General features: G+C 40.6%; 9 protein-coding genes and 1 long non-coding RNA gene across 16 annotated transcripts in view; 3 read left to right on the forward strand and 7 right to left on the reverse strand.

Moving 5' to 3' along the window:
* Nucleotides 1–24,474: 24,474 nt before the first annotated feature.
* Nucleotides 24,475–33,370, reverse strand: csrnp2 (cysteine-serine-rich nuclear protein 2). Of its 2 annotated transcripts, none has more exons than XM_077612261.1 (6): nucleotides 33,094–33,370; nucleotides 32,765–33,011; nucleotides 29,443–29,613; nucleotides 29,104–29,366; nucleotides 27,254–27,550; nucleotides 24,475–25,995 (listed from the first exon to the last, which is right to left on the reverse strand). In XM_077612261.1, the coding sequence occupies exons 3-6, from the start codon at nucleotides 29,600–29,602 to the stop codon at nucleotides 25,405–25,407; spliced, it is 1,311 nt and encodes a 436-aa protein (XP_077468387.1). In that variant the 5' UTR covers nucleotides 29,603–29,613; nucleotides 32,765–33,011; nucleotides 33,094–33,370; the 3' UTR covers nucleotides 24,475–25,404. The 2 variants fall into 2 exon arrangements, with proteins under 2 accessions (XP_077468387.1, XP_077468379.1); XM_077612253.1 differs by having other exon boundaries at nucleotides 32,765–33,025.
* Nucleotides 33,371–33,889: 519 nt separating this feature from the next.
* tfcp2 (transcription factor CP2) lies at nucleotides 33,890–43,316 on the reverse strand. The gene is made up of 16 exons (XM_077610891.1): nucleotides 42,967–43,316; nucleotides 42,543–42,726; nucleotides 42,024–42,175; nucleotides 41,234–41,310; nucleotides 40,315–40,420; nucleotides 39,521–39,627; nucleotides 38,861–39,013; nucleotides 38,655–38,765; nucleotides 38,382–38,470; nucleotides 38,245–38,293; nucleotides 37,505–37,598; nucleotides 36,666–36,756; nucleotides 36,478–36,584; nucleotides 35,484–35,626; nucleotides 34,797–34,848; nucleotides 33,890–34,720 (listed from the first exon to the last, which is right to left on the reverse strand). The coding sequence occupies exons 2-16, from the start codon at nucleotides 42,662–42,664 to the stop codon at nucleotides 34,683–34,685; spliced, it is 1,491 nt and encodes a 496-aa protein (XP_077467017.1). The 5' UTR covers nucleotides 42,665–42,726; nucleotides 42,967–43,316; the 3' UTR covers nucleotides 33,890–34,682.
* Nucleotides 43,317–45,137: 1,821 nt separating this feature from the next.
* On the reverse strand, nucleotides 45,138–57,103 carry pou6f1 (POU class 6 homeobox 1). Of its 6 annotated transcripts, none has more exons than XM_077610748.1 (12): nucleotides 56,889–57,101; nucleotides 56,187–56,266; nucleotides 53,982–54,061; nucleotides 52,587–52,758; nucleotides 52,357–52,493; nucleotides 50,864–51,092; nucleotides 49,538–49,782; nucleotides 49,322–49,444; nucleotides 48,023–48,253; nucleotides 47,805–47,943; nucleotides 47,540–47,708; nucleotides 45,138–45,633 (listed from the first exon to the last, which is right to left on the reverse strand). In XM_077610748.1, the coding sequence occupies exons 4-12, from the start codon at nucleotides 52,747–52,749 to the stop codon at nucleotides 45,288–45,290; spliced, it is 1,782 nt and encodes a 593-aa protein (XP_077466874.1). In that variant the 5' UTR covers nucleotides 52,750–52,758; nucleotides 53,982–54,061; nucleotides 56,187–56,266; nucleotides 56,889–57,101; the 3' UTR covers nucleotides 45,138–45,287. The 6 variants fall into 6 exon arrangements, with proteins under 6 accessions (XP_077466874.1, XP_077466865.1, XP_077466883.1 ...); XM_077610739.1 differs by having other exon boundaries at nucleotides 52,587–53,513; XM_077610757.1 differs by lacking the exon at nucleotides 53,982–54,061 and having other exon boundaries at nucleotides 47,805–47,940; nucleotides 56,889–57,103.
* Nucleotides 57,104–59,818: 2,715 nt separating this feature from the next.
* On the forward strand, nucleotides 59,819–67,147 carry dazap2 (DAZ associated protein 2). Its single transcript, XM_077610800.1, has 4 exons — nucleotides 59,819–60,014; nucleotides 62,462–62,580; nucleotides 62,651–62,899; nucleotides 63,702–67,147. Exons 1-4 carry the CDS (start codon nucleotides 60,002–60,004, stop codon nucleotides 63,828–63,830), a joined length of 510 nt encoding a protein of 169 aa, XP_077466926.1. The 5' UTR covers nucleotides 59,819–60,001; the 3' UTR covers nucleotides 63,831–67,147.
* A 276-nt stretch (nucleotides 67,148–67,423) lies between these two features.
* Nucleotides 67,424–69,997, reverse strand: LOC144083210 (uncharacterized). Its single transcript, XR_013303491.1, has 4 exons — nucleotides 69,870–69,997; nucleotides 68,995–69,042; nucleotides 68,214–68,261; nucleotides 67,424–68,133 (listed from the first exon to the last, which is right to left on the reverse strand). It is a non-coding gene; the product is annotated as an uncharacterized LOC144083210 (long non-coding RNA).
* A 1,447-nt stretch (nucleotides 69,998–71,444) lies between these two features.
* bin2a (bridging integrator 2a) lies at nucleotides 71,445–77,511 on the reverse strand. The gene is made up of 13 exons (XM_077597623.1): nucleotides 77,355–77,511; nucleotides 75,399–75,494; nucleotides 75,251–75,331; nucleotides 75,127–75,181; nucleotides 74,949–75,043; nucleotides 74,786–74,881; nucleotides 74,502–74,609; nucleotides 74,351–74,436; nucleotides 74,196–74,271; nucleotides 74,052–74,134; nucleotides 72,899–73,463; nucleotides 71,759–71,818; nucleotides 71,445–71,666 (listed from the first exon to the last, which is right to left on the reverse strand). Exons 2-12 carry the CDS (start codon nucleotides 75,480–75,482, stop codon nucleotides 71,783–71,785), a joined length of 1,365 nt encoding a protein of 454 aa, XP_077453749.1. The 5' UTR covers nucleotides 75,483–75,494; nucleotides 77,355–77,511; the 3' UTR covers nucleotides 71,445–71,666; nucleotides 71,759–71,782.
* A 1,174-nt stretch (nucleotides 77,512–78,685) lies between these two features.
* racgap1 (Rac GTPase activating protein 1) lies at nucleotides 78,686–87,686 on the reverse strand. Its single transcript, XM_077615546.1, has 17 exons — nucleotides 87,539–87,686; nucleotides 86,886–86,992; nucleotides 85,908–86,110; nucleotides 85,684–85,826; nucleotides 84,342–84,411; nucleotides 84,224–84,277; nucleotides 84,020–84,088; nucleotides 83,798–83,915; nucleotides 83,258–83,400; nucleotides 83,012–83,176; nucleotides 81,864–81,959; nucleotides 81,274–81,472; nucleotides 81,069–81,174; nucleotides 80,850–80,982; nucleotides 79,628–79,751; nucleotides 79,458–79,557; nucleotides 78,686–79,387 (listed from the first exon to the last, which is right to left on the reverse strand). The coding sequence occupies exons 2-17, from the start codon at nucleotides 86,968–86,970 to the stop codon at nucleotides 79,315–79,317; spliced, it is 1,881 nt and encodes a 626-aa protein (XP_077471672.1). The 5' UTR covers nucleotides 86,971–86,992; nucleotides 87,539–87,686; the 3' UTR covers nucleotides 78,686–79,314.
* An 11,453-nt stretch (nucleotides 87,687–99,139) lies between these two features.
* On the forward strand, nucleotides 99,140–127,977 carry LOC144079271 (inactive dipeptidyl peptidase 10). The gene is made up of 25 exons (XM_077607940.1): nucleotides 99,140–99,208; nucleotides 99,468–99,582; nucleotides 99,775–99,870; nucleotides 101,985–102,079; nucleotides 103,633–103,704; nucleotides 111,772–111,824; nucleotides 112,314–112,377; nucleotides 114,179–114,299; nucleotides 114,414–114,568; nucleotides 115,482–115,579; nucleotides 115,704–115,827; nucleotides 116,845–116,886; nucleotides 117,190–117,294; nucleotides 117,700–117,791; nucleotides 118,924–118,971; nucleotides 120,728–120,846; nucleotides 121,073–121,120; nucleotides 122,371–122,469; nucleotides 122,629–122,695; nucleotides 122,790–122,969; nucleotides 123,058–123,112; nucleotides 123,204–123,303; nucleotides 124,754–124,812; nucleotides 126,345–126,417; nucleotides 126,509–127,977. The coding sequence occupies exons 1-25, from the start codon at nucleotides 99,140–99,142 to the stop codon at nucleotides 126,724–126,726; spliced, it is 2,367 nt and encodes a 788-aa protein (XP_077464066.1). The 3' UTR covers nucleotides 126,727–127,977.
* A 1,524-nt stretch (nucleotides 127,978–129,501) lies between these two features.
* Nucleotides 129,502–140,435, forward strand: cs (citrate synthase). The gene is made up of 11 exons (XM_077610848.1): nucleotides 129,502–129,684; nucleotides 133,132–133,182; nucleotides 133,593–133,700; nucleotides 135,023–135,088; nucleotides 135,316–135,447; nucleotides 136,177–136,365; nucleotides 136,700–136,899; nucleotides 137,118–137,247; nucleotides 137,331–137,432; nucleotides 137,897–138,106; nucleotides 139,002–140,435. Exons 1-11 carry the CDS (start codon nucleotides 129,634–129,636, stop codon nucleotides 139,170–139,172), a joined length of 1,410 nt encoding a protein of 469 aa, XP_077466974.1. The 5' UTR covers nucleotides 129,502–129,633; the 3' UTR covers nucleotides 139,173–140,435.
* Nucleotides 140,436–140,860: 425 nt separating this feature from the next.
* Nucleotides 140,861–142,536, reverse strand: part of coq10a (coenzyme Q10A) — a 5,797-nt gene continuing 4,121 nt past the window's right edge. The window contains exon 5 of the mRNA XM_077610860.1: nucleotides 140,861–142,536. This exon is cut by the window's right edge and continues 688 nt beyond it. The gene's annotated coding sequence lies outside the window, so the exon portion shown is untranslated.

Raw genomic sequence — 142,536 nt, forward strand, 5'->3', positions numbered from 1 at the left:
CTGTTTCACGCTTTCTTTGGACGGCTTATTTTGCTTTTCATGTAATGGTGTAGTACCCTCACATCCTTCGATGAGTGGTTTTGTACACGGGGGTCTGTTTTATGGAATGTGGCTGCAAAATGCGTGCATATGTGGGTATGTTGGGAGAGGCTGGAGTCCCCCCGGGTGTTGTTTTAAACATACGCAAACACACACACACACACACTTAGAATTGTTCGCACATTCCCTCCAATTTACTGCGTCTGTGTTCCCACACCCTCTCACACCCACTACCCAAATATGTTTGAAACTGAATGGAAAATAGCGGCCCCACTTTCCCTTAAAGTTAAACCACTCGTGTCCAGACACAAACACAAACATGTTTAAGCATTGAGAAGCGTTGTCCGTCGTAAACATTGTTCTTTCTTTGTCATTTTTGAGTGCCCGGTATTCTTGCGTATATACCCACAGGAAGTCGTAAAAAAGGAAATAAAGGAAACTATGATGCATGGTCAAATTGTCTTGCTGTTGTTGTGTTGTTCTTTTGTTCCTTCTTATGAGTTGGTATTAGTCATGTGGTTTTATGTCTTCATATTAAGTCGTGGGAGGCCCGGTGGGGCGAGTGGTTAGCGCGTCGTGCTCACAGCTCTGGGTTCCTGGGTTTAAATCCAGATCGGTCCACCTGTGTCGCTGGACTTTTGGTCGCGGTCTTTTGGTCGCCCGGACCCAAACAACGGGCGACCAAAAGACCGGCGACAAAACAAGGTAAAACAACACGGTCTATGAATCAATAAAAGCCAACAATGGCCATGAGCAGTTTCACTAAGCCGACGTGTGAGTGTATAAGAGTTTGTATGTACATGCGTTGTCCCTTTAAGAAGCTACGTCAGTCAGGGTCTTAACAAGTTCTCCAACAAAACACAATAAAAGTACGGGAAATTTGGAGCTTTTCTTTAGCCTAATAATTACTAGGGCATTAAGTATGACTAAATAATAATTTGCAGTTTGTATTTAGGGAATTTGAGCAACCATTTAAATGGTAATTATCAATAACCTTCCGGGCGACCAAAGACCGGCGACCAAACGACCGAGTACCGTGGATTTTCTCTGGGTACTCCGGTTTCCTCCCACATTCCAAAACATGCATGGTAGGCTGATTGGACACTCTACATTGCCCCTAGGTATGAGTGTGAGCGTTAATGGTTGATTGTCTCCTCGTGCCCTGCGATTGGCTGGCCACCAATTCAGGGTGTCCCCCGCCTCTGGCCCGGAGTCTGCTAGGATAGGCTCCAGCAACCCCTGCGACCCTAATGAGGATAAAGCAGTTCCGAAAATGAGAGAGAGAGAGAGAGATATTAAGTCGTGTGGTATTCCATTTGAACGCTCTGTCCCAGGTTACCAAATATGGTTCCCAATCCAGTAGAAGGCCATTAAGCTTATGTCACGGTGACCATTTTGCAGCGCCAACTTAAACAGCAGCGCTAATCTCAGGACTCCAGCGCAATTATTCGGCGACATATTTTTCTTCCGCCTCTGGCGCGCTGCTTGTTTACACAAAAAATCAACAATGTCGGGGAAATGCCACCCGTGCCTGGGATGTTAGATAGCGTGGGACAACAAACGCCCCCGCTTCTTGCTAACTACACATTTGTCAGCAACGAATACGCGTGGGTTTCACCAAGGCTAGCTACATTACCGGTGCTACGTCCAGTTCTTTTTTATAGTCTGTGTGTGACACTAGCAGGCCAGTTGTTGACGTTCAAGTGCTATTCAAGGAACACTTGCCTTATATAGAGGTCATCAGTGGGTGTACAATCAGGCATCTATCACCTGAAGTGTGCAAGGATAAATTCAGTGCAAGTGGGAGGTCTCGCACAACATGAGGCGAGGACATCAGAGAACCCGAGGTGATTGACAGGGTAACGTCAGCAGATTCATTAAGGAACCTCCGCCAATGTCGTGTCCTCAGTCGGGATTACGTTTCTAGACAAACAAAGTGACGCCTGAGAACAAGCGAGTGGAAGCAGACGGGAAATGAGGTGTCTTCTCATGAAAGGCTGCGAGGTCAGCGGCGTTATTAGGCTTCAGATGTAAATTTGCTGAAATGCGCCACATCCTCACGTGGAATCCACACCTGTTCTCTGGTCGCGTTTACCGCTCTCAACCACGTAGTTATTTGTTTAACAGTCTGGTTAATATAAGAGCCCCTCGTCCCATTTTATAGCTGACCAGAGTGTATGTTTTCAATACGCAGGGGTTGTGTATGCTTATTATGTCTGGTTATTCTCTGGGAGCATCAGCAATGGGTGGTCTATTCCATTATTAGCCCAGCTGGTTGAGAAAGATGTCAGCCAAAAAGAAATCCAATGGCTTTTCTTGAATTAACATCACAACCTTTTGTCAAAATACCCCAAGAATCAAGAATTTCAGTACATTTGGCTTGGGTTTTGAACACCCGAATTCAAATGACAAGAGTTGGCAATTCGCTAGCTTTTGTCACAATGACAACAGGCCAAATTAGGAAGAATTTACTAAAAAAGCAAAATAGTGACGATGCCTGATATTGTCTCTTGTGCGTGGCCGGATGATTCGCCTAAAGACGTTTCGCCGACGGACGTTTCGCCGACGGACGTTTCGCCGACGGACGTTTGACAGATGGACAGGTCGCCGAATGGACGTTCCACCGAACGGTCATTCGGCCGAACGGCCGTTCGGCCGAATGACCGTTCGGTGGAACGTCCATTCGGCGACCTGTCCATCTGTCAAACGTCCGTCGGCGAAACGTCTTTAGGCGAATCATCCGAGTACCCTCTTGTGTGTGTATGTTTTGAAATGTGAATGCAGATGTTGCTCAAGCTGTTGAATACTCACTAAACATGGTTTGGTGTCATTACATGAGGTAGAATCAGTAGTCTACGGGGGAAGAAAATAAAATGATCCGTCCAGGAATTTTTATTGCAGCTGAAAGGAGCTCAGGGATCTTTTTGGAAAATCTTTCCAGAGAAGCGCTTTGCTTTCAGAACTGTCCTTAATAGTCAATCCGCTGGAGTTTACGACTTTTCTCCTGGCCGCAAAGATTCTATTCTTCCAAGCGCCAGTTGTGGGCTATAAATAGCTTCTCCGTGATACATTTTGTCTTCACTTGTAAGGTAGGCTGACCAGGTTTGTATTCGGCATGTTCTATAAACAATCCCAAATTTCCTGTGTTTGTGTTTAGGAATGTTGTGTTACAACGTTATGTGCGGGTGAAAAGCTCTCAGGACAAAAACAAAGTCTTTTAACTACCGCTCACTGTACTATGTTTAATAATCATGCCCAATTATGGTCATGGCACGAATTGCATTCAACCTGTTGTCTTATAAATCTTATCATGGAGGTCTTGGCGAGGGATCTTCTTCACTCTGCAGAAACGCCAAGTCCTCTTGAAGGATCCAGAGAGTGGTAGATTATGAATATTCACTGGCGGTACACCCAGAAGGAAGAAATGATCTCACCGGTGGTTACATTTGTGTAAAAGCCAACCCGGACAGTGGAGGCTTGTGCCGCATTATCTCGTTTCTGGTGGTGCAAATGTTGTGTTTTGAACCAAAGCGTGACCTAATCTGACCCATCGAAAATTAAGAAGAGGAAGCTGCAGTTAGCTTTCACTTCCTTCTACAATCATGGCAACTGGAAATCTACCAAAATATAGTACATAAACACACACACCCTCACATATTCACATATTTAAGGGTTGAAGACACTTGTGTTGTTAGGGCTGGGGTTAGGGTGTTGTTTTTTTCCAAGTACTATGATTCTTTCTCATCTCATCTCATTTTCTGAACCGCTTTACCCTCATTAGGCTCGTGGGTGGTGCTGGAGCCAATCCCAGCTGTCTCCAGGCCATAGGAGGGGGACACCCTGAATTGGTAGCCAGCCAATCACCGTGTGCGGTCGATTGGTCGCCGGTCTTTTGGTCGGCGTCTTTTGGTCGCCGGTCTTTTGGTCGCGGTCTTTGGTCGCCCCAACCGTGACAACGGGCGACCAAAAGACCGATGACCAAAAGACCGACGACCAAAAGACCGACGACCAAAAGACTGACGACCAAAAGACCGACGACCAAAAGACCGACGACCAAAAGACCGGCGACAAAACAAGGTAAAACAACACGGTCTACGCATCAATAAAAGCCAACAATGGCCATGAGCAGTTTCACTGAGCCGACGTGTGAGTGTATAAGAGTTTGTATGTACATGCGTTGTCCCTTTAAGAAGCTACGTCAGTCAGGGTCTTAACAAGTTCTCCAACAAAAAATAATAAAAGTCCGGGAAATTTGGAGCTTTTCTTTAGCCTAATAATTACTAGGGCATTAAGTATGACTAAATAGTAATTCACAGTTTGTATTTAGGGAATTTGAGCAACGATTCAAATGGTAATTATCACTTACCTTCCGGGCGACCAAAAGACCGGCGACCAAAAGATCGGCGACCAAAAGACCAGCGACCAATCGACCGTGTACCGCCAATCACATGGCACAAGGATATAAACAACCATTCATGCTCACACTCATACCTAGGGGCAATTTAGAGTGACCAATCAGCCTACCATGCATGTTTTTGGAATGTGAGACGAAACCGGAGTACCTGGCGGAAACCCATGCAGGGACATGGACGTGACCTGGATTTGAACCCAGACCCCCAGAGCTGTCAATATTCCAAAACATACGCATTCATTTAGCGATGACTAGAAATGTTGTATTTGTGTAGACGGGAGTCTTAATGGTTATTTAGATCTTAAATTTTGATTTAGATTAGAACTTTATTCCATCCCATATTCGGGACATTTCCTCGGTTGTAGTAGCAAGACAGACACAAGACACACAAGACATTGTAGACCTAGGTAAAAAACTGGAACCACATAGACCATAGAGCAACCCTCTAACCAGCCCAGATGAACTGGGATAGACCGTACCTCGTTATTTGGTGACCAATCTCTAATGTTGCATATTTAGATAGCTGTCTCTCCTTTGGTGTGTGTTTATAGTTAGTTTTACTTCTTCTATAGTTAACCCCAAACTGACTCTCACCCATCACGGACAATGTCCACTCCGAAATAAAAATCTATATGGGAAATGTATTTTAAACTGCACATAAATTACTACCTTGTCAAAATTGGAGCAAATCCAATGTGATAGGTGATATGAAAAGCTTTTCCCACAAGTGATTTGCTTTACAACACAGCAATTTTAAAAGTTTATTGTGTTGAAACTGGAATCTGGTAGAAGAACTGGACTGATTGGGCAATCTTGGGAATTGGGACATGAAATCAGATGATTCATAGTGGACATTTTTTTGCGAAAAAGAACAAACTGGTCATCTGCAGGATGCTTGATGAGTGAGAGAAGAATTCCCTTGCGTCTCCTCAAAAAGTGCAGACGCTGCGCAAAGGGGACGATCCGAGCAAAGAAGCGCTGCCTTATTTAGAGGAACGTTGAGAGGCAGTTTTGAGTCACAAGGCACCGGGGGGACGTTCATTAGAGGAAATGAATCAGCGTGGGAGAGAAAACATCGAGTGTTGGTGTCCATGGTCGACAGGTATTACCGTGAATGGTCAAATCGGCACACCAGTGAGACATTTTTTCTCCAGGTGTCTGGGATGAATCACAATATAAGCTCCTGCTCTCATCCTGAATGAGTGTGCTCGATAAAAAGACCACTTGTAGAAATTTGCTTTTAAAGGAACAGTGGGGAAAATACACAAAGACTGTAGAATGTTATTTGAAATGTTTGTTAAAGATAAACAGTTTTACCGTTTTTAAACATTCATCGTAGATCAAGGGTGTCAAACTCGGGTTGGTTCGCGGGCCGCATTAACGTCAACACCATTTCATGTGGGCCGGACCATTTTAGATGTAATATTTAGATTTTTTTAATTTGATTAAAAGCCCTAAATAGTCAGTTTTTATGGATCTAAAGCAATGTTTATTTGAGCTTTTTTTTCTTTGTAATGGAAAATTTATTTTAATCATCTTTGATGTCAAATGGATTTTTTTTAAGTTCAATGTTAAAGTGGAAAACGGAACATATCTTTATATATATTTTTTTAGATTTTACAAAATGCTTTTTGAACTTAAAAACACAAAAAAATTGGATTAATAAAATTGCAATGATTAATTTTAAAAAGGGGAAAATCAGGAAATGCAATGTACATCTACCATCATTTGAATTTGATCCTAAAATAGAAACTCCAGATTTACTTTCTCGGGCCGCACAAAATGATGCGGCGGGCCAGATTTGGCCCCCGGGCCGGCACTTTGACACCCGTTCTGTAGATAAAAGATGTTCGATTGTTTCAACGGCAAAAATTGCGATTACCACACGCTACATTACAAAATCTTTCATAATAACGGAAATAACTTTTGAGTTCATTTGAATTTACTCAATATCTTGGTATGCTTATAAAATTGCAATAAACAACCAATAGGGGGGCACGTTAGTCGAAGGGTTAGTTCGTCCGCCTCACAGTTCTGAGATCCAAGGTTAAATCTCTGATGGGTTTGCATGTTCTCTCTGTGCCTGTGTGGGTTTTCTCCAGGCAATCACATATGGGTAACTCTTAAATTCCAAAAGGGAAGCTAACCCTCATCTGTTCACCCCTCACACACGTCTGCTTTCCATCAAAAATGTAACTGTTTCCTGTCGAGAATGATATTATTTTCCGGGTATTTTTTAAAGACAAATAAGTTATTTTGCAAAGATGAGTCAAGAGGCAAAGCCTGTAATCACCACTTGTTGTAATTTGCCTCTTTCGTCACAATTGCTGGTCTCTGGCCTGCTCATTTCTCAACTTGTGATGTTCCACAGAAAACCGTAAACAGTCCGAGGAGGCCAAGTCGAGATAAGTCAATCGGGAATGTTTCGTGCCAAACCCTTGAACGCTTCCAGAGAAACTCTGGAAGTTATCACTTTGGAAGTTAGGGTCCTCCCAGTGATGAAAATGTGACGAGCCAAACAACCTTCTTTTACTGAGGAAGAGAGCCAAATGTGTCATAAAGTTACTTTTCCTAATGTTCCAGCACCATGGCGCGGTATGTTGTCATGTCTCTAATTGCTTCCATGACTCTCAGTTGTGGTGCGAGCCATACTGATGATGTTAGCCACAGGTGGAGGACAGGCTGGGCTCAGCTGGGTGGCGCTTAAGACTAGCTCAGAGGCCGAGATGACGATGACATGGCAATGGAGAGCTGACGGCTTCTCGACTGAGGCTTCTCTTTGTTCATCGGCAACTTTATCCTCAGTCGCATAGTCGTACAGTCGCAAAGGCCGCAGAACAACAAAGTAAAAGCACAACGTCCAAAGCAAATCAAAGTAAATGGGATCATTAAGAATCACCAAATCAAATCATTAAGACAGAAAAGCAGCAAAAACACAAAACAAGCAATGGTGGACGGAGCTACCGCCACCGGCTTCCACTTGAACGGCGCCATTTTGGTTGCGGTAGCAAAGACGGATACAGACTCAAGAAAAAGACGTTGTAAAGTTGGATAAAACTGGAACCACACACAGGAAGTCTTCCACAAGATGGGGAACTTCTGCAGAGTGGGACCAAGGTAGAGAATATGCAGAGTCACTCTTCCAAGCTTATACGCACAGTTCCTCAGTAGTCTGGTCATTCTTCAACTCCAATACATCTCGGAGCTCAGAAAGAGTGGGACGAAATCAATTGCCTGAGGATGAAAGGCAATTTGATCGATTCCTCGAATCAGTGGGACCGCAGTCGAATATTATCAGCGTCGACGTTTCCCTCCGGGACTTGGCTGAATGCCTTGCCAAGTGTGACTTTGGGCAATAAGCTCTCCCCCGATGAGCTTCGCATCTCGATTGCTCATCGTCTTGGTGTCAAAGTTTGCGACCCGATTCCGTGTAAGTGTGGTCATTCAATAGATAGCCGAGCTCTCCACCCCTTGTCCTGCCGTGTCCAAGCTGGTCGCTTCCCTCGTCACTCCAACATCAACGACATCGTTAAACGCGCACTATGTCAAGCTGGTGTTCCTTCAATCCTCGAGCTAAGTGGCCTGGTGCGTGCAGACGAGCGAAGGCCTGACGGCTTGTCGATCTTTCCATGGAAGATGGGAAAGTGTTTGACGTGGGATGTGACAGTTGTTGATACCTTTTCTCAATCATCAATTGCTTCATCTGCAATAAAAGCGTGCTCAGCTGCGAACAAGGCAGAGTCAATGAAGGCTGTCAAGTATGCACCGCTTGTCGATAGATACTTGTTCCAGCCCATAGCCTTCGAAACCTCAGGTGTATGTGGGGACTCCACTTTGAAGTTTCTGTTAGAAGTAGGTTCCCGGCTCGTGGCTGTTACAAACGAGCCACGCGAGTGTCAATGGCTGTTACAGCGCATTTCTCTTGCAGTGTGCCGCGGCAACGCATACAGTGTCCTCGACTGTGTGAGGAAGGTGTGAAGTTATGTGTTATGTGTCATGTTCCACTTAAATTTTTATTATTATTATTTTATTTTATTTATTTTACTTATTTTATTTATTTTATTTATTTTATTTTATTTATTATTCTTACTTTTTATCCTTGTGAATCTTTGTTTACTACATGGAACAATAAAATGTAGCTGTTGCAAGTCTGGAGCTGAAGACAACAGTAGCAGAGTAGAGCCCCTCGACTCCGTTGCTGGTAAGCGCCGACAGCTCTTCCATCTTATCCCATGATGGAATGGTTGGTCAGAAGCGTTGCCTCTTCTCCCGGCACTTTTGTCCAGTTCCAAATCTCATACCTGTCAACCTCTGCCGATAACTGCCCTTATAAATGATTATGATTCCCCTTACAAACCCCCAAAAAACCTTACAAACACCATACGAGTCGTACGGTGTTTGTAAGGTTTTTGGGGGGGTTTGTAAGGGGAATCATAATCATTTATAAGGGCAGTTATCGGCAGAGGTTGACAGGTATGAAATCTCTGGCGGCACCAAGGTTTTGTTCTTTCTGCTGCGTATTGTAACAGCTAGTCCCATGTGTGTGACAGCGTAGGCATGGTTGAATGGTTCCAAAAAAGAAGTAGCCGAAAGAAGCCAGGCTAACAGAACAAGGAAAGTTGTAAAAACATTAAAGTAAAAAGTATAAATGTACGAAAAACATAAGAGGGTACAGAGCTACTCCCACTGGCTGCTGCGTAAACGGCGCCATCTTGGAAAAAAAAGCTAGCTTTGTACTTGTATTTTGTCAGAGGGCATGGACATTCCCCAGCAACGTGGTAAAGTGTAAACTAATGCGAACATGCTCAAGAGGAAATTCCATGTACGTTCCCCAGATGTCAAGCCTCACTGTTGACACCATTTTGCACAAATCAGAATACCTTTTAAATGCACACATGGCCCAAATCGTACATACCATGAGCCTGTTAGTGTTTCAACAAGAATAAAGTATAGCGCTGGAAGGCACAATGGGAGCCAAACATTTGTCTGTCTGCTTTAAAAGCACTTTTACGAAAATGTGTCTGTCATGAATTTTATGTTTAAGCAACCCTGGATAGCATTTGTGTCAGTAGGGACATTTCATAGGAGCCTGTAACGTTAATATTTCATTTTTTTTGACAAACCGTCTGATGATGAAGATGATAATGGTGGTTGTTGATGTAGGCCAGGGGTCGGGAACTTTTTGAAAAAGATAGCCGCAAACAATTCCTATTGTCAAATGTTGAGAGCCATACTCAGCATTTGAAAATCAAAATACGTACATGAAATTGTTACTTTTTTAGTCGTTTCACCACTTCTAAAGTAGTAAAAGTCTCTGAATTCTTTTGAGAACGTGGTTACGCCTCTCTCTCTCTCATTTTCTGAAGTGCTTTGTCCTCACTAGGGTCGCGGGAGGTCCTCGAGCCTATCCCAGCTGACTTTGGGCCTGAGACGGAGGACACTGTATCGGCCGCCAGCCAATCGCAGGGCACAAGCAGGCGGACAACCATTCGCACTCACACCCATACCTAGGGGCAATTTAGAGTGTCCAATCAGCCTACCATGCATGTCTTTGGAATGTAGGAGGAAACCAGAGTACCCGGAGAAACCCCACGCAGGCCCGGAGAGAACATGCAAACTCCACACAGGTGGACCGACCTGGATTTGAACCCAGGTCCCTCACTGTGAGGCCGACACGCTAACCACTCGCTCCACTGGGCCGCCCGTGGTTTTACACCGTTTTTAATCAATGAGTATCAATGAAAGTATGCATCAAGAAGAGTCTAATGAAAAAATAATAATTTAAGCGACGCTAGAGGTAGCGTCAAAGACACAGTGCCCACATGACGCTCCTATTGGTGCATTCGGGGCTCAGCTCTCTCATTAGTGGTTTCCATATTTTAGCGGAGACCCATATGCACTCATCAAAAGAACCAGAAGTGGCTTCTGAGCCATTGGTTCCCTACCCCTTATGTAGACCTTACATCAAGGGTGTGAGACTCGTTGGTTCGCCGGCCGCATTAACGTCAACTCGATTTCATGTTGGCCGGACCATTTTGGATATAATATTTAGATTTTTGTAATAAATGGATTAAAAGAACTGGATTAACAGCCCTGAATATTCAGTTTTTTTATAGATCTAAAACAATGTTTATTTTAGCTTTTTTTATATATTTTTAGATTTTACAAAATGATTTCTGAACTAAAAACGAAGAAAAAATCGATTAAAAAATACAATTATTGATTTAAAGGGGGGAAAATCATAAAATGTAATATACATCTATACTCTTCATTTTAATTTGATCCTAAAACAGAAAGTCGGCACTCATGATTTACTTTCTCGGGCCGCACAAAATGATGCGGCGGGCCAGATTTGGCCCCCGGGCCGCCACTTTGACACCCATGCCTTACATCAACACATTGTCCGGTTTCTGGCTTAACTAACCGAATTTAACAGCATTGGTATTTCCCAAAATATTTGTATCAATATTTGGTATTTATTTCTAGTTTTAAAATATCATTATCATTGCAACCAAATATTTTTCTAATTTAATGTTTGACAAAATACTTATCATTATACACCAAGGGTCACAAAGTCCAGTCCTCAAGGGCACCATTCCAGTCCAACACACCTGAATCAAATAATCAGGCCCGTTATGAGGCTTCTGACAGCTTGCTGATGAGTTAGTTGATTATTTGATTCAGGTGTGCTGGAGGAGGGAGATATGGAAAACACAAATGACCATTCCAACATTTTTTTTTTAAATGGCATTCAATTGGAACATGGAATGGCAAAACTCAAAACAAGTTAGGAAGGACTTTGATTAAAAAAATAATGCACAATAGTCTTACAGCACATTGTCAAATGATGACCTCACAGTCGGCTGGAATGTTTCGGACAAAAATTCTAAGATAATTTTGTACTCTGCCGGCAACTTGTGCTGTTTGTCTCCACGGTTTGTCAGCGAGGGAGTTCAAACGTTCTCGCAGTTAACTCTTTAAATTCCTTTTACGGCGCATGAGGTATTAGTTATCACTCCTCCCCAATCTTTAATCCCAAGAAGGAGTTTTTCTTTGACTGGAGGTGGAAGCTTTATGGCTGGCAGAGCCCTGAAAACAGCCTCGGATGGAGAATAAGTCCGCATCACGCATTGGGCGGATCCGACGCCCCAAGAAATCCATTGCGATTTAGATGAAAATATGCGGCCAGACAGACAAGAATGTCTGAATTTGCCAGAAAGTTTGACCTTTGTCAGTTACAATACACGCTCTTATCTTGTTCACATTTCTTAACAGTTCTACAAAGAGGGCTTTTTAAAGTTTGTTGATATAAGTAGCTGTATTGAAACATTTAAACTACTATGCCCACTGCATTTTTTTTTCATAGAAACACTCCCTCACCTAAAATATATATATCAGTGGTGTGCCGTCAGGGCCTTCAAGGCCTTCTCTGCTGGCCTAAGAAATATCTGAATCACAGACTGATGTTAATTATATTTTGTCCACAAATACTTATTAAATAATTCCAAATTGTCTGTTAGCTTCCCCCATTTTAGTGCAATTTTTGCCGTTTCGCTATTGACGTCCATCGCTGTCTTTTCCCGGGGAAATCACCCCCCTGGCCCGGTTGTAATGTCTGAAAAGCTCCAGTATTTGTACTTAATCAATAAATGCTGCTAGGAAGTGGATTTTACCTAATTTTTGTGCAATTTTAGCGGACGTATCGACGTTCATCGCTGTTTTTTTCCCGGGGAAATGATACTCCGGGCCCGGTTATGATGTCTAAAAAGTTCCAGTATTTGTATTTAATCAATAAATCCTGTTTTCGTCTGGATTTTACCCCATTTTCGGGCAATGTTTGCCGGTACGCCATTGACATTCAACGCTGTCTTTTCCCGTGGAAATCATCCCCCTGGCCTGGTTGTAATGTCTGAAAAGCTCCAGTATTTGAATTTAATCATTAAATGCTGCTAGGAAGTGGATTTTACACCATTTTCGTGCGTTGATTTATTGATTATTTTTTTATGTGTCGCAGCTGTAGCTGCAGTAGAGGTTTTATAGCCATAAAATAGTTTTTACTGAAGGCGTCACTAGGAAATGCACGGACCGCCACTATTTTTTCCACTTGGGACCATAAAACTGAACTCAGCTAATGGCTGAAAAAAAGTTAGATTAACAAAACAAGATATTTGAGGAATGCTTTTGATTTTTACCTCCGTCGCTGTGCGAGACGAATAAAAACAGACAGATTAGTTTTTTAGGAAATATATTTAGCAGTTGAAAGAAGCCAGCGATTGAGTTATTCCTCATATTATCGTCCTTTATCCTTCTTCCAAACCATTTCCTTTTCCGTTTGATCCCTCCCGGAATTTTTCAAGACGCCTGCAAACGCTTAAACTTAAGTCAACACGCCAGTAGGAATCAAACACAAATCTGCTACACTATCCGACAAGACTAATCTTACGACCTGGTGACGAAGTGCTGCCTCCATAAATGAAAATTGACATTCCAGACTGTCTTCAAGTGCTCTTCGCAGCTGTCATTTGTTGTCGTAGTTGTTTTTGCCGTGGTAATGATAGCACAGTCACCCAAAGAAAACACGACTTGGGGTCTTCTCATTTACGTCGGGTACTAAACACAGCGTCAAAGCGGCGATGTCACGTACGCCCAATGGAGTCGCAACGTTCTCAAAAGCGATACAAGCAGCTGCGGCGCCAAACGCAACATGAAAGGATCACGCGTGCCTTTAAACGCATCATCAGCAAACAAACAAAGGAGACCCTCAGGTGATTCCATTAAGAGCACGTTGATCCACCTGCCAGCAAGGAGGCGGAGCTTAGCGCTTTAGTCTGTGATTAGTAGCGTTTTAGGGGCCGGAGGCGTGACCTCGCTTCCTCGGGTGAGTGCTCGCACTCTGCAGGGGCCCGACGGAGGGGCCCGAGACCGCCGTCACAGGCTGACACACTACGATGGTCTGTAATTTACTGAGGTTAGACACGGGCCAGAGGGAGGTGGGATTTTTTTTTTGTGGGGGAGGGGGCACGAGTCTTTCAATTACTTGAAGTATCTCAGCTCGTGCTTTTAAGAGCACCTTAACATCACCCATTGTGCATTTTTTTATTTCATAAATCGCTGTTGGGCAATGCATTGGTGAATGGTCATAAAACACCGAAGAAAAATGAAGGAATGACATTTTTAGGGTACGAAATCAAAATGTTTGGAAACACTTTTCAAAGAAAGAGAAAGGAATGCATCTTCAGAATTGAATTAAATTGAATTGTCATTATATAATTGTAATGAGATTTAAAGCTTCACCACGAAGTACACAAAGAACAACAACAAACAAAGAAATAATCAATAAATAATAATAAGTAAATAAGTAGTCAACATAAACAGTAGTCAACAACATAAATCAGTTGGAAAGTGCACATATAAGAACAACAAACAAACAAACAAATAAATAATATAAAAATAATAATAATTATAATAAATAAATAAATAAGTAGTCAACAAGATAAATCAGTAGGGAAGTGCATAAATAACAACAAACAAACAAATAAATAACAAAACAAAAAAGTAGGGACATGTACAAATAACAACAACAAACAATAAAAGCAATAAATAATAATAATAAGAACAGCAAACAATAAAAGCAATAAATAATAATAATAATAAATAAATAAATAGTCAACAACATAAATCAGTAGGGAAGTTCACAAATAACAACAACAAACAAATAAATAACAAAACAAAAAAGTAGGAAAGTGAACAAATAACAACAAACAAACAAAATCAATAAATAATAATAATAATAAATGAATAAATAAGTAGTCAACAACATAAATCAGTAGGGAAGTTCACAAATAACAACAAACAAACAAATAAATAACAAAACAAAAAAGTAGGAAAGTGAACAAATAACAACAAACAAACAAAATCAATAAATAATAATAATAATAAATGAATAAATAAGTAGTCAACAACATAAATCAGTAGGGAAGTTCACAAATAACAACAACAAACAAATAAATAACAAAAAAGTAGGAAAGTGAACAAATAACAACAAACAAACAAAATCAATAAATAATAATAATAATAAATGAATAAATAAGTAGTCAACAACATAAATCAGTAGGGAAGTTCACAAATAACAACAACAAACAAATAAATAACAAAACAAAAAGTAGGGAAGTGAACAAATAACAACAAACAAACAAAATCAATAAATAATAATAATAATAAATGAATAAATAAGTAGTCAACAACATAAATCAGTAGGGAAGTTCACAAATAACAACAAACAAACAAATAAATAAATAAAATAAAAAAGTAGGCAAGTGAACAAATAACAACAAACAAACAAAATCAATAAATAATAACAAGAAATAAAAAAGGAGTCAACATAATAAGTAGTCAATAAGTAGTCAACAACATAAATGAGTAGGGAAGTGCACAAATAACAACAAGAAACAAACAAATAAATAATCAACACTGTACTGTTAATACTTTACACTGTAAAGTTTACAGGGCCCAACGAGGAAGGCAGTTAGCTAGCCACAAACTAACTATTTGTCGTGACGGTCCCTTTTTTCACAGCCAAGCATTTTTCGTTCTTGGTTTGCAAAATCGGATCCAGAAACGAGATGCAGACTGGCATTGTTCAAACCAAAACCGTAGACCCCTTCTGTGTGATCCCAGTGGAAGTCTGGTGGGAAAAGAAACACATGTCACGGAAGTGCTGAACCATAATGTTTTCCTTGGGAACAGCTGGGGCGTGGGATGGATCCAATGTTGACCTTCTGGCTCCCAATACATCATCTGCATGGCTACCAGTTTGTGCTGCTCAGGTAAGAAATAAAGTATCACATGACTTGGTTAAAAATGAACCAAATTTACTGAAAATTTCTCAGGAAACACCAAAATGACAGAAATTTAACTATACGTCTCCCATGGGCAACATAATGCAGCATTTTCTTTTAAATTAAAGGGCAAACAACAGCATGCCAATGTTTCATAATAAGTACTAATACTACGGTGGAGTGGATTAAAGTATATATATTTTCATTTTGGGGGACAGGGAGGTCAAATATGACTATAATTTGATTTTAGTAACCACGCAAACTAAATATTGAAAAAAATATGGTGGGAATCCCTATTTTTTTTACAAGAATTACCTTTAAAATCAACGTAAATAGGTCCAAGGGAACACACTGATATCAATATATAATGCCGACTGATATATATTTTACAAAAACGTTAGTAAATGATTTATCATCATAATTCCTTCTATCGCCATTGTAAAAAAATAGGGCCACTATTGAATTATTATTATTTTTAAACATATTTTTGAGGTGGTGACTACACATTGCCAATAGTTTTAATGGGAAAAAATGGGTCACAAACAAAGACAAAAATGCAATTAGGAACTAGTTTTTTTCCCCATCAAATGTTTAGATCAGGGGTCTCAAACTTGCGGCCCGCGGGCCAACTGCGGCCCTCGGGACGATAATTTGCGGCCCCCGTCTTAATATGAAAGATTAATGTTCGTGCGGCCCGCAAAATTGATATGAATGACACTTGTGTTCGGAGCAATGTTCCCTCTAAGCTGCGCGCGTGCGCAATTGCGCACTACTCTCGTCTTCTCTGCACAGTAGAAATCATATGGCGCGCAGTAAAAAAAAAATCGATTTTTTTTATTTTTTTTTTTTTATTTTTTATTTATTTTTTTACCCCTTTCCCCATGATGGCGCCGTTTAAGTGGCAGCCAGTGGCAGTAGCTCTGTCCACTCATGTTTTTCGTGTTTTACAGCATGTTTTACATGAAAAATTAGAGGGAACATTGACATGCACCTGCTTGTGGCAGGTGTGATACTGGTGTGCCCATAGCGAGCAATGATGATGTCGTGACCGGATGATTCGCCTAAAGACGTTTCGCCGACGGACGTTTGACAGACGGACAGGTCGTACTAGTATTTGTTAGTTTAATGATTAAATACAAATACTAGTATTTGTATTTAATCATTAAACGCTGTTTTCAGCTGGATTTGACCGAATTTGAGAGCATTTTGAGCCGTTTGGCGAATAGACGTCTATAGACGTTTTTTTGCCTCCATCGCGATATCATCCTGTATATGTATTTAATCATTAAATGCTGTTTTAGGATGGATTTGACCCGATTGCTGTCATTTTACGGCTCGGTTCTGCTACATCTGCCTGCCCAAGTGCTTATTCCCGGACTGCCATGCCCGCCCAAGAGTGCTTATTCCCGGGCTGCCATTGATGGTAGACGAACATTGATTTTTACTATAATTTGGACAACACCGGCGGCGGGCCGGATTAAAAATCCTAACGGGCCGTATATGGCCCGCGGGCCGAGGTTGAAAAACTTGTACACACGATCCGGCGGGGCGAGCGCGCGAATCCCGTTTCGGCGAAACCTCCGTTCGGCCGAATGAACGTTCGGTGGAACGTCCATTCGGCGACCTGCCCGTCTGTCAAACGTCTGTCGGGGAAACGTCTTTAGGCGAATCATCCGAGTACCGATGATGTCGCTCACACTGGTACTCAGTGCGCTCAGGGAGGTTGTCTTTCTGCTCAGACCAACAAAAAATTAGAGGGAACTTTGGTTCGGAGCTGAATGAACCAATCACGGTGAGGTATACGGCTCTGGAGGGCGGGACATTGGCCGGGCTGTCCAGTGCCTCGCTCACTCACTCATTCATTCCTCCAATCAGCTGGGCGGAGGAGAAGCCGTGAGGCCGATCACTCCGCTCGGCGCGCACACTCCTCCGCTGCTCTCAGCATAGAACTGAATGAGGCGCTATGATCCGTGATCCAGCCTGTGTCAGTGTCTGTAGCCATCTCCGCGATTGAAACGGAGAGCGAAAGTGCACATGCGCCACAAACCCGCGCGACTGAATGTGAAAGATCAACTCGAGACTCATTCCAAGTGGAAAAACATATTACAGAGCCCCAGAGATGTCTCTTTCAAAGCCTGCCATGAAGAGAAAGGTCGGTGATGAGCACAGACAGTTTCAAGAAAAGTGGGGAGTGCAATATTTCTTTGTTGAACACAGGGGCACCCCGACGTGTCTCATTTACACTGAAAAAGTTGCGGTGCACAAGGAATACAATTTGAAACGTAATTGTACTACGAGACATGCTGAGGAGTACGAAAAATACCAGGGAGATGAGAGCCAACCAGGTTGCCAGTCTTAAAACACGTCTTCTGAGGCAACAGGATTTCTTCAAGGCTACCAAAGACGGTAATGCAGCAGTCAAAGCTAGCTACGCCGTTTGTGAGTTGATTGATCCTGTGCTAAGTGATCCCAAATGGCTCATGGACTTGGCTTTTCTTGTTGATATCACACATGAGCTTAATGTACTGAACAAGAAGCTACAAGGCCAGGGGCAACTTGTCAGTGCTGCCTATGACAACGTGAGAGCAGTCTGCACTAAACTTGTGTTATGGAAAGCCCAGCTCTCTCAGACAAACCTTTGCCATTTCCCAGCATGCAAGGCTCTCGTGGATGCAGGCACACCATTCAGTGGTGAGAAGTATGTTGAGGCCATTTCGAAGCTACAGGAGGAATTTGATCACAGATTTGCAGACTTCAAGACGCACAAAGCCACATTTCAAATTTTTGCGGACCCCTTCTCCTTTGATGTGCAAGATGCCCCTCCTGAGCTTCAAATGGAGCTCATTGACCTGCAGTGCAACTCTGCACTCAAAGCCAAGTTCAGGGAGGTGAGTGGAGAAGCAGACAAGCTTGGGCAATTTTTGAGAGAGTTAACCCCCAGCTTCCCTGAACTTTCCCGAAGGTTCAAGCGGACCATGTGCCTTTTTGGGAGCACATACTTGTGTGAGAAGCTCTTCTCCACCTTGAACTTCAATAAGTCCAAGTACAGGTCCAGACTTAATGATGAGCATCTTCAAGCTCTACTGAGGGTCTCCACTGCTTCCTCCCTCAAGCCAAATGTGACTATGTGAGAAGAAGCGCTGCCAGGTCTCTAGCAGCAAGGAGTAGGCAAGAGAAGCCGTGTTCAGAATATTTCATGTTCAATGTTCCATTCAAGTTCAGAAAGTTAAAGGTTAAAGAGCTGTTAATACAGACATTTGAAACGGAATAAAAATAATTCATTTTCTCTACTTAGCCAGCCAGTGTATATCTACTGTATGCTCATTAGTATTATTTGGTTTTGTATTACTGATTGATTTATTTTTTATTCATCTTTAAGTTAATTTATTTAATTCATTATTTTTTGTTAAAAAATAAAGATATTTGATAACGTTGGAATGTTTTATCAGTGCTTTTCTTGTGGAAATCCTGATGCGGCCCAGTCTCACCCAGACTCGGCCTCTAGCGGCCCCCAGGTAAATTGAGTTCGAGACCCCTGGTTTAGATGTATAAAAAAAAATAGAGCATATTGTTAAAATGATTTAAAATGGCATATTGTGACATATTTTTGTAGAAAAATATAAAATGACCTCTTCACAAATAAAATAATACAATGATTCTACTAAGAAAACTGGTTTTCTTTCCATTTCTTTGAAAAGACAATATGTGAAGACCCCATTTGTGAAGAAGAAACATGAACTGTACTATGTTTTGCCATTTTTATCCCGCAAGTAAAAGTTCAATGATGCAGTTGGGCGGTGGGAAACGTGTTCACAAAAACAGTTTAACATTCCACAGCCTTAAAGAACTCTTCGCTAGCAATGAACTGTTATCTGTTAGCGCTCCCAAATGCTTACAAACATGGACATGGGCTGACAGATGCAAAGCTTCCATGAGCCAAAACACCATCTGATGTCTTCTACGTAAATCCATCCCATCTCTTAAAGGGGATGTTAGGAATCCTCTTTTTTTCAACTCCCCTAGAGATAGACCATAAATAAGCCTTTCCACTCATCTGGGATGTGTAATTAATTTCCAGGAATGCTTTTGCGACCGTGGCGGTGTCTTTCTACGCCGTCAGCTGCTGCGCCTGCCTGTTACCCAAAGCGCAACCCGAGATTTTCAGCGCAAACTGAGGTAGAAATAAATATCCTTGTGAAAGCTCTCATTTTTCATTTGCAATAAAAAGCTATGCAACACAGAACAGAAACGATAATATTTGACTGTCGTGCTCAATCCTTTTTCATGACCGCAGTTAAATTGAAAAAGGAAAAAAAACACCCGGACAACAATGTAAGGAAATGAAAAAGAATATGGTCCTCTAGAAGAAAAAAATGTAGAGTAATGATCATAAATTTGAATGTGAAACAGTGTAACAAAATAAACAAAGCGATAATTCAATTGACGTGTCCAATTGTCAGTTAACATCTTTTTGAGCACCTGGTGGCAGTATAATACAGACTTCTAGATATACAGTTGCTTGTGTGTATCATTAAGTTCTCGGTCTACATATGTTGCGCCACCTTTTGTGTTCAAATGTTTATTGTTTCGAATTGTGTAATAAGTTATGAGGGCAAAGATAAAGGTTTATTTCGAAAGACTGCATGCATTTCTCTTGATTTTAATGCCACAATATATTTTTGCGGCCACCTCGTGGTGTAGTGGTTCACTCGCCTGACTTTGGTGTGGGCAGGCGCGGGCTCAATTCCCGCTGGTGGCGGTATGATTGGGGGTGCGGGTGGTCGTTTGTCTCTCTGTATGCCCTACGACTGACTGGCGACCAGTCTAGAGTGTATGTTGTCGGCCTTTCACCCAAAGACAGCTGGGTTAGGCTCCAGCAATTTCGAGGATGGGTGGTATGGAAGATGATGAAGATGATGGTGATGATGATGAAGATGACGACGATGATGAAGATGAAGATGAAGATGAGGATGATGAAGATGATGAAGATGACGACGATGATGAAGATGAGGATGATGAAGATGAGGAGGAGGAGGATGAGAATGATGAAGATGATAATGATGATTATGAAGATAGTGGCGATGATGAAGATGATGGTGATGATGAAGATGTTGAAGATGATGATGAAGATGATGGAGATGATGAAGATGATGACGATGAGGATGAAGATGAAGACGAGGATGATGAGGAGGAGGAGGAGAATGATGAAGATGATGATGACAATGATGAAGATGAGGATAATGGAGATGATGAAGATGGTGAAGATGATGAAGATGATGGTGATGATGATGATGAAGATGGTGAAGATGATTTAGATAATTAAGATGATGAAGATGATGATGATGGTGAAGATGAAGATGAGGAGGAGGAGAATGATGAAGATGATGATGAAGATGATGGTGAAGATGAAGATGAGGAGGAGGAGAATGATGAAGATGATGATGATGGAGATGATGACGATGATGACGATGATGATGACGATGATGACGATGATGACGATGATGACGATGAATATATTTTTGCTTCCAAATAAAAAAATAGAACAAATGCCCAGAAAAGTCATAAATGGGGGTTATGAGTCTCACAAAATCTCATGGCATGATAGTATATAATTCTAATATACTCCAATTATTGACATGATAAGATTTATAAATCCATGGGCTACATTCGTTGTAGGAATCTTACACTAACATCTCAAATGAAGTCAAACATTGGAAATAAAATTAAAAAGTGTCCTTTCTTCTCAGTGATTTTGTCTGTATTTGTATCTGTTGATGTTCCATGTGTGTACTTCCAGCATGTGATGGGTCGCAAACGGGCTAATTTGAGCAAAAATATTCTCAAGTAGAAAATAATCGGTGATCTTTGTGTTGTTTCGGAAAAAAAGACGGGTTTCAAACAACCAACACTGTTTTCACAGGTACAACAGTGGAACAGGAAATGAGGCAACGCGTTTGGAACATTTTTTGTTTGCACAGCATGCTGGGAACACGACCTGTTTTGCCTGCAAAGCGCAAACAACTGAGATGTCAGCAATAAGGTATTTGCTAAATGTACCGTGATGGCAATTTAAGACTTTTTACATGATTCCGACTGACCATCCATCAGGGAATAAGACACACGGACAGGATGTCGTCCCACTTCCTTTCCCAGATTCGTGAAATGTTGTTTTGCACTACTTCATTCTCGTTTTGTTGGACATCATAGATCATAAAAGTGGGCTCAAATACTCTCTATCTATCCTCAACAGCACACCTCTCATCTCATTTTACGAACCGCTTAATCCTCACTAGGGTCGGGGTGATGGAGCCTATCCCATCTGACTTCGGGCCAGAGGCGGGGCATACCCTGAATTGGTGGCCAGCCAATCGCAGGGCACAAGCAGACATACAACCATTCATGCTCACACTCATACCTAGGGGCAACTTAGAATGTCCGATCAGCCTACCTGTTACGTCCACGGGAGACGTCGTGGCGAGGTAGGAGGGATTAGGACCCAGTCGCGGGGAAGTAGGTGAGGACGAGGCAATTTGTGCTCATAACAACAACTTTAATAACTTAAGAGGGACCTTACAAAACAACAAGGACTTGTGAAACGAAACACGAAACCAAACCGGGCTAGGGAGAACAAGTGGAATCGAGGAGCAAGGTAGCGTGGCTGCATGGTAGGGAATCTACGCAGACGATCCGACAATGACACTAAACTCAGTGGCGTTTAAATACACAAATCAGGGACTAATTATGAATCACGCGCAGCTGCGCGAACACAACGGCAGGGCAGGAGGTACAAACGAGAGTGGGCAAAACAGCAGCAAGCTGCTCCTAACACTACCTTGCATGTCTTTGGAATGTGGGAGGAAACCGGAGTACCCGGAGAAAACCCACACAGGCCCGGGGAAAACACGCAAACTCCACACAGGTGGACCGACCTGGATTTGAACCCAGGTCCCCCACTGTGAGGCCAACGCTCTCACCATTCGTCTTTTGCATTCTTGTTCTTCTCGATACCTTCTGTGGCTTTTCTTTGGGTAGTCCCTGTCATATATTGAAGACATTCACATGTTCCTAGGTGTTATTCGTCAATATATATGTAGTAATTTTCTGCTCCAAGGTGTACCTAGCCCACCTTTTGCCAAAAGTCTGCTAGGATAAGCTCCAGTTCACCCGTGACCCCAACGAAAACCGGATTTTATTGACGCCGCACGTAGGAATACAATATCGCAATTCAACCATTGACCTTTGGAGCCATGCTGAAAGCCATCTGGGAAACTAAAAGTCAGTGTGGGGGGGTAAAGTGCCAAAAAATATACATCAAAGTATTTCATCTTAAAGCCTCCTCAGAGGTTCATCAGGAGGAATGTACAGTTTCCGCCTTTGGATCGCAAGGAAGTGAAGTCATTCCCTTTAAAATGGAGTACGTTCACATAGTGTACAGTTGCCCACCGCTGTTAAATGTGCGGGGGGCCGATGTGAACACATTCGCATCCTACGACCCTAACGTCAGGCAAAGGGCCAGACACTGAGCTAATGGGATGGTTTTTATTAGTGAGCTTCAAGCTATATTCTTTGTGTCGTTCGAGGTGGGGACATCATAAAAAAATAATAATGGTATCATTGTAGCAGGACTACTTTTGGGCCTTAGCTCAAGTGTGACGACACTTGTAGAAAACACAGTCTGCAGCAAGTCTTTACTGCCCTTGACTGGCAGAAAAGAGTACTGCACCCCGACGAAGCCAAAAATGAGGTCATTTGGTCCATTACAATGTGTCAAAATAAAATACAGATGATCGGAAAAAAGAATGTATATTTCCTCCATTCGTCTCTTAATCAAATAACTCGAACGTAAATTAGTCATGGACTGATATTGATTGCCATATTGCAGAAAAGTCAACATTGAAACATTGTGAAGTGAACGGACGTCTAATGGCGTCCATCGCAGCCAATTAGTTCATATTCAGATATATTTTCATTAAATTAAGAGTGAGGTAATATTGAATTCATTTGAATGCCACTTGACTTTTTTTCTAACTGAAAATTAAAATAAATGTAACAATAGCTAAAGCAAAATGCAGGAGCAGATTTAAAACTCAGGTGTGTTTTGCTCGTCTCTCTCCTCCAACACACCTGAATTGAATAATTAGGCTCATTACCAGGCTTCTGGAAAGGTTGCTGACTTGATTATTTGATTCAGGTGTGCTGGAGGACCGGAGTTGGTGAGCCCTAATTTAACACACCAGGGCAAGTGACTATGTTTGAAATTTAAACAAAAATAAAATACAGTTTTATATCGTTTTAATTTTTACAGAAATACACAATAGCTACTTTCCCTAACAATAATATTGTTTTGAATTATTATAATGTCATTGCCTTTAACTCTGAGATAGAATGGTCATTTAATTAAATTGATAAATTAAGATGTGGGTACCTTGTGGTTGAGGGGTTAGCGGGTTGGCCTCACAGTTTTGAGATCGAGGGTTCGATTTCAGGTGGGTCCTCACTGTGTGGAGTTTGCATGTTCTCTCTGGGCTTGTGTGGGTTTTCTCTGGGTGCTCCAGTTTCCTGCCACATCCCAAAAACATGCATGCTAAGCTAACAGATAGCTCTAAATTGCCCCTAGGTATGAATGAGTATGATTGATTGTTTGTCTCATTGAGCCCTTCGATTGGCTGATCAATTCAGGATAGTCTCCAGCACCCCGCACGACCCTTGTGAGGATAAGCAGTGGGGAAAGTGAACAAACGCATTTCATTCATTCCCTGCCTTTGAGCGACGCCAGACGTCCAATCAATTATGGCTTTGTTGTCAGCGGCAGGCATTGAGAAAAACGTGATCTGACCTACACAGTGTTGAAATGATCATCCGTTTTTTTCTTAAATGTGCACTTTATTGTTTTTTTAATACAAAAAAAGATGATTTTGTCCACTTATAAGGAACAGTTTGACGAGAGAGGCTCTTCTAGGGGTGTTGCCAGCCAGCATTCCAACAAGCACACTTATCTTTCGCACAGTCGTACGTATACTTGTGCTGTGGTCCCAGATAATCGCCATGGCAAACATGAACAGTCTCATGCGCCGAAAGGGAGACCACAAAGACGAGTCGTCCTCTCAAGAGGCTGAAGACCACCGCTTTGGTGGAAATCGCTTGGAGTGAGACTAAAAAATTCAAAGCAAATGTTCACACAAAACGCATACGTATCAGCACATCCAAAATAAAAGATGATTTTAGTGTTGGCTTGGATTTTTTTCTAAAAGATATTTAAATAGCGAAAAAGTTAAAAAGTCACAGACAAAATGTTCATAAGTAGCACAAAAAAATCATCGCAATCTCATTTTTTTGACCTCCTGGGTGAAGAGAAATCTTTCACGCGAGCATCTTCCCAAAAACATATTTCCTTAATAATATGCTTCCCACGAACCCTTAAATACAGAACATCAATGGACACATATGTAGGTACAGACACTTATCAAGCTGCATCACACAATGTCACATTTTCCTTTAAATGCTCTTTTCTTCATCGTTATAAATCTCTTCTTTCGGAGATGGTGCAAAAATTTCGGTTGTTACACAAAACTAGTATAGATAGATATAGAAGTCGATTATTTGTGTGCAGGGTTGAGCTGACTGAAACGCAAAAAAACTGAACCCATGTGATTACAAGTCGACATTCTCCAGCGCGCACACACACACACACACACACACACAGATGTAATAATATCACAGGCATTGCATGACTACACAAAGACGAGCAAAGGCGTTGTGGCTCTGGCCGCCAAACAAACGCTCGTACAGTACATGAGAAAACAAGTATTTTCCAGGATTATTAGGTCAGTTTACGCCGTCATTTGGCTTGACTGCTGCGTTACACAGTTTAGCGATGCCGCTCATTTTTTTTTCTCTTGGATTCCTCCAGAGTGAGCAAGTAGGATCTCCTCCTACATTTTTTTTGTTTGCATAAGGCCGTGTTCGCCACCCCAACGCAATTCACGAGGACAGTCAGGTGACTGCATACCGTGACATATCATTGGGTGATCTCCGCCATTGAAACAGAGATGGACGCGGAATGTCTTATTACTTCTCAGACGTGATTTGTGCAAAATATCTGCGGGGAAGCTCCGACTAAACGTCAGACGGGGGCGGGTCCGCCGCCGCCGCGTTTTCCTCTCCGGCCTCTTGGGGGAGCTCTGATTGGTCGCTTCGCTCGTGCCCTCCGACGGCTTCTTGAACTTCCTCCCCCGCCGGCTCCAGGGCGGAGCACAGTTGGTAGTAGTGAAGAGGGGCGGAGCCACCGAGGTCAGCCGGACTCTCCTCTTCTTGGTTAATGCAGACCACGGCGGTCCCGGTGGGGAACGGCCCCTGCAGGAGAACTTCCTCCACCCGCGGCTCCTCGGCTCTCCTCTCCTGCTCCTCGGCGCTCTGCAGGTGCAATACGGCCGTTTCGTTTTCCCGCTCGAGGACGTCCTCCTCGCGCGCCTCGCTCTCTTCCGGGCGCGGGGACGAGGGGCACGTGGAGAACGGGGAAGGCACGTGCTCCGACTCGGCGTAAGTCTCCCCGGGGACTTGTAGCAGCAACCTTCTCTTCTCCAGGTCCAACTTCATGATGGTGTGAAGGTAGTGCGTTCGGACCCGCAAGGGGTTAAACTCGACGCGGCCCGCTAAATTGCCACAACCATCTCTGGAGCACCCGCATGGGAAGGACATTCGATCCACCTGAAGGGGGGAGGGGGACACATGCTTCAATCTGGGTTGACAAACTAGATAGGTCCAGGTTCACATGTCAATAAAAAAAAGAGGATTTTTTTTACTTTAATTTTTTGATTTACAACTAGGCGGCCTGGTGTGCGAGTGGTTAGCGTGTCGGCCTCACAGCTCTGGGGTCCTGGGTTCAAGTCCAGGTCGGTCCACCTGTGTGGAGTTTGTGTGGGTTTCCTCCATGTTTTTAATTGTTCGAATTCACCACCTATGCTCAAAAAGTACCTACCGATCCGTGACCGGACGTTTGGTCGCCCGGGTGAATATAATTTTGAGAGCTGGTTTCAACAGTAGATATTTAGATATTAAACTCTCTCTCTCATGAATATAATTTTAAGAGCTGGTTTCAACAGTAAACTCTGTCATGTTGTCAAACGTCCGGGCGACCAAATGTCCGGGCGACCAAACGTCCGGGCGACCAAACGTCCGGGCGACCAAACGTCCGGGCGATCAAACGTCCGGGCGACCAAACGTCCGGGCGACCAAACGTCCGGGCGACCAAACGTCCGGGCGACCAAACGTCCGGGCGACCAAACGTCCGGGCGACCAAACGTCCGGCGACCAAACGTCCGGGCGATCAAACGTCCGGGCGACCAAACGTCCAGGCGACCAAACGTCCAGGCGACCAAACATCCGGGCGACCAAACGTCCGAGTACACTACCGATCAGCAATAAAATGTGACATTATTGTGTACAGTATTGTATGGAGTTGTTAGCTTTGAGACAGACGGTAGCGGCTAACGGCGGAGTAGAGAGATTTGACACGTTCGGTTCGCTACACTTTTGTGACACTACGTAACATAAGATAAACTTTAAATTTAACTTAAATGAACTTTGCTTACTATACACACTTAAAAATGTAACAGTTTTTCCTTTATCCATATTAAAAGAAGCCCATCCCTCGTCATGAATATCACTGCCACTGACCAAATCACTATCAGTGGCACCGACAGCAATAGACATCTAATCCACATGAATTGTGATCGAAAGGTCACGACCGGGTCCCCAATACCGTATTTTCCGGACTATAAGTCACGCTTTCTTTTCATCGTTTGGCTGGGCCCGTGACTAATACTCAAGTGTATTTTTAGAAATACAGCTTTCATTTTGCGAAAAACTGTCATGCAATCCCAACTATAAAAGCACCACAAGCATAACATGAGTCCAAGTAGGGGACTTTCGGGAATGAAATTTGTAAGGCGACCGAGCACGTTACCTGGCATTTGATGCCAGCCTGGCTGCAGCCACAGTGGCGAGGGTCGCAGAAAAGACGGCAGTCGCAGCCGCATTCCTCCCGAGACAGGCGGATGGCTCGGAGCTCCGCTTTCTCCCGGGCGTCGATGCGAGCGATGCCGGACGCTCGCAGGAGGGCTCGGCGCCGCTTGGTGGGCAGCGGCTGGAGGAAAAAGCAGTCATCCACCTCCACGGCGTCCACGTCCAGGTCCTCGTCCGACACGTCATCCAGAGTCAGCAGTTCGGCTTGGGCGCACTCGACCGTGCCATTCCGGGTCAGCTGAACGGGAAAACCGGTTGGAATTAAGAGCGTATATAAAAAAGGGAGCAGGTAAAATAAATATAGTTATAGAAAAAGCCTTGCGACTGGCACCACAAATTCTTTGACACTCTCTTTTGAAATAGATGACCGTATCGGCCGCATTGTCTTGCATTATGGCGTTTCGTCTTTGTCACCTTGCAGTTTCGTGCATGTCGTCTTTTTATGCATATAAGCCGTACCCTCGATTCAGTCATCATTTTTTTGTCCGACAAATGCTGCTTATATGCCAGTAAATACGGTAACATGTTCCGATCATCGCTGTCTATCGTTCCTATCTAATCATCTTTTTTGGGGGGAAGTGAACTTTCCCCACAATGCTTAGCACGGTAGAGAGCGGTGTGATTTTTCTCGGAAATAGCGTTCTCTACGGTGGGTGCTGTGAAAAATAGGCACGTCTTTCTAACATAACAACACCAAAGCTTGCAAACACATGTATTAAAATAAGTGTGAAGACTTCCGGCATGCGCGGGCAAAAAGAGGGCTTTCTGGGTAATGAAGTATACTCGTAACCTCCCCACCCCTCTCTCTGTCCGTCTCTCTCTCTTTCCCCTTCGAAATGTGTCTAATTTTACTTCTATTAAACACATTTTATTACTATTAAACCACTAGTTATGTGTTACTTTGTTAATAGATGGCGAATTAGAAATAAAACATTTTTTTCCAATCCAATATCCAGTTTTTTGTGTTTTTTCAGAGGGTTGGAACGAATTAATTTGTTTTCAATTCATTTCAATGGGAAACGTTCGCTCGAGTTACGAAAAGCTCGACATACGATCTCAGTCCCGGAACGGATTAAGATCGTATGTCGAGGTACCACTGTATATGGAAATTGCATCTCTAAGCGAGTGTGACGAGTGATCAATCCATACAATTGTATGAAATCAGAGAGAGTTTCAAGCCATTATTCCATCTTGTCTTTTTTCCACAATAATTTATATAATTACATTTGTTAGCATCATATTTTAAGACTACTACCATCATCAGTAGAGGAGTAATGTGGTACAACTCCAAATTTCAAAAACATTGAGAAATGAGATTTTAAAAACAGCACCAATCTAACATGTATGTTTATTAGGTGAAGCTAAGATCGAGGGTTCAATCCCAGGTGGGTCCTCACTGTGTGGAGTTTGCATGTTCTCCCTTGGCTTGCGTGGGTTTTCTCCGGGTACTCTGCTTTCCTCCCACATCCCAAAAACATGCATGCTAGGCTAGCTGGTTGAACACTCTAAATTGCATGTAGCTAGGATTAGTTGTCCTTTGTCTCCTTGTGCCCTGCGATTGGCTGACCACCAATTCAGGGTGTCCCCAGCCTGGTGCCCATAGTCAGCTGGGATAGGCTCCAGCACCCCCCACGACCCTAGTGGGGACAAAGCGAATGATAAAATGAATGAATGAATGAATAAAAACACCCCACCACCGCCAAGTCCGAGTTATATCTGTTTTTTTTTTTCCTTTCATTGGGCTTTTTTTTTTGGCTAGTGCGACTTATAAAGAAAAATAGGGCATTTTACCTTCAGTTTTCTTGCGTTGAGCTTCTCCTGGCGCAGGTGCTGGCGTAAGGTATGTCGGTGACTGCTCTCCTGCTCCCGAGCAAACTCGCCTAGCGTGTAGTGGCGGATAGACGAGTGGTTGTGGGCCATGCCCAGCGAGCTGCCCCCTTGGCTGGGCACGCTGGTGAAGCCCTGCCTCCGTGGGAAGTAATACACCGTCACCGCATCGAAACGCACCCGCTTGCCTCGCGGCGACAGCTTGTGCTGTCGGAGGATCGATGTGGCTAAAGAGAAGAAACGTTTGGGGATGAAAGCGGACGGTGCTTCTTTTCCCGCACTCTTTTTTGTTTTCATTCTTACGGGTGAATTCGGTCCTGGAAGGCGGGTTGAGGCTGTCGCAACTGTCAGCGCTGTCGCTACTGGAGATGTCATCGTCGGAGTGTTTAGGTGTAGAAAAGAGAGAGCCGTTGTCCACCTCTTCATATCGTCGTTTCAGGCTGAGGGATGAAACTGCCTCCATGGAAACTGCGTCTGAGGGGACAGAGAACTGCGGGTGAGCACCAAGGCAAAAAAAATAATAATAATAATAATAATTTTGCTGCGCATATTTCCTCCCAAACCCTAAAAACATTCATATTGGCCGGTTAAACACTCTAGTTAGCTGGGATAGGCTCCAGCACCCCCACGTGAGGATAAGCGGTTCATAAAATGAATGGACATTTATGCAGTTTGAGGACAATAAGTGCAGCGTGCAAAAAATAGAACCTGGGTGTCTGCAAAAAGGATGGGACAGTTTTCTAAATTCTCATCATTGACTGTGGGAAAACTCCGCCCATCTCCACTCCATTATTATGACTAGTGACCCATCCTGCGTACACCTTGGACATGTCGCCACACACCAGTCAAAAAATTGTTCACGCGAATGGACAGAGAGTTTGACTTTTGGCTTATGCAGCGATACAGTCGATCCGCATGACAGACTTGGCACAAGTGTTACGCCGGCTGCTCTTCCTGACAGAACACACACATGCGGGAATCAAACCCGAGCCACCAAAACTGGTGTAATTCTTCCATTCTTTGCTAAAAACCCAAATAAATAAATAAAATCTAAATAACGCCTTTCATTTACAAAAGCATTATGTACTGTATTTTCCGGAGTATAAGCCGCATTTTTTAAAAATAGTTTGGTAGGCCTGTGACTAATGTATGTATTTTTTTTTCTTCTCCGACCACCGACAGGCTGTTATGATTTTTTTTAGGCTATAGTTCTTTGAAAAACTTTTATGTGACCAAATGGCCACTTAGGCAATTGGATTGGATAATTCTTATATTTTATTTATTATATAATATTTAATTTAATAATAATTATTCTTAATTTTACTATTGTGACTTTAACGTGTCTTTGTTCTTGATTTTTCATAAAATAAAATAAAATGCTCTCCAAAAAAATGCGACCTATATTGTTTTTTCTTGTTCATTTTGTATTCTTTGGCTGGAGCGACTTATAGCCTGAAAAATACGGAAATATGAATGATTAGGATACATTCAACAAAAAAACAAAATGCACCACACAAAGACACACCGTGCAGAGGATGCTCTACATTACTAAACCACTGATGATAAAAATACCAGCATGAACAGCAAGAACAGGTCCATTTGTCTACATTTTCCTTTCCACGACTTTGGTTACTAAACTACTTCTGCCTACAAAACACCTTTGCAAACTGCAAGTGGAATTACATTTTAACGTTGACGAACTGGATGTACACTAACGAAACCTAGTCTGCATGCTTTTTCATAAATCATTTCGGAGGTGAATTAGAGTGTTTCACATTACATGACAAAAAAAAGTCATCCTTTTGTACCTTTTGAACTTAAAATCTGCTTGTAAATAATGATTAACAGTGTTTTAGAACCACAGCACGTTTTCCTTATACTGGCATTCCTTTACAAAAGCCTTGAGACGGGGTCGGACAGAAACCACAGAGATACAATAGGATATGCTTTTGTGTTGTCTCGGTTCTTCGTTCAAAAACATACAAATGGCTGTAACAATAGTGCCAAGGAGGATACCAGAAGAATCGTTCCATGACGGATTGGTGGAGACGACTGGGAAGGGCGGTTTGACCCTAAGGGGATTACTTCAAAGGGGGAAACGTGTCATTTGTGCGGAACAATTCCTCTAACTTTTCCGAGATTTTTTAATTATAGGTGTTATGATGGTGTCAATGTCAATTTGGAGTCGATTATTTCGGTTTTTTTATTATTTTCTACCAGTATTTTAGATTGGGCGGTGTCCCACCATCATGTTAAGTAGAGTATTGCAACAAAAGACATAGCAGGACTGGTATTTATAGTAATTAATACGTTTGGCCATAGTTTTTTTAACTTATGAAGGAATCAGATTTGAAAAATCCGAAGTTTTCTTTACTTAAAAAAAAGTGCATTATGTAAAATTGACCGTACAAAAAATACTAAACTATCAATTGATTATTCATTTATTTATTTTCTGAACAAAAAGGAAGCCTTAGCACCCAGCGAAAACCCACGCAAGCTCAAGAATAACATGCCAACTCCACATAGAAAGGTCCAGACTTGGGATCGAACCCTCGATCTCATAACTGTTAGGCCGACACGCTAACCAAAAGATTTTCTGATAAAAAGTGTACAACTTTAGTTAAAACATATTCCTAAATACTTTCTCAATCATCCCAAAAATGTCGGTTGACCCTTGTTGACGTGCTAATTGATAAAGACATGATAAATGACAGCAAAAACGCTTCAAACAGACCTTTTACAAAGAAACTACTGGCGGCCTGGCAGTGGGGGGACTTGGGTTCAAATCCAGCTCAGTCCACCTGTGCGGAGTTGGCATGTGCTCCCCGGGCCTACGTGGGTTTCCTCCGGGTACTCCAGTTTCCTCCGACATTCCAAAAACATGAATGGTAGGCTGATTGGACACTCTAAATTGCCCCTAGGTATGATTGTGAGTGTGAATGGTTGTCTCCTTGTGCCCTGTGATTGGCTGGCTACCAATTCAGGGTGTCTCCCGCCTCTGGCCCGAAGTCAGCTGGGATAGGCTCCAGCACCCCCCGCGACTTTAGTGAAGATAAAGCGGTTGAGAAAATGAGATGAGATGAAAGAAATGACTTGAAGATATTACACAGAATTTTTAAGATTTTGACGGGTCACGATTTTGGCAATAGTTGATCCACAGCCATGCTAAATACTGTTGACATTAAAAAAAAAAATGCAAACCAAGTAGATTACTGTAAAGCGACCTAGTATTGCAGCATTGTTACCGCATTTAAACCCCCTGGGGAAGCTGTCAGGAAGTGTGCAGTAATCATTCACTGGATTTCCGAGTGGAATGTCCTGTGTCGCCCTTTCCCACCCACTCCGAAGCTCTTCAAGTTAAAACACTTAGTTAGCATTATGAAATACGGAAAGACCAAATTATGTTATTACGCGTCGGTTTGTGCGCCTTATCACAGATTGACACCATCCCATAACCTATTCATAAAGGATGAATGGTCCGCATGGATGCTGATAATGACGGTGCAGTTCAAAGAATATTAAACGGGATTAGCATTGTACAACTGCGAGGTTTTCTGTCGATATTAAATGACTGTACCGATGCTAATTTATGCTACACGTAAAGAAACAAGCCTTTTTTTCTTACCTGGGTGATAAACAGGGAGCTTGAATACAAGCAACTCGTGCGTCCTTTCAGATCATGGATTATTTTAAACACCCACTTCGACTCCTTTTGGGTGTTTTGACCAGCAACTCTGGCTTTTAAAGTGGTTGTCTATGCGCAGCACTTCTTCTGGGTGACTGGATGAGGCTACTTGGGCTCCATAGTCATTGTTCAAAAGAGGGGGGGTGCTGCTGCTGGTGGTGGTGGGGGGCGAGGGCGAGCCGCAGCCCTTTTCAGGATAGACTTTAAAGGACATTTAAATGGACAGGCGGTCACGTTTCATTTCGGCGTCGAGTGACAATTTTTCTTACCGGGTTAAAAGTGTTTTCTAGTTGTTTACAGAGGGCGTTTAAATGGAGAAAAGCCGCTGACATCTAGTCTTGGGTGGTTTTTCGTCCTCTACTCAACCCCCCCTCGCCGCTCGCACACTCACGGGGCAGGGAACGGTCCACACGGCCGAGTTTTGTCGGTTCGTTTGCTCGCGCAGTACCCTCGTGGGCGACTTTTGGGGCGAGAAGATGTTGTTCTTCGAGCCGGTCTCGCCGCCCCGGCCGGCACCGGTCACGATGATTTAACAATGGCAGAGCAAAATTCTTCACTGCTGCCGTATATATAGTTGGCGTGACGTCACATGCAGCCTTTGCGCCCAAGGAATTCTGGGATATTGTGTGTTGGATCTCTTTGTTTAACAGTTTTTTTTGTTTTTGTTTTAAAAAAAAAACCTTACTGGCTTAGCAATATAAAAAGAAAAAACAATGTCGTTTCGGTTCAAAAACTCCTTTCTGGGAGATTGGTACGAGTTAAATGATTGCAATATTACCGTTATTATTAATGCCTGTATTGTTGACTTTTTTACAATTAAAATTAGCAGTCACAAATGTATATATATTTTTCAATTTATAGTTGTTTACTTTTTGGGGGAGTTAAGATAGGAAATCCAAAATGGAAAACTTGGCAGGGACATTCAAGTTTATACAGATTTTTTTGTTTAAAGTAGCTTTCTAAAAGTAGCTTTTATCACATACTGGAATGGTTTTCCAGGAACTTTGTTTTCTCAATTGCAAATATTACAAGGCAAGGCACTCAATAACTGACAGGACATTGTTTTTGTATAAAAAAAAGTTTATTTTTGCTGGTATTTCAAAGTGACAACACTGTAACAAGGTTGTATATGTACCAAGGTTGATGAGACGGAACAGATATCTAAACTGTAAGTGATCATGACAAGGGAGGACTAGCATAACTCAAGCGCGATTCAGGTGTGCTCCAAGTTTACACACTTTTTACCAGTTGGGTAGATAAATATAAAACATTTAAACTCTGAATTTAATGTTTCTTGTTAGGAAAATACTTTTGAAATAATCTAAACAAGAAAAGTTAATTGACAGCAATTTGCAAGTGCTGTTTTTAGTCACCCAATTAAGTACCATAATTAATGCAACTACGAGCTAGTAGATGCTAATCGTGTTAATAGCAGAATTGTACTTGCCATTCAAGTCCTTGATGTCACTGGCTGTTAGCTTTTCTTTTAGTCCTGTCCTAGCCAAGCACTGATTTTTTTCCGTGGTGTTCCTGTTTGGATTTTGTTGTTGTTGTTGTTAAAAGAAACTTTAGCAGCACAAAGGACACAGTGGTGGCACCAGCCAAACTCACTTTGGAGACATATAAAAGGATGAGGACAATGTAGCCATGTTGGAAGGGGAAACAGCAAGGTGAAAAGGCGTGATGGGTTTCATCACCATGGTAACAGAGTCAACCCCTCCAATGTAAAAAATGAAGAGACCAGGTGCGCAACGTTCCTCAGAGTAGTCTCAAGAGGTTTCCTGCGGCATCTCCACGTGATCGAAACGGAGAAAAGGAGGGTGAAGCTAAAAAGATGAAAGGGACAACTGGATCCGGTTCACTTAAGGATGATGTGGTAGCCATCATTTGAGTCGTCTGGCAGAACAAGAAATGGAAATGTCATTGTAAAAAAATAAAATGACTAGGTAGAGAAAATGGTAGCAGATCAAACCTTTCATCGTGTCCAGAACAAAACAAACTTCATCCTGGAAGTTTTGAATCATCTAGGAAGTAGAAAAAGAAAGCAAACGTTGAAGATTGCAGGTGCCGAAGAGGAAGCAAATTACGCACGTGACAAAAAACACTTGCTTGCACTTGACAAAGGGAGGGAGAAATGAAATTTCCTCCAAATACATGCAACTGCACCTTCATCAGTCACCATTCATGATTTTGAATGGGCACAGACTGAGAATAAACAAGTGCTGTCTCCAATCAAAAAATGGAACCCTATAACGGACCATGTGGCAGTGTTTCCCAACCTTTTTTTAAACTGCGGCACACTTTTTGCATTGAAAAAAATTCAAGGCACAACAACATCTGAAAATCTTTTCATTTAAAACTATGTTGTCTATATTAACAATAGTAGTTCTCAAAGTTTTATCAGCAGGAATCACATCAAGTCTAAACATCTCTAAACATTAAATTTCTTTTAATTCATTTTTGGGTGAAGGCAGAATCGATCGCTGGAAAATGATTAGTTGTATTCAATTTTGGGGGTAAAAAATGTATTCTAATACATCTCCAATGGCCCTATATTATTGATGGATTATCATGAATCCTTGTCAAGTCTGCTCGCCGTGCCAATAGATGAAAAAGAAATATAAAGATTTTGGAAGATCGTGGACCTCCCGAAGCTCACCTCATCACTGACGAGCACGTGGATGCCAGTGGGACCCTGTTTGAAGATCTGGTTGATCTGTCGAGGTGAGATGTTGAAGAGTTGAGCGATCTTTTCGGTCAACTCTATCGCTGTCAGGTCTTCCAGGTAGATGGCATGATATACTGCAAACGGAGAGAAACAACTTTTATCCAAAAATAATGATGGATTATAGCATCATTGTGACTTTACTGTCATGGTCTGTAATTTGCCCAAGTACATTTACAACAGAAAATAACTCAAAACAAACCTAAAATAGCAATCAAGCCTGTAATTAAAATTACAATTACTAGTTGATGTTGCTGTTAAACCACCGCAAAAAATTGTCCAATTTTTTATTACGAAAGACCAAACACGATCTGGGTTAGTTCGAATATCAGTTCATAGAAACCGTTCTTTACCCAAGAGCATTAGTGTAAATGGCAAAAAAAAAAAAAAAAGAAAACCTAAAAACATGGCAGGGGTGGCCAAGTCCGGTCCTCGAGACCCCCTATCCAGTCTGTTTTCCATATCTCCCTCCTCTACCCGAATCAAATGATCAACTCATCAGCAAGCTGTCCAGAAGGTTGATAACGATCCAGATTATTTGATTTAAGTGTCTTGGTGGAGGGAGATATGGAAAACAGACCGGGTAGGGGCTCTCGAGGACCGGACTTGGTCACCCCTGACATAAGGGATCGTTAGTGTTTCTTTTTTCGAAACCCTTCCCGTTATTTCCATTTTCACACCGTTTCCGGAGCGCCTTGAATGGCAAATCGGAAGGCAGCCTGGCCTGTATCCCCCCAATGTAGGATGTGATGTTATAACTGCCCAGTTGAGCTGTACCTGGACGACATTTCGTTGTACTATCAAGGTATCGATAACTATGAGCTATCAATTCCAATTTTCAATTTGAGGTACGAGTTGCTTTCCATTGATTCTATTTCTATCTTAATGTATTTTTTTTTCTTTAAGTGAAAAACAAGGCGATACTGACTAAAGAACGTGTTGTTTGCAGCATCTCCGTTCTCATGTTTTGTCTGCTGGTCGAGTGCCGGCTGCGACTCCTGACACACGTAGATGGTTAACCTTGGACGGACTACCCTTTAAATAACACACAGAGGAAAAATTAAGAAGGTTTTCAGAGACCAATCAACAAACTGTCGCATGCCTAACTGTACTCACCGTCCTTTTAGTGCATTGAATAGTCGGATGCCGTCTGCTGGGCCACAGATTTGAATGACGTCTTCCCGGGTCAGCTTCAACAAATCAGCTCCTGGTAAAGACAACTAAAAAATTAACACTGACAGGAAAAACAATCAAAAAATGCCTCTTGAATTTTACGAAGAGCAGTTCAGCCAACCTTTTTCACAATGTGACCAAAAAAGACCGTTTTGTGATTAGCCATTTATTTCCTTTAGACCAAGGGTGTCAAACTCGGGTTGGTTCGCGGGCCGCATTAACATCAACTCGATTTCATGTGGGCCGGACCATTTTAGATATAATATTTAGATTATTATTATTATTTTTTAATTGGATTATAAGAACTGGATCAAAAGCCTTAAATATTACATTTTTTATAGATATAAAACTGTTTATTTGAACTTTTTTTTCTTAGTAAGGGAAAACATCTAATAATCATCAAACTTTTTTTAAATTATATTCAATATTAAAGGTGAAAACCGAAAATATTTTTATATATTTATTTTTAGATTTTACAAAATGCTTTTGACCTAAAAACACCAAAAGAAAAAAAAAGATAAAAAAATTGCAATTATTGATTTAAAAAGGGGAAAATCGGGAAATATAATATACATCGATAATCTTCATTTGAATTTGTTCCTAAAACAGAAAGTTGGCACTCATGATTTACTTACTCGGGCCACACAAAATGATGCGGTGGGCCAGATTTGGCCCCCGGGCCGCCACTTTGACACGTGCTTTAGACAGAGCTTATTTTCGTTCCTTTAGATTTCATATATAATATCCGCATCCAAAATCTTTACTAAGGAATGAGGTTTTACCTGAGAAATTGGTGAAGAGTCGAGAGAATGGCGTGAAGCGGTTTCTGAGAAGCCACTGTTGTGCATCTTGTGGCGTCGCTGCAGGCAACAAATTCTTTAGAAGGGGGGAAAAAATTAAACGTCGCTTTGGCAGCTCAATCAGTGAGCAAGTTCTTTTTATTTGCTCCACCAAAAGAGGTTATTACTTTTGTCCCGAATATTTGTTGTATATTTTTGCGTAAAACACAGAACTAGGCAAGTACGGAAATACCTCAAAGTATTGGAATGCACCAACAGGGAGGGACTTTGTACAAGAATTTAGTTTCATTGTGTTTTTTGTTATTTCTAGACCGCTGAGATGATGAGCGAAAAGGTCTCCCTTAGTTTCTATACTTGGAGCCTTGTTTTTTTTTTTGTCTCGTGGCTGGTTAATTAGATTAATTGCTGATCTTTGGTTCTAATGTTTGGGCTCAAGGCTGATTTTTGATTGATGTCCAATCTAATTGAACTGCAAATCTAGCAGCGAATGAACATTTCGTTCAGCCAGTCTTCTTCAATTTCACTTGGATCGGTATTTTACTAGTGACAAACTCATTTAAATGAATGGATCGACTGCAAAGCACTTTGTGTAACGTTGTCGGTAAAGAGCTTTATAAATCATTTTTGATGGATTTATTGAAGATGTGTAGCTCTGCTGATTTTGAGTATTCTTTAACAACACGCACTTAAGAAAAATAAAGAAAATACGCCGCTGTACTTACGTCAAGCACTTGAACAACAGGCTCAGGCTGGTGGATAGGCGATCCGTTTCTAAAAACAGCGAACAGAGGAAAGACTAAGTCGGCACGCACGAAGAAGGTATCGACGATTACGGAGTTACACCAAGAACGTTCTTTACCCTTCTGAAACTGTGAAGCTGTTCTGCGTGCTGTTGAAGCCAGGTGATGGAGAGTTGTTGATGTACGGGACCTCCGGCCACGGGGAACACTGTGAAGAGTCCAAAGGTTCTGTTAGCGCATCAAGTGGAACCCGCTTTGGGAGAATGATAGAACGAGAAGATTTATGGCCACATTGGGGAAAGAGGGAGCAATTTAACAACTGTTGGGGTTTGGAGATGATTTTTAAAATTTCATTTTTATGATCGTTATCGAAAGGTTATTCATACACTAACCTCTGTAAGTATTGTAGTGTCATAAGATGGCTGGTATTTTTCTTTCTCTTGTGGTGCCCTCTTCTCCATCTTCTCCCTGTCCGTCTTCTGCTTTCTGTCTGCGCCTTTAGGCTGGAAGAAGCGAGTAAGATGGAGTCACTAAACGGATGACATACACCGGCAAATGGAAGTTTGGACTTGTGTGCGGTCTCGTCTATTCGCCTCACCTTGAAAACTTTGACCTGGCAGGAAGCGGAGTGGAGGTGCTCGGTGTACTCGCTGCTTTCGTTCTCTTTGAACGTGTCGATCTGGATCCGGAAGGGAACCCCTTTTTCCCCGCCGTGCTTGCGCATGGTGAATTCTGTGCTGATGCAGTGAACCTACCATTGTTGAATGGATGGATTACCCCCCAAAAATTATGAAAGAAAAACATTCATTGAGATTTAGAAGTTATACAAAAAAACGTTACAGCGAGGGTAAGTGGCTCAGTTATGTTAATAGTAGTTTGCGATAAATCATAAGCTTGGCCTTCCTTGCTAAGAAAAATAGATGCAATTATAAGTAGGGTACACCATTAGCCTGTATATATTGGTTAGGTTCCTATACTACATATCTCCTCCAAGAGCTGTCACTTTATCCTTGAGGGGATTTTGTGTGTCCCAATGCCAAATACCGCACACTGTGTGATAGTTTAGTCTCTTTCAGCAATGTCATTGGTTCGGCTCTGGCTTAAAGGGCTGCAGAAACGTTCATCAATTTGACAGCTGACTCTAGTTCTACCTCGACTGTGTTGTTGTTTAAAATCAGCAGGGTTCTTGCTTTTATCAACAAGGCAGTCATATGTAACAATTTCAAGGAAAAAAAGTCAATCAGGAGTATATTGCTACCTGGATAAAAACTGAGGTTCTTTTTGACGGTTCCCAAAGGAACTCCACAGTATTAAGCTGAGTAGGGTTAGCCCGAGGGTCGATAATGCCAACTGACATGGGGATATCTGCAACAGATCAATGCACAACAGGCTTTTCACAAAAAGCAAGCTTATACCACGCTACCGTATTTTCTCGCATATAAGCCGTGTTTGTAACAAAAAAAATGATGACTGTATCAAGGCTACGGCTTATATGTACACAAGAATTGCTATACTTTTTCCACCAGTAAATGTCGGCAAAGTAACATTTACTATTTGTTGGTTATTTTGTTTTGCAGTACGGAAACAACCATTACTGGATGAATTAATTCCTTATGATATTGAGCCTAATATTGTGCGTTTGATTCATACAGTATCTCAGAAATACCACATGATTGTTCTTAAGATTTTCCCTTCAAAGTAACACATTTGTACTCCCTATTAAAACCATGAATATGGAGGTGAACATTGTGAATCAGGGGGTGGCTTGTACGTGAGAAATTGTAAAATTAAACGATTTTGAGGCCATTTTAAGGGTGTGGCTTATGTGAGTAAATACGGTATATCTACTCTGTTGCAAATATAGGTTATTGGCTTGAAACGAACAGTGGGTAGTGAAAAGAAACATGGGAGATTGATTTTCTGTCTCACTTTTTCTACACTCTAAAATGTCAGATTCTCCCTCTAGGAATTAGATGCTAAAATAACATTGCTTCTGTCAGATAAATGAGAACAGCCTGCAAAAACTGTTCATAAGAGTTTTCAGGTACCTACCCAGGTCCAGAATGCGATCCCCGGGCCTGTTCCAGCGCCAGCCTTCCAGCTGCTGATGCTCCGTGTACTGAAGTCGACGGTCGTGAAAAACCACACGAATAATGCTCTGCAATTTACATCAAGTTGCAGGTATTAAAGATTTGGGTGTTGCCATCATTTCTTGACTATAATCTACATTGTTGGATATACATTACTAGTCCCATTATTATTCTACGGATGTCACAAAATTGGAGTACTTGGAGGGCACCATCGTGGTCTTGCACGTATAAAATATGTTGCTTAAAATGTAGTTTTCTGTCAGATCAGATCTTTTACAATGCACTTTTTAGATTATTGGGAATAAAGGCCAACTAAAAAAATCACATATTTACATATTTCATACGAATTACATACAATGGTATGTAAATGTTAGGGCAATTCTGACAATTATTTCCCAATCTTAAATTGTTGGGTGTTTTGGTTCAGCAACTTCATTTCAATTAATTAAAAAGAAACTGATGGATAGAGTAATGTTTCAAAAATAAAACCACTTTTACTGGGCTAACAGAAAATGCACATTATGCATTAAAACAACATTATAGAGGTGCATAAATCTTGAAACCCCAACAGATAACAAGAATTGATATTCACGAGAGTTCCTTTTTAAAAAAATAACAACTTTTAGATGTTTCTTATGACTTCCAATGAGTTAGTAGATTCTGTAAAGAGCTATTTACTACTTAGTTGCTATATTATTTTTCTCCATTGCAACACAGCTGATTACAGCTTGATACGATCATGTTTGAGAAGTTTTGAAGGGAACTGTGTAACATACATCATGTAGTTCAAAATTTGTGAAGTTATCTTAATGGACACCAAATGTAAAAAAAAATCCACACAACGATGCGATACTTTGTTTACATATGCCCGAGTAACGCACCTTGACCATTTTACCAGATATTTCCGGAAGTTCACCAATTTTTCGATTATCAAGCATGATAACTTCGTAGGACTGCCCTGTAACGACAAATGCACAAATAATCAAGAGTGGTTAACGTAGAAATAGAGGTGTTATTAATAAGACGTGTGCAAATTTTCCTGCACTGGCACCAGCAAACACAAAACTGCAAGTGACTGAGTACGCAAACGCTCTATTATTTGCCTCATTTCCGATCTTTTACAAACATAGAAGGGATTCAAAGTACACACAACGTGTAGAGGAACACCCCCTTGTTTTTTGGATTTTTGCAGTTAATCGACTTAACTGGCACAGTGTTTATTTAGAGGTTTACCAATATCTTCGTTCAATGTTTTGTATCGGTAAGACTAAATAGTTGGCCATTTTACATATCTGACATATGTCAATATAGAATTTTTTTGACATAACAGCTTTTTGAAGCCTTAGCCAACATGTTTCTGAACCTGAAGTATCTACACTTGGACATTGAGTACATCAAACTAATAACTCTTTACACTTAGCAGCATCCAGTAAATAGCTTTCAGTTCCGAAAAGGTTGTTTACATCACTCCTCGTTTTTAATTGCGCTTCATCTTTAGAATGCATGTGTATACACTATGAAAATGGCATGTACATTGCATATTTGTGATTCAGGACCCACAGATTAACCTGCATTTGTGGAAAGGAAAAGTTGTCGCTGTCACACGAGCCCTTCTCAAAAATACGAATTTATAACATACCATTTTAAATACAGTTTAGTGATCGTGCTGACCTTGATTGAGGTAGGTGAGAGTTTCGTCATGCAGTTTGACAGCTGGCGATGTAGCAGCACACAAAACATACTGGAAGGGAGGGATCTCGTTGTCGGTATCTGGAGGCAAGTTGGATTCCTCCTGTTTGAAGATTGGCAGGGCAAGTACGTCGCTAAAGGTCAGACAAAGACGTGCTGTTAGTATATATACAGAAGTGACAAAGATGAGCAACAACACATAGTTTTTGTTCCTTTCTGAACTTTATCTGCTGCAGTTCATCAATTCCAATCACGGCAGCAAGAGCAAATACCAAAGGAGCCAAGTGGAATCTCGTCTCTCTTCCCAACACAGCAATTTATAATTTGTTGCTGACGGAGAAGTTCGAGCACTCACGCCATACCTTCTTTTGAGAACCTATGCTCGCCCACCCGTGCCCCCTTTATGCCCAGAAAACCGGGTGCGTCCACACAGCTACATTCCGCTCATGTCAATGACAGATTTAGTATTAGTGTCATGTAGAGGAAAAAATGCATTCGTACCTCATCGAATATGCCCCGGCACCAAGTTCCTGACCGATGCCCGACAGGCTGGCATCAAAGTCCTGGACCAGTCCGGACTCAATGACTTCGTCCGAGAGTGGCAACTTCAGAGCCCACGCCATGATGACTGTGTGCGGGTCTCTATGGGGTTCGGTTCTGATAGCACCCTCAATCGAGTTACAACCTTCGTGAAGAAAACTTGGCCATTATTGTATCAACTTGATCATTATTATCAAAGCACTGTCCCCAAACACAAAATCGAACAAGCTTTCAAACTGGCAAGAGAAGGTAATTATGGCGAGCGAGCAAAGTTGTAATCTTAGTTGTGTGAACTTCCACGCAACATTACACCACATGCTAAACACGGTTGGCCACTTATTTTCATTTGGATAGGGAATGATTCGCTTAAGACTGCACGAGTTACCTTACAACGAAGGCGAGCGTGGCTGCTGGCTATTAGTGCGAGGTTTTCATGCCATCATGTCGTGCGCCGTCGCTCCACAAGCACTAAAATAAACATGTTTAGCTAGCGATGCTAAACAGCTAACCGCGGCGATGCTAACAATTGGCGCCTTCTGGCTTGCGGACACAAGGTTTCACAACAGTATATAGTTGTTTACAACAGGATTTTATTTAACCGAAAAGGGGGCTAAATACAGCGCTAAATAAAGACCGAATTATGTGTCTCTTTTCTTTATTTATCGAGTTTAGGAAACGGAGTAACGCTAATTTCTGTTCATGGCTCTTCTTCGTGGTAAGGGGCAAAGCGAAATGCTGCCCTCTATCGCTTGGAAGTAGTACTAGTTTATTGGAATATATATACGTATTCCTTAATTTGACCATACTATTTTTCACCAAAAATGTATTTTTAATGGATTTATCGTAATATTTTTGGGGGAAATAAAACAAAACTCTACTGAAATCATTTTTAAAAAACACGCAAAATGAATTATTTATAGAAAACATTCAGCATTGAATTTAATAAAATAAAAAAATACCTCGGAACATTTACTTGTTATGAGTCGTCTTTAAATTAGTCTATTTGTCCATTTTAAAATCACAACTCGCCCTAAAATTGTGTTTCTATCACTGCGTCGGTCTAATTGAATTGTATAATCAAATGTTTTCGCCACTAAGGAGATAAATTGGTCCGAACGTCAAAATGTTCACAAAAATCCTTAATTAGTAAAGACACTTTATTTACATTTTATAAAAGACAACAAAATTATTTCCCTCACTTCTTGATTATTTTGTCAAATATTAGTTTTTGATACCATATTTCTTTAGTGTTATTTACCAATATGTTTCCATACATAACACATACAAAGAAAAGCTAAACATTTGTCTAATAGATCATTTGTCTTCTCAAAATATATGAAAAAAAATCCTAAAGAACTAAATTTTTGCCAACATCAATATTCCACATTTACCCATTCTGTGTTATGAATGTTTAGAAGTGTTGCTTCATTATAATATCAAAAAAAAAAAACAGTACAACTAAAAATACACGTGGTCCTCCAATATGGCTGTACCGTAATAGAGTACCACACCATTAACATGTTTTACCTCCTCAGGAGTCGTCAATAAAGTGCAAATAATCATGAACAAATGGCATAAAAGTTCAAAATAACTGCCAGAAAGTAGCAAAAAAACATCATACAACACCAGCAATAAATTCACATAGAAGTAATCAGGTCCGAATGTATCCAAAATGTGATTGATGTACAGCTGAATTGTTAATATAATATAATGAGGTACTTTTTTGTATTTTTTTTAATTAAAAAAAATCTTTCTGGAGATGAAAATTTAAATTTTTTTGTTAATCACTGAACAAAGACAGACAATGCATGAAAACAGCAATAGTTTTTGATGGAATAATGCAGAATTATATCAAGAAAACACGTTTGCATTAGTGGCCTCCTTTATACGCAATAGTAATAATAATTCATTTATTAGACGAAGGACTTGAACCAACTTCAGACAACAATTATAAACTATTACCATAAAAAGTTACGACTCGGTAAACTTCAGATATTAAGCAAACTATCAACCAAATGATTGTCCCTAAACTATGGCAGGATTTGTTATGACTCTATTGACGTGGGTTCATTTATTATCACAGTTTTTGTTGCATTTCCATGTCAAGTGAAAATACCAATATAAATCTATCTAGATTTGTTTTTTTTGTTTTTTTGTTGAACATTCTTACCGGTCCTAAAATTGTAAACAAAAAAATAAGTTAACCACAAAAACTATGCGACTCTGTGTGCTCGTAAAATGAATAAGAGCAATAATGTGCAAGGTGAGATAGTTGATTGTCATGAATCGAATTTTGAAATAATTATTGTCACGCAGCTGTGAAATCAAGTTATAACCTTTGATACTGGGTGAAAAGTATTGAAGAAAAAAAAGTCACCTAAAACAGAAGTAAAAGTGGAATATTGTCGACGATTAAAAGTCAAAATCCCAAACTTGTGAAGGCATCCCAGAAAGACTGTCAGGGTGTTCCATGCTTAATATTCCTTAGGACTCGAAATGTGAACAATAATGCCAAAAATGTTTGTTCCTTACCTTCACGTATATTCTTTTAAAAAAAAAAATAGGATGACCATGCACTTAAAGTATACAGTACGCTCATCCTTCAAACTTGAGGGCTCACTTTAGTACTGACTTGCACAAAGTCATAAATCACGCGGAACCTCCCTAATTTTGGTATTTACAATGAAATCCAGCAAATGGCATTTTCTACTGGATCTGAAAAATGTTAATCTTGCTTGTGTTTTTCAGCGTCTGTCGCCGGTTGCAGAACCAAACCCGCACCACCTCTCGGTCGTAGTTAAGCTCCTTTGCGATTTCGGTGATCTCCTGGCCCGTCGGCAGCGAGTTCTTCTCAAAGTAGGAATTGAGGACTTCGATTGCTTGAGGTGTGAAACTAGTGCGGCGCTTGCGTTTCTTGGACGGCTCGCCACCGACAAACTCCATGAGGTTCTGTTGGCCTTTCTGGTTCCAATGCTCAGCTTCGGCGAGCCACTTCTCCAACACGGGCTTCAACTTCTGGGCGCTCTTGGGGGTGATGTCCAGCTTTTCAAACCTGCGGCAGAACGGCTTTTCATTTCATTCATTTCACCTACGTAACATTTTTCCAATTTATCCAACGCGATTTCTTCCTTTTGGGATGCACCTGATAAAGCTCTCGTGTAGTCTGTCCCTTTAAATAATGTTAACGTTCTAGTTAAAGAATGCATTCATACTAATGTTAAATTGGACGTACCATATTTTCACGACTATAAGGCGCACCGCATTATGAGGCGCAGCCTCAATGAATGACACATTTTAATTTTTTTTCCATATATAAAGCACACTGGATTATAAGGCGCCCTGTCTATTTTGGAGAAAATTTAAGACTTTTAAGTGCACCTTATAGTCGTGAAAATACGGAAAATACATTATTTGTATATATCTAAATATTCAAAAAGTCAAATATACAGAGTCAATGTTCTACTGTAATATTTTTATAATCCCAATTTTGAATGAATGCAAACAGTGCCAGTTTTCCTTAGTATCAACACAGATAAGATTCAAAAACAAAAACCTGGCTTCACGTTTTACTTCCTCTATTTTCCAGAGACTCTTATCTTCTTTGTTTTATCTTTTCTGTTACACAACTGCAGCTTCTTCTTGTTGTGCCAGGTGACATAAGTGCAATGCTGCATAACCATGACAATGTACCATAAGCCACTCAAACGTATGCTAACATTACAAGTACAGTGTACACACCCAATCAAAGTGGTGATTAAAACTGGTTTGAGAATGAAATACACTGATCACATGACCCATTAAAATCGTTTGTTCATCAAAACTTGAAAACAACAGGGCAGACCAAAACTTTCTAGAGAAATTCTCTCATTACAAATGTGTCTTCTGTGCCCCCTGCTAGCAAAGCAAGATGACAAAGCTAGTTACAAAGAGAGACGAGACAAAGCGCTTTCTGTTCACAGTTACGTGGGTGTTTCATTGTATATAAAACGTTTTTATGACTACAGTCATACCTCGACATACGAGCAATTTGAGATACGAGTAAAATTTTGGGCAAATATTTATCTTGAAATACAAGACAAATTTTGATATACGAGCATACAGCGGACACGAGAGGCTGCTCATAAGAACATCAAGGGGACTGTCTTTCCCGTCGCAACTCCCTCGTGTAATGTCTCTACGAGCACTGGGCGGAGCGTTCCATTTTTTTCAGTGTTTTTTTTCTTGTTAGTCAGTGCGAATGGCGGAGCGATCGCTAATACGAGAGGAGTATATACTACTTCTCATTGGCAAGTGGCCGTGCGTTATCCTATTGTGAGGACATTTGTGTGCATCATTTTGGGAATATTTTGAAGGGAAGACAAAAGCAAACAACCCTCAAAAAGGGTGCATCTGAAAGTCAGGGTGGAGGCGGGGCAAATAGAGCCAACCCAGGAGAAGAAAGGTATCAAAATTAGAATTTAGTGTAAGGTTAGATTAAACTTATTTTTGAGTGTGTCTGCATCGTAATCCAAGTTCATTTAAATTTGTTTATGTTATGTTACGAGCGCGTTAGCGTGCATAAAGTCCCCCCCCCCCTCTCTCCCCTCCACGAAATCCGTCTAATTTTAATACTATTAAACACATTTCAGTACTATTAAACCACTAGTTATTTGTTACTTTGTTAATAGATGGCGAATTAGAACAAATAAAAATGTTTTTCCAATCCAATATCCTGTTTTTGGTGTTTTTTTCAGAGGGTTGGAACGAATTAATTTGTTTTTAGTTCATTCCTATGGGAAACGTTCATTTGAGTTACGAGTAAATCGACATACGAGCTCAGTCCCGGAATAAATTAAAGCTCTTATCTCGAGGTACCACTGTACTTATGTGTGTGCACGCTATGGTGAAACTTTGAATCTCATTGTACTCGTATAATGACAATCAAGGCATTCCATTCATATAGCAATGGCATAATTTACCTGCAAATGGCAGACTGGCTGTAAGCTGGGCCCTCTGTGGCGGTCAAAGCCTGCCCAACTTGAGTCTGCGTCAGTCCCAACGAAAGCCGACGGATTTTGAAATTCTTGGCAAACTCGCGTATTTCTTCCAGGTTGATGCCCTCCTCGCCGCTGGCAGACGGATGGGGCTCTAAGGCGGGCGATATACGGCGCGTAAGGTAGTGCGTAACATTCAAGACGACATGATAGTGATCGGTGTTTACATAAGAGGGGCTGTTGTACGTACTGCTGACGAGCTGGCCCACTTTGGTCACGTCGCCACAGGAGATGGGGAGCGATGAGGATGGCGAAGTGGTGCTTTTGAGTACTGACGGGTGCGGGGTGATGACAACTGGCAACTGGGTGGCAGCTGTTGCCTGTGTCTGCTAGGATTGTGTACACAAATGAGTCACATTTTGCAACAAAAGGAGGCGCAACGTGACGAGGACAAGGCATTGCGTGTACCTGAGGGACTGGTTTGGATGTTGGAAGCTGGACGGCGGCTTTGGGCAGAACAGCAGCGGAGGCCGCCGCCGCCGCGCCGTTTCCGACCGCGGCGAAGATCTGACCCTGGTTATTGAGGAGGAGCTGTGGGGTGACAGTCTGAACCTGAAAACCCTGGAGGGGGAGGGTTGGAGTGGCACCTCCTCCAGTAAGTGAAGCTGGGTTCACCAACAAAGGAAGAGTTCCTATCACCTGGGAGCAGAGGATTTGAAATTCTAAAAATTAATGCATTCAAAGTCGAACGGGCAGAACATTATCAAACTGTTTCTATTGAGCAGCGATGAATTAGCAACTGATAACATTTAATTTCCCAGGATGGCTCTTTATTGACGGAAGAAGATTGTTTAGCTCCTGAGTGCGACTTTAAAGATAAATATTACAATTGAGGCACCCCGGCGGCTGAGTGCTTAGCACATTGGCATCATAGTTGCGAGTCGTGGGTTCGATCCCAGGTCGGACCTCACTGTCTGGAGTTTGCATGTTCTCCCCGGGCTTGCGTGGGTTTACTCCGGGTATTCCCGTTTCCTCCCACATCCCCAAAACATGCAGACTAGGCTGGTTGAACATTCTAAATAAGTGTGAATGGTTGTCTGTCTCCTTGTGCCCCTGCGATTGGCTGGCCATCGATTCAAGGTGTCCCCGTAGCTAGCTGGGATAGGCTCCCGCACCCCCCGCACACCTTGTGCAGATAAGCAATTCAGAAAAATTAGGGGATATTACAATTGAATTCAAGTATGCTGCAATTCTTATGATTTGTATATTATTACGCGTCCCGGCGGCTTGAGTGGTTAAGCACGTCGACCTCACAACTCTGGGGTCCTGGGTTCAAACCCAGGTCGGTCCACCTGTGTGGAGTTTGCATGTTCTACCCGGGCCTGCGTGGGTTTTCCCTGGGTACTCCGGTTTCCTACCAGATTCCAAAAACATGCATGGTAGGCTGATTGGACTGAATTGTCCATAGGTACGAGTGTGAGCGTGAATGGTTGTTTGTGTCCTTGTGCCCTGCGATTGGCTGGCCACCAATTCAGGGTGTCCCCCGCCTCTGGCCAGAGTTAGCTGGGATAGGCTCCAGCAGCCCCTTCAACACTAGTGAGGATAAAGCGGTTCAGAAAATGAATGAATGTATATTATTCCAAGTGAATGTCAGATATCTGATTGACACCAGAGAACTCTTAACAAGTTGTGAAACTATTCATACATCTGGTTTCATAAAAGTGATTTGTATTCCCCTCATCTTCAGCTTTAATTCCTAAGACCAACCTGCCCCTGAGTAGTCGTCAGGATCTGGCTTGGCAGGATGTTGGACATGGCGTTGGTGATAATGGGGCTGGAGGTGAGGGAACTAAGAAACTGGTTCTGCACACCAAGCGCTGCAGCATTAATCTGAGTCATGAAAAGAAAATATTTAGAACAAAATGCTGGCAAATTAAGGAATGTGCTAAGGTTAGAGCTAAATCCTGATCTTGACGCCTTTACCAGTGCAGGATTGATGGAGAGTCCGGCCGTCTGCAGCGCAGCCACTGATATGTTGGAATGGGTAGCGACCGTTGCCGCTGGAGTCGGTTGAGTCTCTTGAGAAGTGGAGATGACAACGGGTGTCGTCAGAGACGTCGAGCCACCGCAGAGCTGTTGCAAGGCTGTGTGCACTGGCTGTGGAGACTGGAACACCGCCTGAGGCCCGCTTTGTAGTTGGGGTTGGATAGAATTCAGGACAGTCGCAGCTGAGGGGGTAAATCACACAAAGCGGTTTGGACGTGCGGCAGTGGGACGAACGCAACTAGATTTAATTATTTCAAATAAACATAGGCGTAGCTCCTTAGTTTTTCAAAATCGGAATGGTAAAGTTACTCCCGTACTTACTGTTTATTTTAGGGGGATTTGGTGATAACATACTGTACGAACATTGTTTGGAATTGCGACTTTACGACGGATAGCTTTAGACTCCAGCCATCTTTAAAGTCCCGGAGAAATTTAGGGGATGTGGTCCCTGTAAGAATGAAGCTCCATCATGAAATGAGGACCTCTGTGGTGAAATCATAAAGTCATGTTTGATGAGAACTCATGAGTCCAATTTATATTCAATGAGATTTTTCCTTTCCATCCCGTCTGCCAATTACTTCCCTTGTTGAAATATAATTTGATTTATAATGAACCTGTTCCCAACTGCAAATTTGGGGAGGAATGAGAATTCTTTGAAGAAATGAATAGAATAAGAATAAGACGCTGGAGTTTTATCGAAAATTCAATCGGTTAAGGGTGGGCAATTTAGGCTAAAAATTAGACCGCGATATTTCAGTAAAATGCGTGATGACAAATTTTTGACAAAATGGCAAAAGACAAGAATTTTACATCTTACGAAAGACGCACGGGCTTTTACTATATGCCATAAAATATTGCGGAAACCATCAACATCATTAGCTAGCAAGTTCACACTAATTCTCTAGTAATCAAGATTTTCAAAATACCGTATTTTCACGACTATAAGGCGCACCGCATTATAAGGCGCACCCTCAATGAATGACACATTTTAATTTTTTTCCCCATATATAAAGCACGCGGTTATAAGGCGCCCTGTCTATTTTGGATACAATTTGAGACTTTCAAGTGCGCCTTATAGTCGTGAAAATACGGTACTCATTTGAGGACAATGGCGCTATTGTGCTGCTCTTGCGCTTCAAATTTGCCAGGTTCAACATAGATCTGTAGCCACGTTTTCCACATCATATTTGTGCAGCCTAACAACCAACCAAGACTCAATTGAGCAAGGATAGTGAAATCGTCAACGGCCATCCCAAACGCTACCTTGAAGGCCAGCAAAGGGCAGTTTAAGAAGGTTTCCAGACTGCGTGGTGGCAGTGGCCAGTCCAGAGAGAGTAGCCACATTAGTTGTAGGCAGAGTGAGAACAGCAAGACCCCCCTGGCCTCCAATGGAGCCCGCCATACTGATGGGGATAAGCAGAGGCTGGCCCAAAGAGCCGGTCTGGGCCAACATGCCCATCATCAGAGAAGCAAGACTTTCTTGGGATAGGACCTGTGTGGTAAAATAAAATATATCAGATGACGACGTTGTGTATCCCCAAAACCGTGTGGAGCCTAACTGTGAATACCGTATTTTCTCGCATATTCGTTAGCCGCCTCCGCGTATAAGCTCTATCCTTAAAATCGTAGAATTTTACAATTTCTCTCATATAAGTTTTTTTTCCCGTTAGTCATTGCGAGGTGATCGCTAATACGAGAGTTATACGTATATGCTACTTCTCATTGGCAAGTGGTCATGCGTTATCCTATAGTGAGGACATTTGTGTGCATCATTTTCGGAATATTTTGAAGGGAATACAAAAGCAAACTACCATCGATAGGTTGCATCTGAAACTCAGGGTGGAGGCGGGGCAAAATCCGCCTAATTTTTGTTCTATTAAACACATTTTAGTATACTATTAAAACACTAGTTATTTGATACTTTGTTAATTGATGGCGAATTGGAACAAATAAAACATTTTTCCAATCCAATATCCTGTTTTTGGTGTTTTTTCAGAGGGTTGGAACGAATTAATTTGTTTTTAGTTCATTTCAATGGGAAATGTTCGTTTGAGTTACGAGAATATCGACATACGAGCTCAGTCCCGGAACGAATTAAGCTCGTATCTTGAGGTACCACTGTACTGTATACATCGATTGCTGGATGGCACATTCCTAAAGAGTGTTTCCTGCCCGTTGACAAATTCAAAAAGGAAGTCTGGTTTGTCATTCCAAGATAAGATGGCAGCGCCCTGAGCGAGCAACGGCAGGCACAAGTCGGTGAGTTTTTTCACATTTTATGCAAGATAAAAAAAATTCTTCTTGAATTTCATTCATAGTAGCATTTCATAAAAACATTTGTCTTGCTTTATGGCCTTAACGTCCTTGTCACCTTGCACTTTCATCAAGTCTAATTTGTGCGCATATAAGCCGTACCTTTGATTCAGTCATTTTATTTAGCGACAAATACGGTGTATATGCAAGAAAATACGGTAATTGTGTTGATCATGAATGTGGAATAGTTTGGACACCCCTGTTCCAGTGCATTCTTTGCCTCAAAATCGTTAGTTAAAACAGGTGCCAGAAGGATATTTCATGTAGATTCGACATCTCAATGAATTCTAAGTCCTCTCAATGTTCTTAGGCATACCATGCATTGATTACACGGTAGGAATGAATTGATAGGAATCCTCCAGAAGAAATCATGACTTGGGGGAAACCAAGAGGATCTGTCCATTTTGAAAATGATGTTTCATGGTGAAAGCTTGAAGCCGTACCTGAGGACAACTTTGCAACGCGACAGGCGCAGTGGCCGCTTGAGGCTGCGGTTGGGATACGCTGATGGGCACAGTCGGATTGACGGTTTGAACCGCGGGGTGTTGCGCCTCTCCGGACGGTGATTGCTGTTTGCCAGCTAGCGTAGGATCACGACAAGTGATGAGGCAAGGACTGGCAGATTTCATAAATTTTGCGAATAAAAAAATAACAAGTGAAGCCCCCCGATTACCAGCGTTCTGCGGCCCAGCGTGGTCGTCCCGTGGCTGACTACTCTCGGGTTGTGGCTTGCCTTCCTCTGTTTTGATCTTGCTCCTCTTCCCTTCAGATCCCGATGAAGACAAAGATGCATCGACCTCAACCTCTAGCACACGTATCGTCTCATGGCCAGACATCACAATGACCTGAAGGCAAAGGATTTAAAAGGAAAGTAAATGGATGACAAGAGAAAGAGGCAGTGAAACTTGGAAGGCAAATGTCTCCACTACCATAAAACAAATCCAAGTGTTTTAGCAAAATTGTTCAGGAAAGAAACCTCCAAATTCTGAGTTTGGAGTTCAAAAGTTCATGTGCGGTCGATTGGTCGCCGGTCTTTTGGTCGCGGTCTTTTGGTCGCCCCGACCGCGACAACAGGCGACCAAAAGACCGGCGACCAAAAGACCGACGACCAAAAGACCGGCGACAAAACAAGGTAAAACAACACGGTCTACGCATGAATACAAGCCAACACTGGCTATGGGCAGTTTCACTGAGCCGACGTGTGAGTGTATAAGAGTTTGTATGTACATGCGTTGTCCCTTTAAGAAGCTACGTCAGTCAGGGTCTTAACAAGTTCTCCAACAAAAAACAATAAAAGTCTGTGAAATTTGGAGCTTTTCTTTAGCCTAATAATTACTAGGGCATTAAGTATGACTAAATAGTAATTCGCAGTTTGTATTTAGGGAATTTCAGCAACGATTTAAATGGTAATTATCACTTACCTTCCGGGCGACCAAAAGACCGGCGACCAAAAGACCGGCGACCAAAAGACCGGCGACCAAAAGATCGGCGACCAAAAGACCGGCGACCAATCGACTGTGTACCCAAAAGTTTGTTGTTTTAGGACGCTAGGTAGATTGTTATGTGGTGGTAGATAATGTATCCCATTCCCGTTGGGGAGCTACAACACAAAAATGTAAAATTCCTAAAGATTCAAACGGCGATCCTTCGTTTGCACACATTTTTGAAAAAAACTATGTTGCAATTAACATTAATCAGACTTTTTGTAACTGAATTTCATCCAATTTGTACTGATTACTAGCATCTAAAAATAAAAAGTTCCAGTGAGAATGACTCGGTAATTGACTTTTAATTAATGTAATTAATGTTAATAACCACCACCACTTGACAATAATACAAAAATAACAATGATCTCGTCTCAATTTAGTAAAAAAAAATCAGTCAAGTAAGTGCACATGTATTCATTCTCCTGGTGGCATTTAATTAAAATACTGCGGGGAGTTGCTTAGGTTGCACTTGCGCAAGGAAAGATGAACTACCTGAAAAGATCAAGCACATCCTTTGCAAAGTTTTTTTTAAGTACAAGGAGAAAGAGAGTGCCAGAGGAAAAAGCAGGAATGATGCATACCTGGTCAAATTGGGCAGGTAATTTGAACGGACTGATCTTAAATGGCTGAAAAAAGACTTGTGCTCTCAGACAGTGAACAGCTAAAGAAGAACAAAGAAGCCAAGCATGTGATACCACAAAACGAAGAAAGCCTTCATACAGAAACATGAATAAACAATGGAAAATATCAGCTGATAAGCAGCTCGAGCAAGACTTGCTTTAGAACATCCCTGAGCGCAGCAGCCATTTTTGGTAGGGATGTCCCGATCACGTTCCCGAGTCCAGATGACCTGATTTGGAGGATCTCAGAAAATGAATGAAATCAAGCTCTTTTCAAGGCTGTTTTTGCAGTTGATCTTAGTTTGCTTGAATAGTGTAAATATAAGTATATTGCATAAATACATTTATTTTTTCGATTTGCAATATCCTCTATATGTCTGGAATATCATGTTGCCTCGTAGCCCTTAAAAATAAAAATCCATTTTAAAAAGCCGATCTTTTTCACCCGATTCCGATCTTGTGAAAACAATGTGATCGTACCCGATTTCCGAAGACGTGATTGGATCGAGGACATCCCCAGTATTTGGACCATTCAACATGAATGTGCTACGGGGCGGAATTTATTATACAAATTGAGCACATACAGTAAAACGCAGAGTAGATAGCCATGGTTTTTTCCCACAGTTTATAAATATAACCCCAAAAACAAACAAGCAAAAGCAAAATCAATGATTTGCTCCAGTGTGTACATCGTCAACCAATTACACCACATTGACGAAAAGTATCTTCGGATTTCCCAGCACTGTTAAAACTCAATGTTGATTGACTATGTATGCTGTGGGGCACGTTATTTTTTCTCTTTCTTAATTAGTACATCAAATTAAATGACGTAATACGCTTATGGAAAAAAGAGAGCCCAGGAGTAAAAATCAAAATGATTTTTGGATGGCAAACATTTGCCTGACAATGTCCGGTTAATTAGTTATGAAATAAAATTAGAACACGAACAAAAATATTGATTTATAACACAGCTCCCAACCACTACTAATACCATTACTACTACAGCTCCATCTAACGGATGTGTAACACAATTTCCTACTGCTACTACTACAGCTCCATCTAATGGATGTATAACACAATCCCCTACTATTACTCCAGCTCCATTCTAAAAGATGTATAACACAATCCCCTACTACTACTACTACTACTACTACTCCAGCTCCATCTAACGGATGTGTAACACAATTTCCTACTGCTACTACTACAGCTCCATCTAATGGATGTATAACACAATCCCCTACAACTACTACTCCAGCTCCATTCTAAAAGATGTATAACACAATCCCCTACTACTACTACTCCAGCTCCATTCTAAAATGTGTACAACACAATCCCCTACTACTACTCCAGCTCCATTCTAAAATATGTATAACACAATCCCCTACTACTACTACTCCAGCTCCATTCTAAAAGATGTATAACACAATTCCCTACTACTACTACTCCAGCTCCATTCTAAAAGAAGTATAACACAATCCCCTACTACTACTACTCCAGCTCCATTCTAAAAGATGTATAACACAATCCCCTACTACTCCTACTAGTACTACTACTACTACTCCAGCTCTATCTATTGGACGTATAACACAATCTACTACTACCACTACCACCACTACCGCTACTACTGCTATCACTACCACTACTACCACTACTACTGCTACCACTACCACTACTCCTATTAGTACTACTACTAGTACTCCAGCTCTATCTAATGGACGTATAACACAATCTACTACTACTACTACTACCACCACCACTACTACTACTACTGCTACTACCACTACCACCACTACCGCTACTACTGCTACCACTACCACTACTACCACTACTACTGTTACCACTACCACTACTCCTATTAGTACTACTACTACTACTCCAGCTCTATCTAATGGATGTATAACACAATCTACTACTACTACTACTACCACCACCACCACTACTACTACTGCTACTACCACTACTACCACTATCGCTACTACTGCTACCACGACCACTACTACTACTCCTACTACTACCACCACCACATGAAAAAATGGTAAAGTAAGTACACATATCCATTCTCTCGGTGGCATTTCAAACACTGCTGGGAGTTACTTCGGTTACGCTGGATCAAGTAAAGCTGAACTATCTGCAAAGATCCACAGCATCCTTGAAAAAGTGCCTTACCTGTTCGTTGACAGCAAGGGGGGCATCACCGGCAGGAAGGTCCTGGGACTTCATGGCTGGGTTGTACCACCTCTATCCTCCTGCGTTGCAAATTGACAGACAAATCGCTCGATTTTGATACGGTCAATTTCAGGGAAACACTTGGAACGTTTTAGTATCCGGGGCTATTTATGGGGGAGACTATTTGGAGGGGCCTATAAACAGGCCCCACTGTATTGCAATTGGATGCAGAGGAGATGGGGTGGTGGGGGGCGTTTACTTGTCTGGGGGACCAATAATTAATGATGGCGAGCATTAGGAGAATGCAAAAATTGACAATCAGAAGGAAAATTGGGCTGATGCATTTCCTGCCACTGGGGTGCGTGCAGTTAAGACATGCGATGTCCCAAAACTTTAGCGTGTGGGTAAACGGTCTCGCCGCCATATAACCCCCACTCCCACCCCCCATTCGGTATCCAATCAAAGTCTCGTCGGTCACTTTAGGACATCCGCACCAGACTGCCATATTCCCCCGTCATGATTCGGTCTCTTTATCATAAATATATAAATTATGCTAATATGCAAACATTGCATATTAACCCCAACTCATTTCCACTCGTAGTTGGACTGCTGAACGCGAACGAAGCGACGAGAGTCGTGTTTTTTCCAAGAGTATTTTGTTGTTGTTATTGTTTTATCATTTTTTTAAAATGGTTAACTTACCGCTTGTACGGGGTCCTTGTCACAGTTTGGTTCGGTCGTAGCTAATTAAAAATGCACCTCAGCTCCCAGACAGGCGCAGTGGCTGCACACACAAAAGCCATTTGCATTGATAAGAAGGAGGGCTGCAATGTTTTGGGGGATTTTGGCCTCTCGTCTCGACTCGCAGCGATGCCAACACTTTGCTTCATGTCCCCCGCCCCCCTCCTCCAAAAAAGCCCCCCAAGCTCCCATGCGAGGCCCAAAGTCGCCGAGAATCGCCCGAAATGTGCCCCTTTCGCCACTACGTCATGAGCATAATTTATGCAAGAAAAAAAATCTTGCATTGAAAATGTCTGCCGCGAGTTGAGAGGCACCGCGGCGCTCTTAAAGGGCCAGTGCACCAAAATACGCCACGGACAAGGACGGCTTTCTTTTTCGTAGCAATTTGCATATTTTTGCCACAAAGTCAACTACTAGGACGAATACTGTTCTGGTTTCAAGTAAACGTGAATATCTCTTATGTTATGATGTTATGATAGGTGTGTGTAGTTGAAAAAAATACTTGAACCTTTGACAGAGCAGTCATTTAACTCCAGTGGCGGTCCGTGCATTTTCTCGTAGCGCCTTCAACGGGTAAAATCCACTTCCTAGCAGGTTTTAATTATCAAATACAAATACTGGAGCTTTTCAGACATTACAACTGGGCCGGGGGTGATTTTCCCGGGAAAAGACAGCGATGGACGTTAATGACGAAACGGCAAAAATTGCAATAAAATGGGGTAAAATCCACTTCCTAGCAGCATTTAGTAATTAAATACAAACACTGGAGCTTAAATACAAACACTGGAGCTTTTCAGATATCAGAACCGGGCCCACAATTGAAATATTAATTAGGAATACATAGCCATAGTTTACTCACCAAAAATCCTTTTTAACTGTACACAATATCCATCCTCCTTTCTTTCTTCCTTCATTTCTATCGCCATCGAAGCTAATGCTGAAAGTCGAGCCTGTCCTGTCGTGTTTCTGGCATAGTCCGTCTTGAAAATGGCTTTAAATCAACACAACAATATATTTGCTCGCTACAGATACAGTTTGGTAGCTCTGGCGTTGTGGTGTTGCCAACTTGAAATCTGATTGGTTAAAGCAACAGTCTTATTGATGCTTGCTTAATGCAGCAGAGCCTGCAGAACTGATTGTGAAGGCCTTGAGGCAGATTTCTGACCCTGGCAACAAATAATGGCTGAAATGTGATTGGTTAAATGCTTCAATATTAAAACACACATCTGGAAGCAGTGCAACCAGGGGGAAAAGCAATGAAAGGAAGCTAACAGACAATTTGGAATTATTTAATAAGTATTGATGGACAAAATATAATATATGATTCAGATATTTCTTAGGCCAGCAGAGAAGGCATTGAAGGCCCTGACGGCCCGCCACTGTTTAACTCATTGGTTGACATTGACAGCCAAATAATGGTGACTGTCAGGCCTTCCCAGTCATAATGGATTGGACGTCTAGTGCCGTCAGTGGCACCAAGGCATAAGCATTCACAGCCAGTTCTCTCATCGTTGTCAATGACAGGAAATGAGTTTATCGTAGTATTCTCTTATTTATTTTCTGATTAGTTTTAAAAAATAAATAAGCAAAGAACCACTAAATATTCTCTTTTATACTCAGGCGTATTTAATTTACTTTTTAGAATTATAACTTAAATAAAAAGCTAGTCCCCCTTATTTAAAATGTTTATCTGTTTGTATTTTGTATTGAAAAGAAAAAAGGGAGTTTTTGAAAACTTTGTTATTAATGATATTTTACGATTTATTGACTTTAAAGTGTTTTGTAGCCAGTGTATTTCTCTTTTTATTCATTTTATTTCATGAAGATTTAATTAGTTTAAATGTTATGTATACATATAAAATGAAATAAATTATTCATTGTTAATTACAAAATATATTCTAATATAATCAGAATTGAGACCTGGCATTAACATATGTGGATACACATGCCTTGGCTTTATAAGGTCAAATTATTATAATTTTGTTTAATCAACAATGGTGATACGAGCTGTTGGGCCACACTAACATTATGAACGACTTTCACTACTACTATACTGTAATGGACACATAAAATCCACTATCACACAAAAGTACAGTAGTTGGCACAATTGCTTCAAGGGTCATGCTCCTTGAAATGTGGAGTGTGCACATTTTCCCTGTGCTTCCCTGAATTTTCTACGGGTGCATGTTTTCACCCCCACATTCCGAAAATATACGTAGGTTTTAAGAGAACTGAATCGTTGCCAGCCACATTGTGCCCGTGGACACAACTCAAGGATCACATGAGTGGTCCCAAGGCTTGTTCTGAATTAACACTAGTGTGACTAGACATTATGAATGCAGAGTAGACATTGAAAATATTACAAACGTATGTGTTTTGTAAGTTATTGATAATAAGTACCCGGAGAAAACCCCCGGGACCCCGGGGAGAATATACACACGCCACACAGTGAGGACCGACCTAGAATCGAACCCACGATCCCAGAACTGTGAGGACAACGTGCTAACCACTCTGTCCCGCCTTCTGAATTATTAATTTAAAAAATATAATAACATAATCATAATTACGGTATTTTAATACTGACACTTGATTGTGGCCTACTAACCCAAAATGTTGAATTGAATGCTTGTATTTTCATACCAAAGGTAGAATAATGAGATTTAAAGCTTCACCACCCAGTGTACAAATAACAACAAACAAATAAATAATCATTAAATATTAATAATAAATAATAAATGTCAGGTTTTAGGAGCTTCAGGTTTTCTATCTATCACATAATAGTCACTGGCCCGCCAAAGGGTTAATCAGTAGTAATAATGAAATCAAAAGTAAACTATCCATCTGACCACTAGGGGCAGCAACGACTAAAAACGAAGCCGCCACGCTGCCTCGACCACCGAGTGAGAACAGATGACGCCATAGCTGTCCACAACAACAAGAAGCAGGAAAAACAAGGAAGTGGACTATTGCCATTTACCGCCGTAAACCTGTTCTATTGACCAACTCTGTGACAATATACGCAGAGTCTTCAATAATACTCTTACATAACCCGAACCTCCGACCGGACTGCAACAATGAACAACAAAGGTATTCTGGCCTCGCGTTTTCCCTTATCCCCCCTCCCCCGTCAATGCTTGGCTATGCGTCGCCAAGGCTAAAGGTAGCAATGCTAATTGTTTTGAGCATCGAGGCTGGTTACGTGAAAATACACTACAATGGCCGCGGTCATTTCGGTTGAACGTGATGAGTTGTGGTTAGCGATGTCAAATGTAAGGTTAAATCGGGACTTGGTTGAAACGAATAAATGCGTTGTTATGTCATACCGTATCGCTCATTGTCAAGCGAGAACGTATGATTGGGATCTGGTTTAAACTAGGTGGATTCGCTTTCGTTTTCCCAGTAGCAAATGTTACGGTCGGTAAGATTGATACTAGAATTCATTAATGGTTGGACATAAAACCTCTACGGCAAAATGATTTTTTTTTGTTTCGGTGTGGGATTGTGTAATGTCAATAATTGGTCATTACTTAAAATGTCTAACACACATTGGGGTTAAGTTTTTTTACGGTGAACACTGACGTTACGTGACGTATAACTACATGACGTTGAATTATTACTTTTATTTTTTATTTCTGATGCTAAATTTATATCAATAGCAAATCCTCTTAAAATAATGTTCCGTGTGTTCAATTTCAAATACTGCAAATGATTTATGAGAGCACTTGGCATGTTTTCCAAGGTCTCTTGGTTTCTTTCGTGAGGCTCCTTAATATTTTTTTTCTTTTTGAAGCAGAGTCAATCGTAACAAAGAAAACAATATATTTCTGAACTTTAACTTCTAATCAGGCATATGATATGTTGTATTTGTAATGTTATTTTGGATGCTTTACTGTTGTCATGTAATCAGAACTCGACTGGAATTTTTGCGTCTTGTTTGCTGACTATTTCCTGTCCAACTTAGTTTTTAATGCCTCTGAAAGTATGTACTGTATCTAGGTATGTTTAAAAGAATTGGTTTACATGAGGCCAACATTGGTGATCGACCTGTTAAAAATGATTTTAAGTCGTATGTTAAGTATAACCTTAATAGAGATTGAGTTCCATTATAATAATAATAGTAATGTCGCCACCACCAGCGGGAATCGAGTCCGCGCCGAAGTCAGGCGAGTGAACCTCTACACCAGGGGTAGGGAACATATGGCTCTCCGCTAACCTGTGCCGTAATCACTGTAAGGTTTGGGAAAAACAAATGGACAACCTGATGATGATGCGGTTAAAACTTTATTGAAAGTCAATAGTCCTGTTTTAAGTAACGATCAAGAACCTCAGTTTGCAGATGGCAGGCAAGTGATGTAGTTCAGTGTTTCCCAACCTTTTTGAGCTGCGACACACTTTTTGCATTGAAAAAATCTCAAGGGACACCACCATCTGAAAGTATTTTAACGTATAACTATGTCGCCTATATTAACAATACTCATTCTCATCAAAGTTTTATCAGCAGGAATTATAGAAACCTCCCAAATTATTCCAAAATCTCATTTTTCAACCTGACCTATTGTCCCCAAAAGTTGATGTCTGCAGACCGTGAACAATTTGTGATGCAAAAATAAGTAATGTCATGTTTTTAATCGCATAATTTTATGACCTCTCCAAATATAACTTAAATCTCCTAATATTACACCAAAAAATGTGCTCACACAGACTCTACGTCCCCAAAAACTGATGCCCTAGAAACCAAACAACTTCTGGTTCATGTTAGAGGAAAAATAAGAAACAAAATGACCGTTTCACAATTTGAATCTTGTAATACTATAATCTTTAATTTGCCGTTAACCATAGTTTGATTTTAACCTTGTAATAGTTCAAATTTAATCTCACTATATTCATATTAATTTTTCTCTCTGAATATTACACCGTCGCTCACGTAACAGTGGTTGGGAAACACTGATGTATTTAAATGGCAGTGGCTCCTTAGCTGGTAACCGGTCAAATAGTCCCAGGGGCTATTTAGCCGGTAACCTATTATTTAACATTGAGTGAATAGGGGATTTTCTAAACCATTCAAACAATCTGTTTGAAATATGATGTGTTATTGCCAATTGATAGATTTTAACATTAGGTCAATAGGGATTTAATGACAATTATTTAGGCAGTGGCTCTGCAGTCGTAGTTTCTTACTATTTACCCCACACCCAATTCTTACCGGCTAAATAGCCATATGGGGCCATATAGGCTATTTGACCGGTTACCGGCTAAATAGCCCCTGGGACTATTTGACCGGTTACCGGCTAAATAGCCCCTGGGACTATTTGACCGGTTACCGGCTAAGGAGCCACTGCCTATTTAAATAGTATCTCATCTCATTTTCTGAACCGCTTTATCCTCATTAGGATCGCGGGCCTAGCGTGTATAGAAAAGCAAATTATTTATGAATGAGCAAACAGAATTGGGTCATTTTCCACAAACATAGATAATCCTAAAAAGGAAATTCCACCACTATTCTATCATGGCATGTGTGTGCGTGTGTGTTGCAGGGTCATATCCACAGCAGAGCGTGTACCCACAGCAAGCCTCCGCACCTGTTTACCCCCCTGCTATGCAAATGTCTCCTCAGGCGCCTCCTTACACGGACACACCTCCAGCATACTCTGAGGTAACCATAGCAATGGGCGCCAAGAATCCTTTTGTAAACATGTTAACGTTTTGCCCGCGTGTCTCCGCAGATCTACCAGCCCAGATATGTGCTTCCCGCTCAGGTGACGGGCCAGGTGCCTCAAATGTCCTCCCCCTATGTCGGCACTCAGGTCTATATGCCCATGCAGCCGCAGATGGCCGTCGGGGCAATGGCCCAAAACGTTCCCCTGGCTTACTACCCCATGGGGGCCATGTACCCTCCCGGTTCCACGGTGATGGTGGAGGGGGGCTACGACGCAGGTGCCCGTTTTACAGCCGGCACCAGCGTTTCCATCCCGGTGAGAAATTGTTGTCGGCAGAAGGTTCATCAATTTGTGAACATCTGCCTTAGCAAACCAAGTCTAGCAGTTGGAAAATGTTTCTTGCTGGACAATGGCTTGTAATTTAGGGATTTTAACAATGCACAGTAAAAAAAAATGCTATGGAAATCTTTGTTGAAGTGGCAAATCTGAACAACAACATTTACCTGCTAACAATATGGATCTTTAAAGTGGCACTGCATTAAAAAAATTAAAAGATCACCAGGTGGATCAGGAACACGTTAGCAAACTATTATCAGTTATTATGCCTTTGCTCTGCCTATTAAAAATATCCCAGCTAGAGCCAGAGAATTTTGCTAGCATTCCATACGTAAGCTTTCTATTTTGTTGCCACATGACTGTTCTGTCATTCTGTCAACATCTACTAATTAACACAACACTAGAAATCTAGGTGTGATCATAAATTTTGATTGTGATGTCACAACCAGAATTGCTGTGGGGGGGGAAAAGCGGACATTCCTTGATGTCTTGTTTTGGATGTAATTATTGTAAAAGGATAAAAGACAGATATACAATGACATTAGAGCAGTAATTTTCGTTTTTTGACTTTTAAATATCTGTCAAGATATTTTTCTGAAAAAAATCATGCTTAAAAATTCATAAAATAAAATTGGCCATTTGATCAAATGGCTGCAGTCTTGTATAAAGTAACTGAAATAAAAACTTGGGTCAAAGTGTAAAAGTACCCTGACAGAAAAATGCATGAACTGTTTCCTTTGGAAAATAATTGACTTTGATGGCCTTCTGTTTTCCCCTTCAGCCACCTCCCCCTGGGCATCCCCCAAATGCTGCTCAATTGGCGGCCATGCAGGGTGCCAACATGATGATGACGCAGCGCAAGAACAACTTCTTCCTTGGCGGCTCCAGCGGAGGTTACACCATCTGGTAACGGGAGCCCGCTCCTGCTCCTGATCCAGCGCCCACCCCCTGCGCAACTTCACGTACCTCCAAACCCCTCCCCCGCCCCCCTTCCAAAGGCCTCTTGGCCACAATACTGATATCACCTAATGGAATGTAATGTTTTTGAGCCCTTGTGAAAGGTACAGTACTCCACTTGTAACCAAGCGATCAAATGACAAATACAAATCTTTTTAAATGTCGTACAATCCATCCCATCCTCCTCCATGGTGGCTAGCTTCGTTTTTTTAGTTTAGGTCGCGCCAGGTGCACGACACTCGTGGATTAGTATGTTAGCGAGGCAGCTAAACGTGATAGATTTCGGTGTTATCCCCCAAACGACGACCCTGGGGTGAGCAACAAAGCAATGTTTTTAAAACCAGAACAAAGCTGGCCAGATCTTGAGATTTCTTTCTGGGCTCTACACCAGAGGTTCTGAACACATAACTTGAACAAAATGTCAGACCAAATTGTTGTTGGACTTTACATTGGAATAAGGTCAGAAATTATCAACCAAACTTTAACTAATTAAGGCCATGTAATTAGACATTCGTGTATTGGAGCATGAATCAAGGTGGAAAATCACAACTCCAAATAGCTGGAATTTGTCTGAATAAGCATTCTGGTCATGTGTGTGCCTCCGAACAGCAGGACAAGCCAAAAATGCTAAGCGTGCTAATTAAAATCAATATCAGGACTACATTGAATGTTTTTTTATTTTATTTTAAAGATATTCATGACCCCGACCGACCTAGTTAAGAATCTCTGGTCTAGAGACCAAAATATCACTTCAGTCTGCATCTATAGAAAAGACAGGAAGATTTAGAGCCACATTCGTGCTTTTTACGATAGTCGAGCCGCGTAATGGTGAAAGTGAAATGCAATTAGTAAGTTGAAACACATTAAAAAAATCCCACTTTTTTCGTTCAAAATCTATGAGTGTAGTTAAACGTATAGATGTTGTAGTTTCATGTAAATACCAGTGTCACGCGAAAAAAACATACATCAAGCGAGATTGAGCTCCTCATTTACACGGTGTCTAAAAAAATATTATACTATATATAAACATAGCAAGTAGCATTAAAAAAAATAAAAACTTCAAAAAGCAAATGCTAGAATGTACTTGCAGCAAAAGTGGTTTACTGTACCTTGTTGGGCAACTTGTAGATTTAACATAGTCAAGTGCCAAAGAGCACTGGGGACGTTCCCCATTCAATGAAACAAAACGTTCAAAGGAAAACGGAAAGATATTTAGTTCATCCAAATAAGAGTTGACTGGGTCAGGTGGGTTGGTGTGACATTTAGTAGCGTTTTCAGTTCCTTTTGTTTAAAAGTCGGGTACCCAGAGTTTCTACACTAAATGTTTGAAACGTGCTTCGCTCGTGCAACTCTTCTCGTTTTAACCGATACGTATTTAAGTGAGAACGAGGCTCATTTTCTTCGACCATTCGTTCAGCGTGTTTGCCAGGGTTTCCTTTTGTTAGGCTCCTCAATTTGTCAATATTTTCTTTTCGAACCACCGAATCAATTGAACCAAAGAAAAGTTTGCATTGACTTGGAATCAGTCGTAGGACATTTTTGTATTTGTTCAAACTAAATTGTGAGTTTCATCATTAAACGGCACATTTCTACTCATTTAATGGAATCTGAGATGCACTGACAAATTCTAGACCGTGAATTGGTGATTTTAGACATCAGAGTTTCGTGGGAGTGTGTGTAAGGAAAACTAAAATATTCTAGAGCAGGGGTAGGGAACCTATGGCTCGGGAGCCACATATGGCTCTTTTGATGGGTGCATATGGCTCTCTACTAACCTGTGAGGTAAACTATGGAAACTGCTGGTGAGAAAGCGCAGGAATAGGAGCGTTATGTTGGTATTATGCCATTGACACTACCCCAGCGCCTTATAATCATTTTTTTTTCATTACACTCTTTTGCATGGATTTTCTCATTGATTAGCCACAACGTAACATTGTTGTCAAAATAATTCAAAGACTTTTTGTACTTTAAAAGTGGTGAAATGACTAAAAAAAAGGCACACATTTTCATGTATGTTGACTTTTAAATTTGGAGCATGGCTCTCAAGGATTAACGTTTAAAAAATATGAATTGATTATGGCTATTTCCATCAAAAAGGTTCCCAACCTCTGTTCTAGAGGCTGTAAAACGATGCGTTTATTTCACGACGTCCAATTAGAAACCTACTGGGATTTGTGTGTGTGTGCTGAATAATCAGTTTCCAGCTTAATGATGTAAAGGTAAATGTCCCTGGAAATTAGATAATGAGGAGAGAAATTTCAGAGCAAAATCTTGGAAGTTGGCCAACTCGGGCCTTGTGACTGGGCTTAGCCAATCACAGTGCCATAACCTTTGGTGTAAAACACTGCATTATTGGATGATGAAACTCATTTGACCTTGTGACGCCGCATTTTGTGGGGGAGGTTTTCCTCCTGTCCCCCTCGCGCATCTTATCATTTAAGTTTCCAACAGAAGGACAAGAGAAGAGGGGAAGAGAACCGTTTCCTTGACATCCAGGAGTAGATAACGGCTCGCTTCCTGCACTCACGTTAACAACTCGAGTCGAACCAAAAATGCACTTGTAGGAGACCGTTTTAGTCCGTGTATGCTGTGAGTTGTGTACCTTTTTGAAACTACAGTGTCTGAACAAAAAAAGTTGATGTTTGCTGGGTATCCGACTCTTCACGTTTTGGCTGCTGTAGCTTACTGGAGGAAATGTTGAAAAAAAAATTAAAAATGCTATCGCGGTATCTGTATCGCTAATGATGCAGATGCTGTGGAAAGTGACAAAAGTGAAAATTGGGTGAGACTTCTGTTTCGGAGGAAAAAGGGGCCTCGCAGCATCCAAAACTTGAACCCGCCACGTTTAGTTTTGTGTTCTTTTTCCCGTGCCAGCAATATAAAGTACTTCCTTTTACAAGTGCAGCAGTAACGCCAACCACGGCCGGACAGACTTCCTCTTTGTCGAAGGATCACGGACATTCCTGGTTCAGGGATACTATTTCCGACGTTTTGTATTTAAAAAGAAAAGGAAAAAAAGCAAGTAGCGCTGAAGCGACTTATTATGCACACGTTCTATCTTTTGAGATTGACTAAAGGAGACGAGTGTCAACGACTTAGGTGCACTTAACTTTTTTATACTAAACTTAAGATTTAAAAAAGTAAGTTTAGAATAAAGGTTATTTTGGACATTTGAGAAGTTTGTTGTTTAAATTTATTCACATATGTAATGTATTGAAACGGGGTACACTGATAAATAAAGGACATTTGTTTTTGTTTTGTAACGTGAAAGCATTTGTTGTCCTTTTTCAAATTTCATTTTGGTTTTTCAAAAGTTGACTTATTTACTGGAACTTCGCTCATGTTGATTTTTTAACCGGATGTCAACTTGACATGCTGTAATTTAAAAAAGAAAAATAAGACGGATAATCACTACAATCCCACCTCTTGCAGGAGAGTATCGGGGAGGGCAAGTCCATGCCTGTAGGACCCCTAGCTTTTTATTTCTATCGTGACTAACACTGGAAATGCTCCACTGTACTTTGCAAACAAAAAAAATGAATACAATTTCCCCAAATATCTTTTTATTGCTTTCCATATTACTCAAACATGCGAGTCAAAGAATGGTAGGCAATTTTTTTTCCTTCGAAAATGTAAAAGCTAGGAAGGGGCTCTACCCCTAAAAATGTCTGATAAATATTGCAGCGCACAAGTTCATTTAAAACTTAGGTACTGCAGGTATGTTTTGTTAAAGTTCAATTTACTAAAAGTTATTTTTCATCAGTCATTTCAATGTCTTCACGCATGGAACTATTTGAAGCCTTTGTTTCTTGTAACGCACGTCTTACAACTGATTAAAACACAATCTTTAGCGCAAACAATGCCAGCAGCTGTCAAAAAATCTTTTTTTACGATATTTCGATCTTATTTTTAGTACCTGTAATACAGATCATATTTTAAACCCCTCCCCCCCTGTTTCCTGCATGTCTGCCACATGTAACATATCCCAAAATACAACATTCACATGGTTCTTTGGTTTCACGCACCCGCATCCAGATGGCTTGGCATTCCTCCGTTGCCGTGACGATCCTCCAACGGGGTCCCTCAAATAAAGTACTCCTTCTTTTCGCCGGCGGCCCGGTCGTGGCCCTCCTCGTCGAGGTCCTCGCCGGGGCCCAGCTCCCCCGTGGTCCTGTAGTCCCCCTTGTTGTGGCACATGTAGCGATACATCAGGATGGCCAGCAGGACCGCCGTCAACACGATGAACGTCACTACCACTGAGGGGCGCACAAAATGGATTCAGATACGGCTTCCATCGCGCCGGTGGCGACGGATCGTGGCGTGAGGAAATAGTTACCTCCGATAACTGTCCCGTCTGTTTTTATCTGGGTGGGAGTCGTTTCCGCTGAAATTACAATTAAACAAACGGATGATTCGTATGGTACACGGTTGATTGGTCGCTGGTCTTTTGGTCGCCGGTCTTGTGGTCGCCTGGAACGTTATTGATAATTACCATTTAAATTGTTGCTCAAATTCCCTAAATACAAACTACGAATTACTATTTAGTCATACTTAATGCCCTATTAATTATTAGGCTAAAGAAAAGCTCCAAATTTCCCAGACTTTTGTTTTTTGTTGGAGAACTTGTTAAGACCCTGACGGACGTAGCTTCTTAAAGGGACAACGCATGTACATACAACCTCTTATACACGCACACGTCGGCTCAGTGAAACTGCTCATGGCCATTGTTGGCTTTTATTGATGCGTAGACCGTGTTATTTTACCTTGTTTTGTCGCTGGTCTTTTGGTCGTCGGTCTTTTGGTCGCCCGTTGTCGCGGTCCGGGCGACCAAAAGACCGGCGACCAATCGACCGCACACGGATTTGTACGTTTCGTGGCGTGGGAATGAGACGAATCCCACTTGCTGTGGCCATGTTTCTTCCTTGACAATCGCACATTATTTTTGTTATCGCACGATAATATCCGAACTTCACAGCTGAAGCGTAAACTTTTTTTCCAGGTCAACGGATGCTTTTCAATGATAACACATTTAAGGCGCTCCAAACATGAGATAAAATGATAGCGATGAGGTCACAAAACAACAGAGGCAGCCTTTGTAACCAAAGTAGTCGTCTTACTGTTTGCCGTTGTGTTGAAGTAAGCGGTCGGTGTCACCATGTCGGAAACTGGAAGACAAAAAAAAATGTTCAATCTTTTTATGACTACTCATGATAATGATGCTTTAAATCTTGTTGTACTTCTATGATGCCAATAATGTCATTCAAACAACAGTGCTGTCCGTATTCAATGAATTCACTTTTTGGTCACATTCTTATGGTACTGTTGTACAGTGTTCTTACTTTATTGAATAAGAAAAAAATCTATTTGAATTTATTCTTTTAACACCGGGGCTTATATAACTTTATTTAGATTTGGAAATGAGTGATGCTCCCCATTAAACCTGAAGATGAAGAGAAGAGGGCCACATTTGTAACAATATATTCAAAAATACTTGAGAGCATAGTTATTATTAACTCTGTAAGCACTATGGCAATTGAATGAAAGAGATCATCATTTGCTTTTGAATGTATTATTATAATAATTATTATACAGATAGGGTAAGCGAGAGATTGATTAGTAGATGTTTCAAAACAAATATAATGGAAACGTTAAACAAAATTCAATAAAAATACAACCTTAAAAATATCGAGTACTTTAATCATTATAATGGGAAACAGCTGCCTCTCCTTGATTCAAACTTTGTCACATCTGTTGTGGAAAAACACAAGTTGTTTTCAAATGAGCCAATAGATATGGAACGAGGATACACAAACACATTTACGATTGTAGCTATGCCATTCGCAATTCTCGGTTGACTTTTTTTTGTAATATTCCTGTCTATAACCGTAACTGTGATAATACTACAGCTATAGAGACACGAACGTGGACTTAAATACAAGGAGTTCTACTGTAAAAGAGCAAAGTATTGGCCACAGCTGTCTCACGTTCTTACCTGGGCGCGTGCCACAAACAAACAAGCCAGCTAGTCACGGCGATCAAGCAGATTGCCAAAGCGAAGAAAAGTGAAAGTCGCTCGTGTCAAAAGGTAAAGAAAGAAATAAAAATCCCTCCGGCGTCAAACACTGTTGAGGCTATGGAGCTAAAAGCGGCTTAATGAAGCTATTATTACGATATTCAAGTCGTTTTGAAGGCCCTCGTGACTTGTAGTGAGTGCACGAGAGTCGTCAGCTTCTTCCTTTCGACGTGCAAAGATCGTCTATGCCTCAAGTGCACAACTCAAAGCACAGGGCGGGGCTGGTCACTGGAACCTAATTAGCCCCACCCCACTTTGACGTCCAAAGAATGTTTCTAGAAAATGATGGCCACTCCCCACCTAACGTATACTCTTGAATGTTTGGGATTGATTAATGGAGTCTGTTTATAAGTCCTAAACTGTGAATATGTAAACCAAACTCGTACCTGTGTCGAAACGTTTAAAATGAGATATTCACAATCAACCCTTTTAGAGATAGTGGTCACTACTACAGCGGGCAGCTGTTCAAAGGTTTAACCTTTAACCCTCCATAGTACACATGCCTATTTTTGGTCATTTAAAAAAACGTTTTGAATACTTAAAGGGGAAGTAAACTGCATTTTTGAAATGTTAGTCATTATTATTATAGATTTATTACTATTATTATTATTATTACTAGTAGTATAATAATAATTATTGTTGTTGTTATTATTATTATTATCCTCATTATCATTATTATTATTATATTATTGTTGTTGTTGTTGTATTTTTTCATTCATTTTCCAAACCGCTTCTACTCACAAGGATCGTTGCGGGTGCTGGAGCCTATCCCAGCTAACAGGCCGGAGATACCCTGAATCGGTGGCCAGCCAATCGTAGGGCGCAGGGAGTCAGACAGACAACCATACCTAGTGTCAATTTATAGTGTTCAACCAGACTACCTTTCATGTTTTTGGGATATAGGAGTAAACCAAGAGCACCCTGAGAAAACCCACGTAAGCCCGGGGAGAACATGCAAACTCCATAGAATGAGGATAATATTCAATATATACATTATACATACAGGCTAAACCAACAACTCCCTGTATGGATATTATAGTACGTATAGTATATTGGCCACAAATATGTAGTTCTTTTATTATTATTATTTTGTTAATGGTAGCCTTAAAAACTAGACATTTGAATAAATGAAGCAAGCCATGTTAGAATGTTTAAATCATTTACTTGAGGCAAAAACATCATCAAAATGATGTTAATGCAACATTGCAGCAGTACAATTGGTTTATTTTTTAAATAACACCTGTCAAATATTATCTAGAAATGACCTGAGTTACTTTTTCCACAATCATTTATTTCATTCTAATATGAGAATAATATAGTATTTGAAATTGAAAATTGACAAACTGTTCGATATGACAATTATAACAGTCATTCAACCAAATGTTGAGTAATTGGTAATCAATTAATATTCAATATCATAATATTATTTGAAGACAACATTGATTTCAATTTTTTTAATGACAATTTAATGAATTAATTAACAAGCTCCTTACCTGCAGATTCTGGTTGATAAGAATTATAAACAACCGTTCATATTGAAGAAATAAAAACAAGCCTTCCATTACTTCAATATTACATGTCATAATAATCTTTATGCTGTGTTCAAAGTATGATTTAAAAAAAAATAAGATGCTAAATATGTGGGAGGGTTTGCAACAGCAGATGCAGATTCGTCTTTCCGCAGCAGCTGTTGGCTTCGGTCTTGTTGGTGCTTAGCTGTTCACATTAACACACGAGCAGAAGACAAGAAAAGTCAAGCGCACGCGCACACAACGGGCAGATACAACACTATGAAGCTGGACACACACCTTGAGGCTCAAAGAATGGATTTATCACACGTCTGTACTCTTCGAGTCTGGAGAAGATGCCTGAAAGGAAAAAAACTTGATTCTGAGAGCCAAATACTTGATCTCAAATACCAAAATCCACTTTTTTTTCAATGTAAGAAGAAGGCAGGGCTGCCTGAGAAAAACTGTTAAAACTCCTGACAGGAAGGCCAGAGACAAGATTTGAACTCAAATTATTTTTTTTGCCTTTAAACCACATCACATGCTGGATTTTAAAATGATAACAGATTGGTTGCATAAGACCAATTTACTTTAGAGTAGAAAAAAAATGAAGGAAAACTAATTAATAGAAATAGTCTATTGCATAATAGAATGATTGAAAATGTTACAGCGTGTGTTTAAAAAAACGGTGTAATATTAAATACCTTTCTATGGTCAATAATGTTGATTTTCCAGTTTATTAGTTCTGTGACAATGCTAGTAAGTTTGCATTTTAAATTCGTTTTAATGAAGGAAAATTCCATCTGTTTTAGCCTTCCCCTCCTAAAATATAATAGTAATATATAAAATAAAATAAAAAATATTTGACGCACTCTCAACTGCATTTCAGTTTTAAAAATCAACAAATATTTACAGTACGTGTGTTAGTATAAGAATAGTTACTCAGCTAAATAGTAATAGAAAACTAGTAAATTATTAAGCTGTAAGGGTGTAAATTATCAACTTCATGACAATATGATACAATATTGAATATTTGGACAATATTTGCTGAAGTTTTCTCTCACGATTTGATTCCATTTAAGTTTTTGATACAGAATTTGAGGTCTGTTTTGATGAATATTTTATATGTTCATCATGTTTTTTTTTACTGCTGCCTTTCCGGTAACATACTACGTAATTGTTTGTTATACACAAATACACAACATTGAAATTCTCTGTCTTTCTCAAACATTCATCACGTTTTTTTACTGCTGCCTTTCCGGTAAAATACTAATTGTTTGTTTTAAATACACAACATTGAAATTCTCTGTCTTTCTCAAACATAAACTCTTGTATCTTACGGCACGTTTTTTTTAAAAGTGAAAAGTTTCTTATGGGCAGCCCTATGGACAAGCTCTTCACATCTTGTACGGACTTAGAAGCGTCAAACAGGAGTCAAACCTTGTCCAGCTTCTCAGCGTTAAACTCCGAAAGGTCTCCGTTCTCCATTCCGGTGTTCTTGAGAGAATCACAGCTGTGCTCCGAGTCGTCAACGTGAAGCGGAAGGTCATCTCCTGCGGTCAGCTGAAGCTCCAAACTCTCAGAGTCACATGAGTTGTTCAGCTCACAGCTACTCTCGCTAGGCGAATAATCTTGTTTCTTCTCTTCTTTACCAGGACTGGCTCCTCCAGACTCTCCTTCTGCCGTTACACAATCCTCTTTAGGTTCCCGTTTAGGATTCTCGTTCCCTGGCAGCGGCTCGCTCTCCGCTTCCACAGAATCTTCTCGCGAACACAGATCGTGAACCTCAACACGGCTCGACTCGACCGGGATCTCCGGAGTTGGCGACAGAAGGGAGACCGCGACTGTGCTGCTTTCTCTGGACAAAGTGCCGTGACGAGGTTTTTCCGGGGACCGGAAACTAAATCTCGGGCCACTTTTTGGATTGTAATTCCTGTGGAACTCGGAGAAACTGGATTTCCAAGCTCTGGGGGACATCAGGGTTCGTCTCCTTAGGGAGCCGTACCTGAACGAGAGCAATAAAAACATGGGAAATTGAAAACTAGGTACTCGGTCGTTTGGTCGCCGGTCTTTTGGTCGCCCGGAAGGTTATTGATAATTACCATTTAAATCGTTGCTCAAATTCCCTAAATACAAACTGTGAATTACTATTTAGTCATACTTAATGCCCTATTAATTATTAGGCTAAAGAAAAGCTCCAAATTTCCCGGACTTTTATTGTTTTTTGTTGGAGAACTTGTTAAGACCCTGACTGACGTAGCTTCTTAAAGGGACAACGCATGTACATACAAACTCTTATAAACTCACACGTTGGCTCAGTGAAACTGCTCATGGTCCTTTTTGGCTTTTATTGATGCGTAGACCGTGTTGTTTTACCTTGTTTTGTCGCCGGTGTTTTGGTCGCCGGTCTTTTGGTCGCCGGTCTTTTGGTCACCCGTTGTCGCGGTCTGGGGGACCAAAAGACTGCGACCAAAAGACGGCGACCAAAAGACCAGCGACCAATCGACCGCACACGGGTTTAAATACACAGACTGGGGTTGATGACCAATTGCAAACACCTGGGTCACACAAGACAAACCTGTGAAGGCCTCACCTTTGTATTCCGTTGACAGCAAATACTTTGTCCGGATGCTGTCCTTGCAGTTCCTTCACCACATTGTGAAGATCCATGTTGAGCTAGAAGACGCAAAGTTGATGTTGACAAAGAGGTTTTTCCATTGTTTGCCTAGTAGCGTACCGTTCTCATTTCCTTGTAGAAAATGTCTCTTAAGCTGGATATTGCAGAGAAGACTGTCACGTAGCAGCCGATGCGGCTGGAATATAAAAAAGGTCATTGGAATGTGGCGTGGAGAAAGGGAAATTGAATATGTACTATGAAAATAAAAATGAGACCTGTCATGGAGAACCGGAAGCTCCTCTTTCAGCTCATTGTTGATTCCTTCGTACACGTGTTTAGCATCTTTCATCTCTTCTTCCGCCTGCCAGTGGGAAACTTTCTTTAGAAAAGGTTTGGACGGTGTAAAAGGGGAGTCTGGAGGATGACCTTGCTGATTTTGATATCATCTCGCTTTTTGGACATCTGCAGGGAGTCCAGATGGTGACGGGATGAGTCGTAATCCACGAGTTTTCGGCCCCTCTTGGCCACTTTCTCCTAAAAAACAACACCCACTACATAAGGATCTACTTTGCCCGATTTCGAGGTTCTGAAAACGACACAATTGGGTAGTTATTTTATCAAAATCAACTTGTTTTTATGCCAAATTCTTGGAATTCCTTCGATAAATTTAGCAAGTATTGTCAAATGTCTTGTGTCTTGAGCCAACCTACCCGGACATCTGGGAATTGACCGGCGTAGGACTCCATGGTGCGAACGGCTTGGTCCAATAACTTCACCTCGTGGTCATTCCAGAGAAGATCTTCCCCCTGACGGAGATATGAGATGAAATATCAATGGATTCTAGCATGAGTGAGGTTAGTTTTGAGGCCTGACCTCTACTATGGCTCCGATGTCTTCTTGCCCCACCCAGTCGCTTTCATAAACATCAAACAAAGACTGCGAAAGACGTCTCGAGGCCTCTCTCATGTCTGGATGGAGCGCAAGTGGCAACGTGAGAACAAAAACACACACACAAATCGGGCTTTCCTGCCTTAAAAATACACACTATCACCTCTGACTGCTTCTACGTAGTTCCTCAAGTCTTTGTAAATTCGATTTCCATCAGTCTGGCAACAGCAAAGAAGTGAGATTACATGAAAATCTTTCCCATTTCCAGAATAACCAATCAATTTTACCTGTTGGTCATAAAATTGATGGACATAAAGTTCAAATTGGTCATCCCTGGTCTCTTCAGACTTTCCAAGTTTCTGTAGAACCTAGGAGAAAAAAAATAGCATTCAATAGTATTTGTCACATTTTAATGTGGCAATTGGAAAAGCGTACCTTTTCTTTGCCTCTGCTCAGCCGTCTTTGGACTTTTTTAGCAAAGTCACCGCTGCTGCCTTTGGGACTTGTGCGATCCGCCATTTTTAGTCTCGTCTGAGTATGATACAAAACAATAATAATGATCGTTCATTTTACGTTCACCTTTTTTCTCATTAGACTCTTCTTGATGGATACTCACATCATAACAATGATTTCAAAACAATTCAGAGACTTTTTGTTCTTTAAAAGCAGAGAAAATCCCCCCAAAATGCAGACATTTTCATGCTGTATGTTTTCTCATCTCATTTTCTGAACTGCTTGATCCTCACTAGGGTCTCGGGGGGTGCTGGAACCTATCCCAGCTAAGTTCAGGCCAGAGGCGGGGGACACCCTGAATTGGTGGCCAGCCAATCGCAGGGCACAAGGAGACAAAGGACAACCATGGACACTCACACTCATACCTCGGCGCAATTTAGAATGTCCAATCAGCCTACCACACATGCCTTTGGAATGTGGGAGGAAACCGTAGTACCCAGAAAAAACCCACACAGGCCTGGGGAGAACATGCAAACTCCACACAGGTGGACCGACCTGGATTTGAAACCAACTCCCCCACCGTGAAGCCGATGCGCTAACTAAAATATTAAAATATTAAACAATATTATTATTATTACGAAAATATTATTTGTTTATGACTCTCTGTCAAAAAGGTTCCCGATCCCTGTTAAAATACAATTAAATGAGAGAAAAATGGACGGTTATAATTAAACAATAACGACATTTCACTGGTGTAGAAACCTGTACAAAATTTCCAATGGCCCAAAAAATGACTACATTACCCACAAGTCATTGCCCCCAAAACTGCACTTCATAAAACAAAATGGTGGCAGCCTGCTGCAAACTTTGACCTGTGTGTAATTCATAGTTCGGGCTAACCAAGCTGAGCAACTTGATCATGGGGAGCACGGTGGCTAAATGTGCCGTCTCCGACCTATGACTTGGCCGGTAACATTTTTTTTCCCTTTTCATGTTTAAAAAGTTGATCCACGCGCAAACTAATGCGTTTTTATCTTAACAAAATTACTTTTTGAGGGGGATTTCGTTGAAAAAGAAGTCGTTTTAATCGTATTACAAAAGCGTTTATGAAACAGTGGAAGGACGGAAAGACATGAATGCACAATTAAATAACTGTAATAATGATGATATTAATCATTAATTCGAACCCACGACCCCAGAACTGTGAGGCCGACGCTCTAACCACTCGCCCACCCGCTACAAAATTGCGTCTAAGTAAATGATAAAACGAACCGGGCCACCTGATATTTATCATTAACATTTTATTCATTCCTAATTGAATCACTTACTGTAACGGTGTTTCTTCATATAAGATGACACTATTCTAATTTAAGGAACATTTCAATTATTTCAGCATTTAAGAATATGGTGATAAGACATTTATTTCTTCTAACATGATGGCCCAAAATTCTGTCCCAGACAGGTCATATTTTAAAAATGACGACAGTTAGTGCCCTACTTACTGTTCATCTCAGAACTTTGTGTTGTTAATACAAATATTTACTGTGATTATGATCTTATCCAAGCTTAGTTTCAATTGGAGATACAACTTTCTCGTTGTAACAGCAGAACTCGATCAGAAACTTTAGAGCCGGTTTTTACATCATTCATTCATTTTCCGTGTCGTTTATCCTCCCAATTTGCAAAGTTCTTTGCAAAATTTGCCTTTCAGAGCTTCTGCAAAGAACATACTAGAATGAGGATGTTTTACAAAAAAAATGCTATTTAGTTTTACGTTCAACATCTCAAATAAGCATGTCTAGTTATGTTTATAAATCTGGTTGATATAGTTGACCAATAGAAAGGCTTATGGGGAAATAGTTGGTTTGAATAGAAAATGGACAAGCACTGATTTAGTCCATTTTGACTGTACGAGGAAGTACTAATCACTTGACTTACCCTTCAATGCGGTCGTCCGATTTCACCTTGAGACGCGCTGGTCGCTTCGCCGCTGCGCTTCTGGGCCGTCCGTATCACCATTGAACCTTGGAACCAATTACCTGCTTTTTCCTGGGTCAAAGATTGATGAAAACACGCCTTCCTTGGCCAGCCGCCACCTGCTTTTTTTGCTTCGTCTTTCGCAGGATCCTCCACCTTTATATGTACTGGTCGTCCACCTGAGCCGTGTGTGGGGGAGGGGCGGGACATTTTCGTCAGAACGTTCAAGTAGCGCTGGTCACGGCATGGGGGCTCAGGTACATTTCCTCGTGGTGGGTCATTTTCTCACCTGGAGGCCACGATAAACTTTTTTTTAAATCTGTGATGTTGCAACAATCGTCCCATTCATTCACATTCTTGAGGGGGGTGCAGTTCAATGTTTTTTAATCAGCAATATTTCACGTCCTACACAAGGAGAGTGAAGTTTCATCTGGGCCGCCGAGGTTAACGGAGAAACCCTAAAATCCGGTTAATGAATGATAAAGCCTGGGTTAATGCGACTGGTGGTTAACGAGACTTTCCTGCAGGCTGGGTACGTTCCTCTTCAAGCGGATCTTCAAGGAGCCCAGGGATCCAAGGTTAGACCGTGTCCTGCGGAGCCCACGGACCTTTTTGGTCTACTACAAGGTACTTTATGCTTGATGCCTTGAAAAACTCACGAGGTTCAAACGTTTGCGTACAAAAATGCAGGAATAGCTTGCAATCTTCTAAACAATGTTCAAACAACATATCTAAAGTGGCTATCAAAATGTCAAACAATCATTGTCTTAAGCTATGTGTCAAAGTGGCGGCCCGGGGGCCAAATCTGGCCCGCCACATCATTTTGTGTGGCCCAGGAAAGTAAATCATGAGTGCTGACTTTCTGTTTTAGGATCAAATTAAAATGAAGAGTATAGATGTATATTAAATTTTCTGATTTCACCTTTTAAATCAATAATTGTAATTTTTTAATCCATTTTTTTCTGTGTTTTTAGTTCAAAAATCATTTTGTAAAATCTAAAAATATATTTAAAAAAAGCTAAAACAAACATTGTTTTAGATCTATAAAAAACTGAATATTCAGGACTTTTAATCCATTTATAAAAAAAATCTAAATATTATATCTAAAATGGTCCGGCCCACATGAAATCGAGTTGACGTTAACGTGGCCCGCGAACCAAACCCGAGTCTGACACCCTTGTCTTAAGCTCTTATCCTCAACGGTCAACCACTCTCCACAAGTTCACACTTGACTTTACCTCAGACCGTAAAGTAAAAATTTTAGAGGGAAACACATTGAGAGCACTAAGCATGAACATGTATATTTTAATGAAGTGGAAAAAGTGTACAAAAACACTGAACTGCAGTTACTCTAAAACAGGAAGGTGTGCCTTCAATAATGAAATGTCTAAACATACTCTTCAACTTCTGAGTGACACATGAGTTGAAAAGGGGCCTACAGGAATGACAAAATGGAGCAATAAAATCACAAACTAGCTCTATTAAGAACATTTGGACAATACAATTACAGTATGTCGAACTAACATAAGAGCTTTAACAAACATTCTGCCTTTACAAATATGGACCATCTTAACTCACCTGTCTTTGATAGAAATAGGCATTTTGGTTATCACAGTTCCAAAAGTTGCAAATAACAACTGAACCCTCTTTTTATTGGGGTCAGAATGTGTGATATAGCTCTTGCAATTCTATTTAAATTACCAGGGCAGGTTACTATGGGTTGCTTTTCATACTTTAAACAAGCACATCAATTAAACGCGAGCAGAATACTGGCACTCAGTCTTATAAAAAGAAAAAAACCCAAAACTAACAACAAAAAATGTGATTTTTCAAACAGATAAAACAACTAATGTATATCTCCTGATGTGAGACTTCAAAAACAAACAATAAGTGTTGCATGGGTGACCTAAATTGTTGTGGATTATTTCAGGAGTGGAGACTGAAAGAATCTCCCTTGAGGAAGTGCAGCTGCAGACTTGCTCTTGCTCCCAAATCTAGGGGGGAAACAAATAAAAGGGGTCAACTTGAGATGTCAAAGTCAGCAGCAGGCCAGAAACTCCTTACCTGGGTGTCAGCGAGGATTTGAATCTCTGCGACAGAGAGCTGGAGGACGGCGTTTTATTCAATTGCTGCTCCGGAGTCGTCAGGGGACCGAGCATGGACACTGGGGGACGGAAACAACATTGAACGGTGCTCCTTAAGACGGAAATGCAACTTTCCTGATAATTGCTCACCACTTTCAGGAGTGTAGCAGTTGGAGTTCTGGATAATCAGGTGATCCGAGCGGAGGATGGGATTTTCCGACTTCACGTACTGGGCCCAGTAACTCGCCGGCAGGTCCAGCAGACGCACCACCACCTGAGCAGAGAGTGCCGAGTACAACGGTGAGAAATGGTGGGCTTCACTTGTTCTAATGCTAAATAGAGTTAACTTCTGATTTTAAAATGTTCCATGCACAAAATGAACGTCTAGTCTGGCTAAAGTGTGTCATCTATGCAGTTTTGATTTCATTGCAACCATTCTGGTAATTCTAATTACCGTATTTTTCCGCACTATAATGTGCAAATACAGTGGTACCTCGTGGTACGACTAAAATTTCGATCGAATAATTCGCTCGCGATACGATTAAAATTTCGAGATGCGACCAAGCCAGGTGGCCATGACATGAGAGGCTGTTTATCATTGTAGCGCACTTGTAGCGTCTTTTTTGCCGCATCTCTTTCGTGTATAACTACTATATCTACGAGGACTGAACGACTTATTCAGACTAGTTTCAACCAGGAAACGCACAACGCGCATGCGCGGGCAAAAAGAGGGCTTTCTGGGTAATGAAGTATACTCGTGCACACAACACCAATAGCCAATGGCACCCTTTCTCAGAATAAAACTTCATTACCCACAATCAATACGTGGGTAGGCTATTGCATTTCCTGTTTTCGCCCTAGCCTGTTAGCTCCCGTTGGCGGAGCGATTGCTAATTCAAGACTAATAGTCTCGTTGGCAAGTGGTCGTGTGTTATCCTATTGTGAGGACATTTGCGTGCATCATTTTCGGAATATTTTGAAGGGAATACGTACAACAGCAAACAGGCAATCGATAGCGAACGTGAGGGTGGAGGCGTGGCAAACAACTAACCCGAAGAGAACGAAGGTAAAACAAATTAAAATTCAGTTTTGTGTAAAGTTACATTTAACGTATGTTCTAGTGTGTCTGTATATATTAATCCAAGTTAATTTAAATTTGTTTGTTCAGTTAAGAGTGCGTTGTCGTGGAAAGTCCCCCGGAGACATTCTGGGCAATTCATTGGATATTGTCATGCAAAAACAGATGAAACAAGATAATGGTTAGGAAAAAAAAAACATTAGTGCCACTTTAAGACTAATTGCAACCAATCACGATGTGCTTTCTTTATCGTACCAGCACATGACTTTTCTTCTTCTAAGAGAGCCACGTTACCTTTGGTTGCCGTTTGGTATCCTGCAGAATGGTCATGGGATCCGGGTTAGGAACGGCATGACCCACGATGGTGGGGCCAAAGATTCGAGCCAGGTTACCGGCATCCATCTTTGTGTCTAAACTCTCAGCCACTCTGAAAAAATAAAGTCACAGAGTGGACATCGTTCATAAAAGACAACAGAACGACATCCAAATGTCAGGCAGATGAAAAATGCTGACCTCTGAAGATGCAGGATCAAGAAGGCCAGGGTATCTCTGTTAGCATGTGGCAGGAGACCCACAGTTTGGTACATTAGGGCCACGCTGTCGTCATCATCTGTAACCTCTGTGGGAGGGGGGCAAGACAGACACGTTCAAATCAAACATGTTATTATAGCCGCTGAAATTGTACAAATGTAGAGGTCACTAATTTTGTTCTATTTACCGGCGGCTTCCATGAATTGACGATTGAGGCGGAAAGTGAGCAGAGGTTCCTTCAGATTACGCAGAAACTGCTTGAGTAAGCCAGTGATGGCGTGAATGTCCTCCACTTTGCTCAACACGGGAACAGTTTTGCAACGGAGAAACTTCTCCTTTAGATCCTTGACTGTGCGATCAGCACCCGACAGTCGGTACAGTCCAGCCTGGGAGAGTGAAAAAAAACATTTTTTTGTTCCCAGGATTAAAGCAGCAAGGCAAATTGAAAACAAGAGTATTGTAGTCAATAGATGTGGGTGGACGAGAGCAAGATTACCATATTTTCCACACTACAAGGCGCAACTAAAAGAATTATTTTTAGAAACCGACAGTGCGCCTTCTACATGTGTCAATATTGGTGACTCATTGTATGAAATTCCCCTTAGCACAGCCACTACTACTACCACCACTACGACTATTACTACTACTATCACCACTACTACTAGTGCATCTTCCAACCCTGTACGCCTTAGATGTATATGAAACAAATTTCAAGATATGCCATTCATTGAAAGGGGCACCCTGATAGTGCAGAAAAGAAGAAGAACCCCCCCATACCTCTTTCAGTCCTCGCTGTTCAATCTCACCGATGCAGTGGACAACAAGAAGGGGGATCTTTGGTGGAATATCTGGGACATAGTCTGTGAGCGCACCCTGGACAAAAGCAAGACTTTTCAACCAATACTCGATACTCCGTGTTAGATTTAACCAGTGACCAATACAGATGCTCCCCTACTTACGAACGAGTTAGGTTCCGAGCGATTGTTCATAAGTTGAATTTGTTTGTAAGTTGATTCAGGGCTATATTTTGTATTACAATTTATGTTTAAGGCCTATATAAGTATATTGAAGGTTTATAGAAGTACATTTGTATGTTTAAGGCTTGTATAAGTAACACATTGGTTTGTACTAAAAACATTTAATAAAATGGAGAGAATATGTACAGTACTGTATAGAGAGAGAGATTTATGTAGTATTAGAAACTGGCCGAAAGAAGCGATCTAACGATGATTGCACAGTTTTCTTCTTTTTTTCATCATAAATGATGCGGTAGCACTGTATGGCATCATTCAATTGGTTTGCAAACTTTGTGGAACGTTCAATATTTGGGTCCTGCTGCTCGATCTTTCTGTTTATAAATGGTACTGACGGTCGAACGATTCAAGTTGTATGCCCGTGCAACGCTCACCACTCTCACGTGCATCAAGCTTTGTTATTATTGCCACTCGTTTCAAATGAAATGGCTTGCCTCTTCCTTGCACCTCCCTCACTAGAAGCCTTTCGCTTTTCACCAACCATATTGAATAATGGCTGCACGAGATATTTCATGATAAAAATGAAAAAGGTTCTTTGCGCACTGGAGATACGTCACACACTTACGCAACTTACGCACTGCAACGAACTGGGCGGAGGAAGGTGGATGCTGGGTGAGCTGAGCGTTCACAGCGCCAGGCGTCGGTATTAGCGGCGGAAAGAAGCACTACTCGGAAAAAGGCGCGTAATACAAAATCGAACTTACGAACATTTTTCGACATAAACGCAATTTGCAGACATGTTCGTATGTACCGTTGTTCGTAAGTCGAACGTTCGTAAGTCGAACGTTCGTAAGTAGGGGAGCGTCTGTATATAGCTGCTATGGTTCGACCCACAAGAAATTGAAGTGCCATGGGTGGGGGGAAAATAAATAAATAAAAGATGTGCCTCACCTCCCCATTTTTAACAGGTGTACTTCCAAGGTTGGGGATGCATGGTAGAGGGCATCGGTCGCGACACTCGGGGTGAGAAACCACTCGGCAGTCGCAGCACCTCAATGCAATCTTGCCAAACTTGATCCTCTTCCCGCAAGGCACGCAGGTCTCGGGTTTGATGACCTTCAAAAGTCAAATGACACAACCACGATTACAAAAGTAGGAGAAATACAGTAATTGTTTGACGTAGCCGAGTAATCTTACCGTTTTGGAGACAAACTCATGCTGACGGACACTTCTGGTTTGCTGCGGAGTGCTTGGCTCAGTAGTTTTCTCGGGCACTGGATCGACGGGCTGCTTGAAAACATCCTCTGACGTGATGGATTCCGAGTCCCACTCCATTTGAGCTATGACATAGAAATGTGATCAGTACCCAATGATATATACTGCAGTAATAAAATCACCCCAATAAGTGTAAAAACCGGCGGCGCAGAGGCCAGTTGTGGTTGCCCCGCAGAAGTAAATTGTGTCGTATTCATGTGGACAAAATTCATATAAACATTAGAAATGTATAGCATACATTTACTTTTTCCCCATTTGGAAAAATAAAGAAATATACATTATTTAAAAAAAAAAAAACACCACAAAACTCAATAAAAAAAAAAAAGATTTATACCTGTAATACCTGTAACAAACTATATAACCATTATGTAAATTTGGGCGTAGGCCAGGAGTTGGTGAAATATGGCAATATTTATAGATTTCTATAGGCCAGCCATAGTGTAACTGTCGTTGTATACCTACCAGTCCTTCTCTTGCTTCGAGTCCAATACGGAATGGTCTCAATGATAGAAACGGCCTCGACGGGTCCGCCGTCAGCTGGAACAGTCACGGTGGTGGTGGTCACCAGGCTTTCGTTGGCCTGTCAGCCAAACCAGACCAATTCCATTAATTCCATTCAAATTGAGGCAAAATTTTATGATCGTGCCAGCATTAATTTAAAAAATATATATATATTTTGCTTACCCGTTCCTGCATAATGCCTGTTGATCGAGTTCTTTTGGAAGGCCCATCCACATGAAGTTTAGATGAGCGCTGAAATACATGAATATTGCATGTTGGATTATTACATTCATTCTTCTAATAATGGCCCGCTTATCCTCACAGGGGTGCTTGAGCCTTTCCCAGGTAGCTCTGGGCAAACAAGAGTAATATTTTAGATAGACGTACCCGCTTTTGTCGCTTTCTGAGTCGGACTGGCCTCACAGTTGTCGAGTCCCAGTCCTATTACAGGTAAATTATACGTGAATCGATAGCAAAAAGGTGAGGTGCAAAGCGAGTCACTTACGAGAGAGTCATCGGTTTTGTCGTAGCTGATGTCTGACAAGATGGATGCAGACTCGTCTATGGTGGTCAGTCTAGACAAAGTGAGAAAATGATTTGGGTTAAAAAAAAGCAAATCCTCAACATTCCGGGAACTGCGCTACTTTCGGTGTCGGAAAAATTGCCAATTTGGGGAAAAAGAACAGATCGCTATGCAATTTTTATTTCAAGCCAATAGATGTCAATGTTGTTTAAAATAACACATGCTCAACAAGTGCATTTTTTTATTGCACGAGAGAAAGCTCTTTATTTAGATAGGTACCTTGGATTCACATATTTTACGGCTACTTCAAATAAACTGTGGCCTTATTTTATGGACCGAATTATCAAACAATGAACGCGCTGAAGTGCGCCAGATTATTAGGCGCATGAGTTCATTAGTGTAGTGCATTTGTCATTTATTCTTTATCTTTTAACATTGTCAATGTTGTTTTATTTATAAATGTATTGTTCTTTATGGGTTTGATAAATACGTAATGCATGTCTTGAGTAATTTACTGCTTCAGTTATAGCTCCGAAAAAAATTGGTATGAGTTCCTTAAGCAGGACAATAATTGAAAAGGCGCACCGCCAATTTTGGGGAAGAATATTGCATTTTAAAAAGGGCACTATATACCCCCAAAAATGCAGATAGGCGATAATTTTTCTGAAAACATTTGATGAATTTTTGGCACTCATGAAAAATTTAAAAACATTACTATTACTTGGTTAATTAATGAAGATGGTGGTGATCAGGGTATTTAACAAAATAAATGAGAAATACTTAGCATACAAAGAAATTGAAAGTAAATAAACAAAAAGCAATTGCAAGTCTTTCACCTTATAAGAAGATTGTATCAAAAAGTGACCTTTTGTAACAAACGCCAATTTAAAACCTCCAGACTACTGAAGGACTGTGTGCTACCTTCAGTCTTAGTCTGCAGAAGGTCTCCACCTTGTGGACTTCCTGTGTGTGGCTCCAGTTTTTTTACCTAGGTCTACAATGTCTTGTGTGTCTTGTGTCTGACTTTTTGTGACAAACGCCAATTTAAAACCTCCAGACTACTGAGGGACTGTGCGCTACCTCAGTCTCAGTCTGCAGAAGGTCCCCACCTTGTGGACTTCCTGTGTGGGGCTCCAGTTTTTTTTACCTAGGTCTACAATGTCTTGTGTGTCTTGTGTCTGTCTTGCTACTGCAACCAAGAAATTTCCCTAATCTAATCTGTGAGCAAACTGCAGCTCAATCTATCTCAGCTCCAGGCTTTAAGACGTTTTGGCGTGCAAACAAACGGCAAAAGCTTTTTGACCGTGTGCTCCATTTGGGTCACCTTCGGCTGGTATTGAGAGTGGCCGGCGCCTGGGCGTTGGTGTTGAGGAAAGCCAGAGCCGAGCGCTGCTCCGCGCTCAGCTGGATGCTGTTGGAGGAGCCCTCACTTATGAGAAGATCCCTGATCAGCTGGATTTGACGGTCCTGCAGAAAAGACAGATTGTGAGAGGATTAGAATGAATAGACAACGGTAGTAGAAATGGGGAAAAAATGTTGGGTGCGAACCAGGTTTTCGCAGTCAGACTCCGCCTTCTGCCTGCGCCGGATCTCTATATCCACTTGATTGCGGGCGTGCTTGAGTTTGACCTCCAAGGAACCCCTTTCAGTCTCAGTTTTGGTGAGAACTTCCTTGCAGGATTCCAGATTATCCTGCGCTAACAGCCATTTGCGCCGGCAGTCTTCAAAGTTTTGAGCCATGCGAATGAAGCCTAGCAAAGAGACGTGCAGTCGTTGGGACTTCAAAGAGATATCCTTTGATCCTAAATACCTTTGTCATTTTCCCCCTTTTATTCAGGTTTTGCTTTGCGTTGTTTTTAACCATAGTTTTTTTTTAATTACATGACAGCATTTTGCCATTAACATCCCCTGGCAGTCGCAATCAGTGTTTGTTGTTGTGGATCAGCGGACCTTTGTTTGATTTTATTAAACATATCACACAAAAAGAATAATTTAGAGCAGTTTGTAAATAAAAAAGATACATGAAATGGCCATCATTTAATTCCCCTCTCACATATCCTATCTATTCATCCATCCGAAACATAGGCTTTTTTGTATTAGATAATACAAACACCCTCATTTTAAACCACTTCTAAATACACTATTAGGGCAAATAGGTTTTGGTGTGCTTTGTACATTTATACCGTGTTTTGAGTTCATCCTATTCATAATGTTTTAGAGCATCTAATTGGATGTACAGTGGATTCTCATAGACACGAGTGTAAACTTCATTTGTGCTTCCCACACTTTATTCCTTTAGTGCTTAAACCGAAAAACAAGATTTTGAGCAAGTTCAATTTCACCCAAAACATTCTTCAAAAAGTTTAAAAATGACAGTTTTAAAGCTAAATTGTGAAAGAGCATTCGTTTTCATTTGTTTTAAATCCAATTATCAAGACGCAAAAAAACTTGCCATAATGCTTACTAAAATGGAATAACATTGTTGTAAACGCAGCCATAGTGAAGTTCAAGGAAAGTACAACTCACTGGGTTCCACACCCTCGTTGAGAAGTTCAACTTGGGACCGCATCTTCTCATATAAACTCTGGAGGTTCAGCACGGCAGTCTCCATGGTGTTTTTTTTTTGGTCAAACCTGAAAAAGAGTGGCAAGAGTGATGTTCCACAGATAGATTTCTCTTTCACAGGTCAAACAAAACCCAGACAAGTAGATTTTTTTAAAATATGGTGCTCGTTGGCCATTTTGGCCCGCGGGCCCTATGTTGATGTCACCCATTTTTGTTTCGATCTTGTCCTTGTGAGCTCCTTTCATCCTTTTGATGTTTTTTAATGACTTTTAAGAATTGAAATAAGTCAAGCATTGGGCAGGTAGATTTTGAAATTTTCCACAAACTCTTCTTTAATTCGAGTTTCATCTTTTAAGCCGTACTATATCAAGAATGATCTACGTGATTAGAAAAGCCGAAATTTAAAAATCAAACCGAAAAATCGCTTAAATAGTCAGCAGTATAACAAAAATGTAGAATGTGCATTTTGTGACCATAACTGTAATTTGAGTAAATCGGTGTTTCGGCAACATTCGGTAAAGATAGCGACGGTTCCGTTAATAAACTTGCGGGTCAAAGATGAGCGGCTCGAAGCTACCCATCTTCCAGAAAAAAAACGATTAATGCTTACTTACCTACTGGTTTTAAGTAGGTTTAATTGTCCGACAGCTAAATTGAATCCCAATAGTGCAGTGTCCTTCTTTTTTTAACAAGTGACCACCTCGCAGTTCCGTCTTTTCCGCAACGGGCGCGTGTATATTTAAAATTTCCTTACAGCCAATCAGCAGCGGCGGCTACTGTTACGGTGCAACTTACGCTTCCGGTTAAATCCTTCAAATTTAGAGCAGTATTCAAAAGATCCTTTCATTACCTGTTGAAAAAAAACACGAATCCCGTTTGTTTTAGAGGAATGGTTGACAGTTTTTTTGTAAGGCCATATTAGGAAAATTACACAAAATGAACCATAAATAAATTATGTATTTTACGTTTAGATTGAAATAACACTGCATCTACTCCCCCAATTGAATCCACTTGATCGATATATAAATGTAAGATATACTGTTTTGTTAAAAAGAATGGCTTTTATGATACTGGCAGAAATGTTTTCAACTATCATAAAATTGCTTATTTTTTATTGTTGTTTTCGCTCAGTGGTGTTCAAACTACGGCCTGGGGACAAACTGTGGCCAATATTTTCCTTTATTTCAAGTCAAGTTAGTAGCCTTTATACACGTAAATCTTCCATTGATTTTTTCTTACCACTCAGCATTTGGGATTTTCATTTGCCCCGATTAATAAAAAATTAATGGATTGTAGAAAAACGAATGATGAGGCTGGGGGGCGGAGGAGGGGTGAGGGAGTGAGGGAGGGGTTGGCACTAGCAACCAAACTTGCAAGAAGCCGAATAGTGCAGATGCTCCTCGGCGTTTTTTGAGACCGCCACGTACACACACTCGCTGAATCCGCAGATCTTTGCTGGATTACGACGACATCATGATTGCCACAACTCAACAGAACATGACCACCGAGCTAGTACGTATCTTTATTTGTTTGTGTGAGTGTGTGTAAACACCCCCATCTATCCATCCATCCATCCATCCATCCAAAGCTCCACGTTGTGTGCTTGCTTGATCATTCTTTGTAAATGAGCACCACGGGACGTGCATTGAATCACACTTTGTTTCTGTCATTTGGAGCACATTGCCAAAGGTGTCCACATGCCGCCTTTATTTGCATTAAAAAAGCATATTTTTCTCTGCTTGCTTGCTTTCGCCCCAAGGAACTCAATATGCAGCATTTTAGTGCCTGGAATTGCCACATTTGAACTATACTATGTCTGTGCACCTCGGTGACAACTGGAGTGTAGTTTTCTTGCTGTAAATATCAGTTCCATCGTGAATAAAATTCTCCCTGCTGTTTATCCTCACGAGGGTCGCGGGGGTGCCGGAGCCAGCCAAATGTGGGCAGTAGGCAGGTGTACCCTCGGATTGGTTGCCAGCCAATCGCAAAACACATAATAGACATGATAAGATTTTTTACGCACAGTTACCCCATCACTGGGTGGAAAATGAACCCGTGTTTCTGTGCATAAATGTCAAATTTATGGCCTTTACATACATCACTTTTATGCAATATGTAGTTTTTATGTCATGGCGGTACAAGTTGGGTGAAAAAATTAATACAATTTGGAGGTGGGTTCTCACAGTGTGGAGTTTGCATGTTCTTCCCAAGATTGTGTGGGTTTTCTCCGGGTACTCCAGTTTCCTCACATATGCCAAAAACATGCAGGCTATGCTGGTTGAGGGCTTGAAATAATCCGTAATACATCATTGGGGGCGGACCGGTGGCTGAGTGGTTAGCGGGTCGGCCTCACAGTGGGGGACTTGGGTTCAAATCCAGTGTTTGCATGTTCTCCCTGGGCCCACGTGGGTTTTCTACAGGTACTCTGGTTTCCTCTTACATTCGAAAGAAATGCATGGTAGGCTTATCTTGACATGGTCATGGGGGTGCTGGAGCCTATCCCAGCCAACTGTGAGGAGATTGACAACCAATCATAGCTAGGGACAATTTAGAGTGTTCAACCAGCCTACCAAGCATGTTTTAGGGATGTAGGAGGAAAGCCTGGAGAAAACCCACGCAGGAAGGTCCGAACCCGCCGGGGATTGAACCTTCGATGTCAGAACTGTGAGGCTGATGTGCTAACCACTCACCCACCAAGCCTCCAAATATGTAGACCACATGTGTCAAAGTGGCGGCCCGGGGGCCAAATCTGGCCCGCCGCATCATTTTGTGTGGCCCGGGAAAGTAAATCATGAGTGCCGACTTTCTGTTTTAGGATCAAATTAAAATGAAGAGTATAGATGTATACTAAATTTCCTGATTTTCCCCCTTTTAAATCAATAATTGTAATTTTTTTAATCCATTTTTTTCTGTGTTTTTAGTTCAAAAATAATTTTGTAAAATCTAAAAATATATAAAAAAGCTAAAATAAACATTGTTTTAGATCTATAAAAACTGAATATTCAGGGCTTTTAATCCAGTTCTTTTAATCCATTTAGATATAAAAAATCTAAATATTATATCTAAAATGGTCCGGCCCACGTGAAATCAAGTTGACGTTAAAGCGGCCCGCGAACCAACCCGAGTCTGGCACCCCTGATGTAGACAGTCTAACCAAAATGAACATTTTAATGCGTAACTTAAAAAAAACACAAAATGTGGCTGTCTTGCAGTTCTGAACAGATTTTCCTGTATTTAAAATGTTTTAATAATTCATTTCTGACAGAGTCAAAATTTGGTGTAAAAGTATGGATTCAATTTGTAATTATTAACGTTTGTTGCAATTCGCATGCTGGCTGTTCAAATTTGAAAGGGAAAGATCTAAAAAGCACTTGTGATACTGGATAGACTCTAATATGGTTTCGACTTGACATGTCAGTGTTTACACTGTTGTTATTGATAACACTCATTAGCGGTCATTCATTTTGCTATGAGCAACGCATTAAACACCCCTTATTTTTGTGGTTAACCTTCACAACAAAATAACTGCATGCAAGATTCATTTCAATGCAATGCACAACTTCAACACATTACACACAATACACACAATGGATGCCATCTGCCACACACGATGCCTAAAAGCCATTTGATCTGCCACAATGTTATGGTGCAAAAGATTTATATGTAGCATCTGGGTGTGTAACCAAGATTTACACGCTCACTCCACCAAAAAAAATAACAATCTTCCTAATACGACAATAAGGTTTTTTTTGCTGATGCTTGTACAGGATGTCTATTTGAGGGTACATCTCTGAGAATGTCTGTCTAATTTCCAAAGAATAAACATTAAGATTAATTTTCCTGCTCCTCGTAAACGCTTCTCTGTCACTGCAGCATGAGGGCATCAATGCAAAATCTTGCCAAGGTGACTAATTAATGCTTTCTGTATTATAAAACTGCTTCCTTTTCTTGGTGAGATCAGCACACAGTTTTGAAATAATATCATGCACAACCTAGCAAGACCTGTTGTGATTTCACACAAGAAGCATCTGTGTCTGTGGTTTTTTTGTCTGACGTGATGACATCTTGGGCAAATGCGAGTGCGTAAAGATCCTGCTGCTTGATTGTCTCTCATGGGGCTCTACTGCTTTTGCTGGAAGTTGCCACAACTTGCAATACAAGCACAATCAATTCTCACACTGAAAAGGCAAGAAGTTTTTTTAAAAAAAGGGTTTTGTCTCATCATTGCATCGTTTATCTTTTTATCCAACAGGGTGGCGTTTCAATAATTACCGTTAATAGAGTCGTATCGTGGGCCCCCTCAATTTTAATCATTTATAGTAGGTCAGTAGGATGTCTCGTTTGGACCGCGACATTGCGATGCGTAATTTTCACATTGCAGGGCCAGTAATTTAATATTTTTGTTCTGAGCTTATTTTTGTTTTGCACTTTTAATGAGAACATTAGGCTTAATGCTGGCAAACAACTTATTTGTGGAGTCGACAGCTTCGCCTAACTAGCTGTGACAGCTGCTCTGTAAAGGTTACATTGATCTTGGACACTTCAAATGTGTACTTTATTTGATTGGATTGGATTGGATAACTTTATTCATCCCGTATTTGGGAAATTTCATTGTGACAGTAGCAAGAGGGTGAGAATGCAGATACAGGAAAGGCATAGTTACACATAGTTACAAGTTAGACAATACAGTCGCAAAGGCCGCAGAACAACAAAGCAAAAGCACAAAGTACAAAGCAAAGTATATGGGATCATTAATAATCACCAAATCAAATCATAAATTGTAGGAGAAATCAACTAAAAAACACGCTAACAACAAACCAGAATGATTTTTTTGTAGGGCCAATAGCGACTGTGAATCGCGATAGCATGATGAAAAGGAGTGCGGGTAACTCTAGGTCATCACTTCATGGCAATCAGCATTTTGGCATATAAATCACAACATTTCTTCAAAAAGAATCTTTAAAATGTTTAAAGCAACTCCCAGTTGGAAATCTATTGCTTCAAATTGTCCCCGGGTGGGAGTGTGTGCGTGACTGGTTGTTTGTTTTCTTGCGCGCTGCGATTCTCAGCCAACCAATCAGGGTGGACCCATAATTAGCTGGAGGAACGGAAGATGAATAGACGAATGAAGGAAAGGACTGTAAAACGAACCCAATTACACATCTTGTATTTATATAAATGACTTAGCCTTGACTTTGGAAAATCAGCTAGGCGTAATACAGTAATACCTTGAGATACGAGCTTAATGCGTTCGACCTCTTATGTCAATGGACTCGTATCTCAAATCAATTTTCCCATATAAAATGACTAAATACAAATGAATCCGTTTCCACCCTCTGAAAAAAAACACCTAAATAGGATATTTCTATGGAAAAACATGATTTATTGTTCTAATTCACCACCTACACTCACAAAGTCAAAAATACCTATCTATTGGTTATGATCTGCAATAAGATATGACATTATTATGTACGGTACTGTATGGACTTCTTACCTTCGAGACAGACATTAGCGGCTAACGGTGGTGTGTGCGGAGAGAGAAAGGGCAGGTGAGAGACTTGACGGCCTACATTCTCGTAACATAACATTAACTTAAAAAAATAACTTAATTTTCCTCGTATCTCAAATTTGCCGTATGTTGGGACATTCGTATGTCAAGGTATTACTATACAACAAATAATACATGTCAGTTCAACTTTAGAGTACATGTAAAAATAAAATGGACAGTATACAGTAATCCCTCGAATATCGCGGTTAATGTAGACCAGACAAAGCCGCGATAATTGAAAAATCGCAAAGCGTCACCCCTATTATGAGTAAAAAAAAGAAAATTAATAGCAGAAAAAAAATCACAAAAAAGTGAATTTGCGATAAGTGAAGTTGCGATAATCGAGGGAAGACCGTACCACCGTTTTCTTATAGGGGAGCAGGAACAGATAAATTATATTTAATTTCAGTGAGGAACGGTGATTTAAGATATGAATCTTTTGCGGTATGAGCATGGCCACCAAATAAACAAGCACCCCAAGGAATGTCTGCCTTGCCCCACTTTTGTGATTAAAGGAAAATCTGGGGTTCATGCCAGTGAAAGATTACTTCAAACAGATCAATAAAGAATGCTTTAGGCAGAATTACTCTCACCAAGTGTAAAAAATATGACACTATTTTGGGACCAAGTGGGGTAATTGACAATCTCAGTCAATCGATGAACCCAAGAAGACTGGAAAAAAGTTTCCAGTTTTTAGTTTTTCGATTTCAGCAGTGCTCATTTGGGTCACAGATGTGTCAAGCCTATCCCAGCTGACCGTGTTAAAGCCTGGACTGCTTTCCAGCCAATAGCGTCATTCCAGCTATTCCAGTTATTACCATTTATTTCTTTTCATGAAAGGAGCCAGGAGAGCGTGTTTCCTCGGGTGAGAATCTCTGCTCTATCTTTTTTATCCTTCACCAAGAACTCCTGCTGTTTTTACTCATTACAAATTTCCTTGCAGTTGATTGAAAACATTACCGCAAAATAATAGTCGGCCGTCAGTCACGCTGCCGGCGAGTAAAATCCCGTTGAGAGAAATTGAAATAAAACACAATCAGCCCAATTATCGGCAGCGGGCTTCTCTTGACTCGTAGTGAGATTGATGGTAAAATGGCTCTTAGATTTTCTTTCCCATGTAATAAAGAATTGTTAGGTTGCCAATCGATAGGACGTCACCGCCGTATCTCATTAAGAGAGCGGCTTTCTTCGCCATTCCGCTAAGCGTTACAAAGTTCCGGCCTGCTCAATTGATGACCTTTGCCCAGAGGCAACTATTGACAACTATCGTACGCAGGCTACTTGCTAATTTATAGCTTTCCCTTGTGCGCAATTACAGTATTTCATCAAAGACACGCAGTAACGAGTCCTGACTTCTCATCTGCCATTGGATGGGAGCTTCTTATATAACGCCACTGCATGATGGAGAGAATTTATTTGATATGTGCTTATATGGAAATCCCGAAAATCCCCCTCACTGCTCCTTTGCATGGGATTCATCGTCAGAATCGGGATACCTCAAAGACGGAAGATTGGCTTGAAGACGTCTCCCGAGTCTAATTTAGGAAATCTTTACAGTGGCTGGATCGTGCAGTGCTTGAGTGTGTACTTGGGTGTAGCAGTACAGTACAGTAACCCCTTGATTATTGCGGTTAATGTAGACCAGAGATGGCCGCGATAAACGAAAAAACGCGAAGTCGAAAAAATAAAATAAAAACAATGTTTTTTGTTTTTTACTTCAGTGCTGCGTCCTAGTAGCAAGCGGAGGACAGGGGAGTGCATGTGCGGTCGATTGGTCGCCGGTCTTTTGGTCGCCGTCTTTTGGTCGCCGTCTTTTGGTCGCCGGTCTTTTGGTCGCCGTCTTTTGGTCGCCGGTCTTTTGGTCGCGGTCTTTTGGTCGCCCCGACCGCGACAACGGGCGACCAAAAGACCGGCGACCAAAAGACCGACGACCAAAAGACCGGCGACAAAACAAGGTAAAACAACACGGTGTACGTATCAATAAAAGCCAACAATGGCCATGAGCAGTTTCACTGAGCCGACGTGTGAGTGTATAAGAGTTTGTATGTACATGCGTTGTCCCTTTAAGAAGCTAGGTCAGTCAGGGTCTTAACAAGTTCGCCAACAAAAAACAATAAAAGTCCGGGAAATTTGGAGCTTTTCTTTAGCCTAATAATTACTAGGGTATTAAGTATGACTAAATAGTAATTTGCAGTTTGTATTTAGGGAATTTGAGCAACGATTTAAATGGTAATTATCAATAACCTTCCGGGCGACCAAAAGACCGGCGACCAAAAGCCCGGCAACCAATCGACCCTGTACCGTGGAGTGGCTTCCACTTGCGAGTTTGAGCGTGGATTTTCACATTTTCTGAACTTAAAAAAACATTTAATTTTTTTTCAAATTCTGCCATGTAGTGAAGCCGCGATATTCGAGGGATTACTGTACTATTTAAATTGTTGGATTAATTGAAGGAAGAGCTTAACTGTGTTGAAAAACAAAAACTTTGAGGCAATTGTCTTTTTTTAGGTTTTTAAGTGCCCATCTGAGTTAGTTGCAGTTATTGCCTTTAGTTTCTTTAACTTTTCTTCCTTGAGGAAACATTTCACTTATTGACAATTAAAGGGGGAAAATCGTTGCGCCCTCCTAATTATGACAAGCAAGGACGACGGGCGTTCACAAAAAGATTCACTCATCCGTTCCCCCACTTTGTGGAGCCGTTGTCCTCATTAGAGTTGTGGCTGAGCTCAGCAGGACTTTTCAGTAAATAGCTCAAGACAATTAATTCCACATCATTGGTTGACGTCCAGCTTCTTGTCGTTTGAAAATACCTAGCATGAAAAACACAAATTGAGACCGACATAATCAAAAAAACGTTATTAATGAGGCAAACCGAATTTCAAAATCATAAAAAATGTCTAAATCAGTTACTCATTGTTCTCAGTAAAGAATTCCACTGTCAATTTTTTTTCCGACAAATTTAGGCTGAATTTTCCGTTGTGCATTTTTGTAGATTTTTTCATAACAAATTTTGAGGCAATACTGCTTTTCTCCGACAAATATGTTCTTAAACAAATGATGTGCAGGCAAAATAGTATAAACTTGCGTTGCCCCCAAAAATATGATTTTAATATTTTTTTTCAGTCGGAATTCGAGCTGCTATTACAAATACTACATATAAACTGGCATTTTAATAGAAGGTTTGCATATGGAGGCTGTTATCGGAACATGGTGCATCAGCATTTTGATTAAGATCCTCCTTTCGCTCAATTGTCACATATTTGCCTGAGCCAGCGATTTTAAGGGTAGATTTATTTCGTGTGAGTGTGCTGGTGGCCAGGAAAGCTCTCGTCACTCTGGGGACTCATTTCCTTTTTATACAAATCCCTGTGTTTCTCCACATGCGCGTATGGATGTTATGAATGTGACACATCCTTAATTTGATGTGTTGCGCTCACGAATGTGTGTGTGTGTGGAGGGTTGAGGGCGCTCCTTAGAGCTTGTGGCAATATGCCTCAGCCTTCACATTGAGTACTTAGAAGTAGAGATTGAGAATAAAAGTAGAAATCTGTCATGTGGACCAAATTCACAGTTGAATTGAATTCAATTACGCATTAAGCTCGTATCTCGAGGTACGAGATACGAGCTTAATGCGTTCCGGGACTGAGCTCTTTTCCCATAGAAATGAACTAAAAACAAATTGATTAGTTCCAACCCTCTGAAAAAACACCAAAAACAGGATATTGGATTGGAAATACATTTTTATTTGTTCTACTTTGCCATCTATTAACAGAGTAAAAAAATAACTAGTGGTTTAATAGTACTAAAATGTGTTTAATAGTACTAAAATTAGATGGATTTCGCAGAGGGGAGAGAGAGGGGGGGCGAGAGAGACCTTTTGCTCGACAACACGCTCGTAACATAACATAAACAAATTTAAATGAACTTGGATTACGATACAGACACTCAAATAAATTTAATCTAACCTTACACTAAACTTAATTCTAATTTTGTTTGACATTTTTATACCTTTCTTCTCCCAGGTTGGCTCTATTTGCCCCGCCTCCACCCTGACTTTCAGATGCAACCTATCGAGGGTTGTATGCTTTTGTCTTCCCTTCAAAATATTCCCAAAATGATGCTCACAAATGTCCTCACAATAGGATAAATCACGACCACTTGCCAACGAGAAGTAGTATACTCCTCTCGTATTAGCGAGCAAGCTCCGCCATTCTGCACTGACTAATGGGAAAAAAACACTGAAAGAATGCAACGCTCCGCCCAGTGGCTCGTAGAGACATTACACGAGGGATGTTCTTATGAGCAGCCTCTTGCGTCCGCTGTATACTTACTACTTGTATATCAAATTTTGTCTCGTATCAATATTTGCTCAAAATTTTACTCGTATCTCAAACTGCTCGTATGTCGGGGCACTCGTATGTCGAGGTATTACTGTAAGTGTAATGAGATTTAAAGCCTCAACACAAAGTGCACAAATAAAAACAACAAACACACAAAGAATCAATAAATAATAAATGAATTATCAATAAATAAGTAGTCAACATAATAAAAAAGTACTAGTCAACATAAATAAGTGGTCACATAAATAAGTATAGGTACGAAAAGTGACTAAAGGGGTTAGCATCCTATGGAGTTTTATTGCAAGTGCAAGTTAAGAAATTAGTCTTGATTAGGTCCTCCTTGGTCCAGAACTCGACTTGAGTATGGGGAGAAACTGTCCTTGAGTCTGCACCGTTAGCCGTCCCAATTCAAATGAATTGGAAAACAATGGCTGTCAATGGCAGCGAATGAGCCAAGGTTGAGGGACAACAACAAAAATTCAGAAGGCTGTAAAATGGCGAGCAGGAAATGAGGCGATCGTGACAATATCGCTGACTGGAGGAGTTGTTCAATAGCTTGGGTTTGGCTCATTAGCCAGCAAACTGGTTGAGAAGCAATCAACAACGCTTCTACTGCTCATGGCCAAATAGTGCACTTCATTGTCAGGTTAATTAACAACTAAGTGAATAGAAAAAAAAACTGCAAAACACTGATTGTCCTTGTGCTCTCAGAAATAACCATCTTTGGCTAGCTGTTTTGTAAATTGGATTTTGTCTCTTTTCTACGCGTTGATATTCTGGATGAATAATAACGCCATTTCTAATTAAACTCATTTAACCAATCTAGTATATTTATCGTTATTTGAGAAAACCAGAACATTTGATATGATTGTCGTTACTGATTATCGTCAGATCACGCTGCATTTCTTGATCAAATTGTTTGTTTATGAACTGTTGCATTTGTGAAAGCATGTTAGTTGCCAATATTTAATATACTTAAGTGTGTATTATCATTCATTCATTTACTGAACTGCTTAGCCTCACGGGTGGTCATGGTGGTGCTGGAGCCTATCCCAATTATAGCTCGGTGCTATTGTTGCACCCTGCATTTTATCTTGAAACACAGGGAGAAATATGCATGAGGCATCAACAATCGAACACCGACATACACTTTAACACGTCACACTTGCCCTGTGGATCAAGGCATCAATAATCGAACACCGATAAACACTCAATCCAAACTAGTTGTACATCCCCAACATGCAATCGTTAATAACTTAAACACTTTAAAACACTTTAGCATGTCACACTATTTAGAGTGTTCAACCAGGCTACTCTGCATGTTTTGGGGATGTGGGAGGAAACCCGAGTACCCGGAGAAAATCCACACATGCCCGGGGGAACAGGCAAACACCACACAAGAAGAATTGAAGCCTCGATCTCCGAACTGCGAGCCCGAGGCGCTATCCACCCGCTGCTTCTTATAAAAGATTCGGAAATAGAGCCGCAATGCCCCGTGGAGCAAGGAGGGGCTGCAATCTGTTTTGCATTTTGCTTCCGGCCTGCCTGCCCACGTTCCTGGCACTGAACGCCGGGGCGACTGAGACATAATAAATGCGGAGTTTAACCTACGTGGGATGATTGAAGTCCTCGGGATCCAGTCGGCGATGTCAACGGAACAAAACCAATTGGGACTGATGATAACTTGCATGCAGCAGTGTTGCAATATATGATGTATCATAGCATTTTTGTAGGGTATTTGTTGTTAATCTTATGAAGGCAATCTATGAGATGTGCAAAAAAAATGAGGGAATAACGCCAAAGTCTCATCTCATTTTCTGAACCACTTTATCCTCATTAGGGTTGCGGGGGGTGCTGGAGCCTATCCCCCCTGACTCTGGGCCAGGGGCGGGGCACCGCCTGAATTGGTGGTACTCGGACGTTTGGTCGCCGGACGTTTGGTCGGCCTGACGTTTGTTCGCCCGGACGTTTGGTCGCTGGACGTTTGACAACATGACAGAGTTTACTGTTGAAACCAGCTCTCAAAATTATATTCATGAGAGAGAGTTTAATATCTAAATATCTACTGTTGAAACCAGCTCTCAAAATTATATTCAACAGGGCGACCAAACGTCCATCGACCAAACGTCCGGGTGACCAAACGTCCGGCGACCAAACATCCGGCTACCAAACGTCCGGCTACCAAACGTCCAGCAACCAAATGTCCGGTCATGGAATTGGTGGCCAGCCAATCGCAGGGCACAAGGAGACAAACAACCATTCATACTCACATTCATGCCTAGGGGCAATTTAGAGTGTCCAATCAGCCTACCATGCATGTTTTTGGAATGTGGGAGGAAACCAGAATATCCAGAGGATACCCATGCAGCCCCGAGGAGAACACGCCAAAGTCTAAAGTGCATAATAAATCTGCGTCATTAAAATTCCAAGTGCTACACACGCATCACTTTAGATTGGAGCAGCATTACTTTGCCCGTCGTTCAGTTAAGCTAAATGAAGTGCACGGAGTGATAGCCGATAAAATTGCTGAGACATTTGCGAGTCTGATCTGATAAAGAAGCGAATCCATCTTTCATCTGGACAAGGAAGCCATTTGGAAGAAGATGTCGTTGTTCCACTGTGAAAGTAAAAGTATCTGATCTCTTTTGGGGACAGGAGCTGGGGAGTTCAGATGGACCACCTCGCAACTGGAAGGGAATTGGGATCGCCTTGATGGTGATACTGGCTGTCATGTCATTGGTCATTCTCTCCGTTGCTCTCCTCACTCCTGGTAAGCAAAGCTCAAAATAAGTCATCGAAATACCGACATTCTTTTCCAGAGTCAAACTGGCCGTCATCATGAAAACACTGCAGATTTCAAGCAATTTCTCTGAAGTGCAAAAATATAACCACTATAAAAGTAGTATAGATAAAACCTGTAAAAATACTTGGCAATTCCATTCATGTATCATCTCATTTTCAGATGAAACACAGTTGCTGCGCCGCGTTCTTCTTACCATGGAAGACCTGGAGAGCGAAGAGTTCAAAGTTCACAATCCATGCGTGGCCTGGTTGACGGGTAAGGATCGTTCTCCGTTACTCCGAGAGCTTAATTCAATCCGATTCACGCTGTGGTTTGCCGACTCAGCTACATCAATAACCTGAAATGAGTGCGTCAAGTCATGAATGAACAAGAGAGATCTTTCTTCATAAAATAGAAATGTGACGATTAGCTGTTATCCTGTCGTACTGATCATTTATTTTAACACATATCAACCATTAAGGCAACACAGAGCCTATTGATTTTGAATGATGTCCAAAACAAAATGACCAAGGTAGGTGGAATCATTGATCATTTCTATCCCATGCTTGAACGAAGTCTGCAGGAAACTGTGAAAGTACTTCAATAGTTTGCCCATGATCCCAACATGGAGGTGGCTTGGGTAAGCAATTCCACAAGGAAAACACCTTGTGGAATTTAGTGAGAATAATCCCATCTCATTTCATCTCATTTTCTGAACTGCTTTATCCTCATTAGGGTTACGGGGGGTGCTGGAGCCTACCCCAGCTGACTCCGGGCCAGAGACGGGGGACACCCTGAATCGGTGGCCAGCCAATCGTAGGGCACAAGGAGACAGACAACCATGCACACTCACACCCTTACCTAGGGGCAATTTAGAGTGTCCAATCAGCATACCATGCATGTTTTTGGAATGTGGGAGGAAATCGGAGTACCCGGAGGAAACCCACGCATGCCCCGAGAGAACATTCAAACTCCACACAGGTGGACCGACCTGGATTTGACCTCAGGACCCCTGAGCTGTGAGGCCGTTGCGCTAACCACTCGCTCCACCGGGCCGCCCTCAAGCATAACCCCTGAAACAATATCTTCATGGTAACATTAGTTTTGTCATAATGCAGTGATTTGTTTACCACAAGACAAGTTATCCATGATATAACTAGGTATGACAGAATATGAATATTTCAGTGAAAGTAAAAATTGCCTCACACTTTTTTTTTATTATTTTGTTGATGCATCCCAATTGCATAACAAAGTAGAACATTTATGGCTTCGGATGAGCTAATTCAATTTGCATTGAAAATCCATTTCTGCTAGCATGTCTCTCCCTTAACAACATCACAGCAGCAAAGTATGCATCATAATTGGAAGTCACCTTTGCGACTTTGTTTACAAAAGAGTATTCTATGGCCCATGTAGAATTAAATGAGGCCCCTCAGTTGGCATATTAATTTCATAGTTCATCACGTGATGAGTGACAGCGACGTAGCTAACTGACAGGTGGTGCGAGCAAGTTTAAATTTACACCAATGACAAATGTGTGTCAGTGCTTTCAGCCAAAGATATCTACCCGAATATAAGACGGTGTTTTTTTGCGTTGAAAAAAGACTGGCCTAGACATTATACCCATTCACAACGCTAGATGGGGCCAGATATCTTTAAGGTGAATGCTGAACACTTTGATGGTTAATGCAGTTATTGCCATTTTGTTGTTCATCACAGTAGATTGGTTAATTTACATTTAAAAAACCTGAAGCCATTCATTTGCAAATATGATTGCACTTTAGTTTATTTATTTTAATGTTCAGATATTAAGATAGACACTTTTTGCATGATTTGAATGAGGCAAAATAACATGCTTTTCTCCCGAATATATTGTTATAATCATTTGTTCCATATGCACTGTCATTATTTTCTGTATAAAAATAGAATTTGGTGTTCAAAAAGTATTTTTTCAAGATTGAGTCTTGAAAAATAGGCCTTTGTCTTATAATCGGGATCGTCTTATATTCGGGACAATACGGTAATCTTGCAGCTTTTTGATCCTTTGATATTCAGGCTATTTTTTATCCTTGTGAAGGACAATTCACTAGGTTCACCCACTGATAGTTTTACCTGAGTGATTAAGCGGTGTTGCAATGAACCGCTGATTAACCAGTTATGCAGCATTGTGTTTAAATACAACGCCAAAAGGGAGGTCAAAGGGAGGCCATGTAAATTGGCCCCTGTGTTGGAAACCATGAGCACGGACGTGCAAAACAGCTTGCTCACAGAATACATTTTCAGAAATGGGCAGAAATTTCACGCTTGGTGGAGGCACCCTAGGCACGCCACTAAATTTGTCTACGCATTTTAAAAAAAGTCAACTTGTATGTCCTCTTTCATAATGGCAGAAAATGAAGTGGTTCTGCAGAGCAGAGAAGGCCACGTCTTATCGTTCAACCTCAACAACAACCTGACAACCACCCTGCTGGATAACACCTCAATGGTTAGTGTTGCACATATTTCTTATAGTCACACACACAAACGGTACACGGTCGATTGGTCGCCGGTCTTTTGGTCGCCGATCTTTTGGTCGCTGGTCTTTTGGTCGCCCGGAAGGTAAGTAATAATTACCATTTAAATCGTTGCTCAAATTCCCTAAATACAAACTGCGACTTACTATTAAGTCATACTTAATGCCCTAGTAATTATTAGACTAAAGAAAAGCTCCAAATTTCCCTGGACTTTTATTGTTTTTTGTTGGAGAACTTGTTAAGACCCTGACTGACGTAGCTTCTTAAAGGGACAACGCATGTACATACAAACTCTTATACGTCGGCTCAGTGAAACTGCTCATGGCCATTGTTGGCTTTTATTGCTGCGTAGACCGTGTTGTTTTACCTTGTTTTGTCGCCGGTCTTTTGGTCGTCGGTCTTTTGGTCGCCGGTCTTTTGGTCGCCCGTTGTCGTGGTCGGGGCGACCAAAAGACCGCGACCAAAAGACCGGCGACCAAAAGACCGGCGACCAAAAGACGGCGACCAATCGACCGCACACGCACACAAACATGGCGGCCGAGTTCTCAAATACCTCGAACGGTAAGCTATGATTTGATACTTAATATATATAAATCTGCTATAAAAAAGACACATAAGTCATTGTGAAGCTTTGTTTGATTGATGTGATTGATTGAGAAATTCCAATTTTGTAGGAGTATCTTTCAAATTTATGTCAGACAAACCCGATGATTTGGGTATCATTAAGATACAACTTTGTTCAGTTGGGGAATATTCTTTTTGGGTAGCGTGACAGGATTTGGCTTCTCTTTTTACTCGACAGAGTGGATTTTTCTTCTTTTCTTTTTTTACACAGTAAGCGCATCATCGCTCCTAACACCGCCTGAGTGCGACACATATATTCTCACAGTATGTGGGTCACTGCGGGCTGCTGTTGTCAGGCTGGAGATAAAGTATGTGGGTATAGGGTGTGCACCAAAAGGTGCAATTTGGGTCTTCCCAAATAAATGAACACAAAGTCATAAGCACTAGGAGCACCGGTGGGATACCCTGTGAGGAAGTGTTGAAACCCTGCAGAAGGAAGGACAAAAAACTAAATATTCCAATATCTTCTAATATTTTGTTGCCCTTGGGAAGCCTGTTGCTAAACCATTTTCAAATGTCCACAGCAACAAATTTTTATCATGAATAATGAAAAACAATAAACTACAAAAGATCCTGGGATAGAGTCTTGGGGAGCTCCATCGTTCAGGTGTAACGAATGGGAGGGGCTGTTAAAAATGATTTTTTTGGTTTAAAAAAATTACCTTTTTTTTTGGTAAAAAAATTTCCGATTTTTTTGGTAAAAAAATTACCGATTTTTTTGGGGTAAAAAAAATACAGATTTTTTTGGTAAAAAAAATACCGTTTTTTTTTTGGTAAAAAAATTACAGATTTGTTTTGCTCATTTTTAAATCACGTCGTCTTCTGTTACATTAAATAAAGATCATACTTTGGTGACAAATTATTTGTGGTGTGATCTTTTTGTTTGGTATATATTTTACAGGACCTGAGTGCCACAAAATTTCAAGTTTCTTCAGACAAGAGCTTTGTACTACTGGCTTACAACATTAAACCGGTGAGTTCTTTCCCAAGACTGCAAATCAACCTCCAATCAGTAGGTTCCACTCTATTTCCACTCCTCACTCGGCTAGGCTAACTAAATTTTGGGCTGTATGGTGGTTGGAGCAATACTTTTAAATGCATATTGCCGCCTCTGAAATTATTGGGTCAGGTACCACCTTAATAATTGTGCATTTACCTTTGGTGCACATTTTCAACTATATTCATCTATATAACCAATTATAACCAATAACCAAGCTATATCACCAATTTCGTCATACGCAGTTTCTGGGTGTGATGACAAGTAGGCTTTTTGTTGTTGTTGTTGTTGATGATGACGACAGGGCCTATGTCCGATTATATTATATTATATTATACAAAAAGCCAAAAACGCACCAGCACTGTCAGATATAAAAAAAACACAAATGCCTGAACTTGAACAACACTGTTAAATATGCAGATGCCACCATAGTTTACAAACTCTTCCAACACAAAAAATTCCAGCAAATCATCAAGGGCTGGCTCTAGAGGTGACTGTGTAGTTCCCTTCAAAAATTGTGCTTTCAGCCAAAGCACCTTCTCTGTCCACGCCGCACATAACTGGAACTCAATACCAATTAACATACGTGAACTCCCGTCTCTGACCCTCTAAGCCAATCATCTTAAAGCCTGGCTGTTAGACGAACAAAATTGCAATCGCGACACTGTTTAAAATTGTGCTACGTGTGTGTGTGTGTGTGTGTCGACTGTGTCATCGTTTATCTTGTACCTCCACAAGGGACAAAAGATGGAAATTAGCCCACGACTACAATCTTGCATATTTACATATACAGTAATCCCTTGATTATCGTGGCTTCACTTCATCGCGTTTATTTTTCTGGGGGAGATTTTTGTTTTGTTAATTACATTTTTTTTCTCAATTTCATAAAAACGTGAAAATCCACGCTGAAACTCTCAAGCGGAAGCCACTTCCCTGTCCTCCGCTTGCTAATAGGACTCAGCACTGAAGTAAAATAATAATAATAATTATTATTATTTTTAAATAGGGGTGACCCTACTTCGCGGTTTTTCGTCTAGCGCGGCCATGTCTGGTCTACATTAACCGCGATAATTGAGGGATTACTGTATATGTTCATTAACACGAATATAGATAGTTCATTAAATGTGCTGTCCCTTATCAAATAAATCAGACTCAAACTAAATATATTATTTTTGGGATAATTAAACGCCAATCTTTGCCACCTTGCCCAGTATACCCAGTCCTCGTTTTTTGACGATACCAAAACAGATCATTCAGATTTTTTTTTTAATCTTCTCCCAGGCCTTACAGTCTTAAATTATTAACCCTGATCAACAGTATTAATAATGGTGAATTGATGTCACAACTAAGTTTGGCCGAATCAGCCTTATTTCATCATGAAGTGCAATGCTAATCCATTGGCAAGCGTGCACAAAAGAGGACAAATTGCTTATGTTAAGTGTATGAAATGTTTCAGTTCATAAATGTTTCATCTCATAAACTTTATACTATGAGCATTTCTAAGTTATTTTCCAGGGTTCATAATTTGCAGTTGCTTCAACATTTTATTATGGCGAGCCAGTACTCCGATGCTCTCAGCCACCCCAGCAGTCGCGGCTCACATCCTAAAAAACGATGCCCTGTCCCAACTCAAGCATACCGAACTGCACTTTGGCTCAATAAAACGTCAGCGAAACGACATGGGGAGCTGAATATTTAAGACAACCCCTGGCAGGAGAGTTAGAAAGAATGAAATAACCTCTTTGGAAAGACTGTCATGGGCAGCAGGAGGTGGTACTATAAAGGAGATGAAGGGTCCGTGGGGAGTCACTAATTAAAAACTGGCATATATGGCATGGTTAGGTGACTCATATAAATAAAGTGGATTTTTGTAGTATTTTTTTAAGCTGCTTTGCAAAGGCTCGGACGTTTTCCTCAAAACATAGACACTTTAATTAAAAAAAAGTTTGGGCGGAATGAGGCTAGTACCTCTCTTTATAATTGATTGTATAATTGGTTTATAATTGATTCAGCTACGGTTTCCTAGTCTTTTTGTATGTAAATATAAAGCTTACCATATTCATCATAAGAATCAAGACCACAGCTGTATATTTGTTCGCATTTCCTTGATTTGTAGTTCATTCATTTTCTGAACCGCTTATCCTTACAAGGGTTGCAGGGGGTGCTGGAGCTTTTTGCACGGCAACGCGCTCGTAACATAACATAAACAAATTTAAATGAACTTGGATTACGTTACAGATACATTCAAAATAAGTTTATTCTAACCTTACACTAAACTTAATTCAAATTTTGTTTTAAATTTTTATACATTTCTTCTCCCTTGGCTCTATTTGCCCCGCCTCCACCCTGACTTTCAGCTGGTTTTAAAAGGAACCTATCGAGTGTTGTTTGCTTTTGTCTCCCCTTCAAAATATTCCCGAAATGATGCACACAAATGTCCTCACAATAGGATAACGCACGACCACTTGCCAACGAGCATATATTTACTCACATAGGGCACACTTAAAAGTCTAAAATTTCGTCATACGGAGCTGGGTATGATGACAATTAGGCTTTTGTCTAGTCAATGATGATTAGTATACTCCTCTCGTATTAGCAAGCAAGCTCCGCCATTCTGCACTAACGGTAAAAAAACAACGCTCCGCCCAGTGCTCGTAGAGACATTACACGAGGGAGTTGCGACCAGAAACCAGTGTCCATGATGTTCTTATGATCAGCCTCTCGCGTCTGCTGTATGCACGTATATCAACATTTGTCTCGTATCTCAAGGTAAATATTTGCTTGAAATTTTACTCGTATCTCAAATTGCTCGTATGTCGAGGTATTACTTTTATTGTGTATTTTGCTGTAAAGGCAATTGACTGTCAGTACGCCATCTCTTCTCCAAATTCAGTTGACTCGCCACCCTAAATATGAGAAGTGCTGTCAGAAATGGATGCTGACGCCCCCCTTTGTTTTTCTTGGGCTCTTGCCACCGTCATTGGTATGCCCCCACAATGCAAGAGATCCAAAGACAGGGGTGGCAGGTGGGATGGAAGCCGTCACCTTCAATCACGCATTCCGCAGTTACAGGATGAGCCCACCGTTCGTCTTTGCGTGAAGAAACCCACCCGATTCCCTATGCTGCTCCCCCACTCGTGTTTTTTTTCTGTCTCTCTCGGGGCAATTTATGCTGACTTGTGCAGTTTACAGCAGAGAGGAGAGCAAGAGAGGAAGTAGCAGTGGTGGAATTGGGGGACGTCGGGGGTGGCGGTCTTGGTGAAAATAGGATTCCGCGACTAGATATACCCTCCAGTTAAAATCCATCGGTGAGATTAGTGTTTGGAAACGGCAAAGGTGCGAGTGGGAGGACAGCCATTCAGGAAGCTGTGCAAAAAAAGTTGCTTTTCCATTAGGCTTTCAGGGAAGCCTGCTGGGTGATAATAAATAAAATTTTCCCAAGTGGACGGGGTGCCCCAACAGAATGCACTAAATTCAAGATTCTGTAGATGTCGCTGAAAGTATGTGGCGCGTTGCATTTGTGCATTTTTTCATCGCTTAATAAAGGGAATTGTATTCATTAATGAGTGGTTAGTGCGTTATCCTCACAGTGGGGGACCTGGGTTCAAATCCAGGTCGGTCCACCTGTGTGGAGTTTGCATGTTCTCCCCGGGCCTGCGTGGGCCTTATACGGGTCCTCCGGTTTCCTCCCACATTCCAAAGATATGCACGGTAGGCTGATTGGACACTCTGAATTGTCCCTAGGTATGAGTGTGAGAGTGAATGGTTCTGTCTCCTCGTGCCATCCGATTGGCTGGCCACCGATTCAGGGTGTGTCCCGCCTCGTGCCTGATAATCAGCTGGGATATCCTCCAGCACCCCCCGTGACCCTTATGATGATAAAGCGGTTCAGAAAATGAGATGAGATTAAGGGGAGCATTTAGCCAAGGTGGACAGGTATGTTAGAGAGAATCTTGAAACATGGATAGTGGTTGTTGTGAGACAGCCAATTGAATTGAATTGAATTGAATGCTTTTATTGTCATTATATGAGATAGAATGAGAGCGATAAAATGACAGCCCAGTAGAGGGTAGCGAGGTTCTAAAGCAGGGGTAGGGAACCTATGGCTCGGGAGCATTATGTGGCTCTTTTGGTGGGTGCATATGGCTCCCAGATAACCGTTCAGTTAATATATGGAGTTCTGAACGCACCGATAGGAGCATCAAGTCAGCACTGACATTGACGCTACATCTAGCGCCGCTTTAATCATCATTTTTTAATTAGATGACTCTTTATGCATACAGTGATTAGCGACAGCGTAACAATGTTGTCAAAAGAATTCAGAGAGTTTTTCTACTTTAAAAGGGGTGAAATGAGGGCGCACATTTTTCGAGCAGTAATTTAATTTCTGAGTATGTCTCTCAAGGAATAATATTTGAAAATATGAATTGTTTACGGCTCTCTCTGTCAAAAAGATTCCCGATCCCTGTTCTAAAGAATCAATGCATCTGCGACAATATTTTCAAAATAAAATGACGGATAAGGAAATACATTTACTTTTTGGGGGATTTCGTAACATAGATCTTTTTCATATCTCGAGTAACTCATTTGCATATAAAAAACTTCGTAACTTGAAAATGTTGTACCTGGGGGCATTCGTAAGTAGAGATAGGACCGTATTTACATATACAGACGCTCCCCTACTTACGTTCCGAACGATTGTTCATAAGGTTAATTTGTTCGTAAGTTGCTTCAGTGCTATATTTTGTATTATAATTTATGTTTAAGGCCTATATAAGTATATTGAAGGTTTATATAAGTATGTTTAAGGCTTGTATAAGTATCACAGTATGTACATGTACGTAATAAGATAAATAAAATGAAGTTTAACTTACTTTTGGAAGATGTACTCGATGCTTAAGGAGATGATGGAGGAAGAGGAGGATTTTATATCATGAGAGGGTCTTTGTCGCCGCTGGAATGGGCTTCAAAAGTTACTTCCTCCTCCGTAACTTCAATGTAGGAAGAAGTTGAGGGTCGAGGGGAAGAAGATGAGGGTTGATGAGTATCTTCCTTGGAGGATTTACTAGAAACTGGCCGAAAGAAGCGATCTAACTACGATTGCACAGTTTTCTTCTTTTTTTCATCATAAATGATGAGGTAGCACTGTATGGCATCATTCAATTGATTTGCAACCTTTGTGCAACGTTCAATATTTGGGTCTTGCTGCTCGAAGAGTGCGATGAGTTTCGTCTCGAATTTCTTCATGGGGACAGGCGTTTCTTCCTCCTCCTCAGCACGTTGCTGAGCCTCCTGCCTCTCACAGCGCCAAGCGTTGGTATTAGCGTCGGAAAGAAGCACTACTCGGAAAAAGGCGCGCAATACAAAATCTAACTTACAGCATCTCTTTCCGAACATTTTTCGACATATGCCATATGCGCAGACATGTTCGTATGTACCGTTGTGCGTAACTCGAATGTTCGTAAGTAGGGGAGCGTCTGTACAGTATTGCTCTACTTACGAAATTTTCAACTTAGTTCTAGAACCAATTAATTTCGTAAGTAGAGGTACGAATGTACACCAAATTACTTGGAAAGAGGTGAAAGGGAGGCGGTAGATTCATTACAAAAGAACGTAGGCTGTATACCGCTGCAGATTCCGAAAAGGGGAGCAGGGAATTTATGGAGTGAAGACAGTAAAAATAAAATGGCAATCATTTTGAAGGGAAGTCACGCTCCCAGTGACTTGAATGTGGTCGGTAAATATTCGTATACGATGATGTTTTATTCACAGGTACATAACGGGGGAATAACGAATATTGTTAGGTGTTTTCAATCCACAGAAGCGCCTAAACTAACAAATCTATTGGGTCTCTAAAATGTAGGAGTACAGTAATACCTCGCCACTTTGAGGATCGACTATCGCAGATTCAACACATCGCGGCTTGGATCTGCCAAATATATCTGAAAGGTTTATAGTTTAGGAACAATAACACAAACATGAATTGGGGAAAAAAGGCAAGTCACAATTGGAGATTAATTTGATTTTCCTCGCACTAGAGGATAGTGTCTACTTTTGGGAGTTAAATAATAGTGCAGAGAGTTAGTTGGAGTTAGAGAAAAAGCAATTGATCCTCTTTTACTCTCAAGGGCACGTATGAGCAAGGAATTGTTCTTCTTAGTTTATTCCAGAACAGGAGGACAAAAATCCAAACACTAATTAAAAAAACATGGATTTCACTCATGCAAATGTACCTGTCCTGAGATCAAATTGTTGAAAAATTAAAAGAATGCTTGGAAAATAGAAACTAAACTAAATATAAACTCGAAAGCAATTTTGCGATGCTTTGTCCAGTAAGAATAAAAAAATCCCGAATGACACACAAACAGGACCAAAGACATATTCTTGTGAGTTGTAGTGTAGTAGATTACATGTTCTTCTTTTAAAAGGGAAATCAATGCATCATTCATTGTACTGAACATTTTGACACCAATTCAAGAACATAAACATCCATTTTTAACATGAATAGGAAATACTCAAGGCTTGTTTTTTCAGTGCACTGTTTGGTCCGCTCTGCATTTTGTTGGGAATTTTAACCTTGAAGTCTGGCCACACCTCACGCTCGGACCCGGATATGTCTGCTCAATTATTTTCCCATTTCTTTTCCCGAGGCTCCCAATTGACCTCCCCGTATCCCTTGCAGCCTCAACCTTGCATCACTCCCAAACCAAGAGACAAATCCAATATCCCTTCTTCTGGTTTGTCTGGGACGTGACATTTAATTTCTGTAAGGACTCGATTGCCGAAAGGCTCGCAAAGGCCAACGGGCAGATTGCCTTTTTTTTTAGTCTGAAACCCACCGAGCGGAATGGTAAGAATCAATGTATCTATCGTCTTGAATTCATCAGGTGATACGGCAATCAATTGCAGTCAAAACACACACTTTCACACACAAATGCACACGCAGACACAAAGATGCTGGTCATTAGTCTTCCTGGACGTGTTAATTTAATGATTCTAGGATCTGCTGATGCTTGTGACACTAGATTTGACCAGTATAGATCTCACTGTGAAGGCTTTTAGTTGCAATGTGAACTTAGCAGAAGAAACTTTCTAACTTTACCATCGCTGTGATTGAATGTTTCCTTTTTCAGACTTGATTTTGTTCATGATCACCTGTCAAGTACAGAACTATTGCTTTAAAATACAAAAGTGACGAGAAAAAATGTAAAGTAAATGTGCACTGATGTCGTAATATCCTGCTATTTTTTGGGGGAATGTTCACTAATTAAATAATTCTGTACATTGTATACAGTGGACATTTAATGATTGGGTAATGGCGCCATGCAGTTAGCTAACTAGTTGCTATGGCTAAAACCTTAAAATGCAACTTCCTTTCGGCTAATTTGATGATGTCGGTGCAAGTGCCTCATTGTGCAGACATTTTGGTGAGATGGGCAAATTCGACCCAAAATATGAAAGCTTTATGATGAATTGAATTGAATGCTTTTATTGTCATTATACAAGTATAATGAGATTTAAAGCTTCACCACAAAGTGCACAATAACAACAACAAAAAATAGACAAACAAATAATCAATAAATAAGTAGTCAACACAACAAACGAACACTTCCCTACTTATTTATGTTATGACTACTTATTGTGTTGACTACTTATTTATTTATTATTTATTTACTTATTTTATTATTATTTATTACTTATTTATTTGTCCGTTTGTTGTTGTTATTTGTGCACTTTGTGGTAAAGGCTTAAATTTCATAATACTAGTAGTATAATGACAATGAAAGCATTTAATTCAATAAATAAATAAATAATAATAAATAAGTAATAAATAAATAAGTAAATACAAGTCATGTGACTTATTTGAGTATTTTAACATCATAGCAAGCGGCCCGGCAGCTTGTATGGTCTGCACGTCGGCCTCACAGCTCTGGGCTCCTGGATTCTAATCCGGGTTGGTCCACCTGTGTGGAGTTTTGCTATACGTTAATAAGCCTGTGCAGCCAAGCTCCGCCTCTGCGTGATCTCCTCTACCTCTTTCAGGTGTTCTCTCAGTCTTTCACAGGCACCTTTGCTATCTACAACGTGGCCACCGGGTAGGTGGACCCCTGAATGCCAATGCATGGGCTGCATGCCGGCGGCAGACGTGCAGACTGACAAACTCCTCTCATCCAATCCGAGCCTGGTGCTTGCGTCAGACATATTACATTCATTCATTAGCGTTCTCTCCTCAGATTCCACTGCCTGAGACTCATTGTCAACATTACGTGAATGATAAGGGAAAGCCGATCCTCCGGGGACCTATTCACAAAAGGAATGGCAAGCGAAGCCGTGAAACCGACCGTCTTCTGATGGTAATTGGGAGGTTTTTCTTGCCAAGGCAGCCAAGCCAAAGGAGGGATTGGAGATGTTGCACCCCTGCATGAGCCAACTCCATTTTCTCTCTTTTTCTTTCCCGTTCTCTGCATCTTGCTCAGACATGAGAGCATCTTTCAGGCCAGGTTATGTAGCAACTGTGGAAATTGGAGAGCGGGATACTGGCCCAAAACGGTGGCATGATGTTTGATGCTTTGTGTGTTTTGCAGGGATCGATTGGAGGAGGAGGCCAAGTTGCAGTATGCTACCTGGGGACCTCAGGGGAACCAGATGGTATGACAGGATTTGAATATGTCACCTGTGTTCACCTGGAGCAGGGGGCGTCAAACTCTGATTGGTTTGCGGGACACGTGCGTGCCAGCTCAATCTCCCATGATTTGTTTATTTTTGGCCCAAAAAGTTAATTGACTGGCCGCCATTCACGTCGCTAGACGTCAATGGCACTGAAAGATGAGCATCCACTGCCAATGTAGGTGAAAGGAACATCTATTGTTGTCAGTGACAGGCAATGAGTTACCGGATTTACTCGCGTATAAGCCGCACTCTTAAAATTGCCTTCAAATTGTAGAATTTTACAATTTCTCGCGTATAAGCCGCCCCCTGATTCCCAATTTTCACCTCCATGTTCATGGTTTTAATAGGGAGTAAAAATGTGTTACTTTGAAGGAAAAATCTTCATACCTGTCAACCTCTGCCGATAACTGTCCTTATAAATGATTATGATTCCCCTTACAAACCCCAAAAAAACCTTACAAACACCATACGACTCGTACGGTGTTTGTAAGGTTTTTGGGGGGTTTGTAAGGGGAATCATAATCATTTATAAGGGCAGTTATCGGCAGAGGTTGACAGGTATGAATCTTAAGAAAAATCATCACACGTGGTATTTCAAAAGCACATTATATCATAAGGAAGTTAATATGCCTGTCTTTGTAAATGCAAAATATCAAATTCAATTTGAAAGAAGAAATTTCTATCTTGATGAGAACCTGATGCTTTCTAATTACATAAATTACAATGTAGCTGCAGCCATATTGCTTAATGTCAAAATATCTCAATTCTTTCGTTGGTCATATTACTCCAATAGTCATTTTCGAACAAGAAATAAAACGAAAAAAAATCAAGGTGGAATTTTGTTTTATTTCAAAATCAAGTCTACTCGCTCGCGTCTGGCCCCGACCTTGCTAAGATGGCCGTGCCCCGAGCTAGCAGTGATGGGAACATTTCGCGTTTTATGCAAGACACGTTTTTTTCATGAATTTCATTCACAGACGTCAAAATAAATTTTATCTGTTTATCTTTTCTCTATTTTGACATCAATGACCGTATCGGCCGCATTTTCTTGCGTCTTTTGTCACGGTGCCATGCGTCATGACGTCACATCGTAATGGCAGCGCCAAGTTGCAAGTTCGTGCATGTCTGTGTTTTTATGCGCATGTAAGCCGTACCCTCGATCCAGTCATCATTTTTTTGTCCGACAAAAGCAGCTTATATGCGAGTAAATACGGTAACTGCATCATCACCTTTTCATTTTAGGTGACTTACAAGTCACTTTTGTAAAAAAAATTGATCATTTTCCATTGATTTTGGGGGAATTTCCAGGTTCCTTCCTGTTCGGTGGTTGGGTTCTGTTGATTTTTGGGCTTAAATGGGTTACTTCCTGTTGATTTTCAGGTATTTTAAACTTAACTCATTGATAACAACACATTGACGGCGCCATTTTGACTGCAGGTGTCGAAAGAACCAATGTGATTGCAGACAGGAAAAATAACAATAAAAGTATTTGATTCTGTTTGTACAGTAAGAATGAGCTACAAATTGCCTTTCAGGCAAAACAACCCCGGCCAGACGCGGCCCACGAGGGGTCCGATCTAGCCCACCTGCCGTTTGTTTGACACCCCTGACCTAAAAGGACATCAGCAGGAAGAATCATGTTTAATACAGTTAAAAAACAGAATTTCATGTGGAATAGTTTCATTTGTGCTCCTTCTTAGATGGAGTTCACTTTTTTTGGTGAGCTATAAAATCGGTAAAGCACCGTTCCAAGGATTTGCTGGCTCTGTTTCATTGCCAGGCCTTTGTTCTCGATGGAGACATCTACTACAAGTCCAGTGTGACCAGCCAAGCTCTGCGACTTACATCCACCGGTGACCGGAAGCGTGTGGTGAATGGGCTTTCAGATTGGACCTACGAAGGTAGGATACAACGCTTTGTCAAACACCATATGAAAATGTTGATTATATGGAAATAATTGCTGCTGAATTTCGTTTTTTAATTTGCCTATGCCTACATCTTTTTTGGGGGAAAAGAGGAGGTGCTGTTGTCTTACGCTGCCCACTGGTGGTCCATGGATGGCGCTCGGCTGGCTTACCTCAGCATCAACAACTCTGCCACGCCCCTTATGGAAATACCACAATTTTTGGGTGGCCTCTATCCCTCCAATTTGATCTTCCCCTACCCTAAGGTAGGTTGTACTTTAAATATTGTGTATATAGCAAACAACTCAGTCTTAATAAATCTAAATCTAAATTAATAAAAAAATCATAAATATATTTATGATTTATACAGTTTTCATAAAACAAAATACAACACCTTAATTCTCATTGAATAATGCAAAAAGATGAAATTGGACTGCGGTGAAAATATAAACCATAATTGGATACACACAAAATGTCATTTTACATCTCTCATCTCATTTTCCCATTTTCTAAACTGGTTCATCCTCACTAGGGTCGCGGGGGGGGCTGGAGCCAATCCCAGCTGACCTCGTGCCAGGGTTAGGGTTAGGGGTTAGGGGGTTAGGGTTAGGGGGTTAGGGGTTAGGGTTAGGGTTAGGGTTAGGGTTATGGCTGCCCTCCATGCATGTTTTTGGAATGTGGGAGGAAACTGGAGTACCCGGATAAAACCCACGCAGGCCCAGGGAGAACATGCAGACTCCAAACAGGTGGACCGAGTTGGATTTGAACCCAGGTCCCCCACGGTGAAGCCGCCGAGCCGCCCGTGATTTGACATCAAATTTAAATATATCGATGTACATACTATGTATGGAAATTAAAAAAAAAACGACCCACTCACACTTAATTCTTTATATGGCTAATCTGAATTTGTTTTATCGAACATAGCTGAAATATTACTCTGTTCTATGAATTGAGACCGTGTGAACACACTTTGACCATCTGCTAAATGGTGGAAGAGCATTTCATATTTTGCCTGTCATGTTACAGAACATTTCTGGCATTGACAGATGAACCAAAACACATGAATCAAATGTCTCACGTGCCATTGGAAACACGGGTGTTTTGAGTCCCCAAGCAACATTGAATTGTCATTCTGGAATATAATATCCAGAAAAATGTGTCTATCGATTGTGCTTGTAGGCCGGCTCCAATATCCCGTCAGTTAACCTGTTTGTTGTGAACCTGTATGGGCCGGCACACACTGTGGAGATGTTGCCTCCTGATGTAGTCCGAGCCAGGTAAAATCCTTAATTCTCAACTTTTGGCGTTTTTTTGTATTTTTCTGATCATTAGCAATTCAGCCTTGTAGAAGGGATTTGTCCCATGAAAACAATGTCCAAGTCCTGTTGTTTTTTTTCGCAGAGAGGGCTACATCTCCATGGTGACCTGGATCAGCAGCACCCGGCTGGCCGTTCGTTGGCTGAACAGGGCCCAGAACCAATCGGTGCTTTGCGTGTGCGAAGCCACCACGGGGGCGTGCGCAGAGGTGGGTAATCATCATTAGTCACATTCGGAATGAATTTCTTCAGCTTGGTCAATGTTTACTACGCTCATAGAAATAGCAGAATATATTTTGCAGCATGAGGATAAATGTCCCTTAACGTCAAGGAATATTTACATACATCCTCCACTAGAAGGGGAAGTTACTCACTTTAATGCACCGCAAAAGCGCTCGAGCCACATTAGATGATTAAATCTTCTGTGCATTTGTTACATAGGTGATTTACAGTGTGATTAAATAACTAAGGTTTACTGACACATTTGTAAAAATGAAATTTTCCATCATATATATTACAGAATTGAGAGTATACTGTGTGTGTATATATATATGAATATATATGTATATTTATATGAATATATATGTATCTATATGCATATATATATATATTATATATATATATATGTATGTATATATATGTATATATATGAATATATATATGTATGTATATATTATATGTATGTATATATATTATATATATATATATTTTTTTTATTTTTGCTTGAGTTCTGCCTACAAGTTTATTTTAGATTTTGTGTGTGTGTATGTTTTTTTTTATGTTGCTGATGATTAGATGTTCTGTGCATTTGTTAAATAGGTGATTTACAGTGTGATTAAATAACTAAGGTTTACTTGTAAAAATGACATTTTCCATCATATATTACAGAATTGAGAGTATACTGTGTGTGTATATATATATATATGAATATATATGTATATATGTGTATATATATGCATATATATTATATATATTTGTATATATATATATGTATGTATATATATGTATATATATATGTATGTATATATATGTATATATATGTATATATTATATATATGTATATATTATATATATGTATATATTATATATATATATATAATTTGTATTTTTGCTTGAATTCTGCCTACAAGTTTATTTTAGATTTTTTTGTGTGTATGTTTTTTTTATGTTGCTAATATTTTTAATATTTAGAATGCACTAACAATTCTAATGTATTCTCTCTGAAGAAACACAAGATGACCTCGGATATAATTCACCGCCAATGGCAGGTACGCAGAATTGCAAATATTCCCCCTCAGTTGCATATTTTATAATAAAACATGAAACGCCCAATAAATTACAGTGACTTCAAATGGACTAAACTAATTAGAGATTCAAATTTCTGAAAATTAACACATGAAAATAAGGCATGACTTCTGTTTCTCGTGGACAATTACGACTTAAAAAAACCCCTAAAAACTCTGGATTCAACCTGAACTGAAATGCTGCTATTCATTATTTAATATTTGGTATTTTTGCTGACTTGAACTGTTGTTTGGGGCTTTTTTTCTCTTTCTTTTTAATCTCCGCAGGACATGCCTCTATTCTCAGAAGACGGCGCTGTGTTCTACGCCATCCTGCCTGCCAAGCAGGGTGCCCGCGGAGAGTTCAACCACATTGCCACTCTTTCAGCCCAGGTCTGTCTTAGACTCATTAGTGTTTATTTCCTCCAAATTGTCCATTAATCCTTCAGCGGGGGTGAAGTAAAACAAGACTTGCTTCCAGGCATCCTTGCCTTGTTTGCATTTATTGCACATTCGTCCTCACTCCAGATAAATCATGACCAAGACATTCCTGATTGGCCACTCCAATTAATCCTCAGCTCACCAAAGGAAATGAACAGAAGAGAAATAGTGCTTTTAGAAATGTTACCATAGGACCTTTTGTCTTATTTGTCATTAACACTTAAGTGCATTTGCCGTTAAAAGGTGAGACCTTCCCGTGGGGCTCATTAGTGAATGGAACATTTCTCACTGAGTTATTGAATGTCCTTCCTTGCTCAAACCTAATTATCATGAATTTGACTTTTAATGTCCTCACAGCACAGCGTTCCGTCTATCCCTCCCCGTTTTTTGACATCTGGAAGCTGGGACGTCACTTCGCTTTGCGCCCTGGATGAGAAAGCCGGAAAGATGTAAGTGATATCCTTTATACCGTAAATGATGACTAAAAAACAACTGATGGATTTCTTATTATTTTTTTAAGTAACAAGAAGGAATCAAAAAGGTAGTTTGTTTGAATTTAGGAATACTTGCTGATCCTATTTGGATTTAGATTATAGTTTGTTTAGTTTGGGCATTTTTCGAAAATTCGAAAACAGAGATTGATCACAGTTTAATTATATAATATAAAATCCATGTAAATCAACACATGGTGCACCACCATGAGATTCTTTTGGCATATCAAAATAGTAAATAATTGCACATGTACATCTATGTGTATGTACATATATGTATATTTATATATATGTATGTTCATGTATATTTATATATGTATGTATATTTATATATGTATGTATATTTATTTATATATATATGTATATATGTATGTATATGTATATTTATATATATGTATATATATATTTCAGCTCCATGCTTATTATTTATTTATATATGTATTTATATATATATATATATATATATATATATTTATGTATTTATTTATTAACTTATTAATTACCTATCTATTTATGTCTAAAATGTCTTTTTCTGTCTGTATTCTCACCCTCTTGCTACTGTGACAATGAAATGTCCCGAATACGGGATGAATAAAATTATCTAATCTAATCTAAAATGGGAATTACAGTAATCCCTCGAATATTGCACCTTCAATTTTCACCGCCTCACGACATCGCAGATTTTTTTCTGGGGGAAATTTATTTTTTTAGTTTACATTTTTTGTAAGTACACAAAAATGTGAAAATTCACGCTGAAACTCCCAAGCAGAAACCACTCAACTGTCCTCCGCTTGCTACTAGAACTCAGCACTGAAGTAAAAAAAATATATATATTATTATTCTTTTTAAATAGGGGTGACCCTACTTGGCAGTTTTTCATCTATCACAGCCATGTCTGGTCTACATTAACCGAGATAATCGGGGGATTACTGTATACCATATAAAATAGAAGGCGCATGGAGCAATAGCTGTTTTCTCCAAGTTCAAATGATTCACCTTGAAGCCTTAAATGAGCAAATGAATGATTCATATTACAAATATAATGACGATTATCATCATAACCGGTGTGGTCTTAATTTTTGGCCTACAGCTATTTCCTGAGTACGGAGGAATCCAGACAAGCCAGGCACCTCTACAGGTAAATTTACACTAATACAAGAATGTTGTATTCATTAACTAAAACTGACAAGTCAACATTTCCGAGCCGAGGCTCGCAAAAGTCCAGGTGGTAAATTGTCATTGCATAGGTGCGGCAAAGGGATGTCGTTAAGTTACATAACAATCCATGCGAACCATAAAATCATCATCGAGTGTGATTGTCGTATTTAACTCAAATGCTGCCAATTGCGATGATAGCTGTAAAATTCATTTTAACTGGAAGGGATGGCAATGAAAAATCGGTCTTCATTGCCATCCACAGCAATAGAAGTGAAATCCATTTAATCTTGGAGTGCTGACAGTGAATGATCCCTGCCAGCTCCTCCCACATCAAATGAATTTAAAGTCCCACAGTCACAGTTTTTTTTCACATATAGTAATTAAGTGATAGAATCTTGTCATTCTGATTCATGATTCCCAGGAAATTTTACCATAAAACTTCAAACCAGAGGCAGAATCTCCATAACATATATATCATACATTTAGGTCTCTCTACAAGCAAGAATAGCGTTTTGGGAAAAAATGAATAATTAATCATATGAAAGTCTTAGCCAACCGATGGTTCAGTGGTTATTCCGCCTGACTTTGGTGTGGGGAGTTTGGGTTCGATTCCCACTTGGTGGCTGTGTGAGTGGTTGTATTGTCTGTGTGCCCTACAACTGACTGGTGACCAGTTTAAGGTGTAGTCTGCCTTTCGCCCAAAGACAGCTGAGTTAGGCTCCAGCAACCCCTGCAACCAATGTTCCCTCTAAGCTGCGCGCATGTGCAATTGCGCACTACTCTCGTCTTCTCTGCGCACAGCAAATCATATGGAGCGCAAAAAATAAAATCCCATTTTTTTATTTATTTTTTTAGCTGTGAGGCCGACGCGCGAACCACTCATACGCCGGGCCGCCCATTCATAGATATTAATCATTACATTTTATTATTACTAAATCATTTATGTGTAGTAGACATACACCGGCTTATGGCAGGTGTGGTCCTGGTGTGTGCCCATAGCAAGCAATGATGATGTTGCTCACACTGGTACTCAGTGTGCTCAGGGAGGTTGTCTTTCTGCTCAGACAAACAAAAAATTAGAGGGAACATTGCCTGCAACCCTTTCGAAGATTGCTGGTATGGAAGTTGAATGAATGAAAGTATTAAAAGCAGGACTTTTTCTCGGTGTATTTTTGGCGACGTACCAACAAAATGACGTTATTGACAGCTTTGGGCAACCTTGTGCATAGCAGTCTTCAGTCAAAAGTTTTGAGGGAAACAACAGAATAGGCCACTTAACGGCGAGTCCACTTCCTTCTTGGAGTTCAATCCACTCTGCCAAACAAGTTTGACGTTGCTTGAGGCTTCATGAAAAACAGCAGGCCAAGCGGTGTTTCCTAAACTTGATCGACGCAAGGCACGTGTTTTTTTTTCATTGGAAAAAGGTCACTGCGCACCACCAAGCAAGATATTGATATAATGCTGAATTCACAGATTAGCATATTCAGTGTCAAATCGGGGCTTGTATAGTTGAACAAAAAGTCATTTGGAGAGGTTTAAAGCCCACCTGGAGAGTTTAAATCTTATTTTTTGTATAAATTAAAGTGTTTGGAGAGTGGTTAACCGTATCAGGCCTAAACAATAACTCATTCTAATCATGACAATCCCTTACTTTCACTTTAAAATCGAATGTGACTGTGTAGAAAATTTGCATTAACCATTGCCATTTGTAACCAAACGCATCTCTTGATTTCAAGCGTGGACGTGCACGGAGCTTTTCACCGCCAGTGCATCACCTGCAACCTCATCGATGGATGCAACTTCTTTCAAGCCGAATTCAGTCCCAATTGCACCTACTTCATTCTCCGCTGCCTTGGTGAGAGCCAAGATGCACCAGAATGTTGGCAATCTTGTCTTTCAAATTCCCACAGAAAATAATACAAGTCCCATGAAAAAGCAATACGTAGAAGAGATTGCACTTTTAATCTTCAATGTGTAAACTTTAAAATCGGATCATTTCAGTCAAATTACAATGCTGATCCTTTTTTTTCTTTAATGCAGACGTCTAATCTTTGTTTTAAAATATCTGAACACTTCTTCAGGTCCAGGAATTCCAAAAGTGACAGTCCACTACTTAAAGGACCCCTCCAGTGAGTATACAGTATTCCCTTGAATTTCAGGCCTAATGTAGACCAGACATTATCGAAAAAACGCTAAGTAGGGGAAGTTTTTACACATCGGTTATGCATGGCCATTGGAAACAACACACGCACGATGCCAGTAATAGTGTTTCTTTTCCTCTTAGAACTCAGTTTTTTTAAATTAATGGTAGATACAGTAATACCTTGACATACGAGTGCCCCGACATACGAGGAATTTGAGATACGAGTAAAATCCTGAACTTTTTTTAAGTGTGTGTGTGTGTGTATAGGAATCTAAGTTCATCTAAGTTAAATTTCAAGTTTATGTTACGTTACGAGCCCATCCATCAAGTGGTACTCGGACGTTTGGTCGCCGGACGTTTGGTCGCCGGACGTTTGGTCGCCGGACATTTGGTCGCCGGACGTTTGGTTGCCGGACGTTTGGTCGCCCGGACGTTTGGTCGCCCGGACGTTTGGTCCCCCGACGTTTGGTCGCCAGACGTTCGACAACATGACAGAGAGATTACTGTTGAAACCAGCTCTCAAAATTGTATTAATGAGAGAGAGTTTAATATATAACCACTAGTTATTTGTTACTCTGTTAGTAGGTGGTGAATTACAACCAATAAAAATATGTTTTTCCATTGTAATATGTATATTGGTGTTTTTTTCAGAGGGTGGGAATGAATTAATTTGTATTTAGTTCATTTTTATGGGAAACATTGATTTGAGATACGAGTAAATCGACATACGAACGCATTAATCTTGTATCTCAAGGGGTACTCGGACGTTTTGTCGCCGGATGTTTGGTCGCCCGGACGTTTGGTCGCCCGGACGTTTGGTCGCTGGGTTCGCGAGTCCTGAGAGAGAGAGAGAGTGTAATATCTAAATATCTACTGTTGAAACCAGCTCTCAAAATTATATTCATGAGAGAGAGTTTAATATCTAAATATCTACTGTTGATTCATGAGAGAGAGAGTTATGTCCGGGCGACCAAACGTCCGGGCGACCAAACGTCCGGCAACCAAACGTCCGGTCACGATTTCAAGGTACCGCTGTAGATATTACTATAGTTATTGTTGTAGAGTTGTCATTTGGAAAGCATTTTGGCTTTCCGCCTTAAATGTAGCATTTTATTTTTCCCCGTTATGTGGCGACTTAAACTTCCATCCTATAAAATCTCAATTTATGTAGTTCTGAATCTTCATGATTCATCTTGACACTGAGATGAAAATGAAAGTGTCTTTAATCTTTTGTAGGATACGTTATCTTGGAGGATAACACTCCTCTCTCCAAAGCACTAGAAGACAAACGTCTCCCCGAGACTCTGTTCAGGACCTTTTCTGCGGACACCCATGGTATGACAAACATTTATTAAAACAGCAAAAACATTAATTTTTTTAAACTGACATATTTTTTCTCCAATCAGAGTCATTTCCGTCTTCAACTATCCTAAATTTCTTTGCCAGCTTGTGCTAGCTTATTAGCTAATTGGAAATCGCATTTACTTTCCTCAGATATGCACCTGAAATTATCTTTACCACAAGGTTACGAGGCTAACATACACCCGCTGCTTATCATTTTGTAAGTCGATACTTCTACTGGCCCGACGTATCTGTTTTACCCCAACATTGCCATTTAAAGGTTCTCAGGTTTTCTTCTTCATCTCGTCATTCAGCGACGACCTTCCCGGTAGTCATTCGGTGACAGAAGAGTTTGCACTTGACTGGCCTCAGGTCCTCTGCAGCTCGCACAATGTAGCGTTGGCGTGGGTGGACGGCCGTGGACAGAAGACCCCCACCTCGGACCCCCGCAGGCTAGGTTCACTTCAAGTCAAAGATCATTTGGAAGTTGCAGAGTGGGTTCCACACAACACCAACAGAAAACATGGCAACGGTACCTGTAAAAAGTAACTAAACAGTACATGGCTTCCATGGCATTTTCAGACTGTTGATGAAGCTGCCGTTTATTGACGATCGTCGGATGGCTCTTTATGGCAAGGTTAAATGTTTTAATCATTTTTTTAATTGTTAGATCAGCACTCCCAAAATGATTTTTGTGTTACATTCAGGCATATTTGTTTTTCCAACAGGCATTTGGTGGACACTTGACTCTGAAAATGTTAACTGCAACAGAGAAGCTCTTTCAGTGCTCAGCTGTAGTGGCCCCAATAACAGACTTTAGGCTTTACAGTGAGTTTTTTTTAATTTTATTCTTATTATCATTTTAAAATATCTGTCCTGTCCAAGCTTTGTGAAGTGACCCATATATTGTTATCCTGCTTGATGGTTTTTTTTGTATATTGGGTGAACGCATGCATACTATATATAAGTGTTTCCCCACCTTTTTTTAGCTGTGGCACACTTTTTGCATTGAATCTCAGGGGACACCACCATCTGAAAATCTTTTAATTTAAAACTATGTCGCCTATATTAATAATAGTCATTCTCATCAAAGTTTTATCAGCAGGAATCACATAAACCTCCCAAATTATTCCAGAATCATTTTTTTTACACGGACCTAATGTCTGCGAACCCTGAACAACTTCCAGTGAGTGATGGAAAAATAAGTAATATAATGTTGTTAATCTGATAATTCTATGACTTTTCTCCAAATACGCCTTAAGTCTCCTAATACATACCTGTCAACCTCTGCCGATAACTGCCCTTATAAATGATTATGATTCCCCTTACAAACCCCCAAAAAACCTTACAAACACCGTACAACTCGTACGGAGTTTGTAAGGTTTTTGGGGGGTTTGTAAGGGGAATCATAATCATTTATAAGGGCAGTTATCGGCAGAGGTTGACAGGTATGCTAATATTGAGCAAAATAATTTTGTGCTCGCACAGACTTCACGTCGCCAAAAGTTGATGCCCTAGAAACCAAACAACTTCCGGTTCATGTTAAAGAAAAATAAGCAACAAAATGACTGTTTCATAATTTGAATCTTGTAATAGTATAATGATTAAATGATTTTAAACTTATAATAATTAAATTTTAATCTCACAATATTCCTATTAATTTTTCTCTTTGAATATCACATTGTATGACTTCTTGCAATTCCCCACAGCACAGTGGTTGGGAAACACTGGTATATTATATATATATATTTATATATACTATATTGACCTTCTAACCTTCCTAACTCTCTATTTTATACTTTCAATCAAATGATCAACCTTCTCGCCATCAACATATTGTACTTATTTAACATTGACCTTCCTTTCAACCAAATCTATTTACTGTCTAGAGCCAGGCTATTGACTTACCAACCACGTCAGATAACTACATTTTGACCGGCTAATATTGCAAAAAATAAAATTAAAAAAGTGTACATATATACACATAGCCTCCATGCTAATATTTACATCAAATAACCCCTCTACCAACCTAAACATTGATCTCATTATACCTGTATGTCATACAGGTAAAATGAGATCAATGGTTATGCTTTTTATTGTCATCATACAGTGTATGATGACAATAAAAAGCATTCAATCAATAAACTAAATGATCTACCTGGTGCCCAACCTACCAATCAACTGACCACCAGCTACCTTACCCACCAGTTGATGAAATTATTTCATACTATACTTCTTCTACTCGAGTTAGACGTTAAAGGTTATTCTACTGTTTCAGGTGCAGCATTCTCTGAGCGGTATCTGGGTCTTCCAACAAAGGAAGAACACATTTACTCGGTAAGCTTTTAAAGCCACAATGTTCTTAATGCTCTATTTCAAGGGTGTCAAACTCGGGTTGGTTCGCGGGCCACATTAACGTCAATGGCAATTCATGTGGGCCGGACCATTTTAGATCTAATATCTAGATTTTTTTTTAATTGGATTGAAATAACTGGATCAAAAGCCCTAAATAGTCGGTTTTTATAGATCTAAAACAATGTTTATTTGAGCTTTTTTTTCTTAGTAATGGAAAGTCTTTTAATTATGTTTTTTTTTTATTTCAAATGGAAACAAAATATTTTTTTAAAGTGGAAAATGGAAAATATTTGTATATTTATTTTTAGATTTTACAAAATGCATTTTGAACTAAAAACACAAAAGAAAAAAATTGGATTAAAAAAATGCATTGATTGTTTTTAAAAAGGGAAAAATCAGGAAATGTAATGTACATCTATAATCATTTGAATTTGATCCTAAAACAGAAAGTCGGCACTCATGAGTTACTTTCTCGGGCCGCACAAAATGATGCAGCGGGCCAGATTTGGCCCCCGGGCCGCCACTTTGACACCTGTGCTCTATTTACACCCCATTTTTTTCACTGTGAACGAAAGTGTGCAGCAATTTTAGCCGCATGGTATTATGAAAGCATTCCGTCACAGTGCGGTAAACGATTTCCTTGTTGTGAGTTTACTTCTCGTTTACTTATGTATTCATTACTTATTTGCACTAAGCGCTATACAGAGACACCTCGCTACTTCGCGCTTTGGTTATCGCTGCTTCGCTACATCGCAGATTTTTTGGGGGGGATTTTTTAAATTATTATTATTATTTTTTTTTTATTCATTCATCTTGCATACTGCCCATTTTCGAAAGGGTTGCGGGGGTTGCTGGAGCCTAACCCAGCTATCTTCGGGTGAAAGGCAGACTACATCCTAGACTGGTCGCCAGTCAGTCGTAGGGCACACAGAGAGACTCAGAACCATCCACACTCGCAATCATACCGCCGCCTGCGGGAATCGAGCCCGCGTCTGCCCGCAACAAAGTCAGGCGAGTGAACCTCTACACCACGAAGCGGTTTATTTTTTATTTTTTTATTTTTTAAAGTTCATAAATGTGAATGTGAAAATCCACGCTGAAACTTTAAAAATAAATAAATAATGTTGTTCAGTGCTGAGTCCTAGTAGCAAGCAGAAGGCTTATTATTTATTTATTTTTAAAGTTCCTAAAAATGTGAAAATCCAAGCTGAAACTCGTAACCAGAAGCCACTCTTGCTACTAGGACTCAGCACTGAAATTTATTATTTTTTTTCAATAAGGGTAACCCTACTTCGCAGATTTTCACTTTTCGCGGGGGGTCCGATCCCCCATTAACTGCGATAATCGAGGTATTACTGTAACACTGTCAATTTATCAATGATTTGTTACTAAACAGGACTTTAAAGTAAACTATAAACCTGCACTTAGTAGCTAACATTGTTAAGAAGCCAAAATCAATTGGATTGATGCAATTGTGAATTTAATGTGCGTTATAATTTTTATTTTTATTGCAGACTGCGTCTCTGCTGGGTGAGGTCTCCAAACTGAAAGACGAAAACTTTCTTATTCTACACGGAACTGCAGATGGTACATGTTCGTGATCACGCTAGGCTAACATGTTCATCTTCCCAACTTAATCCTAACAAACTAGAGTGTGTTTTTTTTTGTTTAACCGCAGCCAGTGTCCACTTCCAGCACAGCGCGGAGCTCCTGAGCCGGTTGGTCAGAGTGGAGGCTAATTACTCCTTGCAGTTGTACCCGGATGAGGGCCACGTATTGCGGGAACCGCGCAGTATCCAGCACTTCCAGCGCACAGTAGTCAACTATATTCATAACTGCTTCAAGCACAACATCCTCTCGGATACGGCTGAGGATGGAGAGGAGGAGGATGACTGAGCCCACGGGGTGGACCCTTGTCCTCTTCTCTCGAGGTGTTGTCGTATTTGAGGTCTACAAGCTGTGGCGGTGAGTGTGATGTGGAGGGCAGGAGGGTGTACGGAATGGTACACAGTCGATTGGTCGCCGGTCATTTGGTCGCCCGGAATGTAAGTGATAATTACCATTTAAATCGTTGCTGAAATTCCCTAAATACAAACTGTGAATTACTATTTAGTCATACTTAATGCCCTAGTTATTATTAGGCTAAAGAAAAGCTCTTAATTTCCCGGACTTTTATTGTTTTTTGTTGGAGAACTTGTTAAGACCCTGACTGACGTAGCTTCTTAAAGGGACAACGCATGTACATACAAACTCTTATACACTGACACGTCGGCTCAGTGAAACTGCTCATGGCCATTGTTGGCTTTTATTGATGCGTAGACCGACCGTGTTGTTTTACCTTGTTTTGTCGCCGGTCTTTTGGTCGTCGGTCTTTTGGTCGCCGGTCTTTTGGTCGCCCGTTGTCGCGGTCAGGGCGGCCAAAAGACGGCGACCAAAAGACGGCGACCAAAAGACCGGCGACTAATCAACCGCACACGGTACGGAACAGCATAAGGGAAGCAAGTCAGCTTCTATGACTTTTAGAAAAAGAAAGAACTCAACACCAACTGCACACAACTATTTCTGCTGTTTACTGTCTGCTCGTGATTGTGTTTGTTTACAAAATACAGTGGGTATAGAAAGTGCACACACTTGGATTGTTTTGCACATCTTTACAATTTCTTTCTTTCACTTTTGTTGTTTCAGTAACCTGGGTCTTAAAAATGTGGAAAAAATCTGATGCTGGCTATTAGTACTATATTGGCTACTGATTAATTGTCTTCTTCTACTTGTAGTACTTTCTCTAGCCACTGTATATTGTGTGTAAGATGGTGTAGGCTGATGATTGTGCCAAATGTTTACAGGTTTTAAAGTGTAGCTAAAGGTTGCATGATTTGAAGTAAATTGCATTTCCAGTCTTTTTTTTGTCATGGTAACCACTAATATTACATGCCCAAACACAGTGTTGATACATGTTTCATAATCAGAGTGCTGAAGCCCTGAACTCCAAAATGAAGGTCACACATAATGTTCAGATGAGTCAGTTTACTCCCAGGGTTGTAGGAAAATATCCAAATTCCTTTAAGGGGAACATTGACTGTAGCAAGTACAAAACGGTATGTTATATTTATATATACCTATATATATATATATATATATATATAGATATATATATATATATATATATATATATATATATATATATAGGTATATATAAATATAACATACCGTTTTGTACTTGCTACATATATATATATATATATATATATATATATATATATATACATAGATACATACATACACACACCATATTTTTCAGGCTATAAGTGATTTCTTTATGCTCTACAAGATTTTCAATGCGCTTTATAATCGAGTGCACTTTAAACATGAAAATAAACCAACACACTGATTGTACTTTTTATAGTCCGAAAAATATTGTACGCATACATAATGAATATGTTTTTACAGCTCTTACGTAATATAGCACATAAATGACAAAATGCACCTGCTAGCCAGCTACTACTATTGGAGTAAATATGTACTCTGTATACAACAATGCAGTTATGATTTGGATATAGTGTGACTCAACCAATCCTGGGGAAGAATATACTCATGTTTTGATATTTCTGAACTTTTGAATTAGTCTCCTAATGCATGAGACGGTACTCAATTATCTCTCCAAATTCAGTCTAGACTAGAGTTTAGACTCTAAACTATTGCATGACTCCGATTCTTTACATCAAACTTTTTTCCCAGCAAAACCTTGACAAATAAAGTCTTGTTTTACAGCAAAATTGTGTTTTCTCGTTGTTTTCTCATTGTTTTCAATGTGCTACTTGAAATGATTGATGCACTAATTTACAAGCAACAGTGGTCACTGTTTTCAATATGGAATGTTAGTGTACAGTTTATGTTGACTGATATTTCAATTTAGAAACATAACATGCATTCCGGCTCTATATGAACAAATTAGTGACATAACACAACTCTGAGAAAGCAGCCAAATTTAAAGCCATAGAATTTCCCATTTGTGACCTTTGACCCTTTCTCTTCTCTTATCAACTACCCTGAAAATTTGAGCTCAATAACAAAATTCCTTTCTTCCGCCAGTGACCTTTACATCCCAAAGGTGAATGACTTCCACCGTTTCATATTAAAACTTTGATAATAATCTCTTTGTAGATTTTGTTGTTCGTTATTAATGCTACTTTATGTCATATCTATCAACCTTACAATGTTATAGGGGTCCATCACCAGTGTATTTCTATTATTATTAATTTCAGGAGTATTTTATTTAATTCATGATTTTATATTTCTATTTAAAAAGAATTATTAAAAATCATTTGGAAAAAAATATATCTATAATTTAAATTGGCCGTCAATTCTATCATGCCAAATGTTAATATTTAAATCGGCATAGCCCAAAATATGATGTCCACATGTGGATGTCAGGTCTTTGTGAAGCTAATTTTATTAAATTACCAAAAATAGTCTCTTGCCCTTTAAAGGGTTAAAGATAAGCACTGTGAGTCGTTCTGTAATTTGAACGATTGGCCAAATGTTGTGCACACCGTTTCCTCCGTTGTCGTCACGGATTCCGTCAAATGAGCAGAGGTCTGGCGGCTCCCTAGCCAATCACAGCCCTTTACGCACCTCCACTTTTCTAGCCCTTCAGCCAATCAAAATCAAGGCTACTTGCGGGCCTGAATCCCTTTTCAACCTTCTGTTCTTTGGAGGGGCACCTTCAAGCGGTTCCGCGGTGCACCGGGTGCGGCTTCCTGAACTACTGACAAGCCACCAGAATAACTCTTGTAGACGGAAATCATGTCGTTCCTGACTGCCAGCAGACTAGCGCCTAAACTCCTCAATTCAAAGGTGAGCGGATGGTATGCGGGCGGCCTCCATGTTACTTTATCAGCGTTGCTTAAGCCGACAAACCCAAGTTAGCTGGTTAGCCTCAAGGTAGCTAATGTTAGCCGCGACGGCCACATTGTAATACAACTCCGATGACTGCTACTGCTTAAATGCTGCAATTAAACTCTTGTATCCATCGAATGTTTCAATCTATCAATTACGCTTTTACAGTCCATTTCGATTTTGTCAGAACATCTTGGCTGTCGCTGGTCTTTTTATTTTATTTTTTTTAATCAGGCGGGACAGGGGACAGGTTGGTTTCAAGTTATGCTATGTAAAGCGCACACTTGGATGAAAGGAAAGCATTGAAGTCTTCTCTGATTTGGTTAATACTGACTATAAAATAGTTTTCTCTATTTGTAATTTTAGACCAGCCTTGCACTGACACCCCTAAGACTTGTCCACCACCATGTTGACCTTCACTTAAAAATGTCCTATTACTTAACCTAATATCCAGTATTAAGATCCTGTCAAAACTCTGAAGGTTTTTTGGGGGGGCTGCAAAGTATAAACTGCTTGTTAATAATTATTGTAGAGCAGATTTCTATTAGAATACCACCTTGGTATTTTACGAGATTAGATTGGGTCAATACTCAATGTAGAAGAGCATTGCCTTTTTCACAATAAATATTATATACAGACGCTCCCCTACTTACGAACATTCAACTTACGAACAACGGTACATACGAACATGTCTGCAAATTGCGTTTAAGTCCAAAAATGTTCGCAAGTCCAATTTTGTATTTCGCGTCTTTTTCGGAGTAGTACTTCTTTCCGCCGCTAATACCGACGCCTGGCGCTGTGAGAGCTCAGCTCACCCAGCATCTACCTTCTTCGTTGCAATGCGGAAGTGCGTGAATGTATCTCCAGTGTGCAAAGAACCTTTTTCATTTGTATCATTAAATATCTCATGCATCCAATATTGAATATGGTTGGTAAAAAGCTAAAGGCTTCTATTGAGGGAGTTGCAAGGAAGAGGCAAGCCATTTCATTTGAAACGAGTGGCAATAATAACGAAGCTTGATGCGCGTCAGAAAGTGGTGAGCGTTGCACATTCAGTACCATTTATAAACAGAAAGATCGAGCAGCAGCACCCAAATATTGAACGTTGCACAAAGTTTGCAAATCAATTGAATGATGCCATACAGTGCTACTGCATCATTTATGATGAAAAAAAGAAGAAAACTGTGCAATCGTCATTAGGTCGCTTCTTTTGGCCAGTTTCTAATACATAAATCTATCTCTCTCTCTACAGTACTGTACATATTCTCTCCATTTTATTAATTTTTTTTTTTTTCAGTACAAACCAATGCGTGTTACTTATACAAGCCTTAAACATACAAATGCACTTATATAAACCTTCAATATACTTATATAGGCCTTAAACATAAATTATAATACAAAATATAGCACTAAATCAACTTACAAACAAATTCAACTTATGAACAATCGCTCGGAACCAATTGCGTTCGTAAGTTGAGGAGTGTCTGTACTGTATTGTATTACAATGCGTTTTCCTTTAGAGCACATTGCCTATCTGCAGTAACTGCAACCTTCATGGAACTTCTTAACCTCTTGTTCTACTTCATTGACCTCCACATGTACTGAATGGGCTCATATCACACTAAACGGCATGAAATTCTGCAGTGTAATCTAGATTTATAATGCTGTACAGACTGTAATGGTTATCAGTCTTCTCCTTCACAAGGAATATTTCCTGATAACCTCTGTCACACTTACTTGTTTACTTTTCTTTTATGCTCTACTCTGTTCTTTATTGTGTTCTTACATAATAAGACCCTGTCATAAAACATCGAATATGACAGACCACCTGATGAACCATGTGTATAGAGAGAGTGCATGTGTAAGCCAATACGTACCCGAATAGAATTTGTATAAATTAATGGTCCATCGAACTTGATGTTGTTTTCCTGACATAAAAGGCCTACATTCATTTTAGATGCCATAATTTTGTAAACACTGGGATTTTTTTTGTCTACCACAATTTTTACACTTTCTTTTTCCTCTTAAATTGGCCATCATGACCAGTTTACAAAAACTTGACACTGCCACTCAACAACATGCTTACACAGCAAATGTATTTTTTACAGCTAGCTAGCAGTGGGATTTCAGTTTTATGGCACAAAAAATTAGCAGTGGTAGTATAATGGGGGTGGGTGGGGGTCTAATGGGATCCCAGAAGTGGGTTCTGCTATGTACTGGTATGAACTGTTTATTGCTAGTGAGAGGAAAGAATCTTAGTCATGGAATGTTGGAAGGAAGTCCTTTTATGAAAAGATAACCTTGAGTCTGAATCTTATCCAATGGTGTTGAGAAAACAATTTCATTTAATCGTGACGGGCCGAATTGTGATTAAAGTGCAGTTCATGAAATAAAGATCAGACTGATTAGTGTCTGGGATCATTTCCAGTTGCATTAATAAATGAATATCTTGACTTAAAACTATTTCATAACTTGTAATGTGTTACTTGCAGGAAGTGAGTGATGACTAATAATTCAAGGTTAGGTAACCCATCCTTGACAACTATGTACCTTGTATTGTGACATGTCGTTTCGTACAGTAAGAACAAAGCTTTTGTTTTGCCTCACCTCGTGAGTCAACTCCTAACCAGCCTCTGGGTACTCGTCATGCGGGGGGTAAAGCCACAAAATAAAAACACTGCTCCTTCAGTCATCTACTTAACTTGATCTCACTTAGGAGTTGTCCTTCAGACAAAACATGCAGTCAATTTTATATATTCCAAATTTAATGTGTTTTTCAGGCAGACCATATTCCACAAAATTTGGGAAATGGTATAATTGTGAATAAAAACTGAACGCGATCATGATACGATTGTCAAATTACAATAATTTATTCAGAATAGACCATTGATGAGCGGGCACAAGTTTCAGCTAAGATATTATCATAAGGGATAAATATGTTGGTTTAAATCCCATTACTGCTTTGAGGCCTCCATCTTCCTAGAATAGTCTCCAAACATCTGGCTTCAAATAAGACAAGTTTCTCAAGTGTAGAAATAGCAATGGTGCCCCCATTCTTGTTTCATATGGGCCTCTAACTGTACAATGATCCTGGGCACCTTCTTTGTCTTAGCTTCCTCTTTATGATGCGCCAAATGTTCTCAATAACTCCTCACAATACGAAAAGGAATAAGGCAATGTAGTTCCTACTTAGCCCTAAATTTGGAATTAGTACTACATACTGCAGTCTAGTCATTTTTAAAGTGCTCCATAAATACAATTCAAGGTATCGGTAGACGATGGGTTACTTTGTCATGAAACATACCTGCAAATGCTTTTAAGGTTTATGGTGCTTTAGCTTCTTTCTAACTATTCGACATTTGACAGTGGATCACAATTGTAAAATGTTTATTTTTCTACGCCTAGAATGCCACCTACTTCATTACAGCTGCCAGAAACGCCAGCGCTTCTACCACAGTAAGTTTGCGCTCCAATTTTCATGGTTGTCAACTTGTCTAGGTAAAGCAATACCAATTTATGCGAGCAAGTGCGGTATTTATTTTTCCAAAAACGCATTGGGCTGTTGCTGGGTTTTTCTAGGCCCAAGTTTTGACAGTTCTCTGAGAGAACTCTCTCAGCAGGTTAAGAAATTCTAACATTGCATACATTTGAGCTATGTTCACACTGATTGCAACTCTTCTAGACAGCATTCCTTTGCTCAGGAAAACACTTTTCATGCTGATAGTTGTAAAGCAAGCAATCAATCGTTAAGTGTTAGTGTGTTTTGTGAACCTTTGGTCATACCTAAGTAAGTTATTTGGGGATGTGTTGATTTTTTTTTTCTTTTTGCCTTTTAAAAATGTTTTTTCCCCCCTTCCAAAATGCAGAATCTGAAGGATCTTCTGTCCGATCTCATCCCTAAAGAACAGAGCAGGATCAAGAACTTCAAGCAGCAATATGGCAAAACAAACATAGGGCAGGTTACTGTGGACATGGTGAGTAAGTCTTAAACTAGGAGTAGGAAAATTATTCCAGAAAGGGCCGCAGTGGGTGTGGGTTTTCAACCTATTATAGGAAACCTTTCCGCCAATCTGGTATCAATCAGTGGAATGCAGTCAAGGGCTTCTTGTTTCAGCAGAAACCTCATTGGTTAAACTGTTTGTGATGGATCGGTTGGAACAAAAACCTGCACCCAAAGCGGCTCTTGATGACTGGTTTGTCCACCTCTGCTTTAAATAATTTATTACCTTAATTTCCCTCACGGGTTTAATAAAATATATTCAGTGTTTTTTTTATGTGGAAGAAATAACATCACTACTGAGCGTTTTACAGTAATCCCTCGATTATCGCAGTCAATGTAGACCAGACATGGTCGCAGTAAACAAAAAAACGCAAAGTCGGGTCACCCCAATAAAAAATAAAAAAATTAATAAAAAATACATATATTTTTTTACTTCAGTTCTGAGTCCTAGTAGCAAGTGTAGGACAGGGGAGTGGCTTCCGCTTGCGAGTTTCATAATGGATTATCAAATTTTTATGAACTTCACCAAAAAAATAATTAAAAAAAATTCCCCCTGAAAAAAATCCACGATGTAGTGAAGCCACGAAAGTTGAAGCTGTGATATTCGAGGGATTACTGTATCTACAACACTCGTTTTGAATTGTAATTTGTCATTGGTAATGCAATAAACCAGTGCACTGTTGACACCTTTCATTGATCGCCAGATATTTAACCTTCAGCCGTGTTTCCTTCAACTCCCACAGAAAATAATCTATATCAGTAATCTCCTGAGCAACCCCGCACAATGTGAAATGTGAAGTAACCACTTATGTCATAGGCTTGTCTTGTCGAAAATTGTCCAGTAAGCGTAATCGTGTTCATTTTGGTTATACGTAAACTGCGGCGCGTAACGCGGATTAGTAGGCCCACTTAATCTGTCTGAGCCGTCCTTTTACTGTCAATTATCAATGGTGTCATCGTGTTGAGGTCACAAATGATTGGAGTGATTTGTTCCCTCTGTGCCAGCCAATAACTCCCACACACAATGACACAGCGACCCTTTTTTTGGACCTGGATAAATCGGTAGTCGGCTTGACAACATGAATCAGCGCACCGGCAAATCACAGCCAAAAAAATGGACTTTGGTCTTGGAAAAATACTTCTCCAGCCCGTCATGACTCGCACTTGCATGTACTGGCAGGAAACCCTATATTGTGAAACTGTCTTTTGTGACAGGAAGTGGCTTTAAGCATTGCACAAATAATCTGAAAAGTTCACATTTGTTACATTTCACCTGTTCTTGTGTTTCTTGCCCAGGTGTATGGCGGTATGAGGGGAATGAAGGGTCTGGTTTATGAGACCTCTGTGTTGGATCCTGATGAGGTCAGTGCTGAATAATGTTTGCGCATACTTTGCCCCATTTACTGCCTGTTGCACCTATATTTAATCATTTAAAGGGCATGCAATGAACTCCCTTTGCCGCCATTGACAGTGCCAGATGGAAAATCCATTTTTATTGGGAGAGGCTGGCAGTGATGATCGATTGCGTTGTTTAAAAAAAGTAAATGAAACGCCGACTGAGTTGCTTGACATTCACAAATTGTTTACAGGGCATTCGCTTCCGGGGTTATAGCATCCCAGAGTGTCAGAAGTTGCTGCCCAAAGCTGTGGGAGGTGAAGAGCCGCTGCCTGAGGGTCTCTTCTGGCTGCTGGTCACAGGACAAGTTCCCACAGAGGAGCAGGTGAGAGTCGCGGGGTGGCACAAGGGCAAGAAAGAGAGGGAGGAAAAAAAACATTGATGTTCTAGGGCAAAAAAGACATTGATGTTCCATTGTATTTTCCCAAATCGTGACGGGTGATGATCAGTCTCCCAACCAATGTTCCCTCTAAGCTGCGCGCGTGCGCAATTGCGCACTACTCTCGTCTTCTCTGCGCACAGCAAATCATATGGAGCGCACAAAATAAAATCCCTTTTTTTTTTTTTGCTGTCAGGCCGACACGCGAACCACTCATCCACCGGGCCGCCCATTCATAGATATCAATCATTACATTTTATTATTACTAAATCAAAAATGTGTAGTAGACATATACCTGCTTATGGCAGGTGTGATACTGGCGTGTGCCCATAGCGAGCAATGATGATGTTGCTCACACCAGTACTCATTGTGCTCAGGGAGGTTGTCTTTCTGCCCAGACAAACAAAAAATTAGAGGCAACATTGATCCCAACTGTTTTAAGGCAGAAGAAATTTAGCACAGCTGAGCAGGCAAAACTAGAACACAAGTTAGATAACACGCTCGGGTAATAATGATATGACTGCATGCTTGTTGCCCTTATCTCTAAATACATGGAAAAAGCTGACCGATAAGCCTGAGTGATTAAAAACCTGCCTTACAGTCTGGTCAGCCAAGTTAAATGTAAGACACATGCCCAGAACAAGTAAGTGACGGCGGAGACTTGTATGTTGACAGGTGAGCTGGGTGTCCAAAGAGTGGGCGAAGAGAGCGGCGCTTCCCTCGCACGTGGTCACCATGCTGGACAACTTCCCGACCAATCTGCACCCCATGTCTCAGTTCAGCGCCGCCATCACGGCTCTTAACAGCGAGAGCAGTTTCGCCCGCGCCTACTCCGAGGGAGTGCCCAAGACCAAGTATTGGGAGGTGAATTCTCATCTCATTTTCTGAACTGTTTTATCCTCACTAGGGTCGCGGGGGGTGCTGGAGCCCATCCCAGCTGACTTGGGGCCAGAGGTGGGGGACACCCTGAATTGGTAGCCAACCAATCACCGGGCACAAGGAGACAAACAACCATTCTCGCTTACACTCATAACTAGCGGCAATTTAGTGTCCAATCACCCTACCATTGTATACCCCAGTTTGTAAGGCTAGTTCTCCCACCTCAAAAAGCACTAACACCCATGCTGAATAAAATAACATGATTTGGAATAAGATGCCAGCACACACAGGACTTTTAACCTTTCACTGGCTCTCTCAGTACGTCTACGAAGACTCCATGGACTTGATCGCCAAACTGCCGTGCATCGCGGCTAAGATCTACCGCAACCTGTACCGTGAAGGCAGCAGCATCGGAGCCATCGACTCCAACTTGGACTGGTCTCACAATTTCACCAACATGCTGGGTTACACCAATGCCCAATTCACTGAGCTTATGAGACTCTACCTCACTATCCACAGGTAACACGCGCTCCCCTCTGGACAAAGATGTCTCGTGTTTGACAGGAGTAAATAATAAGCAACACCAACAAAATACAGTCGGCAAACTCGTCACGGCATTAAAATGCAATGACATCTACATCTGCCATCAAAATACTGTCGTGTACAAATATTTAATTTGAAAAGGTACATACTACTATGCGTACACAACACCAGCTAACCTTGGTGTCACTTGACAGTGACCATGAAGGAGGCAATGTCAGTGCCCACACTAGTCACTTGGTGGGCAGTGCCCTGTCAGACCCCTACTTGTCCTTCAGCGCCGCCATGAACGGCCTGGCCGGTCCTCTCCACGGCCTGGCAAACCAGGTTAGTCGTCGGTGGATGAGCACACAGCCCATAGCCAATTTTATTTTGTTTGTACTGACAGTGTTGTCATTTTTTGCTCTCAGGAGGTGCTTGTGTGGTTAACCGCACTGCAGAAGGAGCTCGGCGGGGAGGTTTCAGATGAGAGAATGAGGGATTACATCTGGAACACGCTCAAGTCCGGAAGGGTGACCACCACCACTTCTTGTTTTTTGTATTATTTAAAGGGACAGACAAGCCATAGTATAAATAACGTTCGTGTCGTAAGGGGGTCAAGAATTAAATAATGGAGAAACTATTTAAGATACCAAAAAAAAATAACGCCGATTACAAGCACAGCCAATTTGTGATACAGTTAGATCCATGCACATAAACACAGCACATATTCCTATTTTTTTAACCTTTATGCTTTTACACAGAAAAATGAATATTAAACATTTCTCAATGGGATGCCCTTAAAAGTCCCATAAGGGTGTGTAGACACATTGCTTTTGAACTTATTACGCAATTTTCAATATTAATTTTAACCACACACATTTTCAATTGTTTAGGTTAAAAAAATAGGTTTAAAAGATCACTTCAAATACTTTGAGAATTTTTTTTTCATGGTGGTCCTTTATACTTGGTGCTAAACTTTGCCTCTGCGTGTCAGGTCGTACCGGGGTACGGGCACGCCGTCCTGAGGAAGACTGACCCCCGTTACACCTGCCAGCGTGAATTTGCCCTCAAGCACCTGCCCAATGACCCCATGTTCAAGATGGTGGCCCAACTCTACAAGATTGTACCGAATGTGCTGCTGGAGCAGGGCAAGGCTAAGAACCCTTGGCCCAACGTGGATGCCCACAGCGGCGTTCTGCTTCAGGTGAGTCTTAACTTAGACCAAGATCTGGATCAAAATCCCTAAATATTCAGTTTTTTATGGATCTAAAACAATGTTTATTGGAGCTTTTTTTTTTTTACTGAGAACGGGAAATGTATTTTAATTATTTGTTTTTCATTTCAAAAGGATACAAAATATTTTTTCAATCAGGTTCAATATCAAAGTAGAAAACAAAATATATTTTTAGAAATGCTTTTTGAACTAAAAAGAAAAAATGATTAAAAAACTAATTATTGAATTATATAACGGGGAAAATCAGCAAATTTAATATACATCTACAATCTTCATTTGAATTTGATCCTGTAACAGAAAGTCGGCACAAGATGATGCGGCGGGCATCATTTGGCCCCCGTGCCGCCACTTTGACACCTGTGACATAGACAATATCGGGAGAAGAATATTTTCTCGCATATAAGCCCCACCTTTAAAATTGCCTTAAAATCGATTAATTTTACAATTTCTCGCGAATAAGCCGCCCCCTGATTCACAATGTTCACCTCCATATTCATGGCCGACATCTACTGGTGAAAAACAGCAAGTCTTGTGCGCATATACGCCGTAGCCTTGATTCAGTCATCATTTTTTTGTTACAAATACGGCTTAAATGAGAAAATACAGTAGGAACAGCATTCAATCATTGGCTAGTCTTCGCAGCAGTAAACCTTCAATCCGCTTTGACTGGGATTGTCTGGCAGCAGTTGATCTAACACTCCCAGTCAAAATGGAAAAAAATGGACGTCTTGCCCCGTCAATGACACTGAAGAACTGTATCAAATTCCATTGGGTTGCACTGCACGTCTTATCGCCGTCAATGGCGGCCAACGAGTAAATGACTATGCGCGTGAGTGACGCCATCTCTGTGATCCCTCGTCCGCAGTACTACGGGATGACCGAGATGAACTACTACACGGTGCTGTTCGGCGTGTCGCGGGCTTTGGGCGTTCTGGCCCAGCTGGTGTGGAGTCGAGCCCTGGGCTTCCCGCTGGAGCGCCCCAAGTCCATGAGCACGGATGGACTCATGTCTCTGGTTGGCTCCAAGTCGGGTTGACCGCCGACCGAACCAGGAGGGTTAGCGGTGGGAGTAGGCGCAGATGCGGAAGAACACGGAAGGGACGAGTCGACCAGCCCCCCAACCTAGCCTGTCCACCCCTGGAATTTCACCGGATTTAAAGAGACAGTACGCTTTTAATTTCAGAAGTCCCTCCTCCCACCACTGCTAGTTGTTCCATTATGTGACCTCACCTGTAACTCGCGAGGTGAAACTTCTACATAGACACCCCCAGCCTTCTTCTTTTTTTTTTAAGATAGCCTCGCAAGTCCTTGTGATGATTTGAAGACATTTAAAGGGAATCGTGGGAGTGAATTTCACTTCCTTTGTATTTGTTTGAAAACGGCTACTAACGCCACGTCCCCCAGCAATCAATTGGTAGGTCGCTTTAGTCTCTGCTATGCATCTTCCCCCTCTGTCCAGTCGTCGGCAGCGTTTCACTCCCATTTATCAGCACTCCACCTTTCAACGATACCACAATGATCAAGCTGTTAAAAAACACACACACAAAAAGAGGTGATGCTGCCGCTTTTGATCTTAAAATATATATATATATTTTTTAGTGCCGGCCTGACTTTCCTCTATGATCAAAATAGTCTTCGTTTGAGCCTGACCTGGCTTCAGTTTGTGGCTTTTGTCCTTGTAATTCTCTATGTCTGCTTGCGTGTGTTGCCTATGTCTGCAGAAAAGCGCTTTTTCCACTTGGACCCCCATTAAAAAAAAATACATTTGCTTCATCGAATCCACCGCTCCCCGCCACCCCCCTTAATTTCCTCAAACTTAGTGGTGTTGAATACGTATTGAACTTTCATGGTTGGTTCATGTTGTGGTTTTATTTATACTTTGTGTACATAGGTTCTGTATATGTATTACTTCTGCTCGTAACAACCACGCAGAGTACCAACTGTGTTGTAGTTCAAACTAGGTAAAAACTGCAGCTATCTTGTACATAATCCCCACCACCTACCCCCTGATTTTTTTTTTCAAGCTTGCGCTTAAGATTGGTCGCCAGACAGCCCAGCCATCAGGGATTGTGTGTCAACACTCCATTTTTTTGCCTCAAAATATGCCCCCCATCGTCTATCGTTTTGCTGCAATCGTTTTGATCGTAGAGGAACAGAAGGGTCGTGAATGAGAAGTGAGAATGAAATGTAAGGTGGGTTCATCAGACGTGCTTCGGGGGGGTTGGATGGGTCGGATAGGGCAAGAAAGACAGTGAAACCTAACCCAGAAAAAAAGGATAAATAAAGGTTTTTATTAACACTGGTCTAAGTTTTTTAATAACCTTTCAGGGATGTTTTTTACATTTTAGGTTAATTCAAAAAAATGTGATAAATAATTACATTAGGCTATACATTTCTACATTAAATCACCTACCAAAATGTTAATAGACTAAATTAACACAAAGACCAAAATGTGCATTTTAATTTGACCTAACAGGACCTTTAACAAATTGCATGCTGATAGACGTCCAATTTATTTAACCTAGGAAGCTCGGCGAGAAGTGAACGTATATTCGCCCTGCCTTCCTCGTCAAAATGGATTGGACGTCTAGTGCCATCAATGGCAGCCAATGAGTTAGGAGGGGCCTGTCAGGGTTTAATATTTTTTTTTTTTTTTAATCATCATTTATACATGAAATGGAGGACAACGTCCGGATGAAAGAATGACTAAAGCAAGACATTGGAAATAATGAACTATATTTATTTACATTTTTGGCTCCAAATGTACACTTGTGTAAAATAACAAATATTTGAAATCATTACCTGCTTGCGAGTGTAGATAAGACAGAAAAAAAACTCTTGACACAATGACATTTTTACCTCCTAAGTTTCTGATTGGTTAACGTTGCCACTTAAAATAGGCCATGTTTTTCTATCACCTGTCAAAAAGGATTCAGTCTTTTGGTAACATCAGTCAATGTTTTGCTGTACAATCAATGTGGAAGCAACACCAATATGAGTTATATCTAATGTGCAGAAATAAAAACAAGAAAGCTGAACAAATTTTATAGCCCAACAGGAAGTTTACGTCGATGATGCAAAACAAAAACCTTAAGTATGTTTCTAAATGCCATGTAAGATTGAAAAGTTCATTTGTGCACCAATGTGTGCTTAACCAATGTTATATTGGGAATTTCTGCCTTTTTATTATATTCTTTTTTCATGAAAGTAATTGCAGGACAAAATTGGCAAAATAGTGCTTGAAATAATCAGAATTCATTAAAAAAATAAACAGGCCTTTAATAGTTTTCCTCCTTTCCAATTCAAAAATTGTATCTTCATGGTTTATACGTAAGATTTTGGATAAGCATTCTGAAGTCTCGTATACATTTTTGTATATAGTACATGAAAAGCAGAAGAAGTTTGGTTTTTAATCGGATAAAAAAAGAAAATGTGGGTTTAAAAAAGGGAATGGATAAACCTACTTATTTCTAATCAGATTAAAAATGACCAAAAAAGAATGCCTTCATTTTTAATGCGGTTAAAAACAAAAAGACCAACTTTCAATTTAAGATGCCTCTTTTTCATAGGTGTCAATCTCACTTAATATGGAGAATAACCCCTAAAAGCAAGCAGTCTGCAAATATACATTGTTGCATCGGACTGAGGGTAGCGTTCGTTCAGTACACTGCTGGGCTACAAAACGTGCACACACACACACACGCATGCAAATGTCACACAACACGACGGCAGGCAATTTCAAAGTGCAGAAAGAAAACCTTTTCTCCCTTTTAATTCAACCATTCCACACTATTGTCCCAAACATGGCACATTAAACTCCCTCTAAAAAGCTGTAAAATTCCTAAATAAATAATCAAGCCCACACTAAATTGCAGCAAAGCTGAAACACGACTCACAAAAAGTTTGAGATCTACCTAAAATGCGCCATCGACTGACACCACCGAGAAAGCCATTCATTAGATATGAACGCTTTTCTTTCAATTTTTTTTATTATATTCATATAGGAAAGGGGTCTCAAATTGCAACCCACGGGACAATATTTTGCACCCCCCACCCAATTCAAGCAGTAGTGTTGCCTGCACATATTTTGCAATGGCTGTAAGAAAAATATATAATTTTACATCAAATAAAATTAACTGAAGGATTGATCAACTTTGGAGAAAGGTGAGTGGCTTAAATAGTATTGAATTAAAAAAATAATTGAAGATTTTTTTTTCTTAAACAAAAACCTGAACTTCAAAAAATATTATTTTAGATAAATGCAACTTGTGTGTATTTTGCACAAATATTTTTGGGGTGACCTCACGTTGCTTCACTCTTTGGTTATGACGGCAATAGACGTCCAATCTATTTTAATGATTAGATTGGCTGTCCTGTTTTTTTTTAGGCGGTGTAGTTAT

This window comes from Stigmatopora argus, chromosome 1, assembly GCF_051989625.1.
Source record: "Stigmatopora argus isolate UIUO_Sarg chromosome 1, RoL_Sarg_1.0, whole genome shotgun sequence".
NCBI classification, from domain to species: domain Eukaryota; kingdom Metazoa; phylum Chordata; class Actinopteri; order Syngnathiformes; family Syngnathidae; genus Stigmatopora; species Stigmatopora argus.

Excerpts from the sequence above, each read along its gene's own strand:
- csrnp2 (XM_077612261.1), bottom strand. The coding sequence starts at position 29,602 with ATGGAGGCAGTTTCATCCCTCAGCCTGAAACGACGATATGAAGAGGTG. Across the intron at positions 27,551-29,103 it reads TCAACGCAAGAAAACTGAAG|CTGACCCGGAATGGCACGGT; the intron begins GTAAAATGCCCT and ends TTTCCCGTTCAG. Across the intron at positions 25,996-27,253 it reads AGGCTGGCATCAAATGCCAG|GTGGATCGAATGTCCTTCCC; the intron begins GTAACGTGCTCG and ends TCCCCCCTTCAG.
- tfcp2 (XM_077610891.1), bottom strand. The coding sequence starts at position 42,664 with ATGGCGTGGGCTCTGAAGTTGCCACTCTCGGACGAAGTCATTGAGTCC. Across the intron at positions 39,628-40,314 it reads GGATCGCATTCTGGACCTGG|ATATCCCCATGTCAGTTGGC; the intron begins GTAGGTACCTGA and ends GATCTGTTGCAG. Across the intron at positions 38,294-38,381 it reads AGCTTCACAGTTTCAGAAGG|AAACGGATCGCCTATCCACC; the intron begins GTAAAGAACGTT and ends CGCTGTTTTTAG.
- pou6f1 (XM_077610712.1), bottom strand. The coding sequence starts at position 54,128 with ATGTTTCTGTATGAAGGCTTTCTTCGTTTTGTGGTATCACATGCTTGG. Across the intron at positions 49,783-50,863 it reads GCCCTTTGCTGGCCTTCAAG|CTGCGACTGTCCTGAATTCT; the intron begins GTAGCGTTTGGG and ends TTACCCCCTCAG. Across the intron at positions 48,254-49,321 it reads TGACGACTACTCAGGGGCAG|GTGATAGGAACTCTTCCTTT; the intron begins GTTGGTCTTAGG and ends CTCTGCTCCCAG.
- dazap2 (XM_077610800.1), top strand. Across the intron at positions 62,581-62,650 it reads CACCTCCAGCATACTCTGAG|ATCTACCAGCCCAGATATGT; the intron begins GTAACCATAGCA and ends GTGTCTCCGCAG. Across the intron at positions 62,900-63,701 it reads GCACCAGCGTTTCCATCCCG|CCACCTCCCCCTGGGCATCC; the intron begins GTGAGAAATTGT and ends TTTCCCCTTCAG.
- bin2a (XM_077597623.1), bottom strand. The coding sequence starts at position 75,482 with ATGGCGGATCGCACAAGTCCCAAAGGCAGCAGCGGTGACTTTGCTAAA. Across the intron at positions 74,437-74,501 it reads ATGATATCAAAATCAGCAAG|GCGGAAGAAGAGATGAAAGA; the intron begins GTCATCCTCCAG and ends TCCCACTGGCAG. Across the intron at positions 74,272-74,350 it reads CTTCCGGTTCTCCATGACAG|CCGCATCGGCTGCTACGTGA; the intron begins GTCTCATTTTTA and ends TTTATATTCCAG.
- racgap1 (XM_077615546.1), bottom strand. The coding sequence starts at position 86,970 with ATGGAGACTGCCGTGCTGAACCTCCAGAGTTTATATGAGAAGATGCGG. Across the intron at positions 86,111-86,885 it reads CAACGAGGGTGTGGAACCCA|GCTTCATTCGCATGGCTCAA; the intron begins GTGAGTTGTACT and ends TCTCTTTGCTAG. Across the intron at positions 81,175-81,273 it reads TCAATTCATGGAAGCCGCCG|AGGTTACAGATGATGACGAC; the intron begins GTAAATAGAACA and ends CCCCTCCCACAG.
- LOC144079271 (XM_077607940.1), top strand. The coding sequence starts at position 99,140 with ATGTGGGAGGAAACCAGAATATCCAGAGGATACCCATGCAGCCCCGAG. Across the intron at positions 99,583-99,774 it reads CGTTGCTCTCCTCACTCCTG|ATGAAACACAGTTGCTGCGC; the intron begins GTAAGCAAAGCT and ends TCTCATTTTCAG. Across the intron at positions 112,378-114,178 it reads GACCTCAGGGGAACCAGATG|GCCTTTGTTCTCGATGGAGA; the intron begins GTATGACAGGAT and ends TTTCATTGCCAG.
- cs (XM_077610848.1), top strand. The coding sequence starts at position 129,634 with ATGTCGTTCCTGACTGCCAGCAGACTAGCGCCTAAACTCCTCAATTCA. Across the intron at positions 129,685-133,131 it reads CTAAACTCCTCAATTCAAAG|AATGCCACCTACTTCATTAC; the intron begins GTGAGCGGATGG and ends TTCTACGCCTAG. Across the intron at positions 135,448-136,176 it reads AAGTTCCCACAGAGGAGCAG|GTGAGCTGGGTGTCCAAAGA; the intron begins GTGAGAGTCGCG and ends GTATGTTGACAG.